The sequence below is a fragment of the Bubalus bubalis genome, chromosome 17 (genome assembly GCF_019923935.1).
Source record: "Bubalus bubalis isolate 160015118507 breed Murrah chromosome 17, NDDB_SH_1, whole genome shotgun sequence".
NCBI classification, from domain to species: domain Eukaryota; kingdom Metazoa; phylum Chordata; class Mammalia; order Artiodactyla; family Bovidae; genus Bubalus; species Bubalus bubalis.
Window position 1 is genome coordinate 61,785,206 of NC_059173.1, and position 106,038 is coordinate 61,891,243.

Below are 106,038 nucleotides of genomic sequence, written 5' to 3' on the forward strand. Positions count from 1 at the left end.
TCTATCTGCCTCCCACATCCAGTCTATTTGATTTACTTTAAAAAAAAAAAAAATCCAAAATTGGCCCTAGGAACACATCCTCCCTTATGTGGCCACTAACAAAGGAGGACCTCCAAAAAGAGGAGAGCATCAAATAAAGAGGCCCAGATGACAAGTGAAGTCCGAGCCAGACCTTGATTTCAGCCCAGTGAATGCTCAGCAGAGAAACTGCCACCTGACCTACTGAAATCATGAAATCCAGCAGGACCCTGTGGGGCTCCTGTGCACTGAAGCCTTACTATGTCTCCAAGATCCCTCTCCCACACCTGGCCATTTCTTGTGTGTAGGGAATAAATAGGCTTTAGCCTCCATGACCTTCCCTGAGTTCCAAAGGGCAAGTTCAAACAGTTGCTGATCAGGGAAGGGAGGAGATGCAAAGACAAGGGAGGAGCAGCCAAGAGACAATAGAGCAGCCTTGGGGCGGGGTCCTGGTCCCCTGGCAAGGGATACACAGAACAGTATCTTTGAGCTCTTCTGAGAACTAAGTGAAAGTGAAGTCATGTCTGACTCTTTGCGACCCCATGGACTGTAGCCCATCAGGCTCCTAAATCCACAGGATTCTCCAGGCAAGAATACTGGAATGGGTTTCCATTTCCTTCTCCAGGGAATCTTCCCGACCCAGGGATTGAACCCAGGTCTTCTGCATTGCAGGCAGACGCTTTAACCTCTGAGCCACCAGGGAAGCCCTCTGAAAAGTGAAAGTGAAGTTGCTCAGTCATGTCTGACTCTTTGTGACCCCATGGACTGTAGCCCACCAGGCTCCTCCATTGACAGGATTGTCCAGGCAAGAATACTGGAGTGGGTTACCATTTCCTTCTCCAGGGGATCTTCCCAACCCAGGAATCGAACCCAGGTCACCTGCATTGGAGGCAGACGCTTTAACCTCTGAGCCACCAGGGAAACCTGAAGAACTAAAACCCTCAACAAGTGGGAAACATGATGATGCATTCTTCATTCCAGACACAAGGTCACAGTTTGATAACCTTGAGAATCACAGAAGCTCATCAGACCATCTGAGGCCAGATTAAAGGAGTGCTGGCCCTGCACACACCCTGATCCTTATCAGCAACCTCCCCTCCCCTTGAACCATATCTATAAAACTCCTCACCAAGCCCCACCACCTGCCTCCATGGTGGGACACATGTATTTATTTGAGGGCATTAGCCCACTGTGCTCCCCTTTGTCTGGCAAAGCAGTACACCCGTGCTTTTCTACTTCACCCAAAACTCTGGCTCCCAGATTCAATTCAGTGTTTGTGCACAGTGGCCGACTTTTGACGTCAATCATGAGATAATCAGTTTGGATTGTTGTAAGCCACTAAGTTTCTGGTAATGTGTTACCTAGCAACAGAAAACAGATACAGAGTAGATGCAACAACTTGCCCTTCACCTTAAGAGGGATGCCTTGGCATGTCCTAAATGACTAGACCTTAGAAAATACACAAAATGATGACCAAGTCTACACATCTGGAGAAGAGCCCACCCTGACTGCTGGTGCAGAGCTCTCCTCCCTGTTCAATACTGGCCCTTGATCATCCACTGCAGTAAATATGATCAAAGCTCCTTCTAATTTCTTACACATAGCAAGAGTCTGTGTTCACTCTTAAGTACATTTGGTTTAGCAAGTGATAAAGAATTTGCCTGCAATGCAGGAGATGTGGGTTCCATCCCCGGATTGGGAAGATCCACTGGAGAAGGAAATGGCAACCCACTCCAGTATTTTTGCCTGGGAAATCCCATGGGCAGGGGAGCCTGACAGGCTACCATCCACTGGGTCACCAAAAGAGTTGAACGTGACTTAGCGACTAAACAACAGCACCAAATCAAAACAAACACCCACACTTGACAAAATCATGCAAACTGCTATTGACACTGTTTCAGACTTAAGAACCTTCAACTAGAAAGAAAGGTCAAAGCAAAGTGGAACAATGGCTTGGGAGTTTATTGTTTCTTTTCCTTCCAGAATTTCAACAACAACTAATATCTATTGAGCATGCTATTATAAGGCACTGTACCAGGCATAATAGAAAAAGTCGGTGTATAAAACACAGTCCTAGCCTTTTAAAATTTGATTGAGTGTTTAGAATACAAACACAGAATATAACCAAGTCTTTATGACAGCATATTCTAACTACTAAATGAAAGATACAGAATAAAGAATAATCAAGAGGCCCAAATAGTCAGGAAAGATACTATAGGGACTTCCCTGGTGGTCCAGTGGTTAGGACTCCACACTTCCAATGCAGTGGGTACAGCTTCAGTCCCTGGTCAGGGAACTCTATGCTACATGCCAAAAAAAATAAAGGTACTATGTATATCTGAATCCTTTTGCTGTATACCTGTAACTAACACAACACTGTAAATCAACTATACTTCAATAAGAGTAAATAGCAACAGTGTACAGCTGGATAAGAGGTGTCAGAGAATCATAAGAGATATTATTCCACTTGTCAACAAAAATTAATCAGGTGATCAAAGAAAGAGATGGAAGATTTTATTTGAACCAATTTGAGGATTATAACCTGGGAACAGCCTCTTGTCTATCAGAGGTCAAAGCAATTATATAAGTTTTTGAGACAGAGGGCTGTCCATTAAAAGATATGCTCATCTTTTAAAAAGTTTTAAAAGTTTCCTCAGGAAACTCAAACAAGGGCTCTCTATCAACCTAGAAGGGTGGGATGGGGAGGGAGATGGGAGGGAGGTTCCAAAAGGAGGGAATATACATATACCTATGGCTGAGTCATGCTGATGTTTGACAAAAAACAACAAAATTCTGTAAAGCAACTATCCTTCAATTAATAAATAAACAAATATTCTAAAAGATGTATTATTCACAGTTTATACAATCTAGTGAGCAGTAGGTTATGGGTCATCATGGTCTCTTACAAGATTTAGAAGGAGGTTTTAAGCTAAGGATACATGAATACTCGTGAGGGGTGTGAGTGATATATGCATATTCATCAAGGGGCTTAAGCAGAGGAAAATTCTGTATAGAACTAGGGTAACAGGTTGACAGCAGAGAAGGCAATGGCACCCCACTCCAGTACTCTTGCCTGGAGAGTCCCATGGACGGAGGAGCCTGGGGGGCTGCAGTCTATGGGGTCGCTAAGAGTCGGACACGACTGAGCAACTTCCCTTTCACTTTACACTTTCATGCATTGGAGAAGGAAATGGCAACCCACTCCAGTGTTCTTGCCTGGAGAATCCCAGGGACGGGGGAGCCTGGTGGGCTGCCGTCTATGGGGTCGTACAGAGTCGGACACGACTGAAGCGACTTAGCAGCAGTAGCAGCAGCAGCAACAGGTTGACAGAGTCCAGGCGTGGGTTCACTGGAGTCACGAGGGTCAGAAAGGTCAGCAGCATCATTCCTTAGGTTCCAGTTAATCTGGTGCTTGAGTGGTTTGAATTCTGTGAAACAGCTCAGGAAAGTGCTCCATGCCAATCTCTACTTTTGGAACAGAATTGGGAGTCTTTACAACTGATATATTGTCTCCTGGTACCGTTGGCTCCCTAGCCTGCTATTAACTATTTGTTTTTACTTTCTTTGGTTCCCTTAAAATCTTTTAATTCCTAAGGTCTATTCTACAATGGCAAGAATTGTCTTAGATCACAAAATGACTTCGGCCTAAAATAGCTTCCCTTATGTTAAGAAAACTATGTCTTGTCCTCCTCCCCTGACCTCACCCCGGGGACTCCTTGCTCTATCTGCTTACAGATTCCCCTTGAGCAAAAGTTAAAAAAAAAAGTAATGAGAAAAGCAGCTGAGAGGTAATAAGTTGTAACACTGATAACTCTTCTTGAAAGTGTTGCCAGTTAAGACGAAAGAAATCCTTTTCTTTTAGTCAGCACTAAACTGCGTGATGTGGTCTCCTCGATAAATATTATTCTATATTACTTATATGTAATACATAATATGAGAATTTCCCAGGTGGATCAGTGGTAAAGAATCGCCTGCCAATGCAAGAGATGCAGGTTTGATTGCTGGGTCAGGAAGACCCCCTGGAGAAGGACATGGCAACCCACTCCAGGGTTCTTGTCCAAAGAGCTCCATGGACAAAAGCGGGCTATAGTCCATGGGGTCTCAAAAGAGTTGGACATGACTTCAAAACTAAACAACAATAATATATAACATATTTGCAATAAATAAATAATATGAATATTAGAAATATGAGTTCATATCAGTAGGTTTCCATAAGACAGTGTCTAGCTTTACAAACCATCTTTGGGGAAAAAGCAAAAATAAAATCCTGCTCTATATAACAATTTGTAACTGTACACACACATACACACACACACACAAATCTCCTAAAATCAAAATAATCTGATTAAGAAACTATAGCTCCCCCCTTAAAGCTGAAATTTTTTATAAGGCCATTAGTGATGATGACAAGGATATAACTGTTGTAATATACCACGATATTTCTTTTTAGAGATTTTAAGGGTTAACTATAATTGTAAAGAAAACCAAACCACCATGCCTCATTTCGGTATTATATATTTTTGCATAAACTTTTAACTAGTCTTCAGTTGCAAATTTTGCTCTCACTCTGCTTGATTTCAACCTCTTTTCAGAAAATATATGTCACATAGTTCTGGGCTCCCTGAGGATAACCAGTATGGCCAGTTCAGTGTTGCTGTTAACTTCAGATCTAGATATTGTCACCCATTTGCTCTTTCCAAAGACAGGCACTTATTTCAGGACACCTGTCCTACTGTATTAGCTGTAAAAAAAAAATGCTGGTGACAGTGTAGTTGAAAATTCAAGTGGAAAAGAATTGGAGAGGGTCAGCATCTTTCCTTCTGCTGATTTTTTAAAAGTGATTCTTGAGAAGACTGTTTCCGTGCAGCACGACCAGGCTATGGCACCGCTGATCCTATCATTTGCCTGCAAGTCCCTTCGTTATCGAGATAGATGGCCACACAGTCCATTCAACCCGCAGTGATGAGAACCAAACGTGAAGACGGCTGAAATAATTGGGTCAACCCTGCAGCAGGCCAATTCAGTGGTCACATAAAATTGAGGGCATATTAAACAATTATAACAAATCACTCTCTGCAGGTAAAAGAGGAGTGATGCTGGTGAAGTACCAGCCCATTTCGGAAGGACACTAGCACGTAAAATGATGTAAACGATGCACTTACATAGGAGTGGAATGAAAATAAACATCACTGTTGATTATCAAAGGGATGTAGGCAGACTTATGTCCCAAACACCTGATTTCCAGTTCATTCCCGCTCATAATAAAAAAGTTAGTCAAGTAATGGAAACGTTGGGGAGTCAGGATATTTTAAGCTATTATTTCACATGCCTTCTCTGCTGCAGTCCCCAACATTTTTGGCACCAGTGACTGATTTCGTGGAAGACAACTTTTCAGCGGACCAGGGGGGAGAGGCGATGGTTTCAGGATGATTCAAGGGTGTTACCCTTATTGTACACTCTACTTCTATTATTATTACATCAGCTCTACCTCAGAGCATCAGGCATTAGATCCCGGAAGTAGGAGACCCCAGGTTATGTTACACTGGGTTGGCTGTGTCACTCCAAATCCATCCACTAACCTTCTTTGCTGCATTCTGTGCCCTGGGAGGCTCATGTGCTTGGACTACATCAACACACTCCTTTGTCCTCTGGTTCTCAGTTGGGTTGGGTCAATAAGAGACATGAATGTGAGATCAGGGAAGGCAGGAGGGTGGGGTCCAGCACTAATGGTTTCTGCTCCCCTTGGAGGGACCATCCCTCCACAGACAGTCATAACTCTTTTTTTTTTTTAATTCTTAGCAAGATTCTGACATTTTTACTTGAATAAACACTCCTAGGATTGTTGTGAACCTTTAGTTAATATCCAGAATTCTGAAAAGGTAATTTTGGCAAGTGTTGGCCAGTGCTTTTATCGCTTTTATGGAGGAACAGGTTTGGGACAGCCATTACTCTTATCATTCAGATGTTAACCTCCTTCTGATGTTGCAGGAAAAAGAGGGAGATGCAAGAGGATGGTCAGATTCCAGGTAATGTCCAAGTCTCTGGGACAGCCCCCAAGTGTGGGTTTTTGGCTTCACACAGGGAAGAATTCAACAGCAAGCCATAGCAAAGAGAAAGAAGGTTAATTCATGAAGGAAGCACACTCCATAGACAGAGTGTGGGCCATCTTGGAAGGAAAGAGGCCCCAGGGTATGCGGTTGTCAGATTTTATGGACATGGGTAATTACTTAGGCTAATGAGCGGGAGGACTATTCTAGCTATTTGGGGGATGGGGTGGGGATTTCCAGGAATTGGGCCATCTACCATGCGATCACTTTATGACCCTTGTGGTCATCATCGGAGAAGGCAATGGCAACCCACTCTAGTACTCTTGCCTGGAAAATCCCATGGACAGAGGAGCCTGGTAGGCTACAGTCCATGGAGTTTCGATGAGTCAGACACAACTGAGCGACTTCACTTTCACTTTTCACTTTCATGCATTGGAGAAGGAAATGGCAACACACTCCAGTATTCTTGCCTGGAGAATCCCAGGGACAGGGGAGCCTGGTGGGCTGCCATCTATGGGGTTGCACAGAGTTGGACACGACTGACATGACTTAGCCGCAACCGTGGTCATCATCCATATAGTCAAAGCTATGGTTTTTCCAGTAGTCATATACAGATGTGAGAGTTTGTCCATAAAGAAAGCTGAGCACCAAAGAATTGATGCTTTCAAATTGTGGTGCTACAGAAGACTCTTGAGAGTCCCTTAGACTGTAAGAAGATCAAACCAGTCAATCCTAAAGGAAATCAACCCCAAATACAAATTGGAAGGACTGATGCTGAAGCTCCGGTACTCTGGCCACCTGATGTGAAGAGCTGAATCATGGGAAAAGACTCTGATGCTGGGAAAGATTGAAGGCAATAGGAGAAGGGGGTGGGAGAGGATGAGATGGTTAGATAGCATCACTGACTCAAAGGACACGAATTTGAGCAAACTCCAGGAGATAGTAGAGGACAGAGGAGCCTGGTGTGAAGCAGTCCACGGGGTTGCATATGACTCAGCAGCTGAACAACAACAACTAGAATCATGGCACCCAGGGTGTGTTACAGTGAGTGTATACTGAGGCTCGAGGTCAAGTGGAAGCTGAGTTCACCACCTTGGACCTCATTGGTTCTAATCAGTTTACGTCATGTCCTGGGGCTATGTCATTCTTTTAAAGGTTGTGCCCTGCCCTCTTCCGGTCTCACTAGGACAACATTTTCGAGATTCATTTAAGGTGGATTCGGAATTTGCTCTTTTTTTTAATTCTACATAGTATTCCTACAGGCGCGCTAAAGCACAGGCGGTTGCGACGGGCGCGCTAAGCGCAGCTGAGAGGAGCCACCCCACGTCCGAGGTCAGGGGCAGAAGCTGGGAGGACCCCATGCCCAAAGGGCTGCGGCCAAGAGGAGTTACCCCACATCCGAGGTCAGGGGCAGTGGCCGAGAGTACCAGACTGCGACGGTGCAGGAATGGCCTAGAGGAGCTACCCCCTGTCCGAGGTCAGGGGCAGCGACGAGAGGAGTTACCCCTCGTCCAAGGCCAGGGGCGGCAGCCGGGAGGAGCAACCCCACGCCTGAGGCCAGGGGCGGTGGCCGGGAGGACCAACCCCACATCCAAGGAGCCGTGGCTGTGGGGGTGCAGGAGGGCCTAGAGGAGCTATCCCACCTTGAAGGTCAGGAAGGGAAGCGGTGAGAAGATATCCCTCGTCCAAGGTAAGGAGCAATGGCTGCGCTTTGCTGGAGCAGCCGTGAAGAGATACCCCACGCCCAAGGTAAGAGAAACCCAAGTAAGACGGTAGGTGTTGCGAGAGGGCATCAGAGGGCAAACACACTGAAACCATACTCACAGAAAACTAGTCAATCTAATCACACTAGGACCACAGCCTTGTCTAACTCAATGAAACTAAGCCATGCCCTTGGGGCAACCCAAGACGGGCGGGTCATGGTGGAGAGATCTGACAGAATGTGGTCCACTGGAGAAGGGAATGGCAAACCACTTCAGTATTCTTGCCTTGAAAACCCCATGAACAGTATGAAAAGGCAAAATGATAGGATACTGAAAGAGAAACTCCCCAGGTCAGTAGGTGCCCAATATGCTACTGGAGATCAGTGGAGAAATAACTCCAGAAAGAATGAAGGGATGGAGCCAAAGCAAAAACAATACCCAGCTGTGGATGTGACTGGTGATAGAAGCAAGGTCCGATGCTGTAAAGAGCAATATTGCATAGGAACCTGGAATGTCAGGTCCATGAATCAAGGCAAATTGGAAGTGGTCAAATAAGAGATGACAAGAGTGAATGTCAACATTCTAGGAATCAGCGAACTGAAATGGACTGGAATGGGTGAATTTAACTCAGATGACCATTATATCTACTACTTCGGGCAGGAATCCCTCAGAAGAAATGGAGTGACCATCATGGTCAACAAAAGAGTCCGAAATGCAGTACTTGGATGCAATCTCAAAAAATGACGGAATGATCTCTGTTCATTTCCAGGGCAAACCATTCAATATCACAGTAATCCAAGTCTATGCCCCAACCAGTAATGCTGAAGAAGCTGAAGTTGAGTGGTTCTATGAAGACCTACAAGACCTTTTAGAACTAACACCCAAAAAAGATGTCCTTTTCATTATAGGGGACTGGAATGCAAAAGTAGGAAGTCAAGAAACACCTGGAGTAACAGGCAAATTTGGCCTTGGAATACAGAATGAAGCAGGGCAAAGACGAATAGAGTTTTGCCAAGAGAATACATTGGTCATAACAAACACCCTCTTCCAACAACACAAGAGAAGACTCTATATATGGACATCACCAGATAGTCAACACAGAAATCAGATTGATTATATTCTTTGCAGCCAAAGATGGAGAAGCTCTATACAGTCAGCAAAAACAAGACCAGGAGCTGACTGTGGCTCAGACCATGAACTCCTTATTGCCAAATTCAGACTTAAATTGAAGAAAGTAGGGAAAACCACTAGACCATTCAGGTATGACCTAAATCAAATCCCTTATGATTATACAGCAGAAGTGAGAAATAGATTTAAGGGCCTAGATCTGATCGATAGAGTGCCTGATGAGCAATGGAATGAGGTTCGTGACATTGTACAGGAGACAGGGATCAAGACCATCCCCATGGAAAAGAAATGCAAAAAAGCAAAATGGCTGTCTGGGGAGGCCTTACAAATAGCTGTGAAAAGAAGAAGCAAAAAGCAAAGGAGAAAAGGAAAGATATAAACATCTGAATGCAGAGTTCCAAAGAATAGCAAGAAGAGATAAGAAAGCCTTCTTCAGTGATCAATGCAAAGAAAGAGAGGAAAACAACAGAATGGGAAAGACTAGGGATCTCTTCAAGAAAATTGGAGATACCAAATGAACATTTCATGCAAAGATGGGCTTGATAAAGGACAGAAATGGTATGGACCTAACAGAAGCAGAAGATATTAAGAAGAGATAGCAAGAATACACAGAAGAACTGCACAAAAAAGATCTTCATGACCCAGATAATCACGATGGTGTGATCACTGACCTAGAGCCAGACATCCTGAAATGTGAAGTCAAGTGGGCCTTAGAAAGCATCACTACGAACAAAGCGAGTGGAGGTGATGGAATTTCAGTTGAGCTATTCCAAATCCTGAAAGATGATGCTGTGAAAGCGCTGCACTCAATATGCCAGCAAATTTGGAAAACTCAGCAGTGGCCACAGGACTAGAAAAGGTCAGTTTTCATTCCAATCCCAAAGAAAGGCAATGCCAAAGAATACTCAAATTACCGCACAATTGCACTCATCTCACACGCTAGTAAAGTAATGCTCAAAATTCTCCAAGCCAGGCTTCAGCAATATGTGAACCATGAACTTCCTGATGTTCAAGCTGGTTTTAGAAAAGGCAGAGGAACCAGAGATCAAATTGCCAACATCTGCTGGATCATGGAAAAAGCAAGCGAGTTCCAGAAAAGCATCTATTTCTGCTTTATTGACTATGCCAAAGCCTTTGACTGTGTGGATCACAATAAACTGTGGAAAATTCTGAAAGAGATGGGAATACCAGACCACCTGATCTGCCTTTTGAGAAATCTATATGCAGGTCAGGAAGCAACAGTTAGAACTGGACACGGAACAACAGACTGGTTCCAAATAGGAAAAGGAGTTCGTCAAGGCTGTATATTGTCACCCTGTTTATTTAACTTATATGCAGAGTACATCATGAGAAACGCTGGACCAGAAGAAGCACAAGCTGGAATCCAGATTGCCGGGAGAAATATCAACAACCTCAGATATGCAGATGACACCACCGTTATGGCAGAAAGTGAAGAGGAACTCAAAAGCCTCTTGATGAAAGTAAAAGTGGAGAGTGAAAAAGTTGGCTTAAAGCTGAACATTCAGAAAAAGAAGATCATGGCATCCGGTCCCATCACTTCATGGGAAATAGATGGGGAAACAGTGGAAACAGTGCCAGACTTTATTTTTCTGGGCTCCAAAATCACTACAGATGGTGACTGCAGCCATGAAATTAAAAGACGCTTACTCCTTGGAAGGAAAGTTATGACCAACCTAGATAGCATATTCAAAAGCAGAGACATTACTTTGACAACAAAGGTCCGTCTAGTCAAGGCTATGGTTTTTCCTGTGGTCACGTATGGATGTGAGAGTTGGACTGTGAAGAAGGCTGAGCGCCGAGGAATTGATGCTTTTGAACTGTGGTATTGGACAAGACTCTTAAGAGTCCCTTGGACTGCAAGGAGATGCAACCAGTCCATTCTGAAGGAGATCAGCCCTGGGATTTCTTTGGAAGGAATGATGCTAAAGCCGAAACTCCAGTACTTTGGCCACTTCATGCGAAGAGTTGACTCATTGGAAAAGACTCTGATGCTGGGAGGGATTGGGGGCAAGAGGAGAAGGGGATGAAAGAGGATGAGATGGCTGGATGGCATCACTGACTCAATGGATGTGAGTCTCAGTGAACTCTGGGAGTTGGTGATGGACAGGGAGGCCTGGCGTGCTGTGATTCATGGGGTCGCAAAGAGTTGGACACGACTGAGTGACTGATCTGATCTGATCTGATTCCTAGTATATCACAATCATTTATCTATGTATCTGCCAACATATGTTTCTGTTTCTTTTTGAATATGTCTTCTTCGTTCTTGGATAAAATCCTAATACTTGCTAGGTTATAGTTTTATAAGGAAGTAAAACATTGTAAGTAATTTTAGAAGGAACAACTACTTTTTCAAAATAATTGAATTATTTCATACTCCAAAAGTGATATTATGAGAGCCACAGCTGACATCACTTCATTATTGTCATATCTTTTTTGGTCAATCTTTTTTTAAATGATTTATAGTTGATTTACAATGTTGTGTTAGCTTCAGATGTACAGCAAAGTCGTTCAGTTAGATATACATATGTATCATATACATATGGTACATACATATCATACATATCTCATAGCTCTTTTTAGATGACCCATTCCTTCCACACAGCCTTCCCACCTTTGTGTTCCAGTAACTGCATCCTCCTCTTTGCTATTACTGCACCATCTCAAGTGGTTTCTATGCTCCTTGAACAAATCTTTGTAAATAGTCCCTGGAGTGGGAATGGATAAAAAAGATGTGGAACATGTATACAATGGAATAATACTCAGCTATAAAAAAGAAGGGCTTCCCTAGTAGCTCATATGATAAAGAATCTACCTGCAGTGCAGGAGACCCTGGTTTGATTCCTGGGTCAGGAAGATCTGCTGGAGAAGGGATAGGCTACCCACTCTAGCATTCTTGAGCTTCCCTGGTGTCTCAGCTGGTAAAGAATCCACCCCCAATATGGGAGACCTGGGTTCAATTCCTGGGTTGGCAAGATCCCCTGGAGAAGGGAATGGTGACTGACTCTAGTACTCTGGCCTGGCTTCCCCAGTGGTTCAAGTGGTAAAGAATCTGTCTGTAACACAGGAGACACAGGAGATGTGAGTTTGATCCCTGGGTCAGGAAGATCCCCTGGAGGAGGAAATGGCAACCCACTCCAATATTCTTGCCTGGAAAATCCCATAGGCAGAGGAGCCTGAAAGGCTACAGTCCAAGGGGTTGCAAAGAGTCAGACATGACTGAGAACACACTAGGGCTATAAAAAAAAAAAAAAGAAAGAAATAATGCCATTTGCAGCAACATGGACCTAGTGATTGTCACACTGAGTGAAGTCAGACACAGAAAGACAAGTATCATATATCACTTAGATGTGGAATCTACAAAACAGGCTCAAATGACCTTACCTACAAAACAGGAATGGAGTAACAAATGTAGAAAACAAACTTATGGTTACCAAAGGATGAGAGAAGGCGAGGGACACAACGGGAGATTGGGACTGTCATATACACAGTGCTATATATGTAACAGACAACTAATATGGACCCACTGAATAGCACAAGGAACTCAATACTCTGTCACAGCTTACATGGGAAAAGCATCTAAAAAAGAGTGAATACATAATATGCATAACTGATTCACTTTGCTATACACCTGAAACTAACGCAACATTGTAAATCAACTATATAGGGAAAGTGAAGTCGCTCAGTTGTGTCCAAATCTTTGCGATCCCATGGACTATAACCTACCACGCTCCTCCGTCCATGGGATTTTCCAGGCAAGAGTATTCAAGTGGGTTGCCATTTCCTTCTCCAGAGGATCTTCCCAACCCAGGGATCGAACCCAGGTCTCCCACATTATAGTCAGACACTTTACCATCTGAACCACCAGGGACGTCCATAAAAATAAACTACACTCCAATAAAAAAATTTTTTTAAGTCCCTCCATTGAATGCTCTTCAAATCACCTAGTTTGACCAACCATGACTGAATTGCACAACAGTAATCATTATTTAGAATTATTTGCCAACTAGTATTAATTCAAAACAACTGTTTGATAATAATAAAAGGTGTGGCTGTTTCCCTCTACCTTGTGTATACTTCCTTTGATAAATCTGAGACAAGATTCATGGAATGTATCTTCAATATTATCTCAGACCTTCCTCAGGGGTATGTGGCCTCACTTTTATTAAAATGGTTCTAGGTCTAAAAACTGCCTTGGGGGGGGAAAGCAAGTAATTCCATCAGGTCTACTCAAGTCAGGCTACCATTACCAAATGTGTAATTTTGGTGATACAAATCACCTGGTCATCCAATTTAATCTTTGCTGCTGCTGCTGCTAAGTCACTTCAGTTGTGTCTGACTCTGTGTGACCCCACAGACGGCAGCCCATCAGGCTCCCCTGTCCCTGGGATTCTCCAGGCAAGAACACTGGAGTGGGTTGCCATTTCCTTCTCCAATGCATGAAAGTGAAAAGTGAAAGGGAAGTCGCTCAGTCGCGTCCGACCCTCACTGACCCCATGGACTGCAGCCTACCAGACTCCTCTGTCCATGGGATTTTCCAGGCAAGAGTACTAGAGTGAGGTGCCATTGCCTTCTCCAAGTTTAATCTTTCAGATCAGATCAGATCAGATTAGTTGCTCAGTCGTGTCCGACTCTTTGTGACCCTATGAATCGCAGCATGCCAGGCCTCCCTGTCCAACACCATCTCCCACAGTTCACTCAAACTCACGTCCATCAAGTCAGTAATGCCATCCAGCCATCTCATCCTCTGTCGTCCCCTTTTCCTCCTGCCCCCAATTCCTCTCAGCATCTGAGTCTTTTCCAATGAGTCAACTCTTCACGTGAGGTGGCCAAAGTACTGGAGTTTCAGCTTTACCATCAATCCTTCCAAAGAACACTTTAATTTTTACTGGGGAACAATTCTCCATGGCATTTCTGTATGCTTTTGTTCTGGAATAGCTTTTCAAGGATATTCATATAGCAAACAGGCTTGCACACTAGGAATACTATGGACCTCCACCGGAGTTTCCTCTGGCTTCTCCCTGCCCAAGGATAGTTCACCATATTTCGGGTCCCAGTGAAATCTAACAATATATGTATATACTTTTTTTTCTTCCCTGGTGGCTCAAATGGTAAAGAATCTACCTGCAATGCTGGAGACCCAGGTTTGGTCCTTGGGATGGGAAGATCCCCTGGAGAAGGGAATGACAACCCACTCCAGTATTCTTGCCTGGAGAATCTCATGGACAGAGGAGACTGGCGGGCTACAGTCTCCTGTAAGTCCATGGGGTTGCAAAGAGTCAGACATGACTGAACGATTAACACTTCTACTTTGAAACAGCCTTGGGAGGCAGAGATAGCATTCCCTTTTAGGGCAAAGAAAACATGTGTTTTCCGACTAGGAGGATAAGACAGTGTCTCTCTCCAGGGCAAAGGTTGACAGGTTTACTTTCAGGTCATTATAAAAGATGGGGGTTTACTAAGCTCCGAGTTCCTCAGCTGCAAACTCCTTCCAGTACAGCACACCTCTGGGTGACTTGGGAGGCAAGAGGAACCAATGAAACCCGAAGCTCTTACAGCCTGCTGCACTGTTCATAAAAGAGTCCTTTGTCTCTGGTCCAGATAACTCAGGTCTTGTCAGTATCTATGAAACTGTAGTAGGCAGACCTATTCACTTGCAAATAGGTACAAATCTCAGACCCTTCACAGTTGTTAACAGTCCAAGGACTCCTAACCCGATGACCCAGCATCCTGAAGCCATGTGTTTCTACATCAGTCACTAATTTTGTGGTCATTTGTTATGGCAGCAACAGAAAATATATCAGGCAAGGTATTTTTGTACCAAGTCTTCCTTCCTGGGGGCACTGACCACACACCCAGGGTTCCTGAGAATAAGGAAAATTGAAAAGTTTAGTTCTGGGACACTTGCCTGACTCTTATATCCTGACTTAGCAAGGATCCTAGGAAGAGCATCAAGGAAGAAGGGAGAAAACAGACACTGCGCCCCTGTTTTCCTCTCCTCTTCAAGTGAGAAAATTGAAAAGTACAAATCATAAGGTTTACACATCTAGGAATAAAAGAAAAAAAGTCTAGTTCTACATCCACAAAGTAAAGAGGATACAAAAATATCAATAGAAGCACCAATTACACAGGCCCTGGCCTGGTGAACTCCACACAGAGCTATGCGTGCACAGAATAAGGGCTTCCCTGGTGGCTCAGATGGTAAAGAATTGGCCCGCACCACGGGACACCCAGGTGCAATTCCTGGGTTGGGAAGATCCTCTGGAGAAGGGAATGACTACCCACTCCAGTAAGTCTGGCGGGCTACAGTCCATGGGGTCTCAAAGAGTTGGACACAACTGAGTGACTAATATGCATAGAGTATCACTCTACAGGGCAGGAGAGGAATCAATCCTCGCCCCATCCCCTATGTTCGACCCATGTAAAACCATGTAGAACAGGTGCTCGTGAGTTTACTCAGGGCAACCAATATAGCCTGAAATGCATGAAAAAAGTAAGAGGTAAAACTAAAGCTCCACAGAGAGCTCTGCTCACATGTGAAAAAGGAAACTTCTCCCACTAGGGCAAAATCCTCCCATGAATTCTCCTTACTTCACAAAGAAAGCCTTCTTTCTGTGGGGATCACCCCAGTCGAGCATCTAAAGTACACTAAATGACACTGGGATTTTTGCTTAAATCCTAAAAGAATCTATCTCCATAAAAAATGTTTTCTCTCTAATGCACAGAATCTTTTTCCTAACCAAACACACCTTTTCTCCTCCCAAATCTCCTAAAGTATCTAGCCGTGAATCTCAAAATTGTTAAAACTTTTCACACTGCTTTTATCCTGTGACTTGATATTCAAGTGTCACTTAAACCAGTCTGAAAATAAAAAATCAATTAAAAAGGAAAACTTCCCCATCAGATAGAGCTACTGGAAAGTTCATCTCATGAGTAATAATTTATAGACAAGGTAATGTATTATTTACCAAGTAAGTCGTTTGCACCATTTACAGCGTCTTCTTCGCTTGAGCAACAACAACATATACCGCACTAAGGATTATCAGGTGGCTTAAGATACTTTATCGCCTTTCTTGTGAGGTAATTGGAGATCCTGACAGTCATTAATCCAGTAATTCCAGTAACATGCTTTTGAAGAAGGCAGCAAATGTGCTATTTAAATATTTCAGTAGTTTAAATAAAGAGCCTTTATAAAGAAAAGCCAACATAAAAGTTAATGTACTGATAGAATAAACCTAAATCAAGAAGATGAAAATTAGCAACTTCCCTGGCAGTCTAGTGGTTAAGACTCCACACCTGCTATGCAGGGTGCACAGGTTCGATCCCTGATCAGGGAACTTGCCAATGCTGGGTGATCATAAAGCAAAACAAAAAACAACAACAAATACAAAAATAAAAAGTTGGGAGAGTGATGGGGGAGTTTAAATTTTTGAGAGACATCTGGTCAGACACTATATGAATGTCTACAATTAGGTTGTTTGGACTTTAATTCCTTAATAAATGGAGCTACTAGAAATTTCACTGGCCGTAAGAACACCATGAAAAAATTACTAAGTTCTAAGGGTGCAATGAAACAAGATTTAGGGACAAACTGAGGTTTAAAGGACATTGAGAGCCTGCTCAGAGTAGAATCAGAAAAGTATCCATCATCCAGTCTCAGGCTTAGGGTCAGGGTTCGTTTCTACCTAATTATACATGGTGGGGCTTTCTCTTTCATGTGACCCGACTCTAAAGAAAAGGACCTTTGGGACTTCCTGGCAGTCCAGGGTTAGGACTTCCACTTTCACTGCAGGGGCCCAGATTCTATCCCTGTTGGGGAACTCACAACCACTTGTGAGATTTTGTGGCTTAAGATCTCACAAGCCACATGGTGTGGCAAAAAAAAACCCCAAAAACCTTGTGTCCTGGACTTACTTAGACACAAAAACAAGTCCTAATAGCAACAACAACAAAAACATGATTTTTCAGTGTTGATTTGGACACTATAGAGTTCCCTAAATAAGTGTGAGAAAGTCTTCTGAAATTTAAATATACTCCTCGTGAAGAAATGGCAGAACTTTATGTTGAGATTCATTCAACAACTTCATAACAGCCCATTATAAACTTTTTGAAATTTATTCTAAATTAGGAGTTGGAAGACTATTACTATAAAAGGCCAGATAGTAAATATTTCTAAATATTTTTTTAACAACTTTAAAAATGTAAAAGCCAAAAAGAAGTGAGTATATTCACATTATCCAGCCAGTCTCCAGATCGCTTTACATCTTGCAAAACTTAAATTCTGTCCCCACTGAACTGACAATCCCCCATTTCCCCTGTACCCCAATGTATAAGCAGTATTGGACACTGTTAGTGGATAGGAAGGAGGAGTCTCTGATCAAGGTCAAAAGCAGCAGAAAAGGGTCATATCCATACCTCCTCCTCCAGGTACATACACCAGTGTTCACAGCAGCATTATTCAAAATGCGCAAAAAATGGAAAGAACCCGATTGTCCTTCGACAAATGAATGGATATACAAAATGTGGTTTATACATACAGTGCAATACTGCAATAGTGCTCAGCTGCTCAGCCGTGTCCAACTCTTTGAGAACAAAACCAATATTCCATTGTATGTATAAACCACACTTTGTCCATTCATCTGCTGACGGACAACTGGATTCTTTCCATTTTTTGCCGATTTTGAATAATGCGGCTGTGAACACTGGTTTCCACTTCTTGCTTGTTGTGAATAATGCTTCTGTGAACATTGGGGAATGGAATATCATTCAGACTTTAAAACGATGGAAATCCTGATAGGTGCTACTGCCGGGGTCCAGCCCCAGCTGATCCAGGGTATTCGAAGGAGAGACGGCGTAGCCGAGGGTCAGGGAACAACTGCTTAATTAAACGTTAATTAAGGATATAAAGAGTAATAGAATGAGGATAGCTCAGTAGGAAAATTCAGTGGAGAAAAGAGGCTGAGTAGCTTGGTTTACGCGGGGGACCAATAAAACTTCAAGACAAGAAGCTTGCACCGCTTACGTAGGCCGCAGGCGTCCTTCCGTTCTCCCGAAGGAGAGGAGACACTGAGGCCTCCCCGGTCGGATCTTAGAAGCCCAGGCATAATTAGTAAGCATGGTGGGTTCCGCGCTCCAGATGGAGACTCAACCAGAGTGAGAGAGAGAGAGACATGGGGAGACCAGTCTTTCGAGGAACTGATCCCAATTCTTTATTTTCCATGGTCTACTTTTATACACTGAGATGTTATGCAAAAGTCACGTGGGGTCAGCAGTCCTGACTTTTATCAAAGTCAGGTGCTTCATACAAATGTATACAGAGGTCTTAGGGGTGTTACATCATCTTCTGGCCAGGGGGCCTGCTGACAATTTATGACCCTCTCCTTGTGACAGCGGTCAGTCAACCAGGACACTTATTTCTCCAGGGGTGATTATTCTTAAAACAGACGCCACCCAAATAAAGTTACATTCCTATAGGGTGAGGGTGTATTGGGTTTTAGTTAAGGAAAGAATTTACTTAGCCTAAGGTCTAACGTGATTTATATCAAAGGTTAATACTTATTTCTTCTATATATTCATTAATGTGTGTAAGGGCAGGGGATGTGGAGACTTAGCAGTAAACATTGGCTCAACAAATGAAAAACCCTTCACCAATACAATTTCTAATCAGCCCATTACACTTATACTAATAATTTTCTAACTTTTCTAAAGAACCTGTTTTTAGAAGGTTTAAAGCATCTCGTGCCTCTCACAGTTGGGAGGCTGTGAGCAATCACATGTGGCCGGACAAGCCTGTCAGGCAGGCTAGAGAACCTTCAGAGGAGTTTGTAGGTTAAAACACTCCTATCACGCCCAGGAATTATTATAAACTGGAGCTCTAAGTTAACTCCTTCTCCGAAAGAGGTGGTGGGGGACAGCCCCCCGTAAAGCCAGAGGTGTAGGTGAGAGCACAAAGTAGTAAAGTAGGCAGGCTCTGGTTATGGGGGTAGATGCTCGAGGATTTCCAGGGGGACTCCTGAGGCTCGATCCCGCCTTTGCGTATGTCGAGCCTCCTTCCTCATGACCTTTGCCACGGGCGGAGTGCCTCACGCCGGCTCCCAACATGCTACAACATGGATGAACCCTGAAAACTATGCTAAGTGAAGTAAGTCAGACACAAAAGGACAAATATTCTATGCCTCCACTTCTATACAGTATCAATACCTAGAGGAGTCAAATTCAAAGAGGCAGAAAGTAGAATAGTGGTCACTATTAGTAGCACAGGGACTGGGGCAAAGGGGAATGGAGACTTGGTGTTTAATGAGCACAGAACTTCAGCTGCATGATGAACAAGTCCAGAGGTGGGCAGTGCTGACGGATGCACAACAGTGTGAATGTAACTTATCACCACTGAATCGTAGCTACTTAAAAAGAGTCAAAATGCTAAATTTTATGTTATGTGTATTTTACCACAATAAAAAAAAAAAGAAACATAAACACTGTTCTAGGTCAGAGTCATACAGAAGCAGACTGCTGGCCGCAACTGGGTCCCATGCTATATAGTTTACTCTAAGTCATCGAATGAAATGAAGCCACTCAATGAAATGAACAAAATGACATAAAATAATTTTTTAAATTATAATTCATTTTTATTTCAACATGAACATGTTACGATTTCATATTTAATATACTTGTACGTACCAAAATTTATAAATGCAGCTACAGTATTTATGGATCAAAAAATACTTGAGTCTCTTTAAGATGAAGTAGAATATATGACGGAGGAGCCTGGTAGGCTGCAGTCCACGGGGTCGCTGAGGGTCGGACACGACTGAGCGAGACTTTACTTTCACTTTTCACTTTCATGCATTGGAGAAGGAAATGGCAAGCCACTCCAGTGTTCTTGCCTGGAGAATCCCAGGGACGGGGGAGCCTGGTGGGCTGCCGTCTATGGGGTCACACAGAGTCGGACACGACTGAAGCAACTTAGCAACAGCAGCAGCAGCAGAATATATGTAAAGACAGGGTATAAAGACAGGGTGATACACACAAGTATCCACAGCTTTACCTGTTAAGAGATGTAGGGAGGTACAGGAGAGGTAGAGATGAATTAATCATGGTGTCTGCAACAAAGCATAAAACTTAGCCTGAAAGATGTGGTGGGTAAAGCTGAAACAATGGGTGAAAATACCCAGTCTCAAAGTTCAGATTTCAAAGCCTGGTATTACAGCCTATACCACTTTTACCTTCTTCCCCACTCACCTGGTGCAGAGTAAATCATTTTCCTTCCATCTGGCCAGGGGAGGGGAGGGGGGCGGGGGAAGTGACATATTACAAAATTAAGCATACTGCCGGAGATCTGCCCCAGCTCCCCCCTGCATTCTTGCAACATTTAAACCTAAAACTCACTTAATTCTTTGATTGGTTGGCACAATCTCAGACTGTGAAGGCAACATATTCCTAAAGGAGAAAAGCCTGAGGCAATTTCTCTAGTCTTCAAGTCAGCTCAAAGCAAAAAAAAAAAAAAAAAAAAAATCAATAATCACTTTCAGACTAGGTAGAGAGTATATACATACATCGACAAAAGATATTGTTTCAGTTATCGATTCACTGGAACAAATCCAACAAAGAACCCTAAACTCAGTGATGGAAAACCATTTCATTTTACTCGTGGACTTTTTTTAACTTCAATTTTTTAGAGCAGTTTTAGGTTTACAATAAAATGGAAATAAATGTACAGAGAGAATTTCCACATCCCCTCCACTCCCACACATGCATGGCCTCCCCCCATCATCAGCATCATTCACCTGAATGGCACATTTTTCATCAAGGATGAATCTAAACTGATACATCATAATCACCCAAAGACAATAGTTAACCATCCAGAGTCCACAGTCTACCTTAGGGTTCACTCTTGGTTTTTGTACATTCTGTGTTTGGACAAAATTATAATGACATATATTCATCATTATCATATCATATAGAATATTTTCACTGCCCTAAAAACCCTCTGGGCTCTGCCTATTCATCTGGCAATTACTGATCCCATCCGACAATTATTCATCTTTTATTGTTTCCATAGTTTTGCCTTCTCCAGAACGTCATACACTTGGAATCATATAGTATGTAGGCTTTTCAGATTGGCTTCTTTCACTTGGAAATATGAATTTAAGATTCCTCCATGTCTTTTCATTGCTTGATAGCTCAGTTCTATTTTTAGTGCTGAATAATATTCCATTGTCTGAATGTATCACTGTTTATTAACCTGTTTATCTCCTGAAAGACATCTTGGTTGCTTCCAAATTTGGGCAATTATGAACAAAGGTGCTATAAACATCTATGTGCATATTTTTTTTTTGTGGAGATAAGTTTCAACTATCTTTGGATAACCAATAAGGAGTGTGATTGGTGGATTGTATAGTAAGAGAGTATTTCATTTTGTGAAAAACCACCAAACTGTCTTCCAAAGTAGCTGTACCATTCCTCACTCCCACTAGCAATGCGTGAGAGTTCACACACTGGTGAAGTCCTCACCAGCATTTGGTGTTGTCAGTTCCAGATTCTGGCCACTTTAATAGGGATGTGGTAGTATGTCATTGTTGTTTTAACTTGCATTTCTCAGATAACATATGATGTGGAGCATCTTCCCACTACGCTTATTTGACATCTGGATATCTTCTTGGGTGAGTTCTGTTAAGGCGGTTGGCTCATGTTTTAATTAAGCTTTTGTTTCCTTACTGCTGCATTTTAAGAGTTCTTTGTACATTTTTGGAGCACAGTCCTTTTAACAGATGTGCCTTTTCCAAATTTTTCTCCAAGTCTGTGCCTTTCTCCTAGTTCTCTTGAGCTCATGGGTTCTTCAGGCCAGGAATCAGGGTAAGGCAGAGCTGGAATGGCTTCCTCTGGTCCACAGGTTTAGCACCTCAGCTTGAAAGATGCAAAACGCTGATGGGTGACTCCAGTTCTGGGAGCCAGAATCAGCTTCTCCACTCGTGGGGCAGGCACCTGGGCTGGCTACCTGGAGGGCTGGGCTCAGCTGTGACTGTCACTCAGCATACTTTCAAGGGACCTTCTGATGTATATTTGGCTCTTCAGAGCACATCAGCCTCTGGCAGTCAGACTTCTACATGATGGCTGAGAGTTTGGAAAGCAAGTTGTTCCAACAGACAAGGTGGAGTGACCTAGCCTCTGAAGTCAAATGGTAACTATGATCACTTTTCACTATACTCTAGTGGTCCAATCAGCCATGCCCCACCTATATTTAAGGGATGGGATACAGAGTCTATACCTTTATGGGACAAGTAAAGAAATTGCAGCTACATTTTAAAACCATCACAGACATATTTACATAGAGAAATGGGAGGATACAGGCCAAGGGCTTAACAATGTGCACCTCTCAGAATTCCTCACAGTGAATTTTGTTAACCTATTATTTTAAGTCAGACTGATCCAAACATACCCTCCATGGATGGCAACATTTCACCTACTTATTCTCATATGACACAGTAACATATCAGCAGAAATTCATTTTCTCTATGTACACTGCATCAAGAATGACTAACAGCTTGCTTTTGACCCTAGAACCACCTGCTAGTCATAACCATTTACTATTCAAACACGATCAAGCTCAGATTCACCCTCAAACTTAGGCTAAATCATATCCAGAAAGAATACAGAGAATACCTATAGCATGTCAGGAGAAGAAACTGCCAGCCCACTCCAGTATTCTTGCCTGGAGAATCCCATGGACACAGGAGCCTGGCGGGCTACAGCGCATGGGGTTGCAAAGAGTCAGACACGACTGAGCAACTAAACATACCAAATAAAGCAAGGAGATGAGGATCAGGCCAACACTGTGGTTGCTGAAATCAGAGGCCATTCCCTGTCTCACTGATTTCATGGGCCAAGAATAATTTCAGAAGTAAACTAAATGGGAGCAAATTAAGTTACTAACTTCTTATTTTCCAAAGTAAAAATATTTAGAAAGCAACTATTCTATTACTATCCTCACATGAAAGAAAAATAGAATGAACAATTTCAAAATAAAGCATAATCTTTTAGAAAGAATAGATTAGACTAAATTAAAAACTACATAATTTTTTTTTTCCTCATTTCTCTGCTGAGCTGCAGAAACTTCACCGTGGATGAACCTCAGTTCACATACTGGGGTGGGAAACCACCTGTGTATCTGACATTCCCGTCCCTTCCCTCCCTTGCTTTATTCTATAGTTCTAGAACTTCAGCATGCTCCTAGAAATTCAATCTAAAAGGCAAATAAGGAAATGATTTATAACACACAACAAGTGCTATAAGCATATGGGGAGCAAGGGGGAATCAAGGAAAGTTCCACAAATTATGTGAAAAAGATTTGTCCAAGAGAAAGAATGGGGAAGATTAGTACGGATGCCAATGACTGTAGCTAAAAGGCACAGGGACAATCTATGTATCCAAGGCAACCATACTGTGTACCAAAAAAGTAAGTAGTGATTATATTTGGTTGTAGAATAAAGGTTACTTTTCTTTTATTTTTCTATTTTCCAAAATTTAAAAATGGAGCATGCATTAATTTGATGATCAGAAAATTTAAAAATAATGATTTCAATTTTATAGGTTAGCTTAGGAAGAACAAACAAAAGGCCACTTCCCCTTAAAAAAGCAGTCTGTATTTAAAAGAGGCCAGGTTGTAAAAAGGAGATGTTATCAAGCTGTAGGCTCTAGCTAGGACAGATGACAATAGGGAAGACGACATTCTGTCAGTGCCTCTGTCAGAATCCTACGCTGGGTATATTCAGTACCGTAGGCCTTCTTGTCCACGCTGCTGCTGCTGCTAAGTCGCTTCAGTCGTGTCCAACTCTGTGCGACCCAGTGGACGGCAGCCCACCAGGCTCCCCTGTCCCTGGGATTCTCCAGGCAAGAACACTGGAGTGGCTTGCCATTTCCTTCTCCAATGCATGAAAGTGGGAAGTGAAAATGAAGTCGCTCAGTCGTGTCCGACTCTTCGTGACCCCATGGACTGCAGCCTAGCAGGCTCCTCTGTCCGTGGGATTTTCCAGGCAAGAGTACTGGAGTGAGGTGCCATTAGCTTCTCCAAAACTCTCAGGTGGTAGGTATGGACAGATCCAATGCTTGAGTTAGATACCAAGGTTAGAATCCTGGCTCTACCAGTAACAAGTTCAATGAGTTCCTCAAACTTTATCCTTAAATACTTGAATCTGTTTTCTCGTCTGTGACATGGAAAACTGCCTACCTTTTAGGAATTTTGCACAGATCAACTGATATAATGTAAGAAAAGTGCTTAGTACAGTGCCTGACTCTCAGAAAATAACAGATACAATACATATTTGAGTATCAATTGAGAAGTAGATAATTTGTTTGCTCTATTGGTTTAAAAAGGCTTTAAGATACCACCATTGTTTGCCTCAAAAGCTTTGAGTACGTAAAACTTCTTTGTCAGTAGTAACGTAAACCTTTTGAAACTTAAATATATGCCAGTTTTTACCAAGTTCCAAATGCGGAAAACATATTCAGTACTGCTTCTAAAATTAAGCTATCCCTAGAATGTTCTTTCCGGAGAAGGCAAATGGCACCCCACTCCAGTACACTTGCCTGGAAAATCCCATGGACGGAGGAGCCTGGTGGGCTGCAGTCCATGGGGTCGCTAGGAGTCGGACACGACTGAGCGACTTCACTTTCACTTTTCACTTTCATGCATTGGAGAAGGAAATGGCAAGCCACTCCAGTGTTCTTGCCTGGAGAATCCCAGGGACGGGGGAGCCTGGGGTGCTGCCATCTCTGGGGTCACAGAGAGTCGGACACGACTGAAGTGACTTAGCATAGCAGAATGTTCTTTCGGAGCATCCCGAAATAACTAAGTGGCTCCACCCCTGCTGCTGCTAAGTCGCTTCAGTCGTGTCCGACTCTGTGCGACCCCATAGACGGCAGCCCGCCAGGCTCAGCCATCCCTGAGATTCTCCAGGCAAGAACACCGGAGTGGGTTGCCATTTCCTTCTCCAATGCACGAAAGTGAAAGGTGAAAGTGAAGTCGCTCAGTCGTGTCTGACTCTTAGCGACCCCATGGACTGCAGCCTACCAGGCTCCTCCGTCCATGGGATTTTCCAAGCAAGAGTACTGGAGTGGGGTGCCATTGCCTTCTCTGGGCTCCACCCCTAGATTTTAGCAATTGACACAAAACTAGGCGGACGTTTCCCATTTCCTCTTATTCCAGCGGACTCCCCTATCCACTTCCAGGCAGAATCGCAGATCTTTGGGTCAGAGAAAGGTTCCGCTCTAAGATAATGGCTTCTTACACAGCCTTTCTTAAAGCTGGAATACAGTCAGTATAACAGTGTAGTAGGAGTTCCTCAAATGTTTTCAAAAGACTTGTACAGCTTGCAGAATCTTCCTGGGCCACTGAGCCGCCGGGAGCAACTCCACAACTTCCGATCATTTCGAATTCCTCCACCCTGGTAGCTTGGAACGCACCTAGAAGCCCCGCCCCCGAAAAATGACCAATCACAGAGCGAGAAGTGAGCCGGATGGGGCGGGCCTATTTTGCTCAGTCCTCGAATCACCAACCTCAGACAGCGAGGGCGGAAACGGAAGCCCTGGTTGGGCCTTGGGTTCCGCCTTGGGGGACTGTCCCGAAAGAACAAGTGAAGAAATCCTGAGGCTGCTGGGTTGGCTTTCTCGTCTGTTATCTGTCCGCGGAATCGTCAGTGACGCCTGCAGCCGCCGCAGGAAAGGGACGCCACCACCCAAGAAAAGAGCGAGCAGGCCGGCAGCCGCGGGGCAGAAACGAACTGAGTGCAGGGTCTTTACAGGCTGGTCCCGTTCGGCGCCGCTCCCCTCGAGGCCATGGTGCCGGCAGAACTCTGGGCGATCCCCAGGTGAGGGCAGCGGCTCTGCCGGGGATTCCACCGCGGAAGAACTGGGTCGATGCTTTGTGGGGAAGAAAGAATGTTGCCCGCACTGCTCCCCGGTAGCCCCGTGAGCGGCCGCGTTTGTGGCAGCAGCAACAGTAAGCACAGCGTGGGCCGAGGAGGCGGTGCAAGCTGCTGGTAGAGTCGCTCGTCGGCTCTTTTACCGTAATATGCGAGACGAAAAAACAGCCCAAGAACAGGGCTCCGCGTTACCATCTACTTCGAGCTTCTTTTCCTTCCTACTCGGAGCTGATTTATGCGGAAACATGCCTTGCACTTGTACCTGGAGGAACTGGAGACAGTGGATTCGACCTTTGGCGGTGGTTCTCTACCTGTTGTCCATAGTGGTTGCGGTTCCCCTCTGCGTGTGGGAACTACAGAAACTGGAGGTAAGAGGGTCCCGCACCATCAGCCTCCTACCCTTTCTTCAACCTCCTGTCCTAAGGTAGCCTGTTTTTACCCGGATGCTCCAGGCTTGATATCCTGAAAAACAAGTCATGTAATGAACCCATAGCAGAACCGACGTGTGGCTTCTGGTTGTTCACGGTTTTTCAGAGCATGCTACTGGTGGAGTTAGGACTGAGAAAATAAAATATATTACTATAGCAGCTTCGGAGAGCACTGTTTTGCAGGCAGTCATCCATTTCCGGAAAGTAAGATAACTTTATTCCTGAAATCTGATCTGTTCAAATACTGAACTTAGTTAGGTCTACCTTAAGGACCAGGTGTAGAATTTTATTAGCATTTAACTAGCTTCCTGAATTAAAGGATTGAGTTGGTTCGACATTGTTCTACTTTAAAATTGAACTCTTAGCCCACAAAGTTTTCAGGGAAAATGCCTTGTATGTTTTTTGATGTCATATTCTTATTATGACATCAGGAAAGTACTATAAGCTGAAAGACCCCAAAGTAAATACTTAACCAAGCACTTTGTAAAAAAGTTGAACTTTCAAGTTTGACGTTAATAAAACCCAAGGGACTATTTTTACTTAGAAACAACTGTTTCACAAGAGTTATGGCAAGACCATAGCAATTTGGGGCCTTTTGTGTGAAAATATTTTTATATAATTAAACAAATTGTATTCAGTATGTGTTTGTTTACTGTATGTTCACTCAATTTTTTTGTTCACTTTCCCATACTAGCATAGTCCATATAGTTATATTTAATGTTACTAGACTATTACACTACATTAAGTATTTCTCATCCGTTAGAAATATAGGTTATTTCCATAATTTGTCTATCAAACCACGTATAGACATCTTAATACTAATAGAGATTCCTTACTATTAAGTATTTCTCTAGAGTATTTCTTACTCTGAAATAAAGGAACTATTTTAAAGATTAATTCTGTGTATCATAACCTAATTTAAGACTTCTCTTAGTTGGTGTCAGTGACAAATAGTAGTCAATCTAAGAAAGAGATGGAAAATTTTATTCAAGACAAACTGAGAATTATAGCCTGGTAGACAGCCTCTCAAAGAGCTCTGAGCACTGTCCTGAAGAGATATGGGGGAAGCCGGTGTATATGTGATTCTGGCTAAGGAGGCACATGCAGTCAAGTACTTGGTAGAAGATCGCTAGTCACAAGGAACAGGTGTGAATTTAGTGAGTTTCTAAGTATGGAAAGATGCAAGAATCCAGGTTCATAAAAAATTCCTCCTGAAAACAGCCGACTGTCTGAAGGCCAGTTTTGCCAGTTTTCGCAGAGTCTGCCCTGCCCCTCACCCCCCACCCTGAATTCCTTCCAGGGTGTATTGTATTGTAGGTCAGCACCCACAGTGGCTAGTGACTTAATTCTCAAAGAACTGAATGGGTAGTATTTGTTATTTTACAATCCTTTCCCTTTCGCTCTTAATTTAGACCAAAGTTTGGGAAGCATTTTGCTACCAATTTATCCCACGGGACTAGGAATGCTTGTTCTCAGGTCAAATGAGGATTTTCAAGTTTAGCCATTCAATGTACTGTTACTGAACTAAGCCCTGTCAACAGTAACCGAAAGCCTCTGGACCTCTGTCTTATGTCCAGGAAATGGTTCCCTCTTGTTACTTCTTCCCAGGAAGAAAAAGCTACACTGTTACAGTCTTGGATCTTATATAACTATATATTGGGTCAATCATTTCAAGTGGCCTAATCATTCGGACACATTTGGTAGTGCCAGAACCGATAACCATAAACAGGCATGAATGCAAGTAATATAGTTAGTAACATTACTAAGGTTATAAGTAAGTATTTAAGTTTGAACTTCGTTACAGCCCAGCATCTCCCCAGGTCTGACCACTCTTCAGCTCCAGTCATCATCTTTAAGGGGAGTGATAACGTTGGCATTGTACATAAAGCTCAGCAATGGACATGAACTTGGGCAAACTTCAGAAGATGGTGAGAGACAGGGAGGCCTGGTGTGCTGCAGTCCATGGGGTCGCGAAGAGTCAGACACGACTTGGCGACTGAACAACTACAGTAGAGCTCACCAGAGATGTCTGCGCTTACAAGTCAAGTGGTGGGTCGTCGTGACCCCTTTCAGAATCGAGAAAGGAATGCTGTCTTCTAAGTAGAGGCCAGAGGAGAGAAAGTGATCTTTATGTTTGAGCAAGTACTGCTGCCGCTGGAGAGGTCTGGCGAACACAGTGCAGACGCACAGTGCACCCCAGAGGGGCGGGGGGACGCCAGAAGGCAGAGAAGTTCTGTGTGAAAGTGTTTCTTGTTTTGCTTTAAAATGTAAATTTTTATTTCATCATTGATGTCAACTCAAACTGTACCAGCTTTTAAGGAATATTTTAATCTACAATCTCCACTGCTAACACCCTGAGCCAGATTCTCATCATGTATTGGCTGGACTATCCTGAGCACACCAGCCAAACAGCTAGTGAAGACATAAGTCACGTTATGGGTATCCTCGTAAAGTTTTCCAGTCACTGCTAGTCCCGGATTAAAAGCCAACATGTCCCTGACTGTGGTGCCAAGCCCCAGCATGATCTGAACCCACCCCCACCCCATCTCACTCTGACTTTCTCTCCTTAGTTCCTGAGCCGCCTCCACACTTGCTTTGCTCAAACGTGTAGGGCATGCTCCCTCCTTAGGGCCTTGGCATGTCATAATATGCCTTTCCCTAGATGGTATTTCCATTCCTTTGTGTCCTTCGGGTTTTTATTTCAGTGTCACCCAGGTTCTTTTCCTCAACTCTTCATATCCTCTTCCCTTCTTTACATTTCTTAGGACTCACCAGCATCTAACACGATTTATATTTTACTTGTTTTCTCCTTTTGCCCAAATGTCTGATACTTAGTAAATGATCGTTTGAGTCCCAGTGCTGCTGTATTCTGTATGGTTAGAGAGAAACATGGCCCCTGCCTTCATGGAACTTAGTGATAGAGGCAAACACAACCAGCACAAACAGATCAATAAATGATGTGAAATGCTATGAGGAAATTAAAAAAAGATCTAAAAAGTGAACAAGCAGGGCAGCATTGTTCACATCTTCCAAAAACAACTCTACCAGCCTGTGGAAAATTAAGTGGAAGTAGAAAGAAGTTAGAAAGCTCTTCAAGGTGGTTCAGAAGTAGTGGGTACCCAGGCTATGATGACTTATGACCCAAGTCAGGATAGCAGAAATAGAGATGGAAAAGTGAATTTTAAGCAGCATGGAAATTGAAGAAACAGAGCTTGACGGGGGATATGATCGGGGAAGAGAGGCAGTGAGAGAAAGGGGGACGTCAAGAACCACTCTGAGGTTTCAGTCTTGAACAATGGTGATGCCAGTTCTCAAGATGGAAACTCGATGGAAACTCAGATTTGAAAGCACTTGAGTTCTGCCTGGGACACATAGTTAAGGTGTGTGAGAGACATTCACATGGGCTCGTCAGAGATGCATGTGCTAAGTTGTTTCAGTCGTGTCTGACTCTCTGCGACCCCCTGGGCTGCAGCCTGCCAGTCTCCTCTGTCCATGGAGGTTCTCCAGGCAAGAGTACTGGAGTGGGTTGCCGTGCCCTCTTCCAGAAGGACAAAACAGTGAGAAGTCTGGTGCTGCTGCACTGTCCATTGGTCTTCACAAGTAAGAGGGTCCTTTGTGAGCCTCGTCATGGTTTCGATGGAAGCATCGGTGGTGGTGGTGGTTTAACTGCTAAGTCGTGTCCAACTCTTGCGATCCCCATGGACTGTAGCTCGCCAGGCTCCTCTGTCCGTGGGATTCTCCAGGCAAGAATACTGGAGTGGGTTGCCACCTCCTTCTCAGGGGATTTTCCCGACACACAGATTGAACCCGGGTCTCTTGCATTGCCAGTAGATTACCGACTGAGCTATGAGGGAAACCCTGGAGGCATCCGGGCAAAAGCTAAAAATAAATGTAGAGTGAAGAAGTGGTATCAGTATATGAAAACAGGTTTTTGTTCATTTTGTTTGTTTTGAGTATTTTTTTCACTCGGGAATGCATGGCACAGCAGATAGAAAGGAGTGTGGATTAAGGGAGGGTGTTTTGTTGTTAAGATGTTAGAGACACTAACTACAGCATGTCCCTAAGATAAGGTGTAATTTTCTTTAATCTTCTTTAAAGCCCTGAAACAGGAATTATCCCCACTTTACAGATGTGAACACTGAGACTAATAAGTGGCTAAAGTGACACTGTGCTAAGTACTTAGTCATTCTCATTATTTACTGGATGAGTTTATGTCTTTAAAATGCTTAGCACTGTCCCCAGCACATAGTAGGTACTCAGTAAGCCTCTAATTACCACTGTTGCTTTTAAAATAGCACTGTTGTTATTGCTGTTTATTTGCTATTTATTTGCTGTTGTTATTGTTATAGTGGGGTAGCAATGTGATAGCATTTTTGGATAGCATTTTCATTGGGATTAGGTTCACAACTGAGCACGTAAAGCACAGTTATTGCATCTGATTAAGCACTGGAACGGAGAAGGCGATGGCACACCCACTCCAGTACTCTTGCCTGGAAAACCCCATGGGCGGAGGAGCCTGGTGGGCTACAGTCCATGGGGTCGAGAAGAGTCGGACACGACTGAGCGACTTCACTTTCACTTTTCACTTTCATGCATTGGAGAAGGAAATGGCAACCCACTCCAGTGTTCTTGCCTGGAGAATCCCAGGGACGGGGGAGCCTGGTGGGCTGCCGTCTATGGGGTCGCACAGAGTTGGACACGACTGAAGTGACTTAGCAGCAGCAGCAAGCACTGGAAAAAGTAGTTGACATGTTTAGAGCCAGTATTGTATGAAAAAAAAAATACTTCTCTTTTAAACACTACGGTCACAGTGCTCATGCTGTGAGAAGTCAGTGGGAACTGAAGTTGTAGAAAACTGGAGGTCTGGCTAACCCGTCCCATGCACACGAGGAATACGCTCAGGCCTGGAGCGGCCAGGCGACCATCTGTGCCGCCATCTGTCACACTCTTACTGGGCTGAGCGTGTGTTTACATACATAGAGGTCAGTAAGGGACACGCCCCCGGGATGCCGCAGTGCCCTGCTAGCCCTGAGTCCCGAGTAGCCACTCTCCCTGAGAAGTGAGCCCAGAAGGCACTCTCCTATGTCCCTCTACTCTGCTCCGAAAGCCGCTGGCTGAGGGACAGCTGACTCACTTCTGGATGCTGGTCTTTATTGGTTTTTTCTTTCCTGTCTGCGTTCTTCAGATTACCTTAGGGAAAAAATCTACACTACTTGTCTCCTTTTTTCTAAGCCCAAAAGTGGCTGATAAGTTTAATATTAATCGCATCCTTCTATCAGTGTGTCTCAAGTGTGAATAATTTACAGAGAAATAGAAATTAAAATGTAAAAAAATAAAGTAAATGTAATAATCATATTAACAATTTGTGCAGATACCTAGATTAAGATCTTATTTTATAATACTACTTTAGTAGAACATATATAATTTTATTATATTTTATTATAACATTACATAAACATGTACACACATACGATAGGTTCAATTTCTTAGGCATACAGCTTTTTAAATAGCTCAAAAACCAAAACAGTTATAAGACCAGTGATACAAATTAGTAGCATTAATGTGGCTGGATGATGCTTTTCTAAACCGAAATTACCACTTGCAATGTAAAACTAGTACTAACTCTCCTATGCAGGATTTCTAAAATTTGGAATCACCATACTGAAATGAGTCAATTCTCCAGTCACTTGTTTTATGATCATTTGAAAAAGAACTTTCTTCTTTACAGCATACTGAGGATGCTTGGCTTTCTTTAGTCGTGAGCACATCAGTTTTCTCTCAAGTCTGCCACCAAGTTCTACCTTTTAGCACTAAAGCAGTCATAAAAACAAATGTAGGCATTAAAAGTACTTGGCAATACTGTTCTTAATGATCACCTTATAATAAAGAAAATCGAGGGTATGTTACTATTATTGCCGTCATTAAAATGAGTTGTTGTTTAATTGCTAAGTCATATCCAACTCTTTTGTGACCCCATGGACTGTAGCTCTCCAGTCTCCTCTGTCCATGGGATTTCCCAGGCAAGAATACTGGAGTGAGTTGCCATTTCCTTCTCAAGGGTGTCTCCTTGACTCAGGGATCGAACAGGAGTCTCCTGCATTGGGAGGCAGATTCTTTACCACTGAGCCACCAGGGAAGCTCAGTATTGAATTTTAAATGCAATTGAGCCAAGCAAAAATCTCTGGAAAATTATTGCTTAGACATTCTTTTTAGAATATTCACCTCTGCATATTCACTTTTGACTTACTGCTTTATTAATTTCCAGCATTCAGCAAGACTTTTTAGTCTGCTTTTCAAGTTTTCCATACAGTTGAATGTAGAAATTCATTGTTATAAAAATACATTTGTTCTCTATACTTTTGTTTTCTACTTCTGTAATCTTTGACTCTTGATGAAAAAAAAATCTTGTTCAAAACAGCAAAAGATAGAAGTTGTGGACTTCAGTTCTATTTCCATTAACTGCTCAAGCTCCTCAAATACTAAAAATAAATTCCCAGCTTTTTCACTTTAAAAAGCTAACATTTGCTTTTTTTTTTTAATTAGAAGGATTCACATTCAGGAGTACAAGGAATAAAATTTAATCTGGAGGGCTCCTCAGATAGAACAGAGGTTCAAATAAATTTTTTTTTTACCAGAAAATGAGTGGATTACTTTAGCTCTGCCTTAGGATGAAGCAGTTCAAATTATATTTTTAGAAATTGAGCTTTTAAAGGAAAAAAATATTGATCAGATATTGACCTTAAAAAGAAATTAGATCTTTTGAAAATGTCTTGTCCTGAGTTGATAATATTGTGTATAAGAGACACGCATGTGTGCTTGGTCGTGTCCAACTCTGTGACCCCATGTGGACTGTAGCCTGCCAGGCTCCTCTGTCCATGGAATTTTCCAAGCAAGAATACTGGAGTGGGTTGCCATTTCCTCCTCCAGGGGATTCTCCCAATTCAGGCATCAAACCTGCGTATCATGCATCTCCTGTATTGGCAGGCAGATTCTTTACCACCGAGCCACCTGGGAAGCCCGGTGTGCTCTTACAGGGGCAATCTGTACTAGCATGGGTCCTCTGGACAGGTCCCTTGGACACTGGCAGTGCTCATTAGCCAATGGGAGGATTAAAAGAACATGATGCATGTAAAGAACTTAGCAAAGTTATCAGGCAAACAGCACTCAGTAAGTCTTCTGTTCATATTTTGAGTAACAGTACAATTTGCAGAAAACTTTGGTAAATTTTATCCCAACGTAGAAGCAGAGGAATAAAACAGAAGATTTTTAGATTTGACTTATAGAAAATTCTAAAATTTCTATACATCCTTAATCAGAAAAATCAAATATAAAAGGCCAATAACAATCTGAGGGAAATGACATGGGATTAATATGCTTAATGTATGCAGTGCTATAACTAAAGACCATATGAGGGAAAATCCACCCCCTCCTTCTATAAAAGCACAAATAGGCTGTTATTGAAGAAGAAATAAACATAGTCACTAGTTATTTGGAAAATACTGAGCCTCGGTAATAAATAAATTAAAATTTAAAAAAATACAAAAAGCATATTTACCTGTTCTAATATCAGAGAATTATACTAATATGTTCTTTGCTTCTTAAAGGTTGGAATACACACCAAGGCTTGGTTTATTGCAGGAATCTTTTTGCTGTTGACTATACCGATCTCGCTTTGGGTGATACTGCAACATTTAGTGCATTATACACAACCTGAACTACAGAAACCCATAATAAGGTAACATGTTGATTCTACTAGTGTTGTGTTGGCTTATCTCATAAAATGTAAATGTTATGTAAAATGTAAAATTTTTTTAATCATGTAAAATGTTTTAAATGTATGTTTTTGCTTTCTAAATAGGATTCTTTGGATGGTACCCATATACAGTTTGGATAGTGTAAGTATGCTTCATTTTAACTCATTAACTAAAAGCTTGTTTTATAATACTAACTATAATTAAGGTAATAAAAGTAATGTTATTTGGCAATAAGGAGTTAGGTTTATAAGTGTTTTTAATGTTAATAAAGAAGATAAAGTATAACCATAGAAAAGGCAGATGTTTTAAAATTTCAAATGAGTTGTTCTTATTCCTCTATAGATTGTAATACTTAAAATTACCTTATCATCCTTTTTATTTATTACAATATTTATTTGGATCAAAGCAGAAATCTTCCCCAGTGGATCCTAGTATATGTAATTGTTACAAATAACTGCTTTAATTTGATTAAATATAAAGAAAATGTCTTTAACATCATTTTCTATATGGTCATGTCAAGAAGTTTTGGATTATATTAATATTGAAGAACTCAAGTACATAATATAACTTTTCTCTTCATATTCATTGTTTACCCCCAACAGAAATGTTTTTGTTTACCAATATGCAAGATCTTTATTGCTTTTAAAAATTAATTTCACAGATTACCTGGTAGCCCTCATACTGATAAAATTTAGCAAGTTTGATGTAAGTATGTGACAAGACAACTCAAGTTTTAAAATAGGCCTATTGCGAGTGCCATGAATTGCAGTGGTAATTCCTTTTATTGTTTCTAACATCTGTTAAAACAATATCTATGCTTCTTCATAGTGGATAGCTTTGAAGTATCCCAGCATTGCAATATATGTGGATACCTGCAGAGAATGTTATGAAGCTTATGTCATTTACAACTTTATGGGATTCCTTACCAATTATCTAACTAACCGCTATCCAAATCTGGTATTAATCATTGAAGCCAAAGATCAGCAGAAACATTTCCCTCCTTTGTGTTGCTGTCCACCGTGGACTATGGGAGAGTAAGTATGTTCGGTTTTAATTCTTTAAGTTTGGTTTACTTACACAGATGTAAGTGTCATTTCTCTGCAGTGTGTTAAGTGCTCTGTGCAGGACAAAAAGTGTAAGACAGAGTCCCTCCCCTCATGTAGTTCACAGTCAAGTCTGAATACTTAAAAACACATTTTTGTAATCCAAACATGAGTTAGTTTCTTTTACGTTATTTACCCTAAATAGAAAACTGACAAAGTTGGGGGGGGGGGGTGGGCGGGAAACTTAGACATCATTTAACCAACATTCTTTAAAGATTGGAAACCAGAGTCTGCACAGATTAACTTCCTCAAATCACATAGCAAGTTAATGGCAAAATCAGGTTTAAGACTCAAGGAGAAGATAGTCTAGGTGGGAAAACGGCATTGGACATGAGATAAGAGCAACAAATGGTGATTTTATTCTAGTTATATGTAAGTTAGTTGGCCTTGTTATTCATTCATGTAGGACAGAAAGGAAATAAAGCCTGCAAAGTTAAGTTGAACCTAAGATTTCATTTATTCTATGAATGAACCACTGGATGTTTTTCAGCAGGAAACATTTGAAGACTGGCATTTTAGAAAGATTAATTTTAAAATACAATGCAAGATTCATTAGGAGGAGAAGAGTCCAGAAAGGGAAATAAATTATGTTATTAGAATAGTTCGTTTGTGAGAGAAGCTGAAAAAGAGGGGCGTGGAATTGAAATAGAAAGGAAAGATAATAAGAGAATCCAACAGAGAATCAACAAGACTTGATTACTGATAGATGGAGATGTAGGTGAAATTTTCAAGCCAAGGTGGGTGGAATGACTTGGAGGAATCAGTGTAGATATACGCCCTAATAGCTACATTGCCTTCCATGCAATACAGAACCACTTCGACGACATCAGCACCAAACGTAAGTGTCTCTCCTTAACACCCTTGCAATGACAGGGAGCTGCCTGGCTATTTGAAATAATAAACTCCTAAGGTGTTTATTTGACAAATATGTATTGAACACCTGGTATGTGCTAGTATATAGGTATATCATAATACATATAACAGATGTAGAACTCATGGAACTTACAGCTTGGTTAGCAATTAAATGAAGACACAAATATATAGTTAGTTACTTCAGGAAACACTATGAAGGAAAAACAACAGGAGCCTATGAAGAGGATAGTGAGAATAACAGTTGGGGGTGGAAGGATATTGTACTCAACTCCAAATACAATAAGAACAAACAGGGATTTATAACCAAAGAGATTGGGGTGGTCACTGGGTGGAAAATTACTAAGAGGAGACATTAGGGTAGGAGAATTCTCTCAAAATTGCCCTAAAAAGAATGTTACTTAAGGCGGACCAAGAAGACATCAAGAGTGACGGATGAGGAGCTGGATTCGATATCAAGGGTAATCAGATATTGGGGGGTAGTGTGAGATGATGGAGCGGCAGTGGTAATAGGTGTCTTAGCAGGATTTTTTGCTCAGACTGGTTTCCCAGGCCAAGGACAGGGCCTAGCTGATGCCTAGTTGACAAGAAGGCTAAGAGGAACCCTGTCTAAAGTTTGGTCTAGGAGAGAGATTGTCAAGTGAGAAGCCATTATAGGATGTTAAGCAAAGGGCTGATATCCAGGTTTCATTTTCAGAGATTACTGTACTCTGTGTACTGAACTGGAAGTGGGCATAGATGCAAGAGATTGCAGTGGTCTAGTAAATATGATGACGATAGTGGAGGTGGCAATGGCAGCTTGGCTTTGATCAGGACTCCTCTGTTAATACAGAACCTGAGATGCGGTTCTGGCTGCCTCTTCAGGCTGGCTCATCCCAGTTAGTAGGTGGTCAGCTAAAACCCAGAACCTTTTTCAAGGTTTCAAGGCTGTAGACCAAAATTTCCCTTTTCTGTGCTTGTGCAATTTATTTGTTCCTAACTACACAAGCAATTACATTCATGCTTGTTTACATTTTTCTAAGCATCACTTTTATTCAGGGATAATTTTACATCAAAACTTCAATTTTTTTTAATCACATTTTCTCTTTTTAAAAAACTATATTAAAAGTTCCTGAGACTCTTGAGTTCTGACAGCTACTACCTGAATGTTATCAGCAGTGCGTCCATGACTATAAACCAGGTTTTCTTTCCTTTGAAGACTTTAAACATTACCAAAGCCATGCAGTTTGGGGATATGGTTTTAGTAATACAAAACTTCTCATTCTCTTGTATATAAATACAGTTTAGGTTACCAGTCTCCTTCTATTGGATAACTGGTGATATATGTCTGATCATTAATCAGCCTGTTGCTGTTGAGGATAAATCAATATGATGCTTTGGTTTTAAGCATTATACTGAATTTAAGATGCAAGTTTGCAGTCTTTAGATGTAAAACTGCATCTCCTTTTTAGACTGTGATTTCTGTGACATGCAGTGAGCACAGTGAGTTTCCTTGTAATGAATGTTAGATTTTATGCATGTGAGTTTATGAGAGGAGGGGAACATTTTACCTAGTCATTTAATACTGTTAGGAAACAAATGTTTTCATGAAACGGTACTCACTCTTACTGTGTATTCCCTTCCACCCTCTTGTTTTTAAAATTGGATCATAGCCCACCATGTTGAATTTGCCACACTTTGAAAAAATTTGCTCTAGGGTGTATACCTTGGAGTGGATATGCTACATCTTTGGCTTTTGTGTGATTTTGTGATAAATTATTTGCTGAAGTGACAGTATCAAGTTACTCTCCCATTACCAGTAGAAAAGATTTTAGAATTACCCATACTTCTTAATGTTTGCCTCTCAAGAGGTCATAAAGGTTTTACTGATTAGTAGTGAGGTTAAGCAAGTTTTCATATGTTTATCAGCCATTTGTGTTTTCCTTCTGAGAAGTGATTGTTTCTGTTCCTCATTTTTTAATGGGTTGTCTTATCCGTAGGGGATCTTTATAGATTAAGATACTAATTATTTAATGCATGTTAAAAATACCTTCTTCTAGTTTTTGGCATGTTTTGGCACTTTATTGAGGATGTTTATATTGTTGAATTTATCAGTCTTATTTCAAGTACTTTTTGTCTGGTTAAAAAAATTCTTCCTGACCCCAGCATTATAAAAACAACTCTCCTGTGCTTTCTTCCTAAACATTTTACTTTTCCATTAAGACTTATAAACATATATTGATTTCTTTCTCATATGTTATATGAAGTAGGAATGCACTTTCACTTAATTTGATTGACTGGCTGTGCTAGCACCATTCTCTCTCCTGCCTCACTGGTTATGTTGCCATCTCTGTCATATAAAGGTTCCATATATGTGGGTCTATTTGTGATCTTCCCTTTTTTTGTTTTATTGATTAACTTTTCAATCCCTGGACCATTTCCATTCATTGACTACTATATTTTATTAATAAGTCTTAAATGGGCTATTCTTAATTTGGTGCTCTTATGTATAAATTTCTGATTCAGCTTGTTAGGTTACTTGAAAAATCCTATTGGGACTTTTTGATTGGAATTGAATTCAGTCTTCAATTTACTGAATTCAGTCTTCAATTTATTGAAATCTTTATGGTTATTTGAATCTTCTTATCTATGAATATGGTCTACTTTCTGCTTATCTAGCTCTTCATTTATCTTTCAGTATAGTTTTCTCATAAAAGTCTTGTACATCTTTTATGACTTTTTAAATGTCTTATATTATATTTCTATTGTAAATAACATCTTTTTTAAAAATTAGTTTAATAACTACCAGTGTATAGAAAGGCAATTGGTTTTTGCATATGGAGCCTATATCCAAAAATCTTGTTAATTTTTCTTATTCTGTAGATCTTAAATTCTCTGTGTAACCAGTCACCTTCAAAAGAATTTGTTTCTAGTTTTTATACATGTTTCTCTTCTCACTGTGCTCAGTACCTTTAGACTTTATTGTATCATTCCTGGTTTTAATGGGAATTCTTATAAAATCTCACATTTGAATATAATGTTTCTAAAGAAGTTTTGTAGGCATCCTTTATTAGCTTAAATAAACTCTTTTTTATCCCTAGTTAAGAGTTTTTAATCATACCTAAGTATTGAATATCATCAAATGCTTTTTCTATCCCTGTTGAGATGGTCATAATTTTTTGCTTTTGACCTGTTAATATAGTGAATTAGATTAATGACTTTTCTAACGTTATAATCCACTTGGCATTTGAAAGACAAATTTTAAGTGGTTATGGTGTATCATCAACTTTTCTACATTATAAGTGTTGGATCGCTAATATTTTAGAATATTTAGATCTTTGTTCATGAACAAAATGAAGTTATGATTTCCCTTTCTTATACTGTCACTGTCTTCATGTCCAAGTTTTACTGCCTACGTAAGAGTTACTGCCTTTACTTACATATTACAGAAAGAGATGGGGTACTATATACCTTGAAAGATATGCCCTGGACTTTTCTTTCTGGGAGGACAAGTATAGAACTATTTTGGCTTCCTGTTGTTTCTAGAACAAAAATTTTCTTAATTACACCATTTAGGAATTAGGCAGACTAAATGAAGTTTTTAAATGTATGGACATATGTTTGAACATAGACTTTATTTTAAAGCAAATGAACATGATCTTGGTTCATGTCCAAGGCATGCCATTCAACATAATAGTAGTTCAAGTCTGTGCCCCTACCACCAATTCTGAAGAAGCTGATCAGTTCTATGAAGACCTAGAAGAACTCCTAGAACTCACACCAAAAATAGATGTTCTACTCATCATTGGGGATTGGAATGCAAAAGTAGGAAGTCAAGAGGTACCTGGAGTAACAGGCAAGTTGGGCCTTGGAGGACAAAATGAAGCAGGGAAAAGGCTAACTTAATTCTGCCAAGAAAATGTACTGGTCATAGCAAACACTCTTTTTCAACAACACAAGAGACGATTTACACAAAGATATCACCAGATGGTCAATACCGCAATCAAATTGATTACATTCCTTGTAGCCGAAGATGGAGAAGCTGTATACAGTCAGCAAAAACAAGACCTGGAGCTGACTATAGTTCAGATCATCACCTTGTCATAGCAAAATTCAGGCTTAAACTAAAAGTGGGGAAAACCACTAGGCCAACCAGGTACGACTTAAATCCCCTATGAATATTAGTAGAGGTTATAAAGAGATTCAAGAGATTAGATCTAGTAAAGAGTGTGCCTGAAGAACTATGGTCGGAGGTCTGTAATACTCTACAAGAGGCAGCGAACAAAACCATCCCAAAGAAAAAGAAAAGCAAGAAGGCAAAGTGCTTATCTGAGGAGCCCTTACAAATAGCTAAAGAAAAAAGCGAAAGCAAGCGAGAAAGGGAAAGGTACATCCCACTAAATACAGAGTGTCAAAGAACAGCATAGAGAGACAAGAAGGCCTTCTTCAATGAACAGTGCATAAAACTGGAAGAAAACAACAGAAGGGAAAGACTAGAGATCTCTTAAGGAAAATTGGAAAATCAAGGGAATATTCTGTCCAAAGATGAGCACAATAAAGGACAAAAATGGTAGAGACCTAGTAGATGCTGAAGAGATCAAGAAGAACTGGAAGGAATACACTTAAGAACTTGTACAAAAAAATCTTAATATACTGGATTAATAGGATGGTGTGATCAGTCACCCAGAGCCAGATATTCTGGAGAGTGAAATCAAGTGTGCAAAAGGAAGCACTGCTTTATTTTATTTTAATATAAATTTATTTATTTTAATTGGAGGCTAATTACTTTACAATATTGTATTGGTTTTGCCATACATTGACATGAATCCAACCACGGGTGTACATGTGTTCCCCATCCTGAACCCCCCTCCCACCCCATACCATCCCTCTGGGTCATCCCAGTACACCAACCCCAAGCATCCTGTATCATGCATTGAACCTGGACTGGTGATTTGTTTCATATATTATACGTTTCAATGTCATTCTCCCAGATCATCCCACCCTCACCCTCTCCCACAGAGTCCAAAAGACTGTTGTATACATCTATGTCTCTTTTGCTGTCTCGCATACAGGGTTATCATTACCATCTTTCTAAATTCCATATATATGTGTTAGCATACTGTATTGGTGTTTTTCTTTCTGGGTTACTTCACTCTGTATAATAGGCTCCAGTTTCATCCACCTCATTAGAACTGATTCAAATGTATTGTTTTTATTGGCCGAGTAATACTCCATTGTGTATATGTACCACAGCTTTCTTATCCATTCATCTGCTGATGGACATCTAGGTTGCTTCCATGTCCTGACTATTATAAACAGTGCTGTGATGAACATTGGGGTACACATGTCTCTTTCAATTCTGGTTTCCTCAGTGTGTATGCCTAGCAGTGGGATTGCTGGGTCGTATGGCAGTTCTGCTTATTTAACTTACATGCAGAGTACATCATGAGAGATGCTGGGCTGGAAGAAGCACAAGCTGGAATCAAGATTGCAGGGAGAAATATCAATAACCTCAGATATGCAGATGACACCACCCTTACGGCAGAAAGTGAAGAGGAACTAAAGAGCCTCTTGATGAAAGTGAAAGAAGAGAGTGAAAAAGTTGGCTTAAAGCTCAACATTCAGAAAATGAAGATCATGGCATCTGGTCCCATCTCTTCATGGCAAATAGATGGGGAAACAGTGTCAGACTTTATTTTTTGGGGCTCCAAAATCACTGCAGCCATGAAATTAAAAGACACTTACTCCTTGGAAGAAAAGTTATGACCAACCTAGATAGCATATTGAAAAGCAGAGACATTACTTTGCCAACAAAGGTCCATCTAGTCAAGGTTATGGTTTTTCCAGTAGTCATGTATGGATGTGAGAGTTGGACTGTGAAGAAAGCTGAGTGCCAAAGAATTGATGCTTTTGAACTGTGGTGTTGGAGAAGACTCTTGAGAGTCCCTTGGACTGCAAGGAGATCCAGCCAGTCCATTCTGAAGGAGATCAGCCCTGGGATTTCTTTGGAAGGACTGATGCTAAAGCTGAAACTCCAGTACTTTGGCCACCTCATGTGAAGAGTTGACTCATTGGTAAAGACTCTGATGCTGGGAGGGATTGGGAGCAGGAGGAGAAGGGGATGACAGAGGATGAGATGGCTGGATGGCATCACCGACTCGAAGGACTTGAGTCTGAGTGAACTCCGGGAGTTGGTGATGGACAGGGAGGCCTGGTGTGCTGCGATTCATGGGGCTGCAAAAAGTCAGACACGACTGAGCGGCTGAACTGAACTGAACTGATAGCAGTTCTATTTCCAGTTTTTTAAGGAATCTCCACACTGTTCTCCATAGTGGCTGTATTAGTTTGCATTCCTACCAGTGGTGTAAGAGGGTTCCCTTTTCTCCACACCCTCTCCAGCATTTATTGCTTGTAGACTTTTGGATAGCAGCCATTCTGACTGGCGTGAAATGGTACCTCATTGTGGTTTTGATTTGCATTTCTCTGATAATGAGTGACGTTGAGCATCTTTTCGTGTGTTTTTTAGCCATCTGTATGTCGTCTTTGGAGAAATGTCTGTTTAGTTCTTTGGCCCATTTTTTGATTGGGTCATTTATTCTGGAATTGAGCTGCAGGGGTTGCTTGTATATTTTTGAGATTAATTCTTTGTCAGTTGCTTCATTTGCTATTATTTTCTTCCATTCTGAAGGCTGTCTTTTCACCTTACTTAAAGTTTCCTTTGTTGTGCAGAAGCTTTTAAGTTTAATTAGGTCCCATTTGTTTATTTTTGCTTTTATTCCCAGGATCCTGGGAGGTGGGTCATAGAGGATCCTGCTGTGATTTATGTCAGAGAGTGTTCTGCCTATGTTCTCCTCTAGAAGTCTTATAGTTTCTGGTCTTACGTTTAGATCTTTAATCCATTTTGAGTTTGTTTTTGTGAATGGTGTTAGAAAGTGTTCTAGTTTCATTCTTTTACAGGTGGTTGACCAGTTTTCCCAGCACTACTTGTTAAAGAGATTGTCTTTTCTTCATTGTATATTCTTGCCTCCTTTGTCAAAGATAAGGTGTCTATAGGTACGTGGATTTATCTCTAAGCTTTCCATTTTGTTCCATTGATCTATATTTCTGTCTTTGTGCCAGTACCATACTGTCTTGATGACTGTAGCTTTGTAGTAGAGCCTGAAGTCAGGCAGGTTGATTCCCCCAGTTCCATTCTTCTTTCTCAAGATTGCTTTGGCTATTTGAGGTTTTTTGTATTTCCATACAAATTGTGAAATTATTTGTTCTAGCTGTGTGAAAAATACCGTTGGTAGCCTGATAGGGATTGCATTGAATCTATAGATTGCTTTGGGTAGCATACTCATTTTCACTATATTGATTCTTCCGATCCATGGATCGGAAGTACTGCTTTTAATAAAGCAAAGGGATGCTGTGGAATTTTGATAGAACTATTCAAACCCCTAAAGGATGATGCCATCTAGGTGTTGTATTCAATATGTCAGCAAATCTGGACTACCCAGCAGTGGTCACAGGACTAGAAAAGGTCAGTCCTCATCCCAACTCCTAGGAAGGGTAGTACTAAAGAATGTTGTAAACATCAGACAGTTTCACTCATTTCCTATGCTAGTCAGGGTTTCCCTGGTGGCTCAGCAGTAATGAATCTGTCTCCAGTGCAGGAGACCTGGGTTTGATCCCTGAGTAGGAAGGATCCCCTGGAGGAGGGCATGGCAACCCACTCTAGTACTCTTACTTAGAGAATCCCATGGACAGAGGAGCCTGGCAGGCTGTAGTCTGTAGGGTTGCACAGAGTCAGACATGACTGAAGCGACTAAGCAGCAGCAGCCCATGTTAGTAAGGTCATGCTTAAAATCTTGCATGCTAGGCATTATGCAAACCAAGAACTTGTAGATACCCAAGCTGGGTTTAGAAAAGGAAAAGAAACCAGAGGTCAAATTGCCAGCATTCACTGGATCTTAGAGAAAGCTAGGGAATTTCAGAAGAACATCTACCTCTGTTTCATTGACTGTGCTAAAGCCTTTGACTGTGTGGACCATAATAAACTGTGGAAAGCCCTTAAGAGAGGTGGGAATACCAGAACATCTTACTTGTCTCTTGAGAAATCTGTATGCGGGTCAAGAAGCAACAGTTAGAACCCTGTATGGAACAACTGACTGGTTTAAGATTGAAAAGGGAGTACGAGAGGGCTGTCTGCTGTCACCCTGTTTGTTTAACCTGTAAGCTGAGCACATCATGAGAAATGCTGGGCTGGATGAGTTACAAACTGGAATCCAGATAGGCGGGAGCAATATCAACAACCTCAGATATGTGGATACCACCACTCTAAGTCACTTCAGTTGTGTCACTTCACTTCAGTTGTGTCCAGCTCTTTGTGACCCCATGGACTATAGCCTGCCAGGCTCCTCTGTCCATGGGATTCTCCAAGCAAGAATACTGGAGTGGGTTGCCATGCCCTCCTCCAAGGGACCTTCCCCACCCAGGGATTGAACCTGGGTCTCATGTCTCCTGCACCTGGGATTATATATATATATATCCTTAAAAACCAAAGCTTTCTCATAGCTTCTCCAATGTTAAAACTTTATAGTCTTTGAGTATTTGTAGTTTGAATGTGGCTCTTACCTGTGCTTGGGGTACAGGTGCTGCTCCAAATGTCCCTGCTAGTTGTTTACCTGTTTCTGTTGATGTTTTTCTTATGCTGTTTTTTTTGCCCTCATTACTAGTTTGGAAGTTATACTTTCTGTTTCTAGTCTTTAATCTTAAAAAAATAGATATCAGTTTGTATAGAATGTTTTTGTAATGCTTTTATAGATTTAACTACAGTGTAACAGTTAGTTCATTACTCCTCGCATCTCAGATATTCTATCTGGGATCATTTCCTTCTCTCTAATGTATGGTTCTTAAAATTTCTTGCAGCGTCAGCATAGCAGTGGCAGATGTTCTCAGATACACTTAATCCAAAAGTGTCTTTATTTTGCCTTCATTCTTGAAAGATTGTTTTGCTGGATGTAATTCCTTGTTGACAAGAATTTTCCACAAACATTGTGGAGATTTTATTCCACCCTATACTGGCATCAGTTGTTACTGTTAAGCCTTTACTTTCAATCTAGTTGTCATTCCATTATATTAGTAGGTGACCTGTCTTCAGCTGCATTTTTAAGACCCTGTCTTTGATATTTCGCAGTTTCACTATGGAATATCTAGGGGTTTTTTGGTTTTAGTCCTATTTAATGTACAGGGTGCCTCAGTCTGTAGCTTTGCGTTTCTGATCGGTTTGGAAAAGTTCTCAGCCATAGTCTCTTCTGAGTCTGCTCTTCTCTGCTCTTCCCTCACTTGGCGTGTGTGTTGGGCCTTCTGAGTCTGCTCTTCTCTGCTCTTCCCTCACTTGGCGTGTGTGTTGGGCCTTCCGAGTCTGCTCTTCTCTGCTCTTCCCTCAGTTGGCGTGTGTGTTGGGCCTTCTGAGTCTGCTCTTCTCTGCTCTTCCCTCACTTGGCGTGTGTGTTGGGCCTTCTGAGTCTGCTCTTCTCTGCTCTTCCCTCAGTTGGCATGTATGTTAGGCCTTCTGAGTCTGCTCTTCTCTGCTCTTCCCTCACTTGGCGTGTGTGTTGGGCCTTCCGAGTCTGCTCTTCTCTGCTCTTCCCTCAGTTGGCATGTGTGTTAGGCCCTCTGCGTCTGCTCTTCTTTGTGCCAGCATTGTTGCACTCTGGAAAATGTCTTCAGGTCCATCTTCCAGCTCATTAATTCTCCACAGCCTTCAAAGGTATCTAATTGACCAATGCATTTGCTTAGTTTCCTAGTGGTCTAAAGTTTGTTTTGACAATCAGTTCACAGAGCACTACAGGTGGGAGCACAGCGTGTGTGGCCCAGACATTGTCATCAGGAGTTCTTGCTGCGCCCCCAAGTGCAGCTCCCGGACCACCTCCCCAGGGGCACTCGGTTATCAGTGGGAGTGAACGACCCCGGCACAGAGAAGGCTCTCAGCATGTGGAACCCCATCAGCTTTTAATTCAGTCCTGGTAACTCCAGGCCTCAAGATGTGTGTGTCAGACTCATTCTTCTCAGTCTAGATGTAATTCTTAAACTAGGGCATTTATAATACATAGAATTGATGAAGGAGTGTTAAATAAACATTTGCCCTCAGAGCATCTTGGTCTTTTTAAGAAAGTTCCACAAGGCTCTCAGGTAGAGGGCCTTTTTTTTTTTTTTTTTTTTTTGGTGGTAGCTGTTTGGGGACTTTTTTGTTTTGTTTTTGTTTGTAGATTTTCCCCTACATTAAGTGAGCTCAGTGATTAAAAACTGTTTTATGCAGGATCTTTGTTTTGTTCTTGCAGAGTATCTAGTCAGTGATACTGTCTGGAATGATATATAATGGCCAAGCTTGAAAGGAAACTGAATCCTAAATGTAAATATTATTTTCTCAATACACTTCCATATATGCAAACCTACATGTAATTTATTTGTTACTTGGTTTTTCTTCCAGAAACACACAGGGACCCACTTCCATTCTTTTTGTTTCTGTTCTGTGCTGCACTACTCAGGAATTTGAAATTAGACATAAAAAGGGAAATCTTTCAGATGTCGTTGTTACATAATTTAAAAAACAGTATTTAAGTAATGTGTTTGCTTCCATCCACATTCTTCCCCAGTAGCCATTTAGAATGACTAAATTAAAAGAATTATTCTAAAAGGAGTAGATGTATGTATATGTATAATTGAATCACTTTGCTGTACAACTGAAACTAACACAACATTGTAAATCAACTATACTACGATAAAAAATAATTTTTAAAAATTAAACATAAATATGGCATCATTTGTCAAACTGATTTTAATTTGGGGGCTTTGGAGAAAACCTGATAGTATGAAATGAGTAATTCAAATGCTGAATTATTTTTCTTTGACAGAGTATTGCTGTTTAGATGCAAACTGGGTGTCTTACAATATACAGTCGTCAGACCATTCACCACCATCATTGCTTTGTGAGTACACAGAACGCACATTATTTTGTTTTTTTTTAATTCTCACGCTCTTACCTAAGTGAAACAACTGAGTAGAAAGCACGTAAAACTTGTTGCTTGTTTATAACACATCTAGTTTATAACACATCTATACATACATAAAAACAGTATGTATAAACCCTACTATGTTAGAATAAATAAGGTGACCATAGGAATGGTCCAAGGAATCACCATATAATTTTTTTTAAATAATATTCCCTGTAGAGATTTCTAGAAAGCATTTTCAAAATAGTCTTTTTCAAGTATGCACACAGCTTTACAGAAACATCTAGTACATGAAGTTGAAGTATGCCACTTGAGATTCATTACATGGCTTGATTTTCTAAATGAATACTGTATTTTAAAGAAGAAAACATATCTTTCCTTTTTAAAAATTCTGTCAAGTCTTAGCATTTGAGGTAAAACGGGGCGTCATTAAGCTGCCTGGTAAAAACTATTCCCTAAGAATGTAAGAGCATCAGATAGACTGTGTGTCTCATCTGCTTGTCACGCTAGCCTGCTGTCTGCTCACAAGAATGGGAAGAAAGCTGAAGGAAGCATCCAGCTCTTTATTCTGCTTTTGTGCTAGCAGTTCTTTAGCAGCATTTGCCTTGGAATTAAGATTAATTTACCTTTTTTTAAGGCTACTTTATTTCTCTGCTGTTTAGAAATTGGGTAACCAAACAAGTAAATACTCAGATCTGGGTTATCATAAAAGTTGCCTGCAAAACAATTTGGCAGAAAAAAATATAGTTTAGTTATAAACCTGCATTACATGTTTTTAAAATTAGGCAGCATCATTTTTTTTAATCTAATAATTACCCTTTCTAATTCAATGTTTTTGTCTTTTGGATTTATTTCAGATTGGAGGGATAATCATATGGTACATCTCTAGAAAAATGTTTTTAATTTTTGAACCACCTCTATGGCCAAAATCAAGTGATTATCTACAGAAACTTTGAAATAATCTTACTTCTAAATTTAAGTATTGGGGCTTCCCTAAGCGGGCCAGTGGTTAAGACTCTGCACTCCTACTGCAAGGGACATGGGTTCAATCCCTGGTCAGGAAACTAAGATCCCTCATGCCATATGGTAGGAGAAGGCGATGGCTCCCTACTTGGTACTCTTGCCTGGAAAATCCCATGGGCGGAGGAGCCTGGTAGGCTGCAGTCCATGGGGTCGCGAAGAGTCGGACACGACTGAGCGACTTCACTTTCCCTTTTCACTTTCATGCATTGGAGAAGGAAATGGCAACCCACTCCAGTGTTCTTGCCTGGAGAATCCCAGGGACGGCAGAGCCTGGTGGGCTGCCGTCTATGGGGTCGCACAGAGTCAGACATGACTTCAGCAACTTAGCAGCAGCCATGTGGTACAGCCAAATTAATTAATTAAAGTATTGCTATCAATGTTGTATTTTAAAATATATTTTTGACTTAGTTATTCATAAAGTCTGATTTTTACCATCTTTTTTAGAGTCTGTGAGTTACTTGGTATATATGATGAAGGGAACTTTAGCTTTTCAAATGCTTGGACTTACTTGGTTATCATAAACAATATGTCTCAGTTGGTAAGTAAATATTCATCTTAATTGTACTTAATTTACATCTATAACTAAAATTTTTTAGGGAAAGTTTCTTCTGGAATAAAGCTTAATTGTGACTTTAATATTGAACTTGATTTGTAGGAAGAACTTGAAGAAACTTTAAGTCTTTATACATATGCAAAGATATCATATCTGTTGATTATCTTGTGACTTATACATTGAATTTTTATGTAATGTGGCTCAGGGGCACAGTGGTTTTTTTTTGAACACCAAAACCATTTTGTATTGGGGTGTAGTCAGTTAACAATCTTGTGATGGTTTCAGGTGAATAGAGAAGGGACTCAGCCATACACATGCATGTATACATTCTCCCCCGAACTGCACTGAATTGTTGATTGTATTTTTTCATTGGTTCTGGTATTTATTGCATAGTTCTATGGATATGTCATTAATAAAAGCATAATGTCTCTCTTTAAAACAAAAATCCTAGGTATATTCAATAAAAAAATGTCTTACTGGTATATGACAGTGTAGGGTTTTAATAAAAGTGGGAGAGTAAAATTCTCTCATATATTTGGAATTGAAAATTGAGAATGCCAAGTTTTAAAAAATGTTATAGAAACTGAAATGAATCCTTTCAACTTAAGGTGCACTTTATTGAAAATCTTTTAATGTAAATGTTGCGATTTTTTAAATTGTAAGATAATTGCTTTACAATGTTGTGTTGGTTTCTTCCATACAACAACACAAATCAGCCATAATACACACAGACACACACACATCTTCCCTCTCTCTAGAGCCTCCGTTCCCCTCCTATCCCATCCCTCTAGGTCATCACAGAACACCATACTGTGCTCCCTGTGTTACACAGCAGCTTCCCACTTGCTAATTATTTTACACATGATTATGTATATATGTCAGTGCTACTTTCTCAGTTCGTCCTACCCGCTCCTTCCCCTGCTGTGTCCACAAGTCAGTTCTCTACATCTGAGTCTCTGTTCCTTCCCTACAAATAGGTTCATCAATACTTTTTCTAGATTCCATATATATGCATTAATATAGGATATTCATTTTTCTCTGACTTACTTCACTCTGTATAACCACCTGTGGGTTCATTCAGCTCACTACAACTGACTTTAATTCTTCCCTTTTTATGGTTGAGTTATATTCCACTGTATATATGTATCACATCTTTATCCATTTAATCTGTCGATGGACGTCTAAGTCGCTTCCATGTCCTGGCTATTGTAAATAGTGCTGCAGTGACCATTGGGATACACGTGCCTTTTTGAATTGTGGTTTTTCTCAGGGTATGCCCAGGAGTGGGATTTGCTGGGTCATATGGTAGTTTTAGTCCTAGTTTGTTAAGCATTCTCTATACTGTTCTCCATAGTGGCTGTATCAATTTACATTCCCACCAACAGTGCAGTAGGATTCCCGTTTCTCCACATCCTTTCCAGCATATATTGCCTGTAGTTTTTTTGATGATGGCCATTCTGATTGGGGGAGAAGGCAGTGGCATCCCACTGCAGTACTCTTGCCTGGAGAATCCCATGGATGGAGGAGCCTGGTGGGCTGCAGTCCATGGGGTCGCTAAGAGACACGACTGAGTGACTTCACTTTCACTTTTCACTTTCCTGCATTGGAGAAGGAAATGGCAACCCACTCCAGTGTTCTTGCCTGGAGAATCCCAGGGGCAGGGGAACCTGGTGGGCTGATGTCTATGGGGTCACACAGAGTCGGACATGACTGAAATGACTTAGCAGCAGCATTCTGATTGGTGTGAGGTGTGCTGAAAATCTTTAGTGCTTTCTCCAAAATAATAGTTTAGGTACAGTGGCATGCATGTGAGTTATTAGAGATTTATAATAAAAATTAAATGCTTGTGTATTCAGAGCTTTTCCACATGTTTGTATTTTCTGGAACCAACAATTCCATTTTGGGGAATGCCTCAAGAAATGGCCAGAAGTACTTTTGCTTTCACTATGTTTGTATAGAAGGCCTATTGTTTGCAAAAGCCTGGAAACAGTCCAAAGTCTAGTGATGAGAACTGGTTAAATATTCTGTGTCCTTCCATTGGTCAAAACATTAGGCAGTTATTTAATCAAATATATGGAAAGGGGTACTTTAAGTGGAAAAACATAAAGCAACAAAATTTTATACTTATGATACCTGTTAAAAACCATATTATGTGTAGAAAGGAATGGTTGGATGATGGGACTATGAACAACTTTATACTTAACTGCTTTCATATTCTAAAATATTATAAATAAGCATTTTATAATGGGGAAAGTAAACTTTTAGAAAAATGTTTATTGCTGTGCAATGCTAATTACAACTGATTTTTTTAAATAATTACTCTCTTGAGCTGCTAATTACCTTTAAAAAGTAAATTCAGCAGGATTAACACACTGCCCTCAAGAAAAATGGTCTCCCTGATTCCTTACTTTTTGATTTCACGGGCATAGTTTTACTGAAATAGTACTTATTTAACGTGTTCACTTACAAATAATCTATGTACAGTTAGTGGTAAGCTCAACCCTTATAAAATGAATGGTAACTTGTATATAAAAGCTGTTAATAAGCAGACAGTGTTTTTATTTTGGTTAAATGGGAGCCTTTTCTTCCATTCACGGCAGTCACTTCTTACTGTGTTTTTTTGTGGGCCCTGTAAATGAACAATTAAAATCATTTTCAGAGATGATGTTACACGTCTCTTCTGAGAAATTTCATATTGGATATTTGCATCCATAGTAAACTATTTAAAAGCCTCTTGTTAATCTAAAAGGAGCATAATAAAGCCTAGAAAATTTTGCCTGAAAAATTACTCTGTGCCAGGTCTGGTCTGTGATTTTGGTATTTCTAATACCGAATTTATTTATTCTTATTGAATATGTTTGATTGTTTCTAGTTCGCCATGTATTGTCTCCTGCTCTTTTATAAAGTGCTGAAGGAAGAGCTGAGTCCAATCCAACCTGTTGGCAAATTTCTTTGTGTAAAGCTGGTGGTTTTTGTTTCTTTTTGGTAAGTGTTGCTTTTTCTTGCATGTTGCCATTTTCTAAAGGGCAGTTTAATGAGAATTTGTAAGTCTTAATATGGAAGAGGAATTAAAATGTCTACTTCCCTTTTTAAAAGTTCATTCTTTTAGCCGCCCTTGCTTTTTCATAAATAATCAAATGGTCACCTAACATTTATAAGAAGAAAATAATTTGAGACACTAAATGTCAACACTAAGGGAATCATTAAAATAAGTCATGGTTTTTTCATATAGTAGAGTTTGGAAGATACCCATGATATAGAATACTTAATAATGTGAGAAAATATTCATTAGTAAAAATTTTAAAACAGACAAAACTGTTCATGGTCCCAGTTTAGTAAAGGGGGGTGGGTGATAGGGTCCTGGAAACAAATATACCAAATGTAACAATATACAAATAATACAAAGTGGGGGGAAGAAAAATCCTTGCAATCCCACCACCCAGAATGAATGACACTGTGCTCCACATCATTTATAAAACCACAGAAAGAGCGTCATACTATAAAAACCTGTAGAACTCAATGTTTAGTATACTGTAGTTATAGTTCTTCGTAAATACAGTGAGAATATAGTTTTGTTGTTACTGGGTTTTTTGCTTTTGCCATGCACAGTATTCTAATGTATGGATACAATTTTTTAATTAGTTTCTTATTGACATTTAGATTGTTCCTAATTTATTTTTTTACCATTACAAGTAATATGGAAGTGAATATTCTTGCATATAGATATATGAAACCTTATCTCATTTTAGCTGTTTAACAAGACTGGTTCCAAAAAAAAAAGACTGGTTCCAAAATGTTCTTTAAAATAATCTAAATAACCAATTTATGTGTGCATAAATTAACATTTAAGTATCTTTCCTTTATTTCATTTTAAATTCCTATTGTGTAAGGTGTTAGGCATGGTCTGTGTATAGGACCAACTTAAAATATGACGACTTATGCACACTTTCAAAACAAAAAAAGACTATAAACCAAGTCCCGAAGTTCTAAGAATACAAAATCAAAATTCATATAATGAAACTGTACTGGACGAGTCAGTGTGTAAAGCAGATGTATCTAATGCAGTTATACAGTGTCTTCGGGAATATGCTGAAAGGCAGGGTGGTCATGGGCCACAGGTTGTGCTGGGGTTTCACTTTTTAAATGGCGTATTTTTTAAACAACTGCTGGTTTTATGCTTGATATAGATTTGGCGTTTACCTTTTCCTAACATATAGGCAAGCAGTAGTTATTGCTTTGTTGGTAAAAGTTGGCGTTATTTCTGAAAAGCATACATGGGAATGGCAGACGGTAGAAGCTGTGGCCACAGGACTCCAGGTAAGCAGTGCCCTCTGACTCCCAGCAGAACTTTGCTTTGTTGCGCGTTTTTACATATTCTCTCCTGAACCTGACAGCATGCGCGTATGCAGGCTGTGGGGCTAGAGTTACCTCACTTTACACATGAGGGAACGGGGAACCCCACAAAAATTGGCCCAACTTCCTGGTTCTTCTACAAATTAGTAACAGAACCTAGATTTTGTTATTCCTACTCAATTTCTTTTTTCTGCATTTCTCCTCTAAGTCCTTGGATAGTGGAAGAGAATACATTGTACTTGGCCAAGAAATACCTGTGGTGATTGAAGTAGTACAAAATTGAGTTAAACTTCTGGCATTTTGTGTTTTTATGAAGAGGTCAAAAATCGTTATTTTGGAAAATGAAAATATGAGGACAGTCTTGTGAGGGAAAAAACAGCTGTTGATACATTTTTGAAAAGAGACATAGTGCTTTTTGCCTGCAAAACTAGATTTAAAATCCAGTATGGCTGATGATGATGTTGATGTTGTTGCAGGACTTTATTATCTGTATTGAGATGTTCCTTGCTGCTATCGCTCATCACTACACTTTCTCATATAAACCGTATGTCCAAGAAGCAGAAGAGGGCTCATGCTTTGATTCCTTTCTTGCTATGTGGGACGTTTCAGATATTAGGGATGATATTTCTGAACAAGTAAGGCATGTTGGTAAGTACCAGCCATTTTATTCGAATAGGCTATTGGAGTTCTCCTGTCCAGTCTGTAGAAGAAGTTTTTGAAAAGCCTTTGTGTAAATGGGTACCACAATAAGGCTCTCCAAATTGGGAGGGGGGGAAAGGAGCTTAACGTTTAGCATGGCAACATCTTAGTGGATTTAAAAATAACCTAACTATTGGCTAACTCGGACACTTTTATTTTACTTTAAAGGAAGGACAGTCATGGGACATCCTAGGAAAAAGTTTTTTCCTGAGGATCAAGATCAAAATGAACATACAAGCTTGTTATCATCATCATCGCAAGATGCACTCTCCGTTGCCTCTTCAGTGCCGCCCTCACCCGTGGGTCACTATCAAGGGTTTGGACACACCGTGACCCCCCAGACTACACCAACCACAGCTAACGCATCTGACGACACAGGTAACGATGCTGCAGGAGCGAGAGAAGAGTCGTCAGAGAAGCCCGTGGCCTCCTGAGCAGTGTGCAGCAGCAGACTGTGCTACTACCGTGTTACTTCACTACCTGGTGTCCCGTTGCTCAGGATCTTGTGCTTAGGACAAGCCATTAATGATGGAAAATTTGAACACAACGGCAAAAACCAGGTACAGCCACCGGATTTATACAACTAGGTTTTGTATATCACAAATAATCAGTCTAAATGTCCTAGACTTAGACTTAACACTACAGAGTATCACATACTCAACTGGTAGACAATGACTACTAACCATTCCTGACGTTACTTTATCAAGAGGAGGACATTTTAAGAAATCTGTGCTTCCTACCACTGCTGCATGAATACAATGCTCTGGAACTAGCAGAAAGTATAATTCAGAAATGCGAGTTAGTGGACCTCAATCATAATCATGTGCCATATATGCTTACCTAACAATTATTTCTCTATTTCTCAAATGAATGTCTTTCAATAAATGAGAATTTATCATTTATTTTCTGCAACCTTTTATGTCTCTTGTGATTAGAGGCACAGCAGAAAAACTTAAGCCCCCAAAATTAAAGGGTTGAAAATCATTTATCTACAATGAGAGATGCCTGTGTCTTACATTCCTACTAGGAGAAATGTCTAGGACCTAATCTATTAATCTTAAAACAACTACTGTCTAAAAAATCATTATCTGCACCAAGGCGAACAGATTAATAGGTTATCTAGGACTTGGAGATGAAAAGAATAAACTGGACGAAAGAGTGGAAGAATAAGAAACTTGTGATAGATAAACAGAGTCTGCTTTTCTTTAGGGCTACTAAAGGTGTCAGCAAATGTAAATCTGGGCTGAGTAGTCCTAACTGTTTATCAAACCACAGTCACAAGACTTGCACATACTCTCTGGGAGAAATTTACTACTTAGGTTAGATCGAGTTCCTCTAATTGTTAATCACAACCCCTTGCGCCTAACATTTTACACTGAAAATAAATATAGAAAGTGCCAGAGCAGTATGTTGCAAATAGCAAGGGCAAGTATTTATTTCTCAAAATCTATGCTTTATATATTTAAGCACACACACAGGTACACAGTAATTAGGTACAAAGTTTTTATTGTCTATTATAAACGAAACATTTCTACTGAAAGTTAAGTTGGGCAGTATAACCCTAAAGGCAAGGAGAACAGGCAGTGTGGAGAGAAGGAAGGTACATCTTATTTTCTGCGTGGCTCACCTACAGAGCACACAGTATATACAAAGCACGATAATCTTTATTAATCTCCCTATTTCGGGTCTGGACTAATTTTTTTTTTTTCTACTGTGTATTCACATCAAAACCTTTAAAAATACTGGTTTAGGTTTAACCCTTTCTGAATTTATCAGCTTTAAAATTTTTCTTTGCCAAAGGCAGACCAGGAAAAATGCTGCCTCCTAAGATTTCTTTTGTCCTTCTTTTACCCTGTAATTACATTTAGGCTGTAGCTTAAAAGTCTTAACACAAAACTGAGAAGGTGGCTCAGAAGTATTTCAACATTTACAAGAAGCAAGCTGAGAATTTACAGGTAAACATAAACCCTCAATCTTCAGTGGAAACCAACTTTTTGAGGTATCCTCACCAAAAGTTCAGATTTAAGGAAAATAGCCAAGATGTCTAAAAAATGGATAAGAGACTCAAAATTCCTTATCTTTACAGCTTTAGAGTACAGACTAACAAGTTTGGCAAATTTTAATTATAATAAGTAAAACCAAGCAATAAAAAGTTCTTAATTTGAAAAATTAATGACAGCCTTTGCCAGAAAGGAAGTCTGCAGTAAGATTTTTGTAATAATGCTACTCTTTAGTTAGGGTCTTTAAATACACTTTATTAATGTCAATGTTTTAAAAATATTTGACCATTTCAAGGACTAAAATACACCTGCATTTTATGGTTACAATCCCACTACTAATTCAGACTAGAACTGGAAACCCACTGCTCTGCTTCCACACTTTTTCATTAGACGTCTGCTCTTCATTGCTTTATGGTGATGCTGACGTTGCTTTTGTGGTGCTGGATGCTGAGTACAAGTTCGTCTCCCATTTCCACTTGGATGGGATTATCTAAAACAACTGCGGCCTGCTTCCAGTGAGAGGCTTCACTCGAAGTATCTAACCTAATCTCATTGTCGAGGTACATATGATACCAAAATGGAATGGCGGTCACTTGTCCAGATTTACAAATGCGTACCTATGAAAATTAAGAAATCGCAAGAATTTCATCAGATGGAGTAGACCTGGATAAGTCTTTGTCTTTTTAGTAAGATTTAGATCCAAATTTTATAAAGAAATACATTTAATCACCCAATTCAAATTAATACCAACCTATTCTAGTCACTGATATTTACCCAAACTCAGGTCTGCATACTGTTTAGAAAGTAACATTTAAATTCAAAGAAAGTGGCTAAAGCTATTTTAAGTATGTAAGGTATTACATAATTTAAGATAGTTCTGAATATGACAAGAATAACCATTTTACCTTTACTTCTCTGTTAGAGGTGTTCAGATATGGCGTCATTAAGTCTAGTCTTAAGAGTTCCACTGGTTTACTTAAAGGTATACAAGGCAATGAGGACAGGTCCAAAAATACACGTACAGGTACCTAAACAAAGTATAAAATTTTTGCTTTTAATTCAGTCCTTTTTGTGACCCAAGTTTCTTGTTTTGTACTTAGCTCAATGATATGGTGCTTTTTATATCAATAACCTCATTTGCCACATCAACCTTAAAGCAAAAAAAGAAAGACTTCCACGATTCCAGTTGTATAAGAAGAATGAACAAACCAAGTTCTAGGTTTGTTAAATAATTTTCTATGATTTCAATTATCTGTAGATTCTTTGCTTGGATAAAAGCAGATTAAACAGCTCCCAAAACTGTTAAACAGGGATGTGCTTATGTGTAAAGATGAACTACTAAGCAAACAGCACAACATTAATTATTATACTATTTAAGAAAATATGCCAAATTCTACTGAACAATAGTAGATTTCATTTTGAAAATTGTTTATTATCTAGAAGACAGTGGTTCTCAACTTTGCAAATTATGATTAAAAAAAAAAAAAATCAATCACTTCCTTAGTGGCTCAGACAGTAAAGAATCTGCCCATAATGCAGGAGACCTGGGGTCTATCCCTGAGTCAAGATCCCCTAGAGGAGGGAATGGCAACCCACTCCAGTATTCTTGCCTAGAAATTCTATGGACAGAGAAGTCTGGCAGGCTACAGTCCATGGGGTCACAAATAGTGGGACATGACTGAGCAGCTAACACTATGATGAAATCTGTTGCATCAGTTTTAGTAACAACTGAGAAAGTGAAAGTTGCTCAGTCGTATCCGACTCTCTGTGACCCTATGGGCTATACAATCCATGAATTCTCTAGGCCAGAATACTGAGTGGGTAGCCTTTCCCTTCTCCAGGGGATCTTCCCAACCCAGGAATCGAACCCAAGTCTCCTGCACTGCAGGTGGATTCTTTACCAGCTGAGCCACAAGGGAAGCCCAAGAATACTGGAGTGGGTAGTCTACCCCTTCTCCAGTGGATCTTCCCGACACAGGAATCGAAGCAGGGTCTCCTGCATTGCAGGCAGATTCTTTACCAACTGAGCTATCAGGGAAGCCCTTAGTAACAATGAAACCTTCCTATTAACTTTTAGCCTTCTCATTTGAAATAGAGGAGAAGGTGATGGCACCCCACTCCAGTACTCTTGCCTGGAAAATCCCATGGACAGAGGAGCCTTGTGGGCTGCAGTCCATGGGGTCACTAACAGTCGGGCCTGACTGAGCAACTTAACTTTCACTTTTCACTTTCATGCACTGGAGAAGGAACCGGCAACCCACTCCAGTGTTCTTGCCTGGAGAATCCCAGGACGGCTAGTGGGCTGCCATCTAAGGGGTTGCACAGAGTCGGACACGACTGAAGCGACTTAGCAGCAGCAGCAGCACTTGAAATAGAAAGGAAACTTGTTTTAAAAGTGCCCTCTTAGGGGTTCCCTGGTGGCTCAGTGGTAAGGAATCCGCCTGCCAATATAGGGAACACAGGTTCAATCCCTGATCTGGGAAGATCACACATGCTGTGAAGCAACTAAGCCTGTGTGCCCCAACTACTGAGCCTTTGCTCTAGAGCCCGTGTGCCACAACCATTAAGCCTACATGCAGCAGCTGTTGAAGTCCAGGCACCCTGGAGCCCATGCTCTACAACCAGAGAAGCCACCGCAATGAGAATCCCACACCCTGCAACTACAGGGTGGCCCCTACTCTCCCGCACAGCAATGAAGATCCAGTACAGCCAAATCAATAAAAGTGCCCTGTGTGCTTTGAGTAATAGAGTAGAGAACAGCTGTTTGCAGGGAAACAGGACACAGATCCATCCACCTCTCCCTGGGCATCCCACCTTCCCTACCCGTAAAACAGCACTGCCATGCTCTTGCCAGGACTCCTGCCCTGTGTCACTCTCATAACCTGCACGCTAACCCTCACAAGCTGCATCCATCCCTCATCATCTGTCCTCATTTCTGTTTCTCCAGCAGCCTACTGGCTTCTCCTGTCATCGTTGCCAATCTTCCTAGATTTCCAATCCAGAGCTCATCACTTTGTGAGTTCTCTAGAACTTAGTTCTCGACTCTATATTCTCTTTCTACACATCCCCAAAGTGCTTTCATCCCAGTCTTATGCTTTAAACATCTGCCAAATCTGACTGCCGAATTTATATCTCTAGGCTAGCTATTTCTCTGAATTCTTATCCAACTGTTTAATGAGCCCATAAAAACACAAGCACAGCCTGACCCTCCTGCTATTTTCCCCTTATCAGTATATGGTAACTGTCCTTCCAGGCGCTTCCTCATACCCCAGGTCCAATCTGTCACAAAACCTACCTTCAGAATACGCCAGCAGTCTGAACTGTGCACCACGTCCATTGCTACCACTCAAGTCTAAGCCACTCTCACCTCTCCCCTGGATTATGGCAATAACCTCATGCCTTTGCCTGGTGGCTACAGTGGTCTCCAACACAGCAACCACAGCAAGCCTTTCAAAACAAGTCACACCTTATCCCTCCTCTGGCCAATACCCTCCAGTTTTTCCCCACCCCTTTCAGAGTAGAAGCCAAAACCCCACGATCCCTATAGGAGGCTCCACAAGATCTGGCTCCTGATACTTTTCTTACCACATCCTTCACCTGACTCTTCCTCATGGTTTCTGCCATTTTTGAGAACTCCAATCATGCTCTGTCCGCAGATCTTTGCACTCGCTGATCTTTGGACTTTTATATGGTTTGTTTCCTGATTTCTCTCTGATCTCTGCTTAAATATCACTAATTATCCATGAGTCCTTTCCATAGGCATTACCTAAATAAAATAGAATATCCCATACCTCCAACTCCATTATCCTCTAACCTCACTTCTCATTACCTATCATACTAATCTTTTCACTCCTTTGTTTACTGTCTGTCTCGTTTATTTACAATCAATTTGAATACCAGCTCCATGAGAGAAGAAACTTCTAATTTCATAACTATATTCCCCAAACCTAAAAGAGCACATGGAGTCTTAGACATTTGTTGAATGAATAAATTTCTGCTGTTTTCTGTATCACTTTTTTTTAACCTCTCATTCTGTCTTGTTGGTTCACTCGGTTGTCAGCGTAGTAGTCAGCTCATCATCACGTTAGATGGGAGAAGGGCAGGGCAACCCACTCCAGTTCTTGCCTGGAGAATTCCATGGGCAGAGGAGCCTGGCGGACTACTGTCCATGGGGTCACAGAGTCAGACACGACTGAGTGACTAACACATTCATACAGTAAGTGGGGCTTACAGGTGGCTCATGGAAAAGAATCCACCTGCCAGTGCAAGAGATGTGGATTCGATCCTTGGGTCGGGAAGATCCCCTGGTGGAGGAAATGGCAACGCACTCCAGAACTCTTGCTGGGAAAATCCCATAGACAGAGGAGTCTGATGGGCTACAGTCCATGGGGTTGCAGAGAATGGGGAAAGCCTGAGTGACTGAGCCCGCACACCACAGAGGAGGAGACGAGACAATAGCTCAGAAAATGAGTGAGCGGACTAGGAAAGGTAAAACTGCCCAGCGAGTTTATGGAGCCTCCTGAGGTGACTGGTCATACGTTGAGGCCACAGTCAACATGCTCAGCTCCGGGGGTACCGGTGTAGAGAAGGCAGAAAGTTGGGTTTAACCAAGGTGGGACTGCCCCAGGCCAGCAGAAAAATGGCAGGGAAAAGATACATGAAAAATGTATCGACTGTGGAATATAAGCTGTTGAGGATTTGAGGTGGGAGGCAGGGTGAAAAGATGGCAGGATTAAAATATTGTAGATTCTGATGGAATCAAAGAACTGTTGACATCAGGATCAAAGAAAAGCTAGACAGTAGAAGGTGGTATTTTTGGACTACAAACTTACACTTAGACAGTAGAAGGTGGTATTTTTGTACTACAAACTTAAACTTATGTCTTCTGGTAAGTACGTTTTCTTTATTAAACTCTCCAAAAAACTGAGATTAAATAAACTCCAAAACTTTAGCCTGCTCTGAAAAAAATCATTTCCTCAAAAAAATTATATTTGTTGAGCAAATACTGTTCATGCAAGATCTAACAATGCATGTTCAAGAGCTCACTACCACCTATAGGCTTTAGATATCACTCCTTTAATTCAGTACTCAACACCCCACTTCCCAAAGTGCTGTTCTGGCTTACTCAGAAGATTCCACCTCTTCCCAACCCCAAGCCTCTTCCCTAGACATTCCATCCACTCCACAATTACAACTGACAAATTCTACTTTGCTGCTGGTACTTTTGCCAGCACTTTATCCTTGTTTTCCGCGCCCCTTTTCCTTGAGCTCCTACACTCACTCCTGCTCCCTGCGATCTGAATGCCCGGACATGAGCTGCTCCCGCCTTCCCCTGCCAGCCTCCAGTCTCAGTGTGATTAAGGGCTCATGTTGAGAACAGAGGTCTCCTGGTGGCTGCTTTTTTAAGGCAAGGATCATAATTTTTCATAAACCCAGTACCCTATTTTCATTTACAACATTGGTTCAGAACAAGAGTTGTAGGCTTCTGTCAGGAACAACAGAATTGTTGGCTATACTAACCCCAAGGTTTGATTTTTACCACTAGTAAGTTCCTTGGCTCTAGAAAACAGTACCAGAGCAATCCAGTTAAACACAGTGACTATAAACCTAGAGAGAGAGAGAGACTGTGGGTGACGGCCACCGGGCTGAACTTCTGTTGGAAACGCTCACCTGAAACTGGTTAATAAAAGGCGCTATGTTGAAGCCAAGAGTTCGTTCTGAACCCTGCACGGCACTCTCCTCCATCAGAGTCTGCGATTCCACGAGCAACCCAAACATCAGCACGTACTGGGGAAAGATCTTGCCTCCAGACTGTAGCAAACACCTGGAGGAAGGACAAATGCTTTAAAAAGCATCTTGATGCCCTACATTTTATAAATATCAGTAACTAAATCATTGGGGATCTAAGACAGTATACAGTGTAATGGTCTTTAGACTGGTAGCTGGCTGGTAGTTCACAATGGCAGACTCGTAGACCCCCCTGAAAAGTAACCAGTGAGCTGCATGAGTACAAGTTTTCAGGTTCAGGAAGAGTCATCAGTGACTATTAAAACTAGAGGCTGAAAGTTTAATTAGGACAAGGATATTTAAAAGTCTCAAAGTTTCACCCCCATAAATGACTTATTACAAAGGGAAAATAGCAACTAAAGAGTGGAAAAACCTGATGGATACAACTTAAACCAACTGATCTAAATTCACACCCACAGATCTAGGATAAAGCAACATATATGCCTCCTAATGTGACCAAACTTGTGTGGTCTCTAAAATGAATAGTCTGACTCTAGTAAGAAACATGAGGAACCTTTTACAAAATAAAAGGCCTCCACTTTTCAAAACTGTGAATGTCATGAAAGACTGAGGAGCTGTTGCAGAACAAAGGAGACTGAGACTAAATGCAGTGTGTGACCCTGGACTGAATTCTGGACCTATGAAGGGCATTCCTGCCACAAACGGTGAAATATCTGAGTGAGACTGTTTCCCTTAGATATCAGTACTATAACCATAGAGATTTCCTCATTTTGATAAGTGTGTGATGATTGTAATGTCCTTTTTCTTACAAAATACACACCGAAGTATTGAGGGGTACAGGAATATGGTATCTGAAGCTTAAAGTGTTCAGAGAGAATACTAAAGCATATGTGGCAATATAGTAACAATCTGTGACCCTGGATGTAGGGTTCATGTGTGATTTTTTGTACTATTCTCTAACGTCTCTGTAAACTTGAAATTATTTCAGAATAAAAAGTTAAATACTCTGAAAGGAAAAAAAAAGTGATTAAAAATCCAAATACTCTAAAGTATATGAATAAAGGGCTAACAAAACAGCTTCTCTTCCTACATTATCCTGGATTCACTTTCTGTTTCCCTGGAAATTCTATAAAGGTGGAATGTCAGCTGAGTTATCAACAACACTGCTTATGATGACAAAAGAAAAGTTTTTCCATGTTTCTTAATGGGTAGATGCACGTGGACTAAGAAAACTATAAACTAGAGACGCCTGATGGGAAGGTACACCACCTCTGGGCTTCCCTGAGTGGGGGTAACTTGTAACCACGTGTTCCTATTGCTAGAGCTTGGAAGCTATGCCTATGGGAGAAGTTCCCATCTGAAATATGAGGCTCTTAGGCCAAGGCAGTGCCCACGCCCACATATACAGTCTTGTTTCCGCAGCCCTGAGCTCTGTGGGAGGTGTGAGAGCAGTGCGGGGTGGGGTCCGGGGCGGGGGGCGGGGGGTCTCCTGCTGCCATCAAGTGAACCAGACGTGGAGGATACTCTAAGGTACTTTAATCATTTGCCACATTTGAAATCAAATGTTAAATCCCTCATCCTTACTGAACAATCCAAATCGGTTTCCACTTGAACTCCTAGACAGCTGGACTGCATACTCTCATATATACCTTTCATAGTAAGCTTTTACTCTTAAATATTTCTAGTCAGTAAGGATCTATTTATAAAAATACAGGACAAAGTTTCTGACCAATACATTTGTGCATACCTAAAAAATTAGTTCCTATAAGTTTCTAAAATTGTTTGCTATGCAGTTTTCCTGAATAGATCATTAAAATCTTGACAAACTATAAAACATCACATTCCTCAAAACCACTTTGGCACTTCAGCTCTTAGTTTAAAATTATTTTAATATTAATTCTGTTTTTACTAAACTGATTATCTCAATGATTTAAAATGATCTAAAAGCAGAATATCAACTGAATAACAGTCAAAAGACATGGCAACTAAATGTAATACAGACCCCTTGATTAGAACTCAACTGGGAAGGAAAAAAGCAATAAAGAGTATTACTGGCATAAGCAGGGAAAATTTTAATACAGACTATCTGTTAAATAATAGTATTTGATCAGTGTTAAGCTTCCTGAGTGTGGTCATCTTACTACGATATGCAGGGGAAAGCCCTTGTTCTAAGGAGACATGTGCTGAACTGTTAAGGGGGAAGGTAAGGAGGCCAACAACCATCATATGGTTCAGCAGAGAAAACAGTCTCGTGTTTGCTGCTCCTTTTCTTGCAATTTTTCTCATGTTTGAAATTTTTCAAAGTAAAAAATTGAGAGAAGTTTACAAAAGTTAAACAGGCTGCTCTCATAACAACTTTCCCTAAAGACTAGCTGATAGGGAGCCAAATCATAACTAGGTCATTTCATGAGCAAAGAATCAGCAAAGAGAGAGAGGAATACTAAGTGTAATGGCATCAGACTGACTGAGACAAGTCTTCATCAGAAATCAGAAATCTGTCTTCACGAAACATAAATACATGATCATTTAAGTTGTGATAAGTTCTTACATAAATTAGCCTAAAAGGGGCCCCCACTGACCCCAATGCTTTACTCATTTTCATTATTCCTGTCCTACCAACTTTTTTTTTAGCATTTTGGGTAAAGTCTAGTAGAAACTGAATCTCCACACAATCAGTAAAAGTACATACCTCAACAAAATCACACAACTCACAATCACACAGCTCTTAACAAAATTCCAATCTATGCCTTTACCAAATCATATACAATTTTAACATCTCCCTGAAGAACTGAAAAAACTTACCCATTTCCCTCAAATGGATCAAGTTTAATCCTGACAACTCACGGTACTAAATTTTCTGAACTGAAGTTCTCTGCTAATCGTGATCCATTTAAAGGAAACCAGATCTAATTTTTCTTAAGATCACCAAGTCTCAGATGAGATACTAAGCTGCAGCGTTGCATGATGCCTGACTAATTCCACCCACCCCTATACCGCCACAAGAGGGTAGTGTTCCATGAAATCAGTAAACAAAAAGCACACAGGTCAGTAACAGCCAGCCTGCTGCCGTACAACCTAGGAGAGAGAACAGGAGGGCGGGTAATACAGGTAAATCACTTAGGGAGCAACCAGAAAATCAGGCCAAACAAACTGAAAAATACATCAGGCAATACCTAAAAAGAAAGGCTGGATCATGTACTAAAAGCCATGCCAGAGATGAAGACTCCACAAAAGCAAGTATGCAAAGTATTTTAAAAGGCCATGTTCACACTATTTTAATCTACAATCTTGTACAAATCCTTCTTCCTCAGTGTTAACCATTACTAACTGGAATGTGTCTTAGTTATGTGTAGATAAAACAGTAACTCCCTGAAGCTCTGCTTGGCTTTACTGACACTGTTGTGTTGTCACACCAAGGCAGCTGCCAGACTCCTCAGTGGAATCCTCTGCAAAGCCAATAATATTTCTGAACCATCTGTGCCTTCAAGGAAAAAAATAAAAATTGTTCCAACTCAAAAGTCTAACCATAAATGGCAAAAATTCTGAAGAAACTCTTCACTGTTTCCTTGTGATCCAACACAAGTGTTTTAAAACGGGTTTAAATTTTAAAAAGTTCACCAAGCTTTTAAACTGTCTCCTGTATTTTAATGTAGTGGGACTGAAAAAAAAAAAAGAATAAACATTTAAAACAGTAACAACAAAGGAACTTAATAGTTTGTGAAATGGCTGGTTTTTCCCTTGACCTTTCTTTAGGAGGGTTGGTATCCAGTGATGTAACAGACGCCTTTTATCCTTATCCTAAAAACAATCTCTCCTCCCAACCCTGAACTTCATCCTCTTTGACCGGTCCTGAGGCCTCTCTGCTGTCAGTAACTAAAGATGATGATGAAAGGCCTGGGTGAGAGTCTGCACACCACTGGCCCCACGACCAAGGGAGGCCGTGTCCACCTCCAGAGGAGCTGGTAAGGAGCCCGTGCACAAGCTTCGGCTGAAGGGACGGACGCTGGTTCTCTCCCGTTACTCAGGAGGTGTCCGAGGGAAGAGCGGGAACACTGGCTAACACGCTGATCAAAGGGCTACGAGCCTTTTTTTTTAATTGATTTATTTATTCTTGGCTGTGCTGGGTCTTCGGCACAGGCTTCTCTCTAGTTGCAGAGAGCGGGCTTCTCACTGCAGCAACTTCTCTTTTTGCCGAGGACGAGCTCTCGGGCTCTAGAGCACAGATTCAGCAGTCGTGGTGCACGGGCCCAGATGCTCTGCTGCATGTGGGATCTTCCCTGACCAGGGACTGAACCCATGTCCCTGCACTAGCAGGTGGATTCCCGGCCACTGAACACCAGGGACGCTCGCTACTAGCATTCAGCTCCCAAAGGTGCCAAACGTCCTGCGACACACTGTCCCCCTCCCACCTCTCCCTAAAAGCCGTCCCGCCCAAACCACTGGGAGGACCCTCCCTCCACTCAGAGACATACGGAAGAGGAATTGTGGGCAGCATGTAAGTTGTTTCCCACTAAAATAACTCATCAGTCCATCTATGCGAGGATAAGCAAAATGCGACAACACAATACATACAAAGGAACATTATTCCACCTTAACAAGGAAGGAAATTCTTACATGTACTACAACACGGATGAACCTGGAGAATAATATGCTAAGTGAAATAAGACAGTCACACACAAACCCCAAAAACCGCATGATTCCAGTCATATGATGTAGAATAGTCGAACTCACAGAAGCAGAGAGTAGAATGGTGGTTGTAAGCAGCTGGGGGGAGGGTGGGGTGAAGAATTACTGTTTAATGGGTATAAAGTTTCAGTTTTACAAGATGAAAAGAGTTATGAGAATGGTTGGAGGTAATGATTGCACAATATTACTAAAATATTTATAATAATACCACTGAACTTAGAGATGGCTAAGATGAAAAATTTCATGTTATGTTCATTTTACCACAATAAAAAAAAATCAGAAAAAGAATTAAATCAAAACTAAACTGTTAGGAAAATAGTACATCTTTCCACGGTGATTCTGCCAAATAAGTCAAACCTCATTTATGTGACAAATTCGGAGAGCTAAACTGCCTTCAAAGTCCAGTACCCCTCATTTCATAACTGAAGACAAGAGGTATTAAATGGCTTACAGAAAATTTTACTACTTTAGGAATTCAGGGACAAATTCGAGACTAGATTCTAACCCTTTCAGCTCCTTGTTCTACAATCTATCTAAAATACACCTGTTTAAAATTTTGAGAGAGAGAATGAGTGTATATTTCTACATATGCCATGTATGTCAGACCTCTATATCCCCATAATCTAGGGTATGTACAAGTTTGTTTTAAAGAATAGAAAATGGTAGTGATTTTGACACCTGACACATCATATGAAAGGGTAAATGTGGTTAACGAAAGAAAATGCATATGAAACCTAAAATATAGTTAACTATAGAAGCAAATGCTTTTTCCCCAACAATCTGCCTTCTGCTGCCACAATTAGGTCTGTATTCTCACCAGTGCTCCTATACTGTTTGCATAACAAAAGTTAAAACCTATAAATTCAGGGGGGATTCTTTTGAGGTGGGGGCGGGAAACAACTCAATAGTAACATGTATGGAAAAAGAAAGACATGAAGTCACAGGTCCTGAAAAGCCAAGCTTGAGGAACACACAATAATCATGACTCATTCATGCAGTTACACTATTAAGGAACTAAAAGAGTTTACAAGAAGTCTGAGCTCACATAATCCACAGGTTGTATTTTGGTGTTTTACCTGGATATTGCAGCCTTTTCCATTATTTCCTGCTGAATGAGTCCAGATGGCTCAATGACATCCAATATAATTATACTCCACAACTTGTCTGATTTTGGCCTTTGCAACACAGCAGACTCATCTTCCACGTGTCTCAACCAAAACTCAAGTGTGTCTTTAGGAAAGTGATTGGCTTCACATATGAGGTCCAGAGTTGCACGATGCTGGTCTTTCTCCACAGAACTGTAAGGTTTAACCTGCCCGAGGGTGCCAGCAATTACAGGCAGAACAGAGAAGCCCTCAGACACATCTAACACATACAAAGGCTCAGCGGTGCTCTGGTCAGAATTACTCGGTCCACTTTCACAGCTCATCTCGTTATTCTGACACTGAGTATCCATGGCCTGACCCAGTTTCTCAGGAGTCAATGAAGACAACACTTTCTTCATTGCCATTTTAAAGCCTTCGTGGTATGGGATGTTATTAAGCAAAGCAATTTCTGTGGATTCCAATACACATAGCTGCTCCACAACATCTGGCTTACTGGTCTGAAGGTTGGCCAGAGCGCTACAGAGTTCAGCCTCATTTCCGAAAGACAGCAAGTCTTTATTCCTGGTAAAACTTTTCCCGACCTCCATCTCATGTTCTGAATGGAAGACACTGATACTCTGGATTCTTAAGTAACAATCTTGACAAGACACTTCCATCATCACCTCGTCCCCAGGCTTTATCCAGTAGTCTTTGTAAAACAGGAAGAAAGAAAAAAAAAATGTAATCGATGACTATGAGTGTTTATAAGCCCGAGGATCACACAAACACCTCGGTCCTCCCTCCATTTTTTAAACAACTACAGGAAAGACTACATTTACGGACTTAATTACAATTAAGTGAATTAATCTATGTTTAAAAAAAAAAAAAAATAGGGAAACGCCTTCAGCTTTACATAAGGAAAAAATGAGGTTTGAAGAGCCAGTTAACTTACAGCAAAACCGACTCAACAGCTCGTTACTGGACCCTGACTAACAGCGTTACAGTGCTCTTACTGTCCTCACTACGTGCCGTCAGTGACCCCAAAAGAGAGGCTGGGGAGCACTACAGGAGACTCCCAATCTCCTTTGTAAATGAAGCCAGCAATCACAAAGGTAAATGAAATTCAGAAATCAATACCAAACCTCACTTTAGCTTAAAGGGACATTCTTTTCTCTAGAGAAATTTCTGAAAGAATAAGGCAGCGTTCAATAGCACCTTATCAGTAATATTTCTTAACTGTATTTAGATATCCTTGAATGTTTAGAAATTTGAAAATGTAAGGAAGGACTGAGTCCTACAATAAAAACTACATCGTGGACTTCCCTGGTGGTACAGTGGTTAGGAATCTGCCCGCCCATGCAGGGGACACAGGTTCGATTCCTGAACCGGGAAGATCCCACATGCCATCGGCTCTAAAGTCCACGACTACTGAGCCCACGCTCTGGAGCCTGTGAACTGCAACCACTAAGCCCACAGATGCAACTCCTGAAGCCCATGCGTCTAGAGCCTGTGCTCCGTACAAAAGCAGCCACTTGAACAAGAAGCCTGGGCACTGCAAAATAGAGTAGCCCCCTCTCATCACAACTAGCAACGCGGACCCAGTGCCACCAAAAATAAATACATAAAAGTAACAATAATAAAAAGACTGTATTGATGAGCTTTCACAGGTGGTAAAACTTTAAAGTGTAAACATATAATTGCTCCTCCTTCTCAGCCATAGAGCCAGCTGAAAATACAAGCTGCCTTTCTTGTGTTTACACACTTAAAATATCCTTTCCCTAAGGATTTTTTTTTCAATGCCATCTAAGTTAGTGAGAGTTAGAATAAATAAACAAAATTTTTAAATGCTGCTTACTCAGCGCTAGTCACTACGGTAGGCCTTTCACCCCTGGTGTGTCTAATAACTCCCACAACAGTCCTGCAAGGTAGACAGCACTGTCAGCCCCTCACGTTTCTTTTCAGCACGACTGCAACACAGCCTACAGGATCCCAGCTCCCTGACCAGGGACTGAAACCGGCGCCCCCACGACAAACGCTGGGAGTCCTAACCCCTGGACCACCAGGGAATTCCCAGCACCCTTCCATTTTTATAAATCACATAACAAAAGCTCTAAGAAATAACCAGCAAGACCAGCCAAGGAGTCAGTATTAGCAAAGATCCGATTTCAAATTTACCTCATTGACTCTAGAACCATATTCTGCCACAATACTATACTGATTCCATGACTTAATGGCCTTGCCAAATTAGATCCTTGATTGAGAGACTATACAGAAATAAATATTACCTTCCAGTTATAAAACAGTAGAATTTTTCTATGTAATACAGCTACTGTAAACTATACTGAACCACATCAAATTACTACTAAAAACTTTCTTTATAAAAAAGTTATCTTTGGGACTTCGCCTGGTGGTCCAGTGGCTAAGACTCCATGCTCCCAATGCAGGGGGCCCAGGTTCAATTCCTGTTCAGAGAACTAGATCCCATATGCCACAACTAGGAGACCCCACATGATAAAAAATAAATATATTTTTTAAAAAATAAGTAAATAAAAGGTATCTTTAACATAAGACTTCCCTAGGTAAGTCCATGGATTCATGAGCTCTAAACCGCAAGATTTTGTATTTATGTGAGTGTGCATATTTTTAGGGCCTGGGGCTCCACAGATGCCGTCAGATTCTGTGAGCGATAAGAACTTCTGCTCTGTAAGTAATATTTCTCCACTGTGTTCCAAAAAAGTGGACTAGCATTTCTCTCATCTACTCCTATCAAGAGTAATAAGAGCTGAGAAATGATTTAATGATAGATGTTTTTGAGTGGTATGCAGCAGATTTGTGTTTTCACCTTTTTTTATTTAAAATATTGGAGTATAGTTGATTAATAACGCTGTGTTATTTTCAAGTGTACACGCATCTGTTCTTTTTCAAATTCTTTTCCCATTTAGGTTATTATAGAGCATGCAGCAGAGTTCCCTGTGCACTGCAGTGGACCCTTGTCAGTTATCTAGTTTAAATATAGCAGTGTGTACATGTCGATTTTAGTCTCTCTTCTTAACTATACATATTACTTAAAACTACTTTTAAAAAATAAAGAGCAAATTCTAAAAGATTTAACCAATCTTCCTTGACTAGAAACTTCAAAGTGAATTTTTGACACTGACTCAAATGCTTAGACGATTAAGACAACATGTTTTTTTAAAAGAGAAAAACAACAAAAAATTAGACAAGATATACCTTCAAGATCATGAACAGGGTATATAGCCTGTTCCCAGCACGTTTCCTCACTAGGACTTGTGGATAGACTGTGTTCGTCATCAAGCTGGAGTACAAACCAAACCACGATAGCATCAAGTACGCCTTCTTTAATAACAGGGACGCCAATTTTATCAGGTTTTTTAGTTGCAAGGCTTTTTAATTCCTGACAAAAATGTAGAAGGAACAAGAGGATTTTAGACGTTTAATACATGCATGTCCCAGTGTCATATCACGTCCCATCAGCCCTGCCCAGAACCCTCAGGGGATCAGTACCACAGCACAACTACAACCAGCTAAGCACAACGGATGGGAAAGCGTGATATACAGTATACGGCAGTGAGCACCGCGAGTTACTACCATGAGGCAGATACATATTACTGGTGCAGAAAACGTCCACGACGTACTGCGGAATGAAGTCAGCAAGTGCTGAAGTAGTTGGGATTATTCTATCCTAAAAAATGTGTGCATGCATTCGTGCGTGTGCGTGTGTGTGTGCAGATTAGAAAAGCAAGTCTGAAAAGAGATATTTCAAGCTGGTGACCTGGGGAAAGAAGGACCTAGATTTTAAAAAGGAAGATACATACTTTTTTCTTCTTCCTTTTTAATGCATTACTTGAAAATGTTAAACAGGCAGATATTACTTTCAAATTTAAGGTCTTAATAAGGTGGTTTTTCTGGGGGCGGGGGGCTGTTGCAGAGAAGAAACATTAAAATATTGGAACACTTGGTGAACATGTGGAGATTCGAGGAGCATGATGCTCTTGGGGACGGCACGGGAGCCCTGCTCGCCTTCGCTCACCCCTATGCCTATGCATCTCCTCTATGTGACTGTTCCCAAGTTACATCCTTGTCTAATAAGCCTACTAAGTAAAATGAGTAATAAGTAATAAGTAATGCTTAAGAGCCTAATAAGTAAAATGCTTCCCTGATTCTGTGAACCACTCTAATAAATCAATAGAACTCAGATCATTGGAACTTAACAATTTATGGACTATCACTTAGTAAAGAATCCACCTGCAATGCAGGAGACCCCGGTTGGGGAGAGGTCAATTCCTGGGTTGGGGAGATCCACCGGAGAAGGGATAAGCTACCCACTCCAGTGTTCTTGGGCTTCCCTTGTGGCTCAGCTGGTAAAGAATCCACCTGCAATGTGGGAGACCTGGGTTTGATCCCTAGGTTGGGAAGATCCCCTGGAAAAGGGAAGGACTACCCACTCCGGTATTCTGGCCTAGAGAATTCCATGGACCGCATAGTCCATGGGGTCACAAAGAGTCAGACATGACTGACTTTCACTCACTCTGAAGCACAGATGTTAACCTGGGTTTGTGTCTGGAGACTGAGGTGGGATGGGGGGAGGGGTAAGGACTGAGGAAGGGAGGTGTGTAGTCATGCAGGGATGAGGACTTAAAAGAACAACAACAAAAAAAATTGTAACACTGTTATATCAGAAAAGAAATGCTGACAAAGCTCAGCCTCAGCAATGCCAAAGTATTAATTTAGTTCCAGATCACCTCAAAACAAAACAAAAAAACCTATTAACAATTAATAGGGGAAAGCTTTTATTAAATTATAAAGATCTTAGGCGAAAATGACACCAAGTCTTCTGTCCCCTGGCAAGTTTCACCTCAAAATCTTAATGTACTTAAGGTTAATATACTTAAACATTTAGCCTTACTTAAAGATCACCCGAGAAGGACTTGATGTAACTTTCTCCAACTCCCTGGGCTCTTTCTTTGCTCAGCGCAGGGCCCTCACACACACATAGACACATCAGGATGATACCAGCTTGTCCTGGTTTGCCCAAGACCGTTTCTCAGGAGCCGCTCAGTCCTGCACAAGCCAAGGTGGCTGGTCACCCTACCACACAGACAGCCTAGAGATCTGAGGTATGCTTCACGTCAAGGAACACTGCTAATCCGAAATGAAAGACACAGAGCAAGGCTGGAAGACCTAGGTTATGATCCCTGCCCCTGCATTTATATCTGAGGCGGGGAATTGACGTAACAGCACAAGGATAACTGTAACTGTCGCAATGCTGTTTTAAGAGCAACCTCAGGACTTCCTTGATGTTACGGTGGATAAGAATCTGCCCGCCAACGCAGGGGAAACAGATTTGATCCCTGGTGCGGGAAGATCCCACATGCCGCGGGACAACAAAGCTCTCACGCGGCACCTACTGAAGCCTGCAAGTCCTCGGGCCTGTGCTCTGCAACGAGAGAAGACACCGCAATGAGAAGCCCATGCTCTGCAACAGAGAGGAGCCTCCACTCGCCACAACTAGAAGTCCACGCGCAGCAACGAAGGCCCGGAACAACCAAAAAATACATAAATAGACAAGCGAGCCTCCTAGGAATACAGGTGAAAGGGCCAGGTACATTGTACGGTCCCAAAAACCTTAGGGATTGTTTCCCTCTGTATTTAAAAGTAAAGCAAATGATCATTTTCCTTACATACAGTAAGTGGAATCCCATGCATACTCACAAGACTGTCCCATGTAATAACTATTTTAAACAATGCATGAAATTTAACGCTTAAAACCAGTAACTAAATTTTTATTTTTACCTGAAGATTGTTGAAATCTACTGTCATAATTTCAAAGCATTCTGTCAGAGCCAAATATCCTCCAGGAACTCGACTCATCTTTTCGGTTGTATAAGGTTCAATTGTTTCTTCTCCATCTACAGAAGAATAAGCTGGGCTCTGAAATTTCACATTGGTTGGCAAACAGATTCCAGCAACGTCCTTAACACCCACCCTGGTGAGAAGGGGAATGAGAGAGGAAAGGGAAAAAGATGAGTTGTTTTTTTTTTTTTCTTTTTAAAGAATCAAGTAACACCGTCTAATACTGAATCCAGCAAAAATAAGCATAAAAATACAATAAAACATCATAGACAAAGGTTTCTTGAACACATTGACATACACAATCACTAACTATAAACAAAAACAAATAATAGGTGTACATTAAAATTAAGAACTCCACTCATCAAAAGATACCCAGGAAGAATGTTAAAGGCAAGCCACTGAGTAGAAGAGATTTGTAATACATCTACTCAACAAAGGACAAATATCCAAAATATATTTTTTAATCCCCACAATAAAAGAAATCCAAAAATGAGCAAAAGACTCGGACACTTCACAAAAGAACAAATAGCCAATATGAAGAGTCAGTCATGAGGGAAAGTTAAAGCCATGCTACCCAACGAACAGAACGGGGAAAATGAACAGTCCACATCAAGTATTGATAAGAATACAGTCTTATATACTACTGGCAGGAATATAAAATTAAAAAGACCACTCTGGAAGAGTTTCATAGTTCCTGTTCAAGCGGAACGTGACCATTATTTTAGATTCAGTCTTAATATGGGAACCTCAAGGTGTCTGACATTTGCACTTCCAGAAACATGACCAAGGGAAATTCATACACACAACCACCAAAAGAATGTTTAAGAATGTTGACAGCTGTGCTATAAACACAATACTCCCCAAGCTGGATATGACCTAAACATCCATCACCAGCAGAATGGAGGAATGCACTGTGGTGTATTCGTACAACAGGCATACTCCACAGCAATGAGAACCAACAAACCACACACAAGAACACAGACGTGCTGAAATAAGGAAGGCAAGCATGAGCATTCATACTGTAGGATACCATTTGTATGGTATTCAAAACAGGCAAAATAATCTATGGTGTCAGAAGTCAAGACAGTAGATACTCTTGGGGGTGTGGGGCGCTGGTAACTGGAAGGGGTTTCTTCCTAAGGACCTGTTGGGGTGGGGGTGGTGTTCTGGACCTTGATCTGAGCACTGGTACACAGTGTATCAACTTCATGAATCCATCATAAATGTATGGTTTATGTGCTTGCTCTAACAATGTTTGATGTCAGTAAAAATTTACACGGAAAAAAAAAACCACTTCATGAGCATTTTAGAAACACCATCTTGCAACAGGAAACACTTCGACCTCCTCTCACACACTCATTTATTAGCCTGTCTTTACAGGGCTTGAAACAGTCTACTACTAGAAATTATTTTGTTATATTCTAAAAAGATGGATTGTCAAATGGAAGTATTAATGAGTTTAACAATAACTAAATGAGAAATCACAAATTACAGAAACAAAAAGAATGTGACAAGTTCCCTTTCAATTTCTTACCAAATACATGAATATAAACTTATTGTCAAAACTTCAAACAATGTAGTAAAAAGTGAAAGTCCACCTTCGCAGTATCCATTTCCTCCGTTAGAAGTGTGCTGTGTATGCCCCCCACCTTTTCTTTACGTGTGTAATAATACCTGTGTATACTGCCTCAGACCCACTGCACTTATCTTCCTCTGCTCTTAACTCTTTATTTTGAAAATGATTTCAAATTGATAGAAAGGCTTCCAGTGTCGTCTAAAGAACTCTCACATCCTTTAACCACAGTCATCAAGTTTTTAATAGTCTACCATATTATTTTTATCATATTCTCTCTCTCTCCACATATATTCTTTCTTCTGAACCATTTGAGAGAAAATTGCATTCATCATACCCATTTATCCTTTCATAGATATACTTCCGTGTATCTTTATTATAAACAAGGATATTTTCTTAATCATAAGTTATCAAATGCAGTATTATTTCATCTTCATATTAGAATATATTTCATATTCTGTATTTATTAACTGCATCAATAAATCAAAACTAACTCCCCCCCACCAGTCCCAATACAGGATCATGATTTCAATTTAGCTGTCCTATCCTCTGACAATTTTATTTTGTTTCGGCCATACCATGTTGCTTGCAGGATCTTAGTTCCATTTATTAATCTATTTGTTATAAATAGGGATTTATGGATTCTTACTTTATTCAATGGAACTGCCCTTATATATCTTGGTGCTTAAAATGTCCAAGATTTGGCCAGTGGGAGACACTTCCAAACATGCTCCTGTGACCTTCCACCCACATCATTTTCTTCGGCAGTTCCTTAAATTTCTGATCCAAGTTATTTCACAGTCACCTTCAGTCTGTTCTGCCCCAGTCTGGGAAGCAGCCATTTCTCCAGAGTTACAGTTCCCCGTGGTGAGGCATGGTATGTAAAAGCCAAGGTTTGAGGGCTACGCATGCTCACTGCTCCTAGAATTATGGCTTGTCTTTTCACTAACCATCATTAACTTCTTTCCCTCTCTACATATGCACCTTAACTGTTTCCTTTTCTCACCTGCAAAGTACTGCAACAGGTGAATGTTTTATCAGAGTGCAGTAAGTATGCAGATAGTTTTTTGTTTTGGTTTTTCCAATTACAGTGTTATAGTAAGCATCCCTGTACACATGTTTATTTATTAGGACAAATTATCAGAAGTAGAAACATCACGTAAAAGACTATACACACCTTTAGTTTTGTTAGATAATGCCAAACTGAGCTACTAAAATGTTGCACCAACAGGGTATACAGTCTCCCACATCTAAGAGAAAACAGGCTTCCCTGGTGGCTCAGTGGTACAGAATCCATCTGCCAATGCAGGAGACCCAGGTTCAATGTGTGGGCCAGGAAGATCCCCAGAGAAGGAAATGGCAACCCACTCCAGTATTCTTGCCCATGAACAAGGAACCTGGTGGGCTACAGTTCATGGGGTCTCAAAAAAGTCGGACACAACTCAGCGACTAAACAACAACATGAGAAAGTAGGATCTTATCTCTTTTTTGGGCCACACTGTGGGGCTTGCAGGATCTCACTTTCCCAACCAGGGATCAAACCTGGGGCCTCGGCAGTGAAAGTGTGGAGTCCCAACCACTGGACCACCAGGGAATTCCCCTTATCAATCATTTTTAATGTTTCAGAATGTAAACAGTTAAAAATGTTATCCTGTTGATTTAATTTCCATTTCTCTCATTAATAGACAATTACAAACACATTTCAGTTCAGTTCAGTTGCTCAGTCATGTCCAACTCTTTGCAACCCCGTGGACTCCAGCACACCAGGCCTCCCTGTCCATCACCAGCTCCTGAAGTCCACCCAAACCCATGTCCATTGAGTCGGTGATGCCATCCAACCATCTCATCCTCTGTCGTCCCCTTCTTCTCCTGCCCCTAATCCCTCCCAGCATCAGGGTCTTTTCAAATGAGTCAGCTCTTCGCATCAGGTGGCCAAAGTATCGGAGTTTCAGCTTCAACATCAGTCCTTCCAGTGAACACTCAGGACTGATCCCCTTTAGGATGGACTGGTTGGATCTCCTTGCTGTCCAAGGGACTCTCAAGAGTCTTCTCCAACTTAGCTTTATTCTAAAAGTTGGAAATTTTACCTCAGCTTGTCATCTGCCTTTTAACTTTATACTGTCTTTCACCAGATATTCAATTTGTTTTTTAATGTGTTAAATTTGTCAATCTTTTATGGCTTCTAGATCCTCCCTCTGTTTTGTTTTGGAAACCCTTCACCATTTAATGCATTTTTTACACTTAGATACTTAATTCATTTTGGAATTAAAAGTAAAGATCTAACTTTACCATTTGAAGGATAGGGAGGCTGGCGTGCTGCAGTCCATGGGGTTGCAAAGAGTCAGACACGACTGAGCTCAAGTGAAGTGCTTCATCTCCACTTACCAAATAGCTTATCCTTTCTCCACTCATCTGAAATACCTCATCTGTATCACACACCAAATCCCTATAAATTCAAAGGTGTATCTCGAGTCTTTATTGTGTTATACTGATCTATTTTTTTCTATTTCTGCATCAATAAATTACTGTTTTTTATTTCTAGTTTTTAATCTAATAAACCAAGTTTCTTAAAACTTAAAACCTCTAAACTCTGGGAACTGTAACACTAGGAAACTGACTTTAAGAAATCATAAAGCAAATCTATTAACATGAAGAGGCTCACTAAAGCTAATATATTTACTGATATTTTAAAACATTTACTGATACTGATCATTTTTACTGAAGCAAAATTAAATTTATACACACACACATTTACTTATACAGAGCTGACAACCAATTATCTAACTCTAACTCAGCCAATCTGCTGGCAAAGGCCACTTTTTGGTTAGTGCCTGTGCCCTACCAATCACTAACTACTTTTTACTTATCATCCCGTAACATGCATTGAGGAGTGTAAGGAAAAATATACTATAAAGATGAACAGTAGTTTTCTACCAGTGAGGCATTCAGGATGATTTTTATTTTCTTCTTTCAATCACCAGTATTTCCTAAAATATTTATGTGTTACATTTACTACTACTGAGTTATCAGATGGAGGGCCTCCTTAAAAAGTCCTGAAACAATACGGATCAATACTTTAGGAAAATAAAAAATTCATTAATGTTCAAGAAAAAGAAGTAACCAAGAAGTTTTTATAACTAAAAAAAGTTTTCACCTGTATCACACTGCATAAATCTCAGAATCTCAAGGGTACAAAGATCCTGAAATTTCATCCCATCCACCAACAAAACATTATAATACTAAGAGTTATTAATAACAGAAAACTGGGAGAAATAAAATTATTTTCGCATGGAAATTTCACTCTAAAATTAGTTTGAACTTAGTATATTTCTCAGGAATCTACCACACATCAAAAGGATACTATGTTGTTTCAAAATTAAATTTTCCCCTAGAAAATTGAAAGCTGATTGTTAATCCAAGAGTCTTAGTTTTGAAGAAAGTTTTAAAGACGCAAAAAGAAAAAAAAAAAAAAGGTAAAAATAAAATTAAGACTGGAATAGATATCATGAATTTAAAAGTCAGAAGATGATGCATTCTCATCCGAATGTCCACTAAATAACCTTTTAAGTACAGGCAACTCAAAATTACTGAAATATTTTTTAATATTTACTATTTAAATAATCACTTACCTATGATGTCTTCTTATCTCTGCACATTCTACTGCCATCCCAAATATAACAGCACTTGCTGGTATAACTTTCCCATATTTTTCACAATTACCATTTTCACCTTTGGTCTAAAAATATAACAGTAAAAATTATATTCTGCTACATTGATGTCAAAATATTTTTGTCAAAATATGTATGATGGCAAGCTATGAAAATTTATAAGAAAGCTTAGAAAAACAATAGTTAATGATAAGCAGATTAAGGGTTTTTTTCCTTTAAAAAGTTTATTTCCATTTTTTTATATATATATGAATGTATATGTGTAAGTATACATATATCATATATACACATGTGTGTGTATATACGTATAAATTTTTTTCTTTTTTTAAGTACTAGTAGGAAGAAAGGGAGGGAGGGAGGTGGGAGCTAGAAGCCTCTAAGTTTGTACACAAGAAAGATCTTTGGGAATGACTTTAATGAAGAGGCCAAAATCACCATTACCTACTTGAAAAACAAACTGCTCTTCTTTCAACCTTTCACTAGCTATGTTAAATCCAAATGATTTTCTGTAAGCAGTCAATTCTTATTACATGTTAAAATCCTTTCTTTCATAATACATATATCAATATATACACGAAAGCTACATTTATGGGCCACAGTAGAGGATTTCAATGTAAAATACAACCTGGCAATTATAAGAGTCAATTCTGTCCAGCCTAGGTCCAAGTGGTACCTTAAAATCATACCACACAAGTTACCCACTACATTCTCTTTTGGTAAATTTGCCAAACATACAATATGAGCAGTGAAGCTATAAAGCTCAAAATACTTCCATTTCTCAACCTCACTCAAGAATTCCAGAGTCAATCCCTTCATCACATAACCTCAATTCCTAAGAACTCCTTCCTGGAGTATTTTTTGCCTGCATACCCCATTTGGGCACACAAGAATACACTGCACTATGTTATTAAATGTTTTTTGTTCACACGGATTTCTTGCCAGCTATACAGTATATACCTCAATAGTGAGACGCACCTCCTATTGCTTTGCAACTATGCAAGGGGCTCAATGAACCATCTACTGAATAATAATTCTTAATCAAATTTAAGTGTTTTCATGCTGCTTACCTTTGGCTGCAAAAGTAAATGCTCCCATGCATGAATCAAACTCTCCACAATTCCTTCTCCAAATAAACCTGCATCGACAGTTTCTGTTACAACTAGGGACACTCTATAGAATGATTTTTTAAAGATATATGTAAGTAAAATATCATGCTATTTATGTAAAAGATGTCAAAGCTGAGAGAAGGAAGAATATATTATAGACACAGTACAAATATTAAATTTTCTCATACATTTCATGTTTAACATCTACCCTTGCTCCTACTACTAAGTCACTTCAGTCGTGTCCGACTCTGTGCCACCCCATAGACGGCAGCCCACCAGGCTCCCCCGTCCCTGGGATTCTCCAGGCAAGAACGCTGGAGTGAGTTGCCATTTCCTTCTCCAACGCATGAAAGTGAAAAGTGAAAGTGAAGTCGCTCAGTCGTGTCCGACTCCTAGCGACCCCATGGACTGCAGCCTTCCAGGCTCCTCCGTCCATGGGATTTTCCAGGCAAGAGTACTGGAGTGGGGTGCCATTGCCTTCTCTGAACATCTACCCTTGAATCCTAAGGAACTCTAATGTTCCTCTAAAGCTCCTCTGTTTTCCACTGACAGCTTCCTGGCTGGGAAGGTCACAGACAACCTTCACTTGACTTGCTGCCTCCTGGGTTATTCCTTCATTGCCTAAACCCTAAGGATTGGTTCATATCCATTACTTTTACCAGTCCCCCTCCTTAACCCTGAGTAACTGGACATCTATCCCCAATATTCTGTAAAAATACTTTCTACCATCAATGACTCCCTACAGACAACAGGCAGTGCAGTGAGAAAGCTTACCTCCCAAATCCTTCCTCCACTTCCATTATCCATGTGTATCTCTTATATGTTCATAGCCCCTTTCCTGTCACTGCTCGTGCTTTACCCACACCTGGACTTTTCACCAAAGCCTAACCCACAGAGTTCGGGTCTCTGTCCATTCTTTCTAGAAAATCTCACTCAAAAACACACCCCCAAAAAAATCTCTCCCTTCATCGAACTTCTTTAGTACTCATTGCCAGTATCATTCATTTCTACAGTTACAAGAAAAAGGTATTTTCAAGAATAATCCTTATCTTCCTATCTTGACTACAGCTGCCTTGATAACAGAAAGCAACTTGAGTATCTTCTACTGTGCCCGTGGGCTTCCCAGGTGGCACTGGTGGTTAAGAACCACTTGCCAATGCAGGTTAGACGTAAGACACGTGGGTTCAATCCCTGGGTCGGGAAGATCCCCTGGAGAAGGGAATGGCAACCCATTCCAGTATTCTTGCCTGGAGAACCCCATGGACAGAGGAGTCTGGCGGGCTGTGGTCCATGGGACCACGACTTCAGTTGGACACGACTGAAGCACAGTATGGCACTGTGCCTAAACCCAGGAGTGTATACACATACACAAGATTTTCAGTATTTATGACTGCATATATTTAGAATGCAAAAGGCATCTCAAATCATCTGATATCTACAAGTCTCTAGATTTGCCCAAGGTAAAAATAAATCATTATTATTATTATTGGGCTTCACTGGTGGCTCAGCAGTAAAGAATCCGCCTGCAATGCAGGAGACATGAGTTCAATCACTGGGTCAGCAGAGTCTCTGGAGAAGGAAATGGCAACCCACTCCAGTATTCTTGCCTGGAGAATGCCATGGACAGAGGAGTCTGATGGGCTGTGGTCCATGGGGCCATGACTTCAGCTGGACATGACTGAAGCACAGTATGGCGCTGTGCCTGCTGCTGCCAAGTCGCTTCAGTCGTGTCTGACCCTGTGTGACGCCATAGACAGCAGCCCACCAGGCTTCCCTGTCCCTGGGATTCTCTATTTTATACACATACACAACATTTTCAGTTTTTATGACTGCATATATTTAGAATGCAAAAGGCATCTCAAATCATCTGATATCTTCAAGTCTCTAGATTTGCTCAAGATAAAAATAAATCATTATTAATTATTATTATTGGGCTTCACTGGTGGCTCAGCAGTAAAGAATCTGCCTGCAGTGCAGGAGACATGAGTTCGATCTGGGTCGGCAAAGCCTCTGGAAAAGGAAATGGCAACCCGCTCCAGTATTTTTGCCTAAGAAACCCCAAGGAGAGAGGACCCTGGCAGGCTACAGTCCACAGGGTTGCAAAGAGTTGGGCATGACTTAGTGCCTAAACAACAACAAATTATTATTGTTATTATAAACCATATCTCTTCATTCAAAGCCAATACATCCTTTCTATAATACTATGTGTGAGAAAAAAGTGGATTAAGGTAATGTAACTTTGATTCATACTATGTACTGAATTGGGTACCAACCAAAAGTCACATTGAAGCTCTAACCCCCAGTATGACTATATTTGGAGATAGATCTTTACGAGGTTAATTAAGGCTCAATGAGGTCATAAGAGTGAAGTCCTAATCCGATGGGACCTGTGTCCTAATAAAAGTGGAGGTGATCACAGCAGTGATCTCTCTCTCCTCACGGCCACAGAGGAAAGGCCACGTAAGGACAGAGCAGGATGGCCATCTGCAAAGCCAGGAAGAGAGCTCCTGCCATAAACCAAATTTGCCAGCACCCACGATCATGGACTTCCAGCCTCCAGAGCTGTGAGAAGATAAACGTTTGTAGTTCCAGCCACCTAGGCTGTGGTATTCTGTTAACGGCAGCCTGATCAGTCTAGGACAATTGAGGACGCTGATTCTATAAAATGCGTTTAATATCTGCCTAAACAATCCAACAGGACTTCATGAAAACAAATAGAGACAACTGAAAAGCACAACTATCATGTAAATTTAAATATTCTTATACATATATGGAAGAAGACTTTTCAAAATCAGAGTCCCATGTATGACACAGTACAAACAAGCCCTGTTTCAACGTGAACTGAATTTCAGTAAGATGAAAAGAGAGACGACCCAGGGGAGGTAGTAACGCAAGTGCTGCACAGAGAAAACTGTATCTAAGAATGATAGTTGGTTGGACCAGACCAGATTTTTAAATCCCCTCTAGCTCTAAAATTCCATCCCCTTGTGATATGGATCAAAACGAAATAACACTAAAAAGCTGAGACTTCTGACATAATAGTCAAAGCATTTGAAGAGGGGAAGTCAAAATACGTCGACAGCTGATGCTTACAAAGTTTTCATTTTAGCCAAGAATATTAACACCAAATGTGATTAAGTCCATCAAGCTTAATCTACTCTTGCATTACGTTTACAATTTTTAAACAGCTATGGACCGCATAGGAGGTATGATCCATTTTCACAAATGAAATACTAGAATGAACAAAGATAAAGCAACTTGCTACAGCTGAAGTTTATTGATTGAATCCCTTGCTGCATATTTTTCTCAAAATCTTTAAATCTTCTTTGTCAAGAATATGACCTTATTATGAAAACCCATCTTATGCTGAACTATCCTATATCTGTACCTTCACAATATAAAGGTTTCAGCATTTCTATTTGGACTAGAAGCTAGAAATGTGAATATCTTAATTCTTAAGAAATAAAATAGTGGATTATAAATAGTAAAATTAGTGCATGGCGTTAATACCTTTCAGGAATGTGTTTTGGAATTTTTATGTCAAGCGACTTCATGTGCAAGAGTTTGATCCCTTCTTCCATCTCATTTGCTGCCACTACATCACAGGCCAGTTCATACATGGTCTTGGATAACTCACAGGCGTACACAGAATGTGCTCCAGCTTTCCTGGCAAACATGCTACAAGGGGAAAAAGTGTTCCATCAAAAAAATAATCTACTGTTTTCAAATTTCAGTGAAATTATGAAACATGGAGTTTCCCTTTTATTCTTCACAACCATTATTCACTCTGCATTTGAAAAAAATGAACTAATATTCTCACCAAGAAACAAATCAGACAATAAACCATAACATCCACCTTATTAAGACAACTGTCATGCAGAATGCTAATTAGACTTTTAAAAACTAGACTCAACCAGAATGTTAATGTAAAACCTACTCGTAAAAGCATTATGCAAAATTTCAATAACTCCACATGTTTCTTGGTGGCTATGTCAAGTTCTTAATAAAGTAAAAGTTATAGCGAAAATGACAATAATAATAGTTGCATGAATAATCATAACAAGATTATGAGAAATAAATTAATCTCTATTATTAAATTTCACTGTCAAAATTTTCCACGTGATAAAATCTTTAATTTACATTAGTATACATCTATATGTAATTAAAACACAATTCCAACAAACCTTAGTATTCCAGTTCCTGCTCCAATATCCAAAACACTTTTGGAGCCCGAACACACTGCCTTTTGGATTGCTGCGTTATAAATCGTATTCCTTTTGGTGTCATTAAGCATGATAAAGTGCCAGCGTTCCACCAACCAGTTTGCAACACGATAAAAATTCTCCTTTGCATCATTGAAATCAGGGTTTAGCTTCACTGCTTTATGAAAATACCCAGCTGCTTCATCTCTAAAGCCCATTCTAGAATGAGAAATGACAAATGAAACATTCAACTATACACTATCAATGCCTTGGTTCATGTCACTCATCTAGCCTGAGAACCCCTCTCCAGCACCCCAAATCCTACCCAACGCAAGTGTCGTCTCCTTGGGAAGCCTTCAGTGAGGACTGAGAGTCTCATTTACTTCTTTCCTTTCTGAATCCCTATTATATTTATGCATTCCAGGACACTAACAAGGACCTGACTATGAAATACTGCTTTACTGTCGTGTAGTAGAAGCTCTCCTGGTCATCTTCCATTTAAACAACTTTCTAGAACACCAGGATTCTAAAAATCACTTCCACTGTAAAAGATACTAATGCTTAAGGTTAGCAGGTGCCTCTCTACAGTGCTTTCAACTGAGCAGAATGGTCATCAAGAGTTAGCCATATTTGCAGCCAGACCAATTTACACTTGTTACTAAAATTATATATTTTGTTGTACTTGTTACTAAAATTATATATTTTAATTAAAAATAACAGAAACCAAGTGAATATGACTGCAAAGAGAGTCACTGTGTCTGAAGGAAAAAAAATCAAAGGTGAGTTACCCAAAAATTACTACTGAATTATATGTGAGCAAATCAACAATAAAAGATGGAAGGAAAAAACTATCAAACCAAAAAAAAAACTATCAAACCACCGTACTTCTTAAACCATCCAAAAACTCCCTCTCTTTGTAAAATAGCTCCCCACCTGTAGACCAACACACTGCACAGAGTTAGCTGCTGTGTAGCTCCCACAACGGATTTCAGAGTGGCCCGTACTCTCCTCAACAAGTGAGTTACCTGACCACGTGCTTGGATTTACGGCAAACTGCTATTCAAATTTCTAAATGTTTACTCACAATTTCTATTTCTATACCTCTCTGTTCAGTTCAGTCGCTCAGCTGTGTCTGACTCTTTGCGACCCCATGAACCACAGCACGCCAGGCGTCCCTGTCCATCACCAACTCCTGGAGTCCACCCAAACCCATGTCCATTGAGTCGGTGATGCCATCCAACCATCTCATCCTCTGTCATCCCCTTCTCCTCCTGCCCGCAATCTTTCCCAGCATCAGGGTCTTTTCAAATAAGTCACCTCTCCTCATCAGGTGGCCAAAGTACTAGTTTCCGCTTCAACATCAGTCCTTCCAGTGAACACCCAGGACTGATCTCCTTTAGGATGGACTGGTTGGATCTCCTTGCAGTCCAAGGGACTCTACAAGAGTCTTCTCCAACACCACAGTTCAAAAGCATCAACTCTTCAGCACTCAGCTTTCTTTATGGTCCAACTCTCACATCCATACATGACCACTGGAAAAACCATAGCCTTGACTAGACGGACCTTTGTTGACAAAGTAATGTCTCTGCTTTTTAATATGCTGTCTAGGTTGGTCATAACTTTCCTTCCAAGGAGCAAGCGTCTTTTAATTTCATGGCTGCAATCACCATCTGCAGTGATTTTGGAGCTCAAAAAAATAAAGTCTGACACTGTTTCCACTGTTTCCCCATCTATTTGCCATGAAGTGATGGGACGGGATGCCATGATCTTAGTTTTCTGAATGTTGAGCTGACTGGTAATTTATGCATCACACTAGTGTGTGGTCCACATGATGAAGAGAACTGAGTTAGTAGAACCCTTTCATACTCATACTTCTTTGCAAGCACCTCTAAGCGTTCCACCAATTTTAAAGAAACGGAATCAGACTATTCATTTTGGGTATAGTATAAGCAAAAAAACCATTCTAGAACCCAAACAGTGAATTGCACTCTTACGAAAGGAAATGGCAAGTTTCCAGGAAGTTCTGGAGAACAGGTTTATAAGAAGCTTCCCCAGCAAGGGACCACAGTGACTTCTCTGCCACCCTGGGAATCAGGCTATGTCCTCTCCAACAAGGTCTATATATCTCAGCCCAGAGAAAGGAACTCTTTCATGGATACCTGATCTCAGCCCCAAGGGCAGCAGCTATTACTCAGTATATGATGTAAAATTATTATATACTGTATCTACTACTCCTATACGCTTTTGAGTTCTCTTTACTTCTCACTAGCCAACTCTCTAGTCTGATCCCTTTAAAGTTAATCATTCTTTGGAGTAAACTTTCCCTGCTCAAATTACTGTACTACACATTTATCCAATCCAGACGGATCCAGAGTAGTTCTGAACTTGTAATACTGAAACCACTGCATACCTGAAGAGATGCTCCCCCATACTGTTGCAAATCACTTCATCATCAGGAAACAGTTCCAAGGCCTGCTCATAGCAGCCAAGTAGGTCTTGTGTTCGACTGAGAGCATCAAGTTCTTCAGCCCACCTGAAGAGCGTATACTGAAAAGTTTCCTTCACAAAAGAGAAGATAAATTAGTCAACAACATAAATGATGAAAGAATATTCAACATGGGTTGAAGAGTCCACAGAAAATAAAACTTAATGACAACTGAAAATCGCCTTAAGTCTTATTTGGCTTTAATAGACCCTGTTTGCTGAATAAACAAATGCATAAATGAGTAAATTTTATCACCAACATGGTAGTTAAAGGCAAAATTAAGACAGTTTGACCACTCTCCAAACTCTCCGTACTTGGCCTCCTCATCACATTCTCCACTGACCCCTTTCTTTGCGGATTCCTGTGTTTAGGAGTAAGGCCTTGACCCTCTGTTTTTCTCATTCATCCCCAAGGCATCACCTACATGTTGATGGATGCCACATCTACATCTCAAATCAAGACCCTCTCTTCTGAACCTCAGGCCCACAGATACCGCTCCCTAGTGGTCATCTCAACCAGGGGCTGCAGCCCTACCCAATCTCAAACTCAGCTCAACCCAAACATTTCCTGACCAGTGCACAGAGAAGAGCACTGAACATCAATCCTGTTCCTATACCGACAGAGGCCTCCCAGAGAGAAATTCAACATACGATCTTGAAAAAAATTCAAAATGTTCTAAACTGAACCCATAACATTCTTCTCACAAAGGTTAAGGTACCACCCAACCTCAGACCATGAAGTCACCTTATAATGCTACCTTAACTCCAAAACAATTAATTTCAAACCCAGCCAATTGTCTCTCATTATCTTTAAATCTGTCGCCACCTCTCCCCCCACTGTGGGGGCCTTTCACTCATACTTCATGCCCCTTTGCACCCAATACAATGTGGGCCTTGTGACCACTTGCGAAACAACAGCAATCGCCTTCCCACAGACACCCTCACTCCAGTCGCATCTCCCTCCCAACATTCTCCACGCTGCAACCCAGTGTAGACAGAGAAGCCTGCAGTCATTTCAGCTTTATCACTGACAACATTTATATCATCTTCACATATTTTCTACAGGAGAGTTAAACCTGAAACAGAATTTTAATGGAATTCACTAGAGAGACGAGGATAGGATGACGACTCTAGGGTGTGGGAGAAAAAAAAAAACAACAGATTATACTAAACGGATTAGGGAATTTATAGGTAAGGAGCTTGGTGTGGCTGAAGTGTGAGGATGGGAAGTAGAAGGAAATAAGACTAAAGAAATAGATCTTTCACAGAGGCCCATGAAAAGAAATATGGGGCTTTGTTTTGCAGAAAACAGAGCTAGTTACTTAACCCTACTGAACATCAGGAATTGAAATACAAACTTTATATATATTTTTAATACACACTGTCCCTGTTTTAAAAGAGGAAACTAAGGAACAAAGAACTGAGGAAAAAGCACTTGGATGGATCCATTATTTTACATCTGCCTACCTAGAAGAACAAACTCAATCTCAAGGTAACATTTTCTCCTCCTTGAGGCTAGCTGGTCCTGAAATTTACACTAAGTTTTTGTGAACTATAAATGTCTATATAAAATTGACATCTATTGGGAATAAGTTGGGGATTCTAGGATCCTATCCAAAATATCAACAGTCTTGAGGTTGAGAAACCTTGCATGAAATAAAGCGAAGTAGCATCAGGTTGAAAACTGAATGCAAAATTAAGCTAAATCATTTTTTTAAATTTTTCTAAAATAACCTGGGGGAGGAAAAAAAAAAGTACAGAACTTCAACAGAGTAATTCTCACAAATAATCTAATAATTGAAACTTAAAAGAATGCATCACCACATGATTACTTCAGGCTAATTCCAAATTTAATTCAGCATTCTCTCCACCCAACAGTAGAGAGGAGAGACAAGTGCAAATGCCCTGGGGCAGGAACTTGCTAGAATTAGATACAGGAGATGACTGAAGATCACTGAAGGCCTAGTGTGCAATACAACCTTTGGAATTTGAATGAAGTGAAAGTTTTGTAATAGAGGAATGACACCATCCGGCTTTTGTTATGAAAAGCTCACGTTGGCTGTGTTGCAGAAGACAGTCTCGTTTTCCGAGCCAAAGCGCACTGCAAAAGTCAACAGATGATTGAGGCTTGAATCAGGGTAGTAAAAAAGGTGGTGAAAAGAAATACGATTCTGGATGTAAATTTCGAGGGTCAGCAAACAATATTTTCTAATAGGCTGGTTGTGGTTGCGAATAAAAGAGTCAACGGTGAACCGCAAACAATAATAACCACCACCAGGCACTTAAGAGTCCACACTCCCTCCTCCAACTACCTACGTATTCATTTACTTATACAAGAACAGAGGATCGACCTGCGAGAGAAGGGCCCTCCTCACCTTTACATCGTCTTTCAGCTCGGGCGCCAGGCTGAGCACGAGGAGATAGTGGGCATAGGCGGTGCCGAAGTCCTGGGAACCCAGGCAATGCTCTGCGCTCTGCAAGGACCGCGACACCAGCTCGTCCCGCCCAGGTGCCCCGGCGCCATTCCCGGCGCTCCGGCGGGGCCTGGGCCGCGAGTTCGGCATGGCAGAGTCACCGACCGAAACCTGCGCCAGTAACACCAAAGGGAAGATGCTCTGGTAAACGGAAGGAGCAAACAGTCTCGGTGACACCACTTCCACGTAACTAACCGGAGCGCCAGAACCTGCGCAGGTAACCTATTCCATGGCCACCGCAAGCTCGCCCACCTTCGCCAGGCAGAAGCCCAGGAGGGCCGGGTCCCATTGGCTGGCGGCGCACGCTGCGCGAACGTCAGCACGCCCGACGTGAGCACGTCGTCCCCCTCCCCCGTTTAGGCGATAAGGCGCGAGGCGTCCACCGCGCGTGCGCATAGGGGACCTTCGTTAATAACTTCTTTCTTGTTCCGGCGTCTGACGAGAAACAATAATAGCTTTCTCCTTCTTTCCTGACTTCAGGAGTGTGTGACTTCAGATGGGACGCCTAAACTCGGCCGACCCAACCAAGCCGAAGCTGCACCCTCCCGCGAGGGAGGTGATACGTATGAGGAGAGACGGTCAGGCGTTTATGGTGATGTGTAAGACCTTTGAGTCGTAATCACCACATCTCGAAGTGGCGAAAGTGAAAAGAACTCGGAAATAGCAAAAGCACCCCAAATGGGGTAGAAGAAATGCTTTCACCGACGTTTTTAAAATCATCCTCACAGAACTTTGTGAAGTGTACCTCTTTATTATTCTCATCTTACAGACTGGGAGGGATATCCTGAGACGGTACTTGCCCAAGAAAATCACACACAGGCAGGGCTCAAATTCGAGTCCCTGGCTTCCTGTTCAGTTTTCTCTAAAACGAACTTAGGATTTATCTCAACTCTTCGGGGTTATCACTACTGTATACTGGGTACGTTATTACATTTTAGAAGTTTTTCTGCATTCAAGTGTGGACCCTAAGGGGTAAATTCAGAACTTTTAAACCCGAGAGGGTCAGTTCACTTCAGTTCATTTGCTCAGTCGTGTCCGACTCTGCGACCCCATGGACTATATAGCAAATGTATGTTTAAATAGGCCAGAAAGCAGGCTGTTCTGGTTAGCACAAAGTTTAAGTTAAATCATGTATAAGCAAGAATGACTTCCCCATACCTCAGTATGTGAGAATTTCTTCCTTCATCACTTCATGCAACTGAAATGCTAAGGGCTCTTTTGTCCCAATAAGATGTAGTAGAAGATGGAAAGACTACTTAACTGAAAAAAAAAAGTACATTCTAGTCCAAGCTTGGTCCTTCATGGCCCATTCAAGAACCATTCCTTAAGAGTATTTGAAAAAAGACCTAACAAAGCTGCTTCTACTTTGGACACAAGATGGACTGGACTATCAAATGAGATGGTTTATGTATCAGCATTATGTATATAATATACATTTAATGCTATGCATTATTACTCATATAGACTCTTTTAAAACATAGCTGGGTTATTAAAAATTAGATCACTAACACCTTTAAGCATTTGATCAGAAGTCTAGACAACTCATATCTTTTAAGAGACCATTCTAATAGACTACTGGGACCGTGCTCTAGAGCCTGTGCTCTGCAACAGGAGAAGCCATCACGATGAGAAGCCCTTGCACCACCACTACAGAGTAACCCCCACTCACCACAACTAGAGAAAGCCCACTTGCAGCAACAAAGACCCAGCCCGGCCTAAAAATTAATTTTAAAAAAGAGCACTTGAAGCTTAAAAATGATTGCTAAAACTAAGCAAAGTGTCACAGGAAAAAAAAAAAAAAAAGTCAAATGTAATTGGCTGGACTCTCTCTCCAGAAAGCAGAGGGAGACCTCCTAATCGTTCTCTCCAGAGATTTTGGTTTGGGGGAGTCACTTTAGACTTTATCATTCTGTCACCTCTGTGAGTCCCTGCTTCTGCTGAATCACGCAGTACTTCATTTTACAGATGATCTTGTACCTCAGGGTATGCTTTCCCATTCCACAGGGCAAGGTTTCTTTTCTCTTGTTTTGCCTTGTTTTGGTTTTTTGGTCTGTTTGGTTTGTTAAAATAACCAAACTACTTAAAACATTTAGACCACATGAAACCCAAAGTGGACATGTTATTACCAAGTCAATATAGGCTGAGATGGAGGGAAAACTTGACAGGAAGTGAGACAGGGCAGAAAAGAAAAGAAGCCAACTTCATTTGTTTCGTCATCTCTAGTATCAACCTGTGGGCAGTGACTACTGCTAAAAAAAAAATGCTAAGGATGCTTCCTGTCCTTTCTGAAAAACTTAAGATAACTTTGTGAGCTACTAAGTCTAACTTAAACTGAATGTTCTAGATAGAGAAATCACAGGTTATTTGCATTTCTTTGTGGTTTAACTTAGACACTCTCTTAGACACTAGGGAAAGTCACTTGAAAAAAAATGGAACTGACACAAGTAGCATGGGACATTTGCTCACCACAAGAAACTGAGATAGAAAACATATTTTAAGTACTATTTTTTCTTCCTTTATTACCTCATTCATGAGACTTAGAATTCCTCAAGACTATATATGTTTATTGAAGGCTAATTATATTTATTGACATTACTTTTCAGTTGTTTTGAAAGAACTGAAAGAACTATGTTTGATCACAAAGAACCCTGAAGTATGATGCGAAGCAGATGCACAATGTACATTTTACTTCTTGGTCCTTAGTCAAAGGTTTCTTTGAAAATATTGAAAGCATCATTCCTTTGTTCGCAATAGCCTTCCTCCTCTCCAACCAAAACTGTAATCTTTAACGACTCTTAAGAGTCTGATTCCTTCATTTATATGTTCTTTTTTTCACCCTCTCTTAAGGTTCTAAGAAAAACCTCACTGATGGGGAAAACCACTGCTGACTCAGAAGCAGGTTTAATTGTGGTTATCTTTCACTGTGTTCTAGGCAGCTTGTCAACAAACCACATATGCCAAACAAGGAAGCAAAACCAACTGAAGGGGTCTCAGCTTTCCAGTGTGCAAAAGTTGAAGGTTAACAGGGGAAGAAAGCTTACAGGAACTTCATTAACAAGGGATTAAACAGTTTACTGGACACAAGGTATCTTGGGTTTATATCTTCAAAGGAGACTCGTATGTTTTTCTCGCGATCTTGTATGTTCTATGGTTTGGAGTCCTGTTCTCAGCTCTGCGCATTTTAGGGTCATTTTGGCAGCTTTTAAACAATATCCGCACCTGGGCCTCATTTCCAAAGATGCTGATTTAATTGGCCTGGAGTGGAGTCTGGGAATGAGTCTTTTTAAGAGCTCCCTGGAGACGCTAATGTGCATACCAGGAATGCAGGGTGTGGGGCAGGTTGTTTTCTTTTTTTTAATTGGAGTATAATTGCTTTACAATGTTGTGTTAGTTTCTGCTGTACACCGAAGTGAATCAACTATATATATATATATACACATACACATATATCCACTCCCTCTTGAACCTCCCTCCCAATCACCCCCATCCCACGCCTCTGAGACAGGGCACCTAACTGAGCTCCTTGTGCTGTGCACTGGCTTCCCGCAAGCTATCTGTTTTACATATGGTAGTGTATAGATCGGAGAAGGCAATGGCACCCCACTCCAGTACTCTTGCCTGGAAAATCCCATGGACGGAGGAGCCTGGTGGGCTACAGTCCACAGGGTCGCAAAGAGTCAGACACGACTGAGCGACTTCACTTTCACTTTTTACTTTCATCCATTGGAGAAGGAAATGGAAACCCACTGCAGTGTTCTTGCCTGAAGAATCCCAGGGACGGCGGAGCCTGGTGGGCTGCCGTCTATAGGATTGCACAGAGTCGGACACGACTGAAGCGACTTAGCGGCGGCAGCAGCAGCAGTGTATAGATGTCAGTCTTAGTCTCCCAGTTCATCTCACTCTCCCGTTCCTTGGGGAAGGCTTCTATAGGGTTGCTGGTGTGTTTGAAGTACGTAGTGTAGGCAGTATAGGCATAAAGGCAGTTTGGGGAGTGGGAATATAATTTGTTTATGGCTTAACAAGAATTGTGAAGAGCCAACTAAATTCTTTGGAGTTGAAGTGATTGTTGTATGATGAAAAATAAAATGTTCATCATATTGAATTATTTGTTGGAGAGAAAATTTTATAATTGAATCAACAAAACACTACAGCCATAGTACAACTGCTTGGCTATTAAAATTTGCATTAATGGATTTTTCACTAAACATTCCCAGTTTCTTCCATTTTTAAAAAAGCTTTTACTGTAATTAGGATTCTTGTTGCTGTTGTTTTACATAACCCTTTCTAATTGTTCCCTGTACATTTCAAAATCTAGAATTCAAAGTTAGATGTAAAACTAACAGCGGCAAAACCAATGCTGACTTGAAAATCTGAGTGTACAGGGGCCTATGGTAGTGTGACAACAGTGTTCACAGGCAATGAAAGAGAAAATCCAAGTAGCAACCGTGCTTGGTTCTGGAGAACCTGCCTGAGTCTCCTGCTGGAAATACCAACCAAAATGTTGGTGCCAGAGATGGATTCCAAGTAATCTGAATAGAGCATGTCCTGACAAAGCATTCAGAAAAATGCTAAAAATCCACTTAGAGGAAAAAATCTAAACCTGGGAGTCACCTCAACTCTTTGCACTCCTCTCCCTGTTCCCCATCAATCATGACTAGTCCAGGTCCCAGCAGGAGCAAACTCAGAGGGCTTATCAATTAAAGAGAGTTTAATTAAAGGACTGCTGACAGAGGTCAGGGAGGTTCAGGGAATCAGCAAAGCTTGTGAGGTGTCCAGACACCAGCAACACCTGGAAGCTACTACCATCCTTTGTCCTGAAGAAGCAGAAGGAGAGGACTGCATTACCAGAACCCAGAAACAGTTGTAAGTATGGAAGAGAGGCCCCCTAACTGGAAGTATCGCCGCCGGCAGAGGAGAGAATTCTCTGACCTTTTTCTCCCCCTACCTACCAGTCTCTCAGTGATGGCTCCTACTAGCAGAACCCAATTCAAAGCGAGCTAGTATAGAATCTTAGATGACACAGTCCAGAGAGTCAGTCACCCTCCAGGGCACAGAGCAGGACAAAGAAAGGTAGGAAATGGTTCTGTAGCAAATGGAGGATAATCAGTGAAATCACCAAGTTTTACCTCTTGACTTCCTAAATTTAAAAAAAAACCTTCCCCCTCCTCTGATTGCTTGCTGCCCCTGCCTGCATTCATCTTTTTCATCTTTCCCCTTGTCTGTTACAATGGCCTCTCCTCCCCCAGGCTTCAGTCATGCACCTCTTAAATTCATCCTTCATCTTCATTGCTGTAACTGAAATTATCTAAAAAGCAAATTTCACAATTCATTGGCTCCCCAACACCTAGAGCTGTGTGTTATAAACTTCTTAAGAAAATAAGTTGTGTGGAGAATAATTCTAAATCCTAATCAAAGGTTTCCCTCAGGAGAGGAAAGGCAAGAGTCATGTTGAGTGTGTAACTTTCCACACTGAGATTGTACTAGATTGTACTAAGTGTGGATTGTACATTCCACACTCAGAATGTACTATTTGAGAATGCATTAAAGATCTGGGGTTCTTTAGTAGCTAAAAGGCCCAAGAATGTCTACTTATTGTGTCCTCCCTGAGCAAAATAAAATAGTTGACCCAATTAGAGTTTAGACCTGTGGAAGTAAATGAGTTGATAAGGGCACAGTTTTGACTTCTTTTTGTAGCAACCTTGGAGAAGAAAATGGAAACCCACTCAAGTATTCTTGCCTGGAGAATGCCATGGACAGAAGAGCCTGGGAGGCTACAGTCCATGGGGTCACAAAGAGTTGAACACGACTGAGTGACTTCTCTTCACTTCTTCTAGAGCCGGGGAGCTGCAACCGCTGACTGAACGAGAGAAGGCACCACAATGAAAAGCCCGTGCACTGCAGCTAGAGAGTAGCCTCCACTCACCACAACTAGAGAAAAGCCCATGCCGCAAGAAGGCCCAGAGCAGCCAAAAGAAAAGGCCAACCTCAGGTCCCAGGCTAGGCTTTCTGGTGTTGGCTTTTTACACCTTTTACATCAAAGGGCTCTCTGTAAGGAGATGTTTTAGCTCAGTGATTGTCAGGGCACGTGACAGGAGGCTGCTGTCTGAATCTGAATCCTAGCCCTGCCATTTGCCACTGAGGCATCTTGAACAAGTTAAGTTACTTAACTTCTAGACCTGAATTTCCTTATGCATAAGATGAGGATCATATGGTACCTATCTCTTAGCTTTGTTGTAACGATTGTAGCAGTAGCTTTGGTGTAGTAGTAGTACTGTTAGTCTCTAAGTCAGGCCTGACTCTTTGTGACCCCACGGACTGTAGCCCACCAGGCTCCTCTGTCCATGGAATTCTCTAGGCAAGAATACTGGAGTGGATAGCCATTCCCTTGTCCAGGGGAATCTTCCTGACTCAGGGGTCGAACCCGAGTCTCCCCATCACGGGCAGATTCTTTACTCTCTGAGCCACCAGGGAAGCCCACGGTTATAGTACCCAGATCATGTTAAGCCCTCAGTCAGAGTTACTTGTTCTTACTCTAGCTTCCTCTGGAGGGGAACTCATGATTCTCAGAGGAGCGAGGCTCCCACCCAAGAGGAGCTGTAGCGCCTGCCAGTTACCTGAGTCTTACTTGGACCTGGAGACCTATAACGGGGGTGGGGGGTGGGGGGAGAAGGGAAAGGAGACAGGAAGTCTTTCCTCCTCTTCCTACTGCCTCCCAAATAAACTGACATCTGCCTTAAGAGCTGTAAGTTCTTAACTCAGTTTTCTCCCATGATTGAGTTAAGGAAAGGAAGCAAATACAGTGTTTTTCTTGGTGCAATATAAAGGATAGATCTTAAATTGTGGTGACAAACCCACAGGTTTTTTGAACTTGGTGGAAAGTAATGATCACAGAAGATTCCAGTGACGTAGTCTTTGTGCAAGGTACTCACTGGATATGAACCAGATTATTACAGGCTCTGGGGAAACAGTAACTCATCTTGTGATCTGTCTTCAGAGCAGTTGGCTTAAACTATTCAGGACTCATGCTTTCCAAGCCAAAGATACCCTCTCCATCCCCCTTACGTGTAAGATTTTGATCAATACCCAATACCTTTAGGTCAGGGAACTATTTTGCATATGATGGGATAATGGTTAGGAGGCTTCCCATGTGGTGCTAGTGGTAAAGACTCTGCCTGCCAATGCAGGAGACTCAAGAGACTCGACTTCCGTCCCTGGGTCAGGAAGATTGCCTGAAGGGAATGGCAGTCCACTCCAGTATTCTTGCCTGTAAAATCCCATGGACAGAGCAGTCATAAAGAGTCAGACACGACTTAGCAACTGAGCAGAGCAGCAGAGGGATAAAGCTTAACTGAGCTGGTCCCATTGAAATAGACGTCAGAACCAAAGCTATGACGCCCAGTTGGCCTTCCATGCCCTCTTCCAAAGCCTGAGGGGCTTTGTTGAGCCCAGTTTGAAGCCACTCCCCTATAAGATTAAGTCTAAGCTCCTTAAGTAAGCCCAGGCTACATGATTTGGCTCCCGATTAACCCCTCTAGCCTCAGTCTCCAACATTTCCTGCTTCACTGTCCTCATTCACATTTTTGCTAAGGTAGTTCTCCCTGCCTTTATATAATGTGTTCCATCTTAGTATGCTCTGCTCACTCCATATCATCTTTACTTAGTTCAAAATTCCCCACTTCTCCAAATTGCTAATTCAGGCAAAGTATTCTTTCTCTGATTTCTCATAGTCACCTATCCATAACTCCATTTTAGCACATTTGGTTTTGATTTTAGTCACTGCTACTGCTGCTACTAAGTCACCTCAGTCGTGTCCGACTCTGTGTGACCCCATAGACGGCAGCCCACCAGGCTCCCCCGCCCCTGGGATTCTCTAGGCAAGAACACTGGAGTGGGTTGCCATTTCCTTCTCCAATGCATGAAAGTGAAAAGTGAAAGTGAAGATGCTCAGTCATATCCGACTTTTAGCGACCCCATGGACTGCAGCGTTCCAGGCTCCTCCGTCCATGAGGTTTTCCAGGCAAAAGTACTGGAGTGGTGCCATTGCCCTCTTGTGTCCAATTCTTCTGCAACCCCATGGACTGTAGCCTTCCAGGCTCCTCTGTCCATGGGATTTTCCAGGCAAGAATACTGGAGTGGGTTGCCATTCCCTTCACCAGGAGCTCTTCCCAATCTCCTGCATCTTCTGCATTGGCAGCCAGATTCTTTACCACTGAGCCACCAGGGAAGCCCCAGTTGTATAAATGAAGTAATGTGTTTATCCTCTTGACTAGAAAGTGAGTTCCTGGGACTCAGGAAGTATGCCTTATTCATTCTTTATCTGAAGCATTCTGAATAACAGGTAGAATTAATGAAGTCATTAAATGTCTGATGGGGACTATCCTGGTGGCCCAGTGGCTAAGACTGCACTTCCAATGAGTTGCCATGACCAGCTGCTACTGCTAAGTTGCTTCAGTCATGTCTGACTCTGTGCAACCCCATAGACGGCAGCCCACCAGGCTCTGCCATCCCTGGGATTCTCCAGGCAAGAACACTGGAGTGGGTTGCCATTTCCTTCTCCAATGCATGAAAGTGAAAAATGAAAGTGAAGTCGCTCAGTCGTGTCTGACTCTTAGCGACCCCATGGACTGCAGCCTACCAGGTTCCTCCATCCATGGGATTTTCCAGGCAAGAGTACTGGAGTGGGGTGCCATTGACAAAACTGGAATGGCTTCAGTGCAGAAACCAAGGGGTTTCCAATGCCCATAGATAAAGATTTGCCCAAGCAAATTCTAGAGGACATGTACATAATTTCAAGAAGTGAGCTCCAAATGCAAGAGAGTTTGGGTCCCGTTAATGTGCACCTTAAAAACAGAAGTTTCATAAACATTCTTGAAAAACATCTGCTTCTCTTTTCCAGGTACTTGCAACCTCAAATAAAGCAGCGCAGAAACACAGCACAGGAAGAGCTGGCAGGCAGCTGAGTTTTCTCTGAAAAGATACCTGGACCAGAAAGTGTTGGTTCTACCCTATCTGCCAGATACTCACCTAAATCCAGTTAGGGTAGCAGCATACAGAATAAATAGAACCTGAGGAAGATGAATAAATTATGTTTTCTCAGTATATTGTAATTCACCTTTATAATGAGAAATTTTTGTGACTCACTGAAAGTGGGAGTTGGACAGTTAGAATTTTTTTTCCTAGCCACACTGGGTCTTTATTGCTATGTGGACTTTATCTAGTTTCAGTGAATGGGAGCTACTCTTCCTTGTGGTGTGAGGGCTTCTCATTGTGATGATTTCTCTTGTTGCAGAGCACAGGTTCTAGACCTTGAGCTCAAGGGTCATGGTGCATGGGCTTTTGACCATGGTGAGTGGGATCTTCCCAGACCGGGGATTAAACCTGTGTCCCCTGCATTAGCAGGTGGATTCTTAACCACTGGATCACCAGGGAAGTCCAGAAAGTTAGGATTTATTGATGTTTCTCAGGGGTGTATGTATTGAATGCATTCTATATTGTAGGGACTGTTTTAAATAATTTAATGTTTCACCAATCAGCATCTTCCCTCTCTTTTTCTGGGACCTGTGTTAGCTTTCACCAGGTTATTGCGTTTCCCAGGTGGCTCAGTGGTAAAGAATCTGCCTGCCAATCTTGGAGATGCAAGAGACTCAGGTTCAGTTCCTCAGTAGAGAAGATCCCCCAGAGGAGGGCATGGCACTCCACTCCAGTATTCTTGCCTGGAGAGTTCCATGGACAGAGGAGCCTGGCGGGCTACAGTCCATGGGGTTTCAAAAGACTTGGACACAAGTTAGTGACTAAACGACAACAACAATACAATTTACCACACTTTTCTTCTATTGTCCTGCTTCCCTGGTAGCTCAGCTGGTAAAGAATCCACCTGCAATGTGGGAGATCTGGGTTTGAGCCCTGGGTTGGGAAGATCCCCTGGAGAAGGGAAAGGGAATCTTTCCAGTATTGTGGCCTGGAGAATTCATGTCGCAATGAGTTGGACACAACTGAGCGACTTTCACTTTATTCTATTGTCTTAAGCCCTGTAGATCCTGTGGGAAAATTGCATGTTTTTTCAAGTTCCCAATCCTTTGGCCACAATTGATTTCTTCAGGCTTGAGGGTATAACCCAAATATTTTCTAATAGGAAGTAAGAATGAAAGGGGGAAAAAGTAGACTCTCCAATAGCCAACTTCTAAAATGTAAAACCTGGGAGTTTTCAGTGACCATGTTCCTCATCATGTGGAGGAAACTAGCCTACAGTTGCAGGGGAGAGAGCTAACAGAGTAAAGCTGAACAGGGACAAAGAGGAAAGTATTATGGGTTGGTTGTTCAGTCACTCCTTGGATTCTGTGAATCATGAAGTTTTCCTCTGTGTCTAAGCTAAAGCTGAATTTGTTTCTGTTATTTGTAATGAAATGATGATTCATGCACTTGTGTAATTCCACTTAATCCTAACACCAATACTTTTAAGTAGTGACCGTAATTGACATTTTACAAATGAGTCCCAGAGTTAGAGATGGACGTTCTCCCTGGTACCCTATCTTGAAGAAATATTTTACAGTAACACCCAACTACATTATTCTCAGACCATCAGCTCCTTATTGCAAAATTCATGCTAAAGTTTAAGAAAGAGGAAACCACTAGGCTATTCAACAACAACAACAACGTGCATGCTCAGTCATGTCCAACTCTTTGTGACCCCATGGACTACAGCCTGTCAGTCTCCTCTGTCCATGGGATTTTTCCAGCAAGAATACTGGAATGGGTTGCCATTCAGGTATGACCTAAATCAAATCCCATATGATTATACAGTAGAGGTGACAAATAGATTCAAGGGCTTAGGTCTGGTAGACAGAGTGCCTAAAGAACTTTTAGCGGAGGTTCATGACAGTGTACAGGAAGCAGTGACCAAAACCATCCCAAAGAAAAGTAACGCAAGAAGCTAAAGTGGTTGTCTCAGGAGCCTTTACAAATAGCTGAGAAAGTAAGAGACAAAGGAGAAAGGGAAAGATATACCCAACTGAATAAAGGGTTCCAGAGAATAGCAAGGAGAGATAAGGGCTTCTTAAATAAATGGTGAAAGGAATAGAGGAAAACAATAGAATAGGAATAACTAGAGATCTCTTCAAGAAAATTGGAGATATCAAGGGAATATTTCATGCAAGAATGGGCATGATAAAGGACAGAAATGGTAAGGACCTAACAGTAGAAGAGATTAAGAAGAGGTGGCAAGAATACACAGAAGAACTGTACAAAAGAGGTCTTGTCGACCTGAATAACCACGATGGTGTGGTGGTCACTCACCTAGAGCCAGACATTCTGGGATGTGGTGTCAAATGGGCCTCAGAAAGCATTACTATGAATAAAGTTAGGGGAGGTGATGGAATTCCAGCCGAGCTATTTAAAATCCTAAAAGACAATCCTGTTAAAGTGCTTCACTCAATATGTCAACAAATATGGAAAACTCAGCAGTGGCCACAGGACTGGAAAAGGTCAGTTTTCATTCCAGTTCCAAAGAGGGGCAATGCCAAAGATTGTTCAGACTGGCATGCAGTTATACTTATTTCACATGCTGGTAAGATTATGCTCAAAATCCTTCAAGTTAGGCTTCTATAGCACATGAACCGACAACTTCCAGATGTGTAAGCTGGGTTTAGAAAAAGGCAGAGGAACAAGAGATTAAGTGGCCAACATTTGTTGGATCATGGAGAAAGCAAGGAAATTCCAGAAAAATATCTACTTCTGCTTCATTGGCTATGCTAAAGCCTTTTGACTGTGTGGATTATAGAAAACTGTGGAAAATTCCCAAAGAGATAGGAATACCAGAACACCTTACCTGTCTCCCGAGAAATCTGTATGCAAGTCAAGAAGCAACAATTAGAACCAGACATGGAACTACTGACTGGTTCCAAATTGGGAAAGGAGTATGACAAGGGTATATATTGTCACCCTTCTTATTTAACTTCTGTGCAGAGCACATCATGTGAATTGCTGGGCTGGATGAATGACAAGCTGGAATCAAGATTGCTGGGAGAAATATCAATAACCTCAGATATGCATATGATACTACTCTAATGGCAGAAAGTGAAGAAGAACTAAAGAGACTTTTGATGAGGGTGAAAGAGGAGAGTGAAAATGCTGATTTGAAACTCAACATTCAACAAACTAAGATCATGGCATGCAGTCCCATAACTTTAAGCAGTTAGAAGAGGAAAAAGTAGAAGCAGTGACAGACATTTTTCTTGGGCTCCAGAATCACTGTGGGCAGTGACTATAGCCATGAAATTAAAAGACGCTTGTTCCTTAGAAGGAAAGCTATGACAAACTTAGATAGCATATTATAAATAAAAAGCAGAAACATCACTTTGCTGACAAACGTGCATATAGTCAAAGCTATGGTTTTTCCAGTAGTCCTGTACAGATGTGAGAGTTGGACCATAAAGAAGGCTGAAAAAAAAATGTAGTCACTCAGTCATGTCCAACTCTTTGCAGCCCCCTGGACTGTAGCCCATCAGGCTCCTCTGTCCATAGAATTCTCTAGGCAAGAGTATGGGAATGGACTGCCATTCCCTTCTCCAGGGGATCTTCCTGACCCAGGGATCAACCCCAGGTCTCCCACATTGCAGGCAGATTCTCTACTCTCTGAGCCACCAGGGAAGGCTGAGTGCCAAAGAATTGATGCTTTCAAATTGTGGTGCTGGAGAAGATGCTTGAGAGCCCCTTGGACTGCAAAGAAATCAAACCAATCAATCCTAAAGGGAATCAATCCTGAATGTTCATTGGAAGGACTAACGATGAAACTGAAGCTGAAGTCCCAATACTTTGGCCACCTGATGTGGAGCCAACACTTTGGAAAAGACCCTGTTGCTGGGAAAGATTGAAGGCAAAAAGAGAAGGGGCAGCAGAGGATGAGATGGTTGGATGGCATAGCCAACTTGATGGACATGAGTCTGAGCAAACTCCAGGAGATGGTGAAGGACAGGGAAGCCTGGCGTGCCTCAGTCCATGGGGTTGCAAAGAGTCAGACACAACTTAGCAACTAAACAACAACAACAACATTATTCTACCTACCCTGCTTGCCAAGCAATTTTTCAGCTTGCTCTCTTCCAAAGGTACACACACACTGGGAAACACTGACTCCAAAATGATCGGATGTTGATTGTCTTGCCAGTAACAGTTCACATTATGAAATAATTTGCTGGTATTATTATTTTTAAATTAGGTTATTATGAGTGTGGTTAGTATGAATCATTTCTGAGAACTGGACATAATGCTTTAGAGTTTAAGAATCTGAAAAGTTGAGGGTCATATTAGACTAAACCTTCTTAGGGACTGGTTTTGCCTAGAACACTTGTACAAACTCTTTCTGGACATCTTAGCTGCACAGCTGCCATAAACTAAGATTCCTCAAGATGTCAAAGATAGAGGTTCCATCAACAATTGAGTCCTGGCCACAAAATTGAACTCTCTAGTCAGTTGTATCGCAACAAAGATTTTTTTTTAAATTATTAGTTTCCTACAGTACTTTTTGTCTCAAGATTAGCTATTATTAAGGTTTCAAATGGGCTGAGGTGACATCAGTAAAAATAGTAAAATGAGGAACTCCAAATTCCACCCCTCCATAAGAGTAACGAAAACTAGACAAAAGACTGTCAGAATCAACTTTCTTTGAACTCTGGAAGTTAGCCAAAGGCCTGCAACAACCCGGCAAAAATATTTTTTCAAGGAAAATAGCTGGTTCTTAGTAAGTACTAATGGGATTCCAGTCCCATCTCTCACTCCTTATATCAGCAGTAGCTGGGAAAATAACAGCCTGCATTTCTGGTACCAGAGTGAGTAAAGAATTGTTATTAGTTATTTGTTCTGATATGCCTGGTGGCTCCCTAGAATGGTGACTCAAAGGCATATATCTATTTTGCCTGACTCCAACTTCCCTGGTGGCTCAGTGGTAAAGAATCCACCTGCCAATGCAGTAGACACAGGTTTGATCCCTGGGTCAGAAAGATCCCTTGGAAAAGAAAATGGCAACCCATTCTAGTATTCTTGCCTGGGAAATTCCACAGACAGAGGAGCCTGGTGGGGTACAGTCCATGGGGTTGCAAAAGAGTCAGACACAACTTAGTGACTAAACAAGAACAACAGCAACTAGCCTAGTACTAAAGCTCCTTCCCAGGGTTATTTGTTGAAAATCTTTATAGTCTACTGTCTTAGGTTGCTGCTGCCAAGGTGGCCATTAATAACTGGGGCAAACAGGAGACCAAACAAAAAGCTTGTGAGGAAAATGAGTGTCCTGTAAGGACTTGCAAAGCTTTGACAAAGTCTTGAGAAGGTCAAAGGCCAAATGCATGCATAAGATTGTATGCATGTTCAGGAAAACCAAAAAAAAAGTCTGAAACTCTCACCTTCTACTGACTTTACAGCTCTAAGGCTAGTGTTGAAAGTAAGCCACAATAAACACATATGGGGCCTCTGCAAAGACTGGAAGATTGTTTGGTTCCAGGTACTGCTGCTGCTTCTGCTAAGTCGCTTCAGTCGTGTCCGACTCTGTGCGACCCCATAGACGGCGGCCCACCAGGCTTCCCCATCCCTGGGATTCTCCAGGCAAGAACACTGGAGTGGGTTGCCATTTTCTTCTCCAATGCATGAAAGTGAAAAGTGAAAGTGAAGTTGCTCAGTCGTGTCCGACTCTTAGTGACCCCATGGACTGAAGCCTACCAGGCTCCTCCGTCCATGGGATTTTCTAGGCAAGTACTGGAGTGGGGTGCCATTGCCTTCTCTGGGTTCCAGGTACAGATATACCTTATTATGTTTCAATTTATTGCACTTTGCAGACATTACATTCTTTACAAATGGAAGGTTTGTGGCAACCCTCCATCAAGCAAGTCTACCAGCAACATTTTTCCAATAACATTAGCTCATTTCATATCTCTGTGTGTCGGGAAGATCCCCTGGAGAAGGAAATGGCAACCCACTCCAGTACTCTTGCCTGAGAAATCCTGTGGACAGAGGAGCCTGACAGGTTACAGTTCATGGGGTCACAAAGAGTTGGACATGACTGAGCACAAGGCACCCTGATGTCACATTTTAGTAATCTCACCATTTTTCAAACTGTCTCATTATTATTATGCTTCTTATAGTGAGCTGTGACCAGAGATCTTTGATGTTACTATTTTAATTGTTTTGGGGCTCCATGAACCATGCCCATATAAGACAGAGAACATAATCAATAAATGCTATGTGTGTTTTGGCTGTTCCATCAGCCATCTGTTCCCTATCCTTCTCCCTTTTCTAGGGCCTCCCTTTACCCTGAGACACAACAATTTTAAAATTAGGACAGTTAATGGCATCTAAGTTTTCAGGTGAAAGGAAGACTGTCACTAAGTCATGTCCAACTCTTTGCAACCCCATGGACTGTAGCCCACCAGGCTCCTCTGACCATGGGATTTCCCAGGTAAGAATAAGGGATCGGGGTGCCATTCCCTTCTTCAGGGGATCTTCCCAACCCAGGATTGAACACATGTCTTCTGCAGCTCCTGCATCGGTAGGCAGATTCTTTACTACTGCACCACCTAGGAAGCCTCCCATGTTTCTCAATTTAAATAAAAAATTAGAAATGATTAAGCTTAGTGAGGAAATCAAGCCAGGCTGAAAGCTAGGCCTCTTGAACCAGTTGCCCAAGTTGTGAATACAAAGGAAAAGTTATTATAAGGAAATTAAAAGTGCTACTCCAGCAAATACATGAATGATGAGGAAGCAAAACAGCCTTGTTGCTGATATGGAGAAAGTTTTAGTGAATCAAACCATCCACAACGTCCCCTTAAGCCAAAGCCTAATGCAGAGCACAGCCCTAACTAACTCTTCAGCTCTATGAAGGTTGAGAGGGGCACGGAAGCTGCAGAAGAAAAGTTTGAAGCTAGCCGAGGTTGGTTCATAAGGTTTAAAAAAAGAAGCCATCTCTATAACATAAAAGTGCAAGGTGAAGTAGCAAGGACTGTTCTAGAAGCTAGAGCAAGTCATCAAGATCTAAGATAATTAATGAAGGTGGTTACACTAAACAACAGGTTTTCAAAGTAGCTGAAACAACCGTATATTGGAGGAAGATGCCATCGAGGACTATCATAGCTAGAGAGAAGTCAATGTCTGCCTTCAAAACTTCAAAGGACAGGCTGACTCTTTTGCTGGGGCCAGCACAGCTGGTGACTTTAAGTTGAAGCCAATGCTCACTTACTATTCTGAAACTCCTAGGACCTTTAAGAATTATGTTAAATCTACTCCGCCTGTACTCTGTAAATGGAACAACGAAGCCTAGATGACAGCCTACTGTTTACAACATGGTTTACTGAATATTTTAAGCCCAATGTTAAGAGCTACTGCTCAGAAAAGAGTTTCCTTTGAAAATATTCCATTCATTGACAATGAACCTGGTCATCCAAGAGTCTCTGGTATGGATTTACAGTGAGATTAATGTTATTTTCTTTCTTTTTCAACAAATTCTTAAAATTATTTATTTAAATTTATTTTTATGAGCTTCCCAGGTGGTGCAGTGGTAAAGAATCTGCTTGCCAATGCAAGAGATGCAAGAGACTCGGGTACGCTCCCTGGGTAGGGAAAGTCCCCTAGAGAAGGACATGGCAACCCACCCCAATATTTTTGCCTGGGAAATCCCATGGACAGATGAGCTTTCGGGCTACAGTCCACAGGGTTGCAAAGAGTTGGACGTGACTGAGCACCACCACCCATTATTTATTTGGCTGTGATGGTTCTCAGTTGGCACTTAGAATCTTTAGTTGTGCCATGTGGGATCTAGTTCCCTGACCAGAGATCAAACCCAGGCTCCCTGCATAAGGAGTAAAACGTCTTAACTACTGGGCCACCAGGGAAGATTCTTATTGATTTCAACAATATTGTGCTTACTAACACATTTATTCTGCTGTCCATGAATCAAGGATTAATTTTGACTTTTAAGTCTTATTTTAGATATACATTTTGTAAGGCTATAGCTGTCATAGATACTGATTCCTCTGGGCAAAGTAAATTGGAAAACTTTTGGAAGGATTCACAGTTCTAGATGCCGTTAAGAACATTTGTGATTCATGGGAAGAGGTCTTAATGCCAACATTAACAGGAAGATAAAAGAAGTTGATTCCTGTCCTCATGGGTAACTCTGAGGGATTCAAGACTTCAGTGGAGGAAGTAACTGCAGATGTGGTAGAAATAGCAAGAGAATTAGAATTAGAAGTGGAGCCTGAAGATGTGACTGAATACTGCAAACTCACAATAAAACTTTAATGAAGAGTTGCTTCCTAAAGATGTACAAAGAAAGTGTTTTCTTGAGATGGAATCTACTTCAAGTGAAAATGTTGTTTGAACAACAAACTATGAAGTTTGTTGAACAACAGGATTTAGAATATTATATAAACTTCATTGATAAGGCAATAGCAGGGTTTGAGAAGCTTGATTCATTTTTTAAGTTCTGCGGTGGGTAAAATCCTGTCAAACAGCGTTACATGCTACAGAGAAATTGTTCATGAAAGGAAGAGTCAATCAATGTAGCAAACTTC

At 41.0% G+C, this 106,038-nt stretch overlaps 2 protein-coding genes, 1 long non-coding RNA gene and 1 other non-coding gene across 6 annotated transcripts; 2 read left to right on the forward strand and 2 right to left on the reverse strand.

Moving 5' to 3' along the window:
- Positions 1–867: 867 nt before the first annotated feature.
- TRNAW-CCA lies at positions 868–939 on the reverse strand. Its single transcript has one exon. It is a non-coding gene; the product is annotated as a tRNA-Trp (tRNA).
- Positions 940–25,979: 25,040 nt separating this feature from the next.
- On the forward strand, positions 25,980–54,491 carry TMEM184C (transmembrane protein 184C). The gene is made up of 10 exons (XM_006042852.4): positions 25,980–26,198; positions 33,863–33,993; positions 34,117–34,153; positions 34,841–35,046; positions 46,863–46,937; positions 48,429–48,522; positions 51,410–51,522; positions 52,755–52,854; positions 53,367–53,538; positions 53,758–54,491. Exons 1-10 carry the CDS (start codon positions 25,980–25,982, stop codon positions 54,021–54,023), a joined length of 1,413 nt encoding a protein of 470 aa, XP_006042914.1. The 3' UTR covers positions 54,024–54,491.
- A 587-nt stretch (positions 54,492–55,078) lies between these two features.
- On the reverse strand, positions 55,079–88,797 carry PRMT9 (protein arginine methyltransferase 9). Of its 3 annotated transcripts, XM_006042853.4 has the most exons (12): positions 88,391–88,794; positions 85,942–86,090; positions 83,514–83,750; positions 82,840–83,007; positions 79,291–79,393; positions 78,185–78,291; positions 72,923–73,115; positions 70,340–70,523; positions 67,100–67,817; positions 61,260–61,413; positions 56,495–56,617; positions 55,079–56,206 (listed from the first exon to the last, which is right to left on the reverse strand). In XM_006042853.4, the coding sequence occupies exons 1-12, from the start codon at positions 88,577–88,579 to the stop codon at positions 55,991–55,993; spliced, it is 2,541 nt and encodes an 846-aa protein (XP_006042915.3). In that variant the 5' UTR covers positions 88,580–88,794; the 3' UTR covers positions 55,079–55,990. The 3 variants fall into 3 exon arrangements, 2 of the variants coding, with proteins under 2 accessions (XP_006042915.3, XP_025123930.3); XR_006545753.2 differs by lacking the exon at positions 61,260–61,413 and having other exon boundaries at positions 56,064–56,206; positions 88,391–88,797; XM_025268145.3 differs by lacking the exons at positions 79,291–79,393; positions 83,514–83,750; positions 85,942–86,090; positions 88,391–88,794 and having other exon boundaries at positions 82,840–82,979.
- Positions 88,798–91,427: 2,630 nt separating this feature from the next.
- Positions 91,428–98,905, forward strand: LOC112579979. Its single transcript, XR_006545754.2, has 2 exons — positions 91,428–91,574; positions 97,386–98,905. It is a non-coding gene; the product is annotated as an uncharacterized LOC112579979 (long non-coding RNA).
- The last annotated feature ends 7,133 nt before the right edge of the window (positions 98,906–106,038 follow it).

Excerpts from the sequence above, each read along its gene's own strand:
- TMEM184C (XM_006042852.4), top strand. The coding sequence starts at position 25,980 with ATGCGAGACGAAAAAACAGCCCAAGAACAGGGCTCCGCGTTACCATCT. Across the intron at positions 35,047-46,862 it reads CCACCGTGGACTATGGGAGA|AGTATTGCTGTTTAGATGCA; the intron begins GTAAGTATGTTC and ends TTTCTTTGACAG. Across the intron at positions 48,523-51,409 it reads TAAACAATATGTCTCAGTTG|TTCGCCATGTATTGTCTCCT; the intron begins GTAAGTAAATAT and ends GATTGTTTCTAG.
- PRMT9 (XM_006042853.4), bottom strand. The coding sequence starts at position 88,579 with ATGCCGAACTCGCGGCCCAGGCCCCGCCGGAGCGCCGGGAATGGCGCC. Across the intron at positions 78,292-79,290 it reads ATTTACTTTTGCAGCCAAAG|ACCAAAGGTGAAAATGGTAA; the intron begins GTAAGCAGCATG and ends TTATATTTTTAG. Across the intron at positions 61,414-67,099 it reads GAAAAGGCTGCAATATCCAG|GTGTTTGCTACAGTCTGGAG; the intron begins GTAAAACACCAA and ends TCCTTCCTCCAG.